This window comes from Haliotis rubra, unplaced genomic scaffold, assembly GCF_003918875.1.
Source record: "Haliotis rubra isolate DU_JTF1 unplaced genomic scaffold, ASM391887v1 Scf68, whole genome shotgun sequence".
Classification (NCBI taxonomy): domain Eukaryota; kingdom Metazoa; phylum Mollusca; class Gastropoda; order Lepetellida; family Haliotidae; genus Haliotis; species Haliotis rubra.
The window spans coordinates 909,458-1,053,636 of record NW_025767390.1 but is presented as its reverse complement, the minus strand read 5'-3'; the positions used below and the strand labels follow the sequence as shown (position 1 = coordinate 1,053,636).

Sequence of the window (144,179 nt, the reverse complement as noted above, 5' to 3'; positions counted from 1 at the left end):
GCTACTGCTATATAGGGCTTAGTGTGTTTGCCGGTCTCAGTCACAGTGTTATTTTCATTTTGTCTTTATGGGGCTTATAACAGCATTAGATGTATTTCCGATCGCCTCAGGAGGAAGCTAACCTTTCCCTCAGGAACAAATAATGTTGGTGAAATTATTAATATTTAAGAACGTCTACTGCACCATTATTTTAAAATGTGGATACGGATTCACTTAAGTGGTATCTGCATGTGCACAAAAAAGAGTCATGCTCGTCATGAGAGCGTCTATTAAACCCTGTGGACAGAATGGAAAATATCACGTCATTTTCTGTATTTAACTACTTCCCACGTGAGTAGATTGGATTAATGCCAACCACGCATAAATCTAGAGTTTACTCAGTGGGATATATTTGATACCAGCCAGTGTGAAAATCACTTTGCGAGAATTAAATGGTGCGTGTTGGAGCCAGGACAGTGAAACGTTATCACTGTTTTTTTCCAGCTTCACAAAATGTGAACACGCCTTACGTCTTTTGTGGCATTAAAAGGTCTCTCCTACCAGGAGCCACCTGGTACAGGAATTATTTTGCAATTCCTTAATCGAACATTTCCAAATTTAATATAGTCATATGGATTGGCAAGGCTGATCATATTTTAGTAAAACTAATCTTCAGCACACAATATGTGACAATCAGTTTAGTTTACATTTATGTTCCTAGTTATATAAATATTGTCATTAAATATGTCGTCGTATTTGTGTTTCCATCGGTTTCCTTGTCCTAGCGTCCTCTCTGTCATTTTGACAATTACCTGATGGTCGTTGGTACATTTTACATTGCAATTCCAAACACCTTCATGAGCTTCGTATTCAGCTTGGGCGCTACACACTAGGGCTGTAACGATGCATCGAGCCGTCGATGGCTTGCACTGTGGGGTCTCCTATAGCAATTAATCGATGGTAGAAACGAAAACCTATCGATCCATACTTCATTTATTGTTGGAGAACCATTGTAAGAAAATATGTATTCTTTGTTATACTTTTAGAGGTACAAATGAGACAATGCTCAATCATAATTTTTACACGTCAGCACCAGCTGCTTGCAAGATGGAATCCACGAATATGTCATAAGAAAAAGGGTCCAATACCATTTTTATATGATATTAGGGCGGTTATGTAATTTCCATTTTATATAAGTTCCATAACATTTTATTGCACCATAACAGCACATCAAAGAGACTGTGAAAGGTTCACACTGTCTTTGCGCAAGTTTGACCTTATCATGAAATGGGATTCAAAATGCATATCGGTGTTGCGTAGGGTTATGTCTTGAGTTGGCGTTGGTCTTTACTTCTGTCATATGGCATTAACGATCAATAAAAGAACAAACAACTTCCACAACATATGGAATCTCTGCTGAATACTTTTCAGACTGTATAATAATCATGTGCTAAAGAACCATTATCAAATAGTGTTCATCTCACCAGGAACAACATAAGCTAGAGATACATCTCGAATATATGAAAAATTATTTGACTGGACGTAGTAGTCAAGATTGTACATTTTATATTAAATATCTATGAAAAGCAGAATCAAGGCAAGCGTTCGCCTGTTCAAACAAGAACTATACGGTACAAGTAAAAATAGCGAGTTACATCAAACATTTTGGTCTCTGATGCGTCAAGCTCGGATGTGGCCATCAACATGTATATCACAACATGTTGTGATCCTGATCACACAAATTTAAACCATGTGTATTATGAACCTGGAATACAGGAAAAGAGCATGTCCGACTGTACTTCAAATCTAAATCTGCCGAAATATTGCTCAACACAAACTAGATTATATTGTTGGAAAACTGCAGACAAGCAGTCTTTTTCATTTTATTTTTTTTATTTAATGTAACTTATATACATTTTTAATTTTTTACATTTTATTAATTATTATTTTATTTAATTTTTATTTATTTTTTATTGGGGGAGGGGGGGGTCACTCCTACTTAAACTGTTGAGGAGGTTTAAGTGGTCTGTGTATTTTTAATTCTGATTGGTAAATATGTGCATGTGCATAGGTTTTAGCCGAATATTGAAATGAGATATCAGTTCATCAGGATACCTGATTCTCATTATTGCAAATTGTTCTTACTTGGTGTTGCCACGCAGTAAGATTTAATTATTCTCCGTTCTTTCACTTATTTTTAACAGTAATGACTGGATATTATCTAGTGTCACTGTGACCAATCTTGCTTCTTTATCACATCAAGGGCGGTGGTCCCGGGTTAATCGAATGGTTAAAACGTTCGTTCGTCACGCCGAAGACCCGGGCTCGATTCCCAACATGCCAGCAATGTGTGAAGCTCATTTTTCTGCCCTCCACCGTGATATTGCTGGAATAGTTAAAATCAACCTAACTAATTTACTCTTTACCATATCTGACTGATCGTACCTAGTCGTGTTCAGCCAGACAAGTGTCTGACTGAATAAGCTCGCCATACCTTCACTGTATGGCGAACGGTCACTCAAAACCCTCTTTATAACCACCAGATTGTCACTTAATCGGTTCTTGTGACAAGAATTTCGTAATGGGGAACAAGCCAGCCGTGGATCGTCTGGGACGGTAGACACATATAATGTTACGATTCAATTATGGTCAAAGGTAAGGGGCATAGGCCTGATCATGGGTTCCGATCAATGTGGTGGTGGTGGAATTGGGTTTAACGTCGTGCTGGAGAATATTTCGCTCATATGACGACGTGCATGCGTGTGTATGTGTATGTGCGGCTGCTTGTACTAGCCCAGACTTAAGCTGGTTTTATAGTGCTAGCCCACTGAGATACCATGCCGCAGTGAAGCATGAATACCCCACTCAGACACATTATACTGACTCCGAGCCGACCAGTCCTTGATGTACCCATTAATGCCGAGCGCCAGACAGGGACCAACAAGTACCATATTTTAACGTCTTTTGGTATGACGCAGTCGGGGATCGAACCCGCGACCTTCCGCACTCCGGGCGGACGCTCTAACCACTACACCACGGAGGCGGTCTCCGATCAATGTAACTATCAGGTTGTCATTGTGCAATCAATGTGTACTGAGGAACCAGTCTGCTCTGTATCTTCACATTTGGTAGAGATATTTAATGTTAGTCACAGTGCAACGTTCAACGTCCTCTTTTATTGGTGTATGGACCCAATTGAAGGTTTCAGTCAATGTAACCATCAGGTTGTCATATGTACAATCACAATGTACTAAGGAACCATTCGTCTCTGGATCTTCTCATTTGGCAGATATATACAATGTCAGTTACGGTTTAATGTTAATAGTTCTTGTTGTGTATACCTGGTTAAGGGTTCCAGTTAATGTAACCACCATTTGTACAAAGTGTTCTCAATGACCATTCTTCCCCTGATCTTTTCCAGCAAGGGAAGCAGAAGTATTTTAAGTCCCAACGGCCCCTAGTATGGTGGCATAACTTTAGTTACTAGCGTTCTCTTGCCGATTTCTTATCTTGTATCGTTAATTGTAAGACAAGTGTATTATTTTAATATTCCTTGTTCTAGTTTCAACAAATACTTGATAACCTAATAATTTTACTGTCCTTAGTTGACAGGGATTTATAAATTATATTTATTAATCATGAATTTAGAACTAGTATGAGTCGGGATATGGCTGAAATATTTCCGATTTGACTTAAAATCTTTACTCAATCACTCACTCCCTTGATCTTTGTTGTGTTTTTGTAGAATTATGATATATGTTGTGTTATCTTACGTCTCAATTAGCACAACTGAGTCCTCTTGTAGTTTAAGACCTTGGACCCGTTTCACGAATTGACGGTGATGCTACAGTACGACCTTAACTCCCATACTTCATTATAGACATTTGTCTGTCTTAACGTTACGTTCGCTTTGTGAAAAGGGCCCCAGTAAGGGTTCTAGTGAAAATACACAACAATCAAAATATCTAAGTATCAGTACCACAGCTGGATTTAACGTAAAAGGTGAACGTTTTCGCCGTTGTTCACTTCGTAACTCGCCTCTTTCCTCACTGTTGGGGGCGGTTGGGTAGCTTAGTGGTTACAGCGTTAGCTCGTTACGCGGAAGACCCGGGTTCGATTCCTCACGTGGGCACAGCCCATTTCTGGTGACCCACCGTGCTAAAAGCTGCAATAAGACCATACTCACTCACCTGACTGTTCAACCCAGTGTGATAACTAAATAATATGTAAAAATCCATCTCAGCTGTGTAGATAGGGCCCAGGGCCTAGAGCTTAAAAGCTCTCTTCGAGCTAAGATAGACGTAAGTGCCATACATTAACATTAATATAAACTCTAAGAGAGCTTCGAAAATCTATGCCCTGTTTCACAAAGCGTCTGTCGTAAGCATGCAATGAAGTATTGGCGTTATGGTTATCAGTGCTAAGATCTCTTTGTGGAACGGGCACTTGGTACATGATCATAGTCACCAGTCACATCGTAGTAGTCAGAGAATCCTATGCACACGAAATGAAGATTTAACAGTTCAGAACGCATGCAATCTAGTAGTGCAGCCATCCCCTTCTGATGCCGATTGTCACATGATATCTTCATTAATATCCTGTTGATCAATAACGAATAAAGGTGATTTAGAAACCTGAAGTCACAGCCCATTATCCTTCGTTCTGCTTGTAACTTAGCCTGTCGTCAGCCTTTCAAAGTCCAATAACATTTTTATAAGGGACTTCCTGTGTGTGGATCTGCGATGATGATGAATTACGTGTAGATCGTGTTTGCCTTCCAAACAACGTCCTCACAAATACTTAGATCAGATCACCAGGAATGAAACGAGGTGGCAGGGCGAGGTCACCGATCACTGATATCACTTGGATAATTGATAATCAATTAATTGTCTATAGGTCCGATCAATTAATGAACACATAAACGCTCTTTAATGTACAAAATAAACCGATTCAACAATGATTTATCCCTACCGCTTTACATAGTTTGTATTCATGGGGACGGCGAGGTGTCTTAGCATTGAACCCTTAGCCTCGGTTCTTCTGCTAATACAGCAATCACATTTGTTCAAATCGATAACATGCTGATTGGGCCTCGACCGAACGGCTACGTGTGAAACACTAGAGAATGGCCAATAAACACCTATTCATGTTTGTGTTTATGACCAGAGAATCTGAACAGGTTATCACGTAAACAGATATAGCCTCACTGAAGTGTACTTACAAAAGCATAAACCATAAATTAGAAAGTAGGCTGCAGTGAGTCCATCATGGTGAGTCATGGCTGTATTTAAAAATATGCATTTGATATTTGAAATCCTACCAGATGAAGAATGATGCGCTGTTCTAAAATTGATATGAAAGTAAACGTCACCGCCGATGAAAGTGGCTAATAATATTTTTTAAACTTGCATCTGCCGCAAGTTCACACTTAAAATCTTGATATCTTCATTATGTCCATGTTATATGTTTACTCATTGCTGGTAATGTATATTGTTTGGACAAAATATATTTTTCCATTACGTTTTGGTTGTTTTTCTAAAATAAATACACTATTTATATTACACTGGAATGCGGATATATGACAGCATGCACTTTCGATTCATTGCTAAGCTGTGACACTTTTCTGACTTTTGGTTGGTCAGGACTGGTTCTTCTGCTTTGGCATTTTGTTGTTATAGAGCGAAGATGCGTTTCGAAAAACGAACGTACGAAAAGTAACATTTAATTCTATTTTAGAACAGGATTTTTATAGCATGAACACAATATTTACAATATTTGTGAGGTTCTTAGATTTGACACCGAAATTCTCACTTTATTGAAATTAACTTAATTGGCAATGTATCCGTGAAGATCCGGGTTAGAATTGTTCTTCAGTAACCCATGCTTGTCGAAAGATTCGACTAACGGGATCGGGTGATCAGCCTCGATGACTTGGTTGATACATGTCACTGTATCCCATTTGCGTAGATTGATGTTCATGCTGTTTATCACTGGATTGTCTGGTCCAGACTAGATTCTTTACAGACCGCAGCCATATACATGTAGCTGCCATATTGCTGAGGACGGCGTTTAACAACAAAACGAACCAACCAACCCATAATTGGCAATGTTTGTGTCGTAAGCTCTAAGCTACTGCTTAACTGTACATTGGATGCTTCAGCACATGAGCCGATAGACTAACGCTTAGTCTATGCATATATATACTATTGATTGTAACAAATAAACCCAATTAAATTGAAAAGGATCTCCAGGGAGACCAGAGATTCAGAACCTGGAGAAATCTAGACTTACTTCATTTAGGACTTTAGCATTGCAAGCACTAATGTGCCGAGTTCTTCATCCCATATTAAAGTTATTATCTAACACTATTTAATAAAGGACTGATTTCATTATCATTGTAAAGACAATATCGTAATTACCTTTTCTTGTGGGAACCGTATGTCAGACTTCATAACACATTCTTCTTCAAAATGATTTCTTTACATTTTTACATTCAGAATTTATTTGGGAATACTGCAATAATTCAGCAATAAAATCTTATCCAATTCCTGCTTGGGCACATTAATAAATAATTACGACTTGAATTGAATATCAACGATAGTTCTTTACCAACATGGTCGGAATGATGGGACAACATGATGGACAAGAAATGTGTGTATAGCCTCTAGTGGCATTTCAGAGGCACTCTAGAAATCACTTGTCCTCCACGTAGTGTATACTGAGTTTAAATATACAAATGTTTTGGCATGTGACGAGGCACTGATTATATGACTTGCAAGCAGCGCTTTGGTGTACTGAAGATTTACAATAGCTATGTGATCAATGACATCGTACTTCATTTAACAGACCATCGGTCCAAATTAGTTTCCAAAGCCAACAAGTTCAGAACTTAATCAGGTTAATTGTCGACCGTTGTTCTGTACAATGTTGGAATGAAACCAGCACGACAAACACACTAGTGTTAATAAAATAGGAAGCGACATTGTGACATACAAGCCAAGTTAAATGAGTTCCCACTAACAAATAACAGTCAAAGGATTCCCCTTATGTCCTGACTCTTGTCTTGAGCGTGAGACGTGCCGATCAACGGCAAATTTAAAGCACATATGCGTTATGTTGCATTAATTTGCATAATTTGAGAATGATCCATAAACAGATTGTTATGATACAGACAAAACCACTCCATGGATTCTACTTTGAGCAGAGGCATTCAAGGAGGGTTTGTCGTGTTTGTTTTAAACCAAATTAAAAACATCACAATTAGATAGCAACACACCTTGCCAGCAGGTCTTGGTCCGGTCTATCAGACTATTTTCACTGATCCCTATCACTTTGATGAAACGCACTCAAACATGCCGTTAAACTGAACAATGTACCGATCCCTTCTTATATCCGCTGATCTATCATTTCTTACCTAGGAGGGGTTGACCTGAAGATAATTTGTGAAAATCGAGTGTACAAAGCATAAAACGTTTAACATTCATCCTCACACAGACACAGAATGTCAGATGCAGTACCTTCTCCAAGAAGAATACAAAACTCGCTTCTCCCATGGTAACATACGTTTCAGTTATTATTCCCGCGGACACAGGGTGCCTAGACCATGCTAACTGCCACCAGAAATGAAAAATGGCAATACATCTGTCTGACGGGTGAATGCGTCACGTTCCTGATCATGCTACCCTGACTAAAGACCTTTCATTTTCCTGTTACAGCTGTCACTAGATACATCATTTGTGTCTCGTTTGAACATTGAAAAGGCTGCTCACTGGATTCTAATTGTAAAGAATCAGCCGCCGTCAGTCAATATGCATGTTGTCCATGGTGCCTTTTCAGAGAAGTCGTATTAGTGTCATCCTCCCTAATGCAATCTAGGCGAGTTTCTTTGATATTCTTGCCTACCTCTTCACCTACCTGTGTAAACTATATGCATCAATACTGAGAAACATCTGTACCCTCAACAAACTATGCCAGTTTAAAAGCACCACCGTGTCAGTAAAAGCAAAATACAAAGCTTTTTCGAATCCATAGAAGTCATGTTCACGATTCCGATCATAAGCTTTTCCTGCAGTGGGGTGGTGAAAGCACTAGCCCGACAAGACAAACTCTCCACATGTGTAAAACCTTTTATGGCATGAACTGAAGCGTAAAACCAAGCTCGTTTAAACACTTTAATCAAAACAGAAACGTGATATTATCAGAACTTGAACTTGGTACGACATCTTGGTACGACATCTTGATAGCTGCATGATGCTGTTACGTGTCCGACAATGTGCCTCATACATTATTAAAGATGGAATAAAGGGCAAAAAATGTCAAAACCATCTCAGTTGCAGATGTATTGAGAACATGGGTGTTAGAAACTACTTATTTAACGTAAATCTCAGTTCACTCTGAACGGTAATATGATTCGTATATACACTTGAAAGATGTCAACATAAATACCGCAATGATATTCCATAATATACACTTTTATGGACATCAACTTCTTTAGTTTGATAGACACGACGTTTCGGAGTATATTCTTACTCTTTCATCAGGTGTAGCATTCGACTAACCTTTCAAAGAGCACTGTCCATAGATTCGTATAGATTTCAAGTAGGTTTGACGTCAACATAATGAAATGCTAGCGACAAAAACCTTTCCGTGTTTATACCAGATCTTTTAGAGTTGAGTGGACGATGCATTTGTACACTGACCAACTCGTCTGGACGGTGGTCGTAATTGGGTAGATCTAATTAACGCAGGTCCATGTATTTGCCGGTTTCACGTTGACTTTAAGGTTTCACGTATTCAAGACTGAAATCTTACAAAATTACGTCACTGAAGAACAGTCAGAACCTATTACGAGGGGTATGTCACCAGTGTCTCTTTACAGCCTCGAGTCAATAGACCTATTCTATAATAGAACCTAAACCACGCTAAGGCGTCAATGTTTCCTGTATATTTTTTCCAAGGTACGTAAATCAAATATGTGTTAAATATACTGTAAGAACAATGAAATACTGAGTATATTATGAAGGGAATGCTCCCTGAAAGACCACTGCATCGAGTTCATGTGGATTTGTAGAGAACAAGAACAACCTGAACAGCCTCACCCTTGCATAGGTGTAGCCAGCCTTCCTACAACTGACACATCCTAAGCTTTTCTAACCATCAAGTCTATCATGACTTTATGAACTCATAAACAGGAGTGGTAATTCTACATTTCCCTCACCGCTATTGTTACGCACAACATTTACTGCCTTCTCAGTCATGTGGCGCCACACTCAATCTAAAACAGTCTCTACAGCGACAACACAATAGTCAGAACATTGCAGATTACCAAATGAATCGCAAAGGTTACACTACCAAAGTAAGAAATCAACACTTTGTTTCTTGCCCTTATGATAATCACAGTCATAACAACGTGTTGACCTTGACCCCACCACAGTCATAACAACGTGTTGTCCTTGACCCCACCACAGTCATAACAACGTGTTGACCTTAACCCCATCGCAGTCATAACAACCCCATTACCCTTGATCTTCAGTAACCCATGCTTGTCGACAAACGAGATCGGGTGGTCAGGCTCGCTGACTTGGTTGACACATGTCATCGGTCCACAATTGCGCAGCTGTTGATCACTTGATTGTCTGGTCCATACTCGATTATTTACAGACCGCCGCCACATAGCTGGAATATTGCTGAGTGAAACTAAACTCACTCACTCCTTAACCCAATCGCAGTCATAGCAACGTTTCGTCAATATGACCATCACAGTCATAACAACGTGTTTTCCTTGACCCCATCACAGTCATAACAACGTGTTGTCCTTATGACCTTCACGGTCATACAACGTGTTGTCCATGACCCAACCGCAGTCATAGCAACGTGTTGTCCTTAACCACATCACAGTCACAACAACGTGTTGTCCTTATCACTATCACAGCCATAACAACGTGTTGTCCTTGACCCCATCACAGTCATAACAACGTGTTGTCCTTATCACCATCACAGCCATAACAACGTGTTGTCCTTATCACCATCACAGCCATAACAACGTGTTGTCCTTGTCACCATCACAGCCATAACAACGTGTTGTCCTTGTCACCATCACAGCCATAACAACGTGTTGTCCTTGTCACCATCACAGCCATAACAACGTGTTGTCCTTATCACCATCGCAGTCATAACAACGTGTTGCCCTTATAACCATCACAGCCATAACAACGTGTTGTCCTTGACCCCATCACAGACATAACAACGTGTTGTCTTTAACCCCATCACAGACATAACAACGTGTTGTCCTTGACCCCATCACAGTCATAACATCGTGTTGTCTTTAACCCCTTCACAGCCATAACAACGTGTTGTCCTTGACCCCATCACCGTCATAGCAACGTGTTGTCCTTAACTTCTTCACAGCCATAACAACGTGTTGTCCTTTACCACATCACAGTCATAACAACGTGTTGTCCTCGACAACATCACAGTCATAACAACGTGTTGTCTTTAACCCCCCACAGCCAGAACAACGTGTTGTCCTTGACCCCATCACAGTCATAACAACGTGTTGTCCTTAACCCCTTCACAGCCATAACAACGTGTTGTGCTTGACCCCATCGCAGTCATAACAACGTGTTGTCTTTAACCCCTTCACAGCCAGAACAACGTGTTGTCCTTTACCCAATCACAGTCATAACAACGTGTTGTCCTTAACCCCATCACAGACATAACAACGTGTTGTCCTTGACCCCATCACAGTCATAACAACGTGTTGTCCTTAACCCCTTCACAGCCATAACAACGTGTTGTCCTTGACCCCATCACAGTCATAACAACGTGTTCTCCTTGTCATTCGTACAACCGTATGTGTTTCCCTTCATCACTGTACACCCTTTGTTGACAATTGCAAATCCTATCATGTTTGACGTGTTCCTCCAAAAACGGATTGTATGACAGCTCAACTGACGAACAATTATTAGCCTAAAGATGTATTCTGAAAATGCTGAAATTACTGACATGGTTTTACAAATACCATCTTTTTTTCACCTAAATCATCTTAAATACATAGTCATAGCTCAATGACGCCCCAAACTGGGCTGATTTCTTTTATAGACGTAATCTGTGACCGCAACATCTGTGACCGAAATGATTTCTTCAGCAGGTGACGTGTCCATCCAATGCGCAGTTATCACCTATGTAGCCGTTAATGATATCATTCATTAGACAAATAATGTCTCACTTTCGCACGATACACTAATAGCAATGTCTAGACATAAGTCGGAAACAGCCACCAGAATGTGGATCTAGTGTTTCAGGAAGTAGGTTACAAGAATATATGCAATATCAACTGGATTCAGTCATTGCCACGCTAATTGGATCCACTTTTAATTTGGGTCCAAGGGCCCGCTGATTTTAGATGGCTAAGACGTGACCTCAAACATATGCTACAATGTGTACATTTTTTATGGAAAACCGATAAAGCACTAATTGAATGCTCAGTTATGGATCATGTCAGAGTCAGTATTATTACAAAGACAAACCTCATACGTCCTGACAAGTTCATCAAGCAGACGACATGTCTTGAAATGAATGCTATGGCCGAAGCCCATATCTTGTGTCTAACATATTGCTAATAGCTACGTAAAACTGAGCCCACTGACTTATCCACTGATACAAAAATCCAACTTGAAAAACACGGCAGGTTGTGCTGAAGGCCACCTTCCTTTAAACAGTATGCGGTCGTCAATCAATATTCTTTGATGTGTGATCCTCTAAGGTGAAGAAGTTGATGACTGCGCTTTACTCAGTTTTGGCCATTTAGCACAAAGATGCAGTATAACTCAATGTCGAAGTCAAACAGTTATTCGACTGAAGCACGCCAACTGTGAAAAATAGAAGCGGCAGAACCATTCCATAGTTGCAACGAAGCTAAAAAAGACTAAAAAAACATGGATGAATACTACATATGTCAACCGCTCACAACAAACACCTTGAAGTGCCAAGCTCAAACAGTTTCTGATATCGCCTCACTATGGAGGCCGACAGTTGCCATTTAACCAAAACTGAACTGAATCAACACAGCTTTTATTTGCACTTGCATGTTCTTGTCCAGCGGTTGGAGTAAGATTAAGACATGGCCTGTTACGACGTAAATTGTAATGAAAACGCAAAGTGTAATACTTGCAGCAAATTGTAATAAATTTGACGTAAATTGTAATAAAAACGTAAATTGTAATAAAAATTGACGTAAATTGTAATACGCAAATTGTAATATAAATTGACGTAAATTGTAATAATTTCCGTTGCGGTAAAATGTAATAAATATCTACGTAAATTGTAATAACAGTTTTAATCACTCGTAAATACGCGGGTGTTTGTTTTTCGTTGCATTTCATACATCAAATAAGCTTGTTGGGGCGTTAACTCAAGAAAGAAAAGATGGATTTTGTTACATGGCCTTCCCCGTTAAGGAGTCAACTGGTCGATTTCTGTTTACATACCTCAGTTTCAGTATTGTTAGAGTGCTCATGATGTCATCACTTAATTGCCTTGTCGTTGCCTGATTATTTACAGGCCGCCGTCATATCATTTGAATATTGCTGTGTGCTGCGTTAGTGAGTGAGTTTAGTTTTACGCCGCACTCAGCAATATCCCAGCTATATGGCGGCTGTGCTGCGTTAAACAGCAAACAACGAATAACTTCGGCTGGCATGTAGATATGAGAAACATTTCATACAAGTGAGACTATATGCCAACGACGGACAGACAGGTTCATCATTTTTAATTCATAACACAGAGACCCCATCGGGGATAGCGGGAGGACACCAGATGGAAAGCATGGTCTGATTCAGGTGAGGTGAGGTGAGGTGAAATTGGGTTTAACGTCGTGCTTGAGAATATTTCGCTCATATGACGACGTGCATGCGTGTGTATGTGTATGTGCGGCTGCTTGTACTAGCCCAGACTTAAGCTGGTTTTATAGTGCTAGCCCACTTAGATACCATGCCCCGTGAAACATGAATACCCCACTCAGACACATTATACTGACTCCGAGCCGACCAGTCCTTGTTGTACCCATTAATGCCGAGCGCCAGACAGGGACCAACAAGTACCATATTTTAACGTCTTTTGGTATGACGCGGTTGGGGATCGAACCCGCGACCTTCCGCTCTCCGGGCGGGCGCTCTAACCACTACACCACGGAGGCGGTCTGGTCTTATTCAGAGGCCCTGTTAGTTACGTGTTATCATCATATGCGTGGATAATTGCCAAGATACTTCATTGGATTGTCTTGTTCAGATTTGAGGCTATAGTCTTGTTTCAGGCTATAGTCATTTCATTTTAATTTTATCGCGTGAAATGTGCGTTTGATTCATGTAGATGACGAAACATCACCAGTGTAAATTTCATTATATCTTTGAGGTAAGTATGTTATCTACAAGCTGATGAAATATTGTATATGTGTTTGATTCGAAAGTTTTACTAAGACGGGAAACCAATGTTCTAATTTATAAACCCTTTCGGTAATGGTCCAAAGAGGCAGGCAAATTTGTATTAGATATGGTGACACAGCTTGTAACATAGTATGTGTTCCTGTCTTATGATAAGGCCACATGTTTGTCAATTAAACACGCATAAGTAATATATGTGTGAGGTGATTTGAAATTGGACTGAACGTTGTGTTCAAGATAAATGCACTTGCAAAGCGAAGAGCATTCACGACTACATGTATGTTTGTAGCTGTTTATACGAGATCGCAACTTCGTCGTTTTATAGTTTGTCAGAATAACATACCATGCCTCTGTTTTATATGAATACTGCACATTATACTGGCTCCAAACTTACAAGTCTTTGCTTTGCCTTGTCGGACGCCATGTTCTGTAAGACAAAAGTACCATCCTTCAAGGAAAGTTAGTATGGCGTGGAGATTTCAGAGATACTTCTGCTGTCATGAGAAACTCTCTATTCACTAGACCGCAAGGCCGATGTCATACATGTGAAGGGTTTATTATCTTGTATTGAAAACTGTTCGTGACTTTAATCCTATTACCTGTTTCTACTCCTATAACTCTTAAATCACTACTCATTTCCACAAATGCCGGAACATTAACTTTTCTTTATAACCGCAAGCCATTCCTTTAAGTCAATTACTTGTAACCTAAGCGGTTCCACGAAAAACGAAGCGTGTTTGATTTCATGTGTAACGTGAAATTTACTGCGAGAGTATGAAGCTGTACGTATGTAAGTGCTACGTATCAACACTTTATCGGTGTGTACCTTGGGACGACCCCATGGTCCCTATTATGGTGATCTGCCTTCAGTAGTTGGCAAGCTATAGCCCATTTTTATATTGTACCGTTAAACAGTGTTTTAAGGTTATATGCTAGTTTTAAATATAAATCTGTGATAGACTAGTTATTTTGTTTGTCCTTTGCAGACAGGTAAGTATATAAATTTGTTTTTATTTCATGCATTCATTTACAAAGTTACATAGTCTTTCATAGTCACGATATGGAGGCAATACTGCCGATGTGACTTTAACTTTTTTTACTCACTCATTCACTCTTTGGCACGTTAGTAACTATATGTAAACCGAGTACCACGCTGAGGAATGTTTCCTCTCACTAATGATTACATTGTATGTAGTCTATGCAAACTATAGACACATGCTGTGGGCAAACAGCAATATCCATGGTTCTATTGTTTGAAAGTTTATACTTTAATCTAAATTACAATTATGTAATAGAACTTTCTTTTATAATGTAATTAAAGAATGTAACATTTTAGCCTTTTATGAAGATTTACGTTATAAGTATATCCCAGAACGTTATCCATCGAAACCATCACTGATAGCTTTTACCATTTTATTAAAAACTAATAATGATTCCACCCTACGTAATCTGGTTCTCTGTGTTAAACATACTTATGTGATTCGTCGTAACGAGCACTTACAATTAATAATGCTCTAATGTATATCCCTACAACATGTATTGCAGCTCTGTATGTAACTCTCTTGTATAAGGGCCGGTGCCCTAAAATACAATAAACGATTGTCTTGTTATGTCTTGCCTCAGTCTTTTAGCATTTGAAACCTGAGAATCACGGACAAATTACCTTCTTAAGACTCTTCTTAAGACTATGTGTAGGTAAGACGAGATCAATGACAATCAGTCGAGTTAATAGAGGAGAAAGTAGGTTATGAGTGTCTTCGTTTCGATAAGACGCTGTGCCTGGGACAACCATCTTGAACAATTACAGAACGGATAGACACTTAAGTATGAAGGTAATTACAGTTATCAAATGGATTGATTTGAATGATGATGCTTGTGTTTTATCAGTAAGCGAATGACGCTGGACACATTACAAAGTCGTTGTGGGTAGCCCACCGAAAGGTAATTGCATTGAGCAAAAAGACCATTACGTTTAGGCATAAACCCCAATGACAATATTAATGATTAAATCGGACCGATGAATTGCAATTTAACTCGAAAACTACTAAACATATAATACTCGATGAAACGCTGACGCTGATCATAATCAAAATATAAGACCAATTCTGTGATTTTTTTGGCAAAATTTATGTCCTAAAATTGAAAACGTTGTTTATAACAAATACCAAACTATCATTGAACGCTTGACACAGTTCACTATTTGTTACAAGGGAGGGGTGCAGAGAAAGGAACAGCCAGGTGTGTGAGAAATGATTCAGACAGTACAGCACAGGTAAATGATTCAATAACTTTGTCGGCACTTGTGCACGTGCTGTACACCTGGCTGTTCCTCTTTTAGCAGTCCTCACTCGTAACAAATCGTGAACTTTGTCAAAATTTTAATGATAGTTTGTTAAACAACTTTTTTTCTTGTTTGGACATAAATTCTGCGAAAAAATCACAGAGTTGGTCTGATGTTTTGATTATGATCAGTGTTTCATTGAGTATTATATGTTTAGTAGTTTTCGAGTTAGATTGCAATTCATCGGTCCGCTTTTGAGCCAAACGCTTTATAGTGAGACATACAAAGTTAAATGACTGCTCAATCTGGCCTTTATATGATTAATGGGGCATGAGGCGCCGCGATTTGCTGGGCAGAGTTGCATCCCTTCAGTAAGCCAGAAACCTGTGAATTCTCATTTCAGTATGACTATGCTCCAAGTTTGTCTACACCGCACCTGTGCTTCTGGGTTTCACCAAAGTGCTAAACGCCTGAAATGTGTCTAGCCTCTCGCTTCCGTTTTCGTTTTGCTGGCACGCGGTGATATATATTTGAAAACTGCAGAAGGACGTGCCAAAGTAAACCCACTCACACACACATTTACTTATAGAATGTAATCAGCGATCCAAATAAGTCCTATATCCTCTGACAAATAAAAGGTCACAACCAAATGAATATGGTAGATTGCTTAAAATAGAACTCATCTAATCTGGTTTGGCTTGAGGGATGACTAATCTCTGAGTTATTAGGGACAACTATAAAAAACATAATTTCATTCTGACATGCGCTTCTTGCGAAATCGACAGTTTTTGCCAATTCCCCAACAAATATTGCTTTACATAACCAAACCTGCTCGTTGGTTTCATTGGTTGATCCACGTGCTTTGTGAAAAGAAGACCATTCAATAATTTTGGGACAGGTGACCATTTCGGGGACAAATATCGTGGTCAGAATCTCCTGCACACAGTTGAACCTTGCAACTCTACAATTGGAGTAAAAATGTGAAACATTTACGGACGAGGATGAATAACTCATAGACAGACTGTCAGTTATTTCTGCCATTAAATTAGTAAATTACTTAATGTTTGAAGAGGTATCAAAAGTTTGAGAAAAGCGATTGAATAACCATTTGATCATGCCAGGGATTTTGACACTGAAGCATATCCTAATGGGGTGAATCACCTTTTTCATATTTACAATATCACTGCAACACACTACAGAAAATTAAAACAGGACTAATAGGAATCCCTCTCCTTACATGCAAGTATACACCTTAGTTTACTGTTTATTGGAACAACCCTAACGTTTGTAAACAGCTTTTTTATTAAAAACTGTACAATTAATGCCCCACTGGTCGTAGTTAATAGTGGTTGTGTAATTTCATTGTATTGTTATGTTGTTCTAGTACATAGTTAACATTCAGATTGAAATACTACTTTCCTTACGAAGAACAAAGTCCCTAGTATGGTGATCTACCTTCAGCCGTTGGCAATGTATAGCCTGTGTTTATATTGTATTGTCATATATAGTTAAACTTTCTTATAGTTCATTACTAGTTTTAAATTGAAATCTGTGATAAACTAGCTATTTTACTGTCCTTCGTTGACAGAGTTTTTTAATTTACCTATATTTATTATGAAATTCTAACTTGTTTTTAGTCACGATATGGCTGAAATATTGCCGATGTGACTTAAAATCTTAACTCACTCACTTACGAACAACACAAGTAGAACAATTGATGAAGAAGCAAATGCAAGAAAGAACAGACGCACCAAAAACATTCCAACGAAGGTGTATGGACTTGTTTCAGAGGGAACTTCATGAACTCATGGTCAGCAGAGGGAATTTCGTATCTAAAATGCATTTATGACCAACAGATCATTACAACGGAAAACACTGCGAAAAAAATAGCGAAGCTAATATTCAAATCACTTAGAAATATCAATACCAATAACGTTCACAAGTTTGAGATAATCGAAGGTCCGTTCGTAAAGGGACAATTAAGTTTGATACGTTCAGCATCAATGGTATACCTAAATATATATTGGCTTTGCTTTGCATACCAAACATTACGTGTAAGGATTCCCTTACTCGACGATTTCTTTTATTCGTCCTGAATCTGATCCGTATGAGCGTCGAATTGATAAATGATTGCAAGCAGCATCTTTTTGTGTTTTGCTACAACAGTGAGCTGACAAGTCATAACTGTAAAACTCACAAAGAGGAGACCAATCCGCAATACCAGACATTACTGGGATATCATGGAAGCTCTGGTTCAAAAAGAGAATGTGAAACAGTAATGCCGGGAAGTCACGAACTGTTCAAGTTACTATGTCATGCCAGATTGCTGTTCAGGTGTTGATATATTTCCGTCTCGCCACGACATCATTGTGGGTTTCCCCAACGTGGTGTACGTGTGCGGCGTGTGTTGTTATGGCTTTCATTCAACATTTAGCTGCCCCACTGTAATAGTTCTCTGCCGTATAATGTTAAACCCTAATCAGTCATTTCATTGTTTGCACTGGTCATGATTTTCATGTAAAGACACATCCGCGACGACGGTATTTTTCAATGACATTTTATATTTTGTGCATATACGTCAACACCAAGGAGTAACGAGTCTTGATAATCCTCCAAAATAGATTCCAGGAGAAAAATAAGGCAAACTAGTAGTGGAAATCACATGGATCGATCACTAAAAGTAACTGATGACACTATGTGTTCACAAAAAGGGTAAACATGTTTTGCCATGCCGGTATCAAATGTTGAGGCTAATGGCTAAAGATGTGGACCATTGTAGGGACAGTCTCCATAATCCCACCACGTGCTGTATTTATCAATGTCCCTTCCATTCTGTCACTCACTTCCACCACAGATCTCCGATTTTCGTTATTTATTTTACCCTTTCCGAACTGCAGCTGCTAGTGATTAAAGCCTTGTATATTTAGATCCGTTTGGTCTCAGTTGAAGTTTCTCTTTGAGGGACATGCATTATGCTAGGTCGTGACAATGCTCGAGAGAGAGAGAAAAACACTTTCTTTGACTCATTTGTTCTAACTGTGGGATTGCGGAAGGCAGAGATTTGCGAGGACACGATTACATCAGAAAAAGGCATTGTAACTCTGTGATGAAATACAAATGACAGGAAGACATTTACGAGCGCCAGCGCTACTACGGTTTTCCAACCTTCTTGTAATCAGTCAGTTCACTCGTGGACCAAGAAGTATCACTGATGCCTTTCCTTCAAATCAACACCTCAATTATAACCAGTAAGACCTGGGAAAAGATTATCTCTTTCTTTTCCATCAACATAATATCAGATTTTTTCCTTGTGTTGAATGCCCTTTTAGTCAAATGTCCCAGATCAAATTTATTAATCTATTTCACATTGTTCTATCTTAATACGTGAAGAACAGCTGGAACTTGTACCCCGAGGCGAGTAGGAAAGCTCATAGATGTTTTGCACCAATTATGGTCTTAGTTCTGTCGGCGACATAGTCCTGCTCTTGGACTTCGCCTTACCGATTAGACCTTCATGACTTTCCTGACATATTAACCTGATGTTCCGTGATATAACTGGAACACGGCGGCACCACATCCAGCGTACCCGCTGACACAAACACACACTCGCACACTCACTAGATGTCACTTTCGACAAGCAATGCTTTCTGAAGATCAATTCTAGCATGGAATCTTAACTGGACATATTTAGGCTATGATGCAGACTACATGTGTGCGTGATGAGGTTACAGACGCTTTCTGACGTTTCATCTGCGACGCCATCAACCTGCCAGATCGTTACGCTTCAAAGTAGACGGACACTTGGCTCTCAGTACTTGCCATCATGTTTTTTAAAACAATGAGAATTTTGTACTGCCATATCATCATTTCATCTATATATGGTTTATGACACATTTTCAGTCTAAGGCATTCCAGCTATTCAGTGCTCTGATGAAAATTTTCAATTCCATTTTCGTGTTCATTCAACAGGACACAGATGATTTTATCTTATCGCATGCATGTTTCCAATATTTCGGCATTACACACAATCAATAGTAAAAGGGGTGATACATGGGAATACATGTATTTTTGACGAATCACCAGCATTTCGTGTATATTTTCTTTCTGGTATTGCAACCTTCTTGACGGCTGGTAGTAAAACTGTCAAAAATATAGCATGACCTTTCTCTGTATGATTCTAGAAACAAGCAAATCAAATATATATTCATGCTAATAAAAGGCAGTTGCTACAAACCACGACGATTCTAAGTATAGCGCTCCCCTTAGTTTCCACTTGCTTTTGTGGAATAGACAAGCGATCGTTTAACCAGTCATAGCTGAGACATAAAGTCGGAAAGGATTGACAGTCATGTTGAACCACAAAGTCAAGTTCTTCGATACCATACCATACCGTACCGCACCATACTGTACGCTTCTTCCATGTCATATCATTCAACTGATCTGGATTATTATACAAAGACAGTTTACGATTTCGAATATTCCACAACTAATATTCAATACAGAATCCATTGATTATGAGCAGCGGTGTTAAGTTTCATCGAGCGGGTATTTTGAGTTGGAAACTTGTCCCCAATCCCTTTCATATTTGTGAATGAAGTACAAATGAAATCAATCAAGGTATGATCCTGAAATTAAATTAAGGGATGGATGAGTAATAGCTAGCCTACCGTTAGAGCATAACATGATAATCCTATTTCATTTACAGTTGAGTCCAGGTTTAAACAAGAGGCCGTATTCATAAACAGTTTCAAAGAGCGTAAATGGTATAAATTATGAGAAAACAAATATACTCTTGAGAATTGTTTAAGTCATACTTATGACCCATTGCATCAAGAGGTAGTTGATGAGTTAATGCATGATTTAACCCTTCTAAATGATCCCCATTCACAATGAGGGTCACGCCAACAGGGAACTCCAAGAAATTGTTTATGGCGAAAGTGGATATTGTGGTTGATAGACGATCATTCATGACCCTATAGTCTGTGAGATTTCACATTTTAACAGAACTTTAGAGTAATCACTTTATTAAATATAAGACACTGAAATAGAAATCATTCATATAATGCATGTAACTTATTTTGTTTCATCACCATCGAATATCTAGTTCTTTTATGTTTTATTATTTACACGCTCGCATAGACATGGGAAACAACTTGATTTGGGGTAGTTTGTTCTAAAAACTTTGAGGGTTCAGTAACCCTTACCCACATCACATGGGGTCGTCACGTCACTTTACCATAAGTAGATCATTTGGTAGACATAAAAAAAGATCGCGCAAACTCTCGTCCTGGATTATTTGCACGTCATTTTACACTCAATAGGATCGGACACGACCTCCCTTTTGCTTACTTATCACCAGATATATATGAGATAAAAACATTCTCACGCCATCTCACTCCTCTGGGGATTCTACACATCAAATTAATTCCCAGTGTACTTTGTGGTATTTGAGACCTTTCATCAAGATGGTCGATCGCAAGAGGTGCGTGTACTCAAAGATATACTCTTCTACAAAATCGACGAGATGTTATTTTTGCAGAGGCTATTTTAATGCAGTGATAATGAGAGATTCAGTCTATCGAAGGAAAAGCATATGTCAAACATCTCATCAAAGACCTGGTGCTTCTTGAGAGTTAGTTGACATGTTCACGTGTGGTCTTACCATGTAAGGTAATGCAGGTTTCTAGGATGTGGGGTATATTTCTCAGACGTGTTCATATTGGAAAATATATTTGGGTGTAAAACCAATTCATAATCATAAGACACTATGCTTTAAATCATGTGCACCCAAAGCTAACTTTAAGACTATTAATGATACAACTATTGATTAAATACATGTCAATATGATTGTGATACTCATGCTGAGCCACCCTAACGAGTTCTATTCTACCTTTTTCAAAACGGCCTCCTTGGTTTCTTTGACAATAAATACTGTTTTATTTTGTTTGTTTGTGGTTTTGATTGTTTGTTAAACGTCAGCGTCATGGCGGTTGGCTGTAAATACTCGAGTCTGAACCGGACATTCCTGTGATTAACACCATGATCATCCATTCACGCAATTGGGATATGATGACGTCCATCAACGAAATCTCTTGGTTTCCTGAGGACAACTTGTAACTGATTCTACACGGGCTAGCATCGTGATATTTGTCTCTTCTCGCAGACAAGTTGACATGGTATTCTGGATAATTGTAAGGAAGATAACCTTGCAGTATTTAAACTATAGTCCATAGGCACCAGTGGGAAACTTCATGGTTTTCAATGTCTAAGGCAAACAATAACAGACAGTGTCAAAGAGTTCAGCATACAATGTCCACGGATATATTCATCTTTTCAAAATCTTACCAATCAGCGCATATGGTAATAAAATAGCTTAAAAATAATATTTTCAAGGTAATGGGCATCCGTGAAGAGCAGCCCCTCGTGGTGAGTGCTGGGTAAAGCTAATAGCTCTTTCCCCATGCTGACCCGAGTTATAATAGGAACTCAGCACCCCATTACTGGTCGTAAAAAGGCGATCGAATTGGGCAACCTGTTTGCCATGGGTTGCGCCCCTGTATCGGTGAAGGACCAGATTGTGGTGATTTAGGGCACTAGTTCCAGGAATAAATGTTCTTTTGCACAATACACGACTTTGACCCTAACTTCAACTAGACGGGTTGTAGAATGGGCCCGCTTCTATCAATCAATCAATATGAAATTGTATCACATGTTTTTAATATGTGAATTACTTTTGAAGGAACTATCTTCGCATCAATTGCTTTGAAACATAAACCATTCAAAGTGTTCAGAACGGATGAGTGATTGAGTGAGTGAGTCATGTTTTTCGCCGCACTCAGCAATAATCCAGCTGTATGGCGGCAGTCTGTAAATAATCGAGTCCGGACCAGACAATCCAGTCATCAACAGCATGAGCATTGATCTGCGCAATTGGGAACCAATGACACGTGTCAACAAAGTCAGCGAGCCTGACAACCCGATCCCGTTAGTCATTTGTGTCTCGTTTGAACATTGAAAAGGCTCCGCACTGGACTGGCGTATTAGTGTCATCCTCCGTAAGGTAATATAGGCTAGTTTCTTTGACATTCTTGCCTACCTCTTCACCTACCTGTGTAAACTATATGCATCAATACTGAAAAACATCTGTACCCTCAACAAAATATGTCAGTTTAAAAGCACCATCGTGTCAATAAAAGCAAAATACAAAATCTTTTCGAATCCATAGAAGTCATATTCACGATTCCGATGCTAAGCATGTCCGCAGCGAGGTGGTGAAAGCACTAGCTCGTCAACACAAACATGTGTAAAACCTTTTATGGCATGAACTGAAGTTGCTCGAATATTGCTAAAACCAGCGTAAAACCAAGCTCGTTTAAACACTTTGGTCAAAACGTGATAATATGAGAACTTGATTATATTTAATGTTACGACATCTTGATCGCTGCATGATGCTATTACGTGTCCTACAATGTCACTCGTACATTATTAATGAGGGAGTAAAGAGCAAAATATGTCACCTACTCAGTTGCAGATGTATTGAGAACATGGTTTAACTACTAATTTAAGGTAAATCTCAACTGTAATATGATTCTTATATACACTTAGATGTAAATATAAATACCACGATGGTATTCCGTAATATACACTTTTATGGAAATCACTTTCTTTAGTTTGATGAACACAACGTTTCGGAGTATATTCTTACTCTTTCATCAGGTGTAGCATTCGACTAGCCTTTCAAAGAGCACTGTGCATCTCGGTAACATAGGTTTTGTCCATAGCTTCGTATAGGTTTCAAGTAATTTTGTCGTCAACATGAGGAAATGCAAGGGACAAAACCCTTTCCGTGTTTATACCAGATCTTTTAGAGTCGATTGGACAATGCATATACAATAACCAACTCGTCTGGACGGTGGTCGTAATTGGGTAGATCTAATTAACATAGCTCTATGTATTTGCCGGTTTCTCGTTGACTTTAAGGTTTCACGTATTCCAGACTGAAATCCTACAAAATTACATCACTGAAGAACAGTCAGAACCTATCAAGAGGGGTATGTCACCAATGTCTGTCTTTAGAGCCTCGAGGCAATAGACCTATTCTATAATAGAACCTAAACCACGTTACGGCGAGACTGTTCTCCTATTCTCCTGTATTTCTGTCCAGGTATCTTCGCAAGCTTTGTATCCACTTTGGGTCCCAGAGCCCGCCGGTTTTCGAAACGTGACCTCGAACATATGCTACAACGTGAACATTGTATATGGAACATCCAAAAAGTACTAATTCGAGAATACCCAATTTTGGATCATGTTAAAGTTAGTTTTATTACAAAAACAAACCCCATACGACCCGACAAGTTCATCAAGCAGACGACATGTGTTGAAAACCCCGCATGGATGCTATGCGCGAATCCCATATCTTGTGTCTAACATATTGCTAATAGCTGCCTACAACCAAGTCCACTCACTTATCCACTGATACAAAAATCCAACTTGAAAAACGCGGCAGGTTGACTAAAAGCTACATTCCTTTGAACAGCATGCAGTCGTCCATCATTATTATTTGGATGTCTGATCCTCTAAGGTGAAGATGTTGATGACTGCTCTTTGCTCAGTTTTGTCCATTTAGCACTAAGAAGTAGTATAACTCAGTGTCGAAGTCAAACAGTCGTTCAACTCAAGCACGCCAAACTGTGATAACAAATAGCAGCGGCAAAACCATTCCATAGCCGCAGGAAAGCTCTGCTGGAAGATGTAACGACTCATGAAACATGGATGAATACTACATGACGTCTTTGATGGGCATTTTAGAAGTTGAGTTGATGAAGAATGATGACAATTTTTATGGATATACTTCTTTTATTCTGTACAGTGCGACGTTTCGACACTTGCTTGACAACGACATTAGAATCTATGTCGAAACGTCGCCCTTCACAAAATAAAAGAAGTATATCCATAAAAATTGTCATCATTCTTGAATGCTACATGTCAACCACTGACAACAAACACCTTGATGTTCCAAGCTCAAAACTTTCTGATATCGCCTCACTATGGAGGCCGACCGAAACTGAACAGCATCAACACCAGTCTGTTTAGCCATTTTATTTGCATTTAAACAATGTTCTTGTCCACTGGTTGGAGTAAGATTAAGACATGGCCTTCCCCGTTAAGGAGTCAACTGGTCGACTTCTGTTTACATACCTCAGTTTCATTATTGTTAGATTTACGGTAATTTACTCCTATCTTTGATCGATAGTCGGCACTGCGGCTCAACGAATGAAGCAATCGTTGTGTGACTGCCAAAATCAGTGCAGCTGGACACATGTCTGTCGTTACAAGCTACCCACGGAATCGGGTTGTCAGGCTCGCTGATTTGGCTGATGAATATCATCTTATCCAAACTGCGAAGATCAATGCTCATGATGTCATCACTTACTTGTTTTGGCCTTGCCTGATTATTTACATACCGCCGACATATGATCGGCATATTGCTGCGTGCTGCATTAAACAACGAACAAAAACAACTTCGACTGACAAATGGTTGTGAGAAACAATTCATACAAGTGAGACTCTATATGCCAAAGACGGATAGATGGGTTCATCATTTTTAACTCATAACACAGAGACCCCATCGGGGATCGCGAGAGGAGACCAGATGGAAAGCATGGTCAGATTCAGAGGCTCTGTTAGTTGCGTGTCGTCATCAATTTTTTACAAAGACCGAAAACCTATGTTCTAATTGATGAATCCTTTCAGTAATGGTCCAAAGAGTGAGGCAATTGTGTATTATATATGGTGACAGTTTGTAACATAGTGTGTGTTCCTGACGCATGATAAGGTCAAATGTTTATCAGTTAAACATGCATAAGTAGTGTCGGGTTGGGTGAAATTGGACCGAGCGTTCAGATTAATGCAGTTGCAAAAGCGACGAGCATGCACGACTACATGTATGTTGTACCTGTTTAGACGAGATCGCAACTTTGTCGGTTATATAGTTTGTCAGAATAACATACCATGCCTCTATTTTAAAAGAATACTGCACATTATACTGACTCCAAACTTACAATATTTTGCTTTGTTCTTGTAATGCTGGACGCCATGCTGGGTAGGAAACAAATTGATTTTGTACGATTTCAGTCTGGAATACGTGAAACCGGCAAATACATAGACCTACGTAAACTAAATATAATAATAATGATAATAATAATGCATTTCTATAGCACCTGATATCCAACTGAAAGCTGCTCAGTGGTGATTTACATGAATACAAACATGGAACAACACAAAAGTTAAAGGTTCTTGGAGAATAAGCATGTTTTCAAGGATTGGCGAAAAGACTCAATTGAGTTTGCAGATCTGACTTCAAGAGGGATACCATTCCACAGTGCTGGGACTGCCACAGAGAAGGCATGACCAGCAAGCTGAGTTCTAATGTGTGGGACAGTGAGCTGTGACTGTTCTGAGGACCGGAGGTTTCGTGACGGAATATAAGGAGTGAGGAGTTCCTTCAAGTAGGTCGGGGCTATCTCACAGTGAAGAGCAGAGTAGGTGAGGGTCAGAATTTTGAAGGATACACGTTTCTGAATTGGGAGCCAGCGAAGCTGTTTCCGGATAGGTGTGATATGCTCATGTTGTCTGGTACGGGTAATGACTCTGGCTGCTTTATTCTGGACTTTTTGTAGATGTGTGATGGCTCCAGATCCTGACAGTAGAGAATTGCAGTAATCCAGATGCGAAGTGACACATGCATGCACAAGCGTTTTGGTGGTATCAACATCCAGGTATCGTCTGATTTTTCCGATGGTACAAAGTTTCAAGTTTGCGGTTCTGGCTGTGCTAAGGGCTTGAATCTTGCTCGACATACACCTGTTCATTTGAACACCCAGATTCCTGACAGATGTGGAAGGTGCTACGGAAGATGATCCAACTGAGAGCGTGTCGCTTTCAATTTTGCTGAGTTGGTGGGAGGTCCCGATCATCATGAATTCAGTTTTGTCACTATTGAGTTTAAGGAAGTTTGATGACATCAAATTCTGAACTTTGCAAACACATTCCTCTAGCTGTGAGATTCCATTCCTGATATTACGAGGTTTAATGCCAATGTACAGTTGTTGGTCATCAGCATAGCTATGGAATTGGAGTGAGTACCGGCGTATAATGCCACCGAGAGGTTTAGTGTAGATTGAGAAGAGGACGGGTCCAAGAACCGACCCCTGTGGAACCCGACACTTCAACTTCTTGCTGTCTGATGTGACACCATCAACTAGAACGAACATGGACCTCTCATCAACATATGAATCAAGCCATGCCAGAACTGTTCCTAAAGACTCATGCTGAGGGCAAACAGCATCTTCATGGTTCCATTGTTTGAAAGTTAACTTTTTACTTAAAACTAAATTGCAAATATTTAATAGAACTTTCTTTTATAATGTGATTGTATGATGTAACATTTTAGCCTCAGTCTTTTAGCATTTGAAACCTGAAAATCACGGACAAATTACCTTCTTAAGACTCCACCTAAGACTCTTCTTAAGACTCTGTGTAGGTAAGACGAGATCAACGACAATCATTTAAAGGCGAGTTAATGGAGGAGAAAGTAGGTTATGAGTGTCTTCGTTTCGATAAGACGCTGTGCCTAGGAGAACCATCTTGAACAATTACAGAACGGATAGACACTTAAGTATGAAGGTAATTACAGTTATCAAATGGATTGATTTGAATGATGATGCTTGTGTTTTATCAGTAGGCGAATGACGCTGGACACATTGCAAAGCCGTTGTGGGTAGTAGACCGAAAGGTTATTGCATTGAGCAAAAAGACGTTTAGATATAAACCACAATATTATGATTAATGTTTTTCCCCACACAATACTCTTGGGGAACGTCATTGCTAATTTGTATCTTTTGGTTTGATTTTTCGTTTGTTCGTTTGTTGGGTGGTTTGGGGTTTTTTTGTTTTTTGGTTTTTCCCTTTCTTTTGGTTTTTTGTTGTTGTTGTTTTGGGGGATTTCAAGTGTAGCATTCAGAAATATTCCAATTCATCGACTCTGAAACCCTATCATGTCCCTTTAACGGAAAACACGTGTTGTTGAAAACCAATTGTAACCAGTGTGTGTGGGTGTGTGGGTGGGTGGGTGGGGTGTGTGTAGAGGGTGTGTGGGTGTGGGAAAGTAAAGTAAATAGTATAGTAACCGATACTCTAAGATATCCTCAAATTAAAGTCGACTCAACTACCAAATAAATGAGTCTGAGGTATCAAATTGAAGCCTACACAACCACTATATATAAGTAGAATGTCTACCCAGATATAGCGTCTACATATATGCGTTACCTCCTACGAACGTGAACGCTTGGTACTTTATTAGCCTGTCTATGTATGTATCCACTAGAAACACGAGAGGTTGCAGCCAAGACATAGGGATTTTGTGCTTCCTGTAGTTGAGCCAAATCATGCCTTTATGTACATGTAGCTCGAATAGCCACTACTGTCCGAAGCGTATGACGTTCGAAAGCATATAATACGATGCTAATTAAGTCTACCGGCTATGGCTGAGACAAAATTACCTTTATATACGCACATTGATTTAAATCGATTGTTTCATAACCAGTAATAATCTAGTATTCCTCTATTTCTCTAATTCATGATAGACTAAAGGCTCATTTCATGGTTAACAGAAATGATATCAGCAATACACTAATTCCGATAAACCTAGCATAATAATCCTTAATCTATTTTATATCCAGTTACTGAATAAATGTTTGCCAAACGTTTCAATTTTGTTTAGATGGATGTTCCTTTAATGTGTCCTTAACATGGTTTCAAGTTGTAATTGTTTCTCATGCAACACAATTATTGTATCAAAGCTGATAATGATACAGCCATAGATGGTTGACCATGAGCTACTGGTAAAATGTAATAATAATAATAATAAATGCATATTTATAATGCGCCCCCTTCCACACCCTAAGGCATGCTCAAAGTGCTACAGAATATTTACACTGGAGTATTTTCAGATGAAGTTATACATAATATACTGAGAAAAGGTGGGTTTTAAGTCTGGACTTAAAAATGTCAATTGTGGCAGAGCTTTTAAGGGCACATGGGAGAGAGTTCCAGAGCACAGGCGCGGAGTAAGAGAATGATCGGTGTCCGAAGGATTTCAGTTTGTAGGATGGGATGACCAGTCGGTTTTGTGTGTTTGAGCGCAAGTTGCGTGCGGGGACATACGGATGTAGGAGTTCAGACAAGTAGGAGGGGAGCCAAACCATGGAGGCACTTGTACGTCAGACAGAGGATCTTAAAGTCAATTCTGGCCCTAACTGGTAGCCAATGCAGTTCTTTCAACACTTGTGTTATATGGGAACGTTTAGAAGTCTTGCTGATGATGCGGGCGGAAGTATTTTGGATCTTCTGAAGCTTATCAAGGAGTTTAGAACTGAGGCCCGAAAGGATGCTGTTACAGTAATCAAGCCTAGATGTAACAAGAGCTCGAACAAGGGCTTGAGTTGCAGCAGTTGTCAGGTATTGCCGAATGTTATCAATGGATCTTAGGTGAAAGTAGCAGGTCCTGCTCAGACGGTTAACATGAGCATCCAGAGTCAAGGAAGAGTCGATGTGGACACCCAAGTCCTTAACCACATCAGAGAATCTGACGTCAGAGTCTGCGACTGTAAGGGTGTCGGTTTTGACCTTGCTGAGTTGTTGCTTTGTACCAATGAGAACTGCTTCTGTTTTTGTGTCATTAAGTTTAAGCATGTTTCCTGTCATCCAGCACTTGATGTCCTGCGTACATTCAGCGATGCACTGAAGAGACGTAGATAGATCCGACAGATGAAATGCTTTCAGGAGCTGGGTGTCATCAGCGTAGGCATGATGAGAAACTGTGTGGTCTGTAGTTATCCTTCCGACATATCCGGTATACAACACAAACAGGACTGGACCAAGGACTGATCCCTGTGGCACCCCACATGTGATTACAGTGCCTTTTGATCTCTCAGTGCCAACAACAACAGATTGCTGTCGGTCAGACAGATAAGACGTCACCCATTGAAGGGCATGACCTTCAAGTCCGTACTGTTGTGTGAGCCTGGACAAGAGTCTATGGTGATCGATTGTGTCGAAGGCTGCAGAGAGGTCCAACAACACTAGAGCAGCAATCCTACCATCGTCGACAGCACAACGAAGCTCATTCGTCACTTGCAGTAAGGCAGTCTCCGTACTATAGTATTGCCGATACGCTGACTGGAATTCATCAAGCAGAAGATGTTTAGAGAGATGGTCTTTGAGTCTGACATGCACGGCCTTCTCAATTATCTTGGAAATGAAGGATAAATTTGAGACAGGTCGAAAGTTCTGAAGATTCTGAGAGTCAAGATCAGGTTTCTTTAGCAGAGGTTTGACTACAGCATGTTTGAATCTGGATGGAAATACACTACTTTCCAAACTTGAGTTGACAATTTTAGTAATGCTTGGCAGCAACAAGTCAAGATATTGAAACAGAAGTTTAGTTGGTATGGGGTCGGAGTCGCAAGTGGTAGGCTTTGAAGAGCGGATAATTGATTCAATGTCCTTGGGGGTGAAGGGCGCAAACTGTGTTAGTGGATCGCCTGTGAAGAGAGGTTCACTGAAACACCTATCAACTTCCTTGGCTGAAAGTCCTTGTCGAATGGTATCAATCTTTGAAATGAAAAATGAGTTGAAGGAGTCTGCGAGTTCCGTGTGACTTTGTCCGGGAGGTACTCTATCACTATCACCTCCTTTACCAAGCAGTTTATTCATAAACCTGTAAAGGGGAAGCAGGTTTCCCCATACTATTCTGTATACTGTGAAGACAATATTTCCTTTTAGCGGAGATGATTAAAGAGGTGGTAGCATTTCGGCACTGTTGATATATCTGCCTGTGAATGTACAGGAGAACCTTGTTAAAGGGTCGTATCAGAATTTCAATAAAGATCCATAATAAGTCAAACAGAGCTTGTCTGTGCTTCTAAATTGACAGGAATCCGGGAATTCTAAACAACTTCCATTTGAACATATGCCACTTATATATATGCCATTTTATATAATAGCTTCCTGCTTCTATAATCACGAAACAATACTTCTGCTATTTGTCTGACAGTTTCAAGCCATTAGTCTCACTATTTAAATACCGGCATCCTGAATGGATATCATCTGATCAACTCATTTTGATTATCCCATAGTAAAGGTGTGTTTTTCATCCTTTCATAACAGATGGCGTTTTTGTTAAAATGAGTGAGTGAATGCTGTTTAACGCCTTATTTAACAATATGCTCCAATCAGACAGAAATGAAAGAACGAAAGTGTAAGGTTGAAGGGGAAGGCTTTGTGTTGACCGATATTTGATGTTGTACCGGACTCGTCTTGGTAGCTTCATTCTTTTTTGCCATCCTTGCCCTTAGGTTTAGGCTTGGGCGTTGGCTAACAAGACTTGAAATCTAACTGCACTGAGGTCAGAAATCCATAGTGCAGTATCTTGATGGGATGTGACATTTGCTGAAGTCTGTTCGGTAATGACCAATTAAATGATATTTTAGTTAATGTAAACTTATAAAATGAACAGTTTATTTATGAATTAGAGGCATTTTATGTCCATTTTATAAATGTAAGGTATATGATATGTACATTTTCTTAATATTTCCTGTAATAAAGGTGCCCAATCAGGAACATTTGCTTGGTTGTTCTGTTACTAACAGGTGGACCAAACCGGTTTAATACAGGTAACAATTAGCAGATTAGCTGTCAAATCATTTGTTTGTTTCAAGCTTTCTGAGAGATGCCCTATCGGCCTGATGGGAAGACACTTTACGAACAGAATGCCAATTACATCACAGCGTGTCATCTCCAAGTCGTGAGTTCCGGACCCAGGCGTTAACCCTTGCGCTCGGTCATTGTGCCACAAACTTAGAAACATAATCGGGTCGAACCAGAATTCGAACACACAATTATAGTTGTGCCCTATGTTTATATTGTCAAAAGAAAAGATAATGTCATAGTTACAGTACACAGTCATAATAATAACACTTTAATCTGGAAATATACAAATCCAGCTTCAACAGGAAATATACAGCTTGGATTTTTAGTTTCTCTGTACTGCTAAAAGACATCCTTTCCTTGAACGGAAAAATACTATGAAGCACATGATGGCTTTAAGCTATCTCTGTTTTAACCGATTTTCTGATGTAACAAGACAGTTGCCGATGGCCTCCGATAATTACAACCATTTTAACAGGTCTCCTTCATAAAAGAACACACCACCACTGGAATATAAATAACTGATGTTTAAGTATTCAGTATATTACAGGTTCCAAATACATGAAACCGGATACCTAAATCTAAAGTGACAATTTTCTCCAAGAAGCGTTCGATCAATACTGGCCTTCATTCAGGATACGTTTCTTATGAAGCGTACTTGTGTGCAATATGTTATTACCCTATTTCAAAAGCAATTGAATTCACTTTATATTCGGGGAATGATACACAATTACCACATGAAATAGCGTAGAAAGCCACATCGACATTTTTGACATCCAGCTATTTTGCTGATTTTAAGAGGACAGGATATTCTGATAATGTTCAAAGCCTTCTTGAACATGAATGTTCAAGTCAGAATGGTGTTCAATGTATTCAACGCTATAAAAGAATGTGATAGCATTTGGCAAAAGATGACTGATACTCCTTTTCTTGGTTCTAATTGATGTCAAGTGACCGTGTTGATCTCAAACGAAAAGCATTCGTTATTGAGAAACTTCAAAGGCATTAGCCAAGCATTGGATCGGTACAGCGTACTTGAATTTTGAGAAGTTTTTCCAAATTGGAACAAACCGAACGCAATGCTTTGAGAACTCACAAAGCCGATTGGGAAAGTGTAATGAAAGCGAAAAAAAGGTTTCGTCATGTGAAAAATGTGTTGGTTTGTTTCATCATGTGAACCGACCAATGGTAATGATGTAAATACGAAAACACATCTAGGTGTATTGTATATTTCACGTATTGTGGGAATCATACATGTAAAATTAAACACATTCGAGACACACTTGCATGCAAAACTATCATCATCATCATCATCATCATCATCATCATCATATACGAGCAGTGGGAGAAATACTGCCAATGATCGAATAGATTTAAAAGAAATATAAATATAAGTTTACTCTTTATATAGAACTGCTTACGGATTTACATATCGTTCTTGTCCCAATAGTAGATTGAGTCATGTAATTCCTCTTAAGCTTTCCGGGTGAGAAAAGGTAACATTTATACAATAGATCGAGTGTTCAGGTTTGGTCACCATGTTGATGGAATTCCATCGGCTGCTCGTGATATCAATAACTGGTTAGTCGGGTCGGAATTCTGTTATATTTAGCCTGCCCTCAAAAAGCTGTAATATTGGTGATTGTGGTGTTAAACATTAAACAAACAAACAAACTAAATATAAATCTTTGTAATACGTTTCATTGTGTATACATAGGAGTCTCACAGTTTTTTGCTCGGTTTACTGATAGTGATCACAGTGGACCAGCCCAACCAACCAACCAACAAACCAACCAACCAACCAACCACCATTCAGCTTGTGTGACACATGTAGCATATTTTATATGCCATGGAACAGCAGTGAAACCGCTGAACGTGTTCAGCACTAAAACCTGAAACACGCGATGCCGAGATACGTCTCCATTCCTGAAGTGGTAATGATTTAATGAGTAATGAGTTAGAGAGGGTTCTTCAAGTTGTTTTTATTAGGATCACATGTGAGACGATGTTTAGCTGAGATTCATTTGCTGCCTCAATTGGGCATCAACCTTGAGGAGGATTAGAAAGAAGAGTAAGATAAAATATGGGCATCAGGGTTGATTCTCTGGTGGATTGAGGGACTGAATGTTATTTGACGTCGCATTAAAACCCAATCTGTCATGGGGATTTGTTAAAGAAAATAGGATGCAGTATTTGATGAAATATGGTTTAATTCGCAGCGTGAAAATGCTAGTCACTTTTCATGAAAGCAACGTTCAGAGTAAACTAACACAAACAACAGAGCTTGACCATCCGACCCCAAGGATAAGGATAACCTATAACATCTCTTACTGAAAGACTTGGATCTTCAGAAGATTAACACGACAGCTATAGATTTAGGGAACAAATTCTTGATGTATCTGAAGCTAGGTTTGGGAGTGGGTACATGTAGTTAGACAGACGCCGAGTGGTACAAGGATAATTTCTTTAAACATTTACACAGTTGCGTCCCCTAGTCGTAGAAGGATCGTGTGTCAAATCTTAGTCGGTCAGTCGTTTCACGAACGTGGTGAATGTATATCGTACAAGAAGAAGCTGACACAATTAGATGCTGCTTAATTACCTTGTTTTTAAGATAAAAAATGACATCTGAAAATTGAGTATTGCGATAGCTAGGACGCTATGATGATAGGTGTGTATTGTAGACAAAAGAAACACTGAAGTTTTGTGGTTAACTATGATAACATGTGTTTTTGAATTGATTTGTTTGTTGCTTAACGCCGCATTGAACAACATTCCTGCCATATGACGGCGGTCTGTAATAATGCTTCATGAGCATCGACCTTCGCAATTATGGTACGATGACATGCAACAACCAAGTAAGCGAGCCTTACCACCCAATCACGTCCGTCGTCTCTTTCAACAATCATGGGTTGCTGAAGACCAAATCTCTCCTGGATCTTGACGAGTCAACAACACGTTCTCTGACATACGAAAAGTTCAATCTCCACACGCCACATTGTGGACGACTGTGAGAAGGGAACTGAACTTGGAAAGGTAAGGCGGATGATGCCTCTTGACCTTTGTAAATTGGACACTAATCCAGAAACAGAACAACTGATGTTGGTTCTTGTGGTTCTTCTGCTGTTTTAATATAGAACATGTCACCTGTCTATCATTTCTTAGCTTCACCGCATGAGACATAAAGAGTGAAGATGCTACAATGACAATGGTATTTACACAGTTTCCCACATAAACTTTGAGACATACATAAATAGAGCCAGTTAAATGTATGCATGACGAAGATTCTGATGAATGGTCAAATAAAACAGTACTCATTTTCTTGTAAACAACACATTTTCCAGATTTTATATACCTTTCTGCGTCAATATTAAATAACTGTGGTGAACATTTATAATGCAAAATGCAATTCTAGGTTTGGTTACAAAATTTGCTTATGAATTGAATTGTGTTATTACGGAGATGCTAGACTCAAAGATACTAAAAACAAACATATGAGGACAAAGGATACTCACACAACGATTGCGATGTTCTGCATAGTTTAAACAACCGTTGCCGTTTTCGTATGGAAATTAGCAAAATTAATAATCTCATTGCTTGTTTGCCCTTGAGATGCAAATAATGTAACACAACAACTCTAAGTCTGATTGCACGGGTGGCGAAGGTTTCACAGACACAACAATTCGATGTATGTGTTGGAATAATCTGCATAAATAGACAAACACCTATATAAACTTTCTAGGAGCGATAGTGAAGAATCATTGTCTCGCCATAAATTGAATCGATGTACAGGACTTGTGTCTAGAGGTCCTGGTGGATGGCCTCTGCTTATCTGATTGTGAAATCGATTCTAAAAAATCGATTTATCTTAAATGCAAATTTATTTTAAATGTCCATTTAGGATGATTATTCTTGAGGTATTTATGGATGGTGGCAGGTATTCATGGATGGTGTTTACTTGCCAAGTCTACGACAATCAGAAATAAATGATCTTAATATCGTGAAAGAAAACCATCATTATGCTGACAGCGGGAGGATCAAGTGTCTGTCTTAAGTAGACCGGTAAAAAACAGTAAAGAGACCGTGGAGACTATTGATGATATGCTGGTACTTATTCGCTCATGTCTACCGGCTATGGCTGAGATAAAATTACCTATATATATATCCTCTCCCACAGTGATTTAAATCGATTGTATCATAATCAGTAATAATTTAGTATTTCTCAACTTCTCTAATTTCAATTCATGATAGACTAAAGGCTCATACAATGGTATTAGAAATGATATGGGCGATACACTAAATCCGATAAACTTGGCATAATAATCCGAAATCTTTTTATACCCACTTACTGAATAAATGTTTGCCAAACGTTTCAATTTTCTTAGATGGATGTTCCCTTAATGTAGCCTTAACATGGTTTCAAGTTGTAATTTATTCTCATGCAACACAATTGTTGTATCAAAGTTGATAATGATACAGTCATAGACGGTTGACCATGGGGGATACGGAGAAAACGGACCCCAGCGAAAAAGGACCCCCCCCCCCCCTTAAAAAAAATCCAGGAAAACGGCCACCGAACCTAGAGAAAACGACCTCTGTGCCTAGAGATTGAGTGAGTGAGATTAGTTTTACGCCGCACTCAGCAATATTACAGCTATATGGCGGCGGTCTGTAAACAATCGAGCCTGGAGCATCGATCTGCGCAATTGGGAACCGATGACATGTGTCAACCAAGTCAGCGAGCCTCACCACCCGATCCCGTAAGTCGCCTCTCACGACAAGCATGGGTTACCGAAGATCAATATTCTAACCCGGACCTTCACGAGTCGTTCCTAGACAAAACGGCCAACATATTTGCATCAAGATCAAAAGAGATTATATGATTATATATATTCAAAATAATAGAGATTTACTTGATTGATTGTAGATTTTACAGGTAAGATTAGTTGATGATAGAGAAAAAAGATAACAAGGCAGTGTTTATATTGACGAACGGATTAGTAGAATATTTAATTACATCAAATGTGAATAAAGAAGCCTGTTTTAACTAATTCAAACTTTTGTTCTTGTAGTTCTGCCATAGTCCCTAGTATGGTGATCTACCTTCAGTTGTAGGCAATCTATATGCTGTTTTCATATTGTATTGTAATCTATAGTTTAAATGTTTTAAATTTAATTAATTTAAATTTGTATTGAGTCACCATGAGTCAGGTCAAGATATCCAATCACTCCGCTACACCCTGTGTACTGACTGACGTGAGAGTGAGAAAACAGGTCGACAAAAGAATTAATATATCATCTTATCTAATACTTTCGGCGACGACCACTGAGTAATGATAACATTTTCTCGTGTTTATTCAATAATTAACTGTTGACGGGTGAAGGCAAAAGCCCAAAATAATCCTTTCCTTTCCAATCAGTGTTGGTGCCTTCTTATTATGATATTGACATAGAGATGATCAAAAGCAAAATAAGATACGTGTGGTTTTCTGTAATATATAATGGCCGATTACTCTTGGCCAAGAGACCGTTTTCTCTATCAGCGGTGGCCGTTTTCTCTAGGGGGGGGCCGTTTTCTTGAAAAAAAAATTGCCGTTTTTGCTGGGGTCCGTTTTCACCATAACCCGACCATGAGCTATTGATAAGGTTTACATGAGAACCACGTTAAAGGGTCGTATCAGAATTTCAATAATGCTCCATACACTGACAGGAAACGGGAATTCTAAACAATTTCCATTTGAACATATGCCGCATTTTATATAACAGCTTCCTGCTTCTATAATCACACAAAAATAGTTCTGCTATTTGTCTGACAGTTTCAAGCCGTTAGTCTCACTATTTAAATGCCAGCTACTGAGAGGGTTTTGAAATCAGAACAATCAAAATGTATAGGATGTGATACCAGCATCCTCTGGACTGAATGGATATCTGATCAACTCATTTTGATTATCCAATAGTAAAGGTGTGTTTTACATTCTTTCATTACAGATGGCGTTTTTGTGAAAATGAGTGAATGCTGTTTAACGTCTTATTTAACAATATGCTCCAATCAGACAGAAATGTAAGAACGAACGTGTAAGGTTAAAGTGTAAGGTTGAAGGGGAAGGCTTTTTTGTTGATTGATATTCGATGTTGTACCGGATAATCCAGAATAGACCAACAAGACTTAAAACCAACTGCACTGAGGTCAGAAATCCATAGTGCAGTATTTTGATTTGATGTAACGTTTTCCGAAGTCTGTTCAGTAATGACCTTTTAAATGCCATTTTCTGATAAAATGAACATTTTGTTTGATGTATTAGAGGCATTTTGTCCATTTTGAAAATCTATGGTATATGACATGTGCATTTTCTTAATATTTTTAGTAATAAAGGTGCCCAGTCGGGAGAGGAGAGATGCCATATCGGCCTGAAGGGAAGACATTTTACGAACAGTATGCCAATTACATCACAGCCTGTCATCTCAGTGGGCGGAGAAAGTCCTTAGTGAAGAATTCGAACACACAATTACATGTTTCTTTCATCTCCAAGGGCCGTAACTCTGGACAATGAATGGCAGGCCATGGCCGTGCCCCTGTGCCCTATGTTTATATTATCAAAATTTAAGATCTGCTAAGTACACAGTCATAACATTAACACTTTAATCTGGAAATATAAAAATCCAGCTTCACCAGGAAACATACAGCTTGGATTTTAGTTTCTCTGTATTGCGAAAAGACATCCTTTCCTGGAGATGGAAAAATACTTTGAAGCAAATGATGGCTTTAAGCTATCTTTGTTTTAACCGATTTCCTGATGTAACTACACAGTTGCCGAGGACCTCCGATAATTACGACAATTTTAACAGGTCCCCGTCATAAAAGAACCCTCTACCACTGGAATATAAATACATAAATGATGTTTAGGTATTCAGTATATTGCAGGTTTCAGTTGCATGAAACCGGATACCTAAACCTAAAGTGACAATCTTCTCCAAGAAGCTTTCGATCAATACTGTTTCTTTTGAAGCGTACTTGTAATATGTTATTAACCTATTTCAAAAGCAATTGAATTCACTTCATATTCGTGGAATGATACACAATTACCACATGCAATATCGCAGTAAGCCACATCAAAATGTTTGACATCCAACTGTTTTGCTGTTATTAAGAGGACAAGAGTCTTAAAATGTACAAAGACATCTTGCACATGAAGGTGTCAAGTCAGAATTGTGTTGAATGTATTCAACGGTATAAAAGGATGTGATAGCATTTGGCAAAACATGACTGGTACTCTTTTTCTTGGTTCTAATTGATGTCAATTGACCGTGCTACTCTCAAACGAAACGCTTTCGTTATTAGGTAACTTCAAGCGCCTGAGCCAAGCATTGGAACGGTACAGCTTGCATGTAAAGGATTCACTTTCAAAGAGATTCTTTTTCAACATAGGAACAAATTGAACGTAAGGCTTTGAGAACTCCCAAAGCTGATTGGAAAGTGTATTTGGAAGCGAACAAAAGGTTTCGTCATGGGAAACATTTGTTGGCTTGTTGGTTATTTCATCCTGAGATCTAAAAGTGGTAATGGTGGGAATACGAAAATACAATTTGGTGTTTTGTATATTTCATATATTGCTTTAATGAAAGTCGATGACAATATAACATATAAATATAGGAGAATAACATATGTAAAATCAAATACATTCGGGTCAAGCTTTCATACAAAATCATTATCATCATCATACATGATGGGATAAACACTGCCAACGATCGAATAGATTTGAAAAAAGTTTACATTTAATAACTGCTTGGTACGCGTTTATATATCGTTTCTATCTAAATAATAGATTGAGATATATATTCCCCCGAAAGGTTTCCGGGTAAAAGTGGTCAACAGTAACATTTAATAGATCAAGTGTTCAGGTTTCGTCACCACGTTGACTGAATTAAATCGGGAGGCTGCTCATTACATTAACCACTGGTTTGTCGGGTCGGCATGCTATTATGCTTAGGCTGACCTACAGGGCTGTAATATTGGTGATTGTGGTGTTAAACATAAAACAAACAAACAAACCAAATATGAATTTCATTGTGTATACATAGAAATTGATCTCACAGGTTCGGTTTATTGATCGAGATCAAGGTTGACCAGGCCATGGTAAAGCGTTCATACGTCCAAGCTAGATTGTCCATTTCTTGTGACTGCTGGAATAAAGAGAGAAACAGGGTAAAACCATAATCACACGTACGAAATTTATAACTGCTTTTACACGCGTAACAGTTCATTTGTATCTCCAGATCACGTAGAAAAAGTGTTCTTTATGCCAATTAATTGTATCCATATCACTGATAATTATATTCAGGAGGTTTATTGAAACACGCACCTTCGTGGTTTAATCACATTTGAGAGTATGGAAACGTAATCTAAAACCAATTTATTTCCTACGTGATTTGAATATGAGACGCAACATGTAAATTGTAGGATTTAAACAAGATTGTACTTCAGCTTCGGGATAAATGTGAAGTCATGAAGTAGAATTCATCGATTTCGACCCCAGTCGGGATTTGTGGTCGTTTTTTGCTTCGAATGAATTAAATTGGCAATTGATGGATATTTCTGGCCGTTTCGGGCGTATATATCCTTTAAAATGTCGGTTAACAAATACATTTGTTGCCAAAAATTAAAGTTTCATTATCATGAAAATATTCTTTTATAGCTTATACGACCCGTGAAAGTCCGGGTTAGACTTGATGCTTGTCGTAAGAGGCCACTAACGGGATTGGCTGGTCAGACTCGCTGACTTGGTTGACACATGTCTTTGGGTCCCAATTGCGCAGATCGATGCTCATGCTGTTGATCCCTGAATTGTCTGGTCCAGACTCGATTATTTACAGACCGCCGCAATATAGCTGGAATATTGCTGAGTGAGGTGTAAAACTAACACCACTCACTCATTATAGCTCATACACTGGTTAGCTTTTGAAATGAAAAATATATTTATTAACAGTTTACGCTGATTGTCACGATACAAACGCATTCTTTTGAGTCTTTTATCGTTTGCCATATGGTCCCCACGGATGCATATGGACAATAGGTTAAATACTGTAAATTAATCCTCCTTTCAATTATCCAGAATACGGTTACGTCTTGTGCATCAACTGAAAAAGTTCAACGGGTCGAGATAAATCTTCTGTGATTAATGAATAACTGACCCGTGAAGATTCGGGTTACTAGTGGTCTTCAGCAAAATATTCTTGTCTTAAAGGACAGCTATTTCTGTCGGAAGAGGCAACTAACGGGACCGGGTGAAGAGACTTGATTAAAGGATCATCATAACCAAATTGATTGGATACTCATGGTGTCAGTCACTGGAATGTCTGGTTCAACCTCGAGCATTAACAGACGTCCGTCACGACGCTGAAATATGGTTAAATGCAACGTTTAACAAACAATCAAAAACACAAGCAAAGAAAAAAAAAAAACCAAGGATATCCTTTTGACATAAGATATTGAATGGAACTCCTGGAGGTGGCTCAGGACGACTGTCACATTCATACTGACATACTGTATATGTAATCAAACATTAATGGTAACAATATAAGTTTTGGGGGTACATGATTTCAGGCATATGTTTTTAAGATTATATACCCCACTTAGATATATATCAACAAAAAACAAATCATGGGACACCAGAAATGCGTCCCATACGTTGTATCCGTCTGAGAATCAAACTCCGATCTTTCGGCAATACGAGTGAGCGCTTTAACGACCGGGCTATCACACAGCAAATATTAATTATGTCAACAAACTGGCATAAAGCAGCATGTCTTTGATGAGATGTGTGACATATGCTTTTTCCTTCGATAGACTGAATCTCAAATTCTCACTGCATTCAAGTACCTACGCAAAAGTAACATCTCATCGATTTTAAAGAAGACAATGTCTTTGAGTACACACACATCCTGCTATCGATCTACCCTGATGAAAAGAGCGACGTCACAAATGCCACATTAATTTGATGCTTTCTCTAAGTGCAGAATCCCCACAGGAGTGAGAGATGACGTGAGAATGTTTTTATCTCTTTTAGATGTAATGATAAGTAAGCAAAAGGGAGATCGTGTCTGATCCTATTGAGTGTAAAACGACGCGCCAGCACAAATAACCCAGGACGAGAGTTTGCGCGATCTTTGCGCGATGTCTGCCAAATGATCTTCTTATGGCAATGATTCACTGAAATGACGTGAAGACCCCATATAATGTGCACAAGGGTTACTGGCCCTCAAAGTTTTTAGAACAAACTGCCCCAAATCAAAGTGTTTCCCTTGTCTATGTGGGTATGTAAACAATAAAGCATAAAAGAAATGGATAATCGATGGTGATGAATTTGATACAGGAATCACAGTTTTGGACTTTAAGGTTCCGGGGATTCGGCGACTGTATTCAGCTTCTTTTAATTTTCCCAATAATTAAGTAACATGCATAATATGAATGCTGTTTTAGTGACTTCCATTTAATATGTGTCAGTAAGGCTGGATTTACACTACGTCCGATTTTCTCTGCGTTGCGTCCGAAAAAACGCAAGCAGTCCATTTGCCATTTAGACAATACACTAGGTGCGAATTTTGCATGCGTTGCTATCCGAAGCGATTTAGATAGGTAAGCCTTCTATTTTTGACGCAACGCAAATGAACTCGCATGAAGAATTCCCCTGATGACGTCATTCCAATAAGGTATTTCCCCAACACATTGACAATCAGGTAAGGTTATTTCCTCATCTTTCGAAAAAAATACGCGATTCCAATTGCAGACAGGCTGTGTTTTTGATGAGATATTATTTATAATGTGTTTCATGCGCCTGTCTGTGCATAACATATACAATAATATGACAAACCTTTGATAAATTTCATTCTCAGAACAAGCTTCTTCAAGATGCTTGTAAAAATCTTATGAAAAATAAAATTGCCCAGATATCTCCCCAGGGAAGTCAGTACTGCTCAAATTCTATAAATGTGGAATTTGTAATGCCTGAGTCTATGAGAGAACAATGTTGGTATGAAAGTAAATATTTTCTACATACTCTTAGTTCAATATTTCGAAAACACATAAAAGATTGATGTTATTTAATTCCCTAATAATTCCCTTATAAGACGATTATAGGCTCCTTCAAGTAATCTTTGTTGGTTTAAGGGATGTCCCCATCATCTCCGTGTTCTGTTCTCTTCCTCGGGCACAGAAACTGCTAGGATTTTTCCTCCATCTGATATTCATCCGTCATATATCGCAGATGAGCGCACCTAGTGTATTGGAAAAAACGCGCATGCGTCAAAAAATGCGGACGTAGTGTAAATCCAACCTAATGAAGTGAAAATTGTAACATTCTGTTGAAATGTGAAATTTCATAGACAATGCGGACATAAATGATTGTCTGTCAATCACAATATTCACGTTCACCATAAAAAAGTCCCATCTGGCGTAACCCTTATTGTGAATAAGGATCATTTGGAAGGGTTAAACATGTATTAACTTATCAAAGACCTCTTGCTACAATGGTTCATAAGTATGAAGAGTTCATTTGTTTTGTCATAATTTAAACCAGTTGTGGTTGAACATGTACTACTAACTAACTTTTTGAGTCAGCTATGACTGTTTTAATGACCGTTTATCAATTCCACAAATGTGAGAGGAAACAAAGAAGAAAGTTCTATTTGGGTGAGTGCGTGTGTTTAGTTTAAATCCGTTTTCAGCAATACTCCAGGAATATCACGCGGGGGGACACCAGAAAGAGAGGAAACAAAGAAGAAAGTTTTATTTGGGTGAGTGAGTATGTTTAGTTTAAATCCGTTTTCAGCAATACTCCAGCAATATCACCAGAAATGGGCTTCACACACTGTATCTATGTGGTGATTCGAACCTTCGGCGAGAGAATGCCTTAATCACTAGGCTACCCTCCGCCCCATATATTTGGAATCGTCGTGGTTTCTAGCAACTGCCTTTTAGTAGCATGAAATATATTTCAAGAATTATACATAGAAAGGTCATGCTATGCTTTTGACAGTTTTACTGCCAGCCGTCAAGAAGGTTGCAATATCAGAAAGAAAATATACACGAAATGCTGACGATTCGTCAAGAAAAACACGTATTCCGATAATGACCCCTTTACTATTGATTGTGTGTAATGCCGAAATATTGGAAACATGCATGCGATGGGATAAAATCATCTGTGTCCTGTTGAATAAACACGATAATGGAATTGAAAACTTTCATCAGTGCACTGGATAAATGGAATGCTTTAGACTGTAAATGTGTCATGAACCGTACAAAGATGATATGGCAGTACAGAATCCTCAATGTTTTCTAAAACGCGATGGCAAGTACTGAGAGCTAACCCTCCTGCTGCTTTGAAAGGTAACGTTCAGGCATCTGATGGCGTCACAGATATTTCACCAGGAAGTGTCGTTCTGTCTGTTACCTCATTACGCACACATGTAGTCTGGGTTATAGCCTATATATGTCCTGTTAAGATTTTGTGCCAGAATTGATCTTCAGAAACCAGTGCTTGTCGCACGTGACATCCAGTAAGGGCGTGGAGTGTGTGGATGTGTCAGTGGGTACGTTGAAGGAAGCACCACTGTATTCCATTTATGTCACGGAATATCAAGTTGATATGTCAGGAAAGTACGAACTCATGAAGGTCTAAAACATTTGGCTCACGGGTTAGAATTGATCTCTAACAAATCATGCTTGTCGTGAGAGGAAGCTAACGGGATCGGGTGGTCAGGCTCGCTGACATGGTTGGCACATGTTATCGCATCCCAATTATGTAGATAAAAAATAATAATGGATATTTTTAGCGCTCCATTTTCCACCCACTGATACATGCTCAAAAAAATAAAAGCATACATACAATGCATACAGGGGATAAATTAGTAAAATAAGTATACATTGAAATTGATGACAGAAAGATTGATTGTAGGGATAGGCTTTGGAAAAAAAGAAAGTCTTCAACTTAATTTTGAAAGTTTCCAATGTGGGAGACTGCTTTATGTGGAGAGGGAGAAAATTACACAGAGTAGGACCAGCGTACTGGAAAGACCTCTTGCCAAAGGAAGATCGATGCTTATGCTCCTCCATATAGCTGGAATATTGCTGAGTGCGGCGTTAAACAACCACCAAACAAACAATAAATCGTTAGCGTGAAGCCCATGAACAGGACTAGATTGCTGACAGACCGGGGAACATAACTGGGGAAAACATCTACGAGCTTTTTCTACTCCCATCAGGGTACAAGTTCTAGCTGTTCTTCGTGTGTCAAGATTCAACTGCGGAACAACATTTTATCTCACAATGACTGACAATATAAAACCATGAAAAAATCTGATATCACGTCTTTGGGAAAGAATGTGATAATCTTTTCCCAGGTCTTACTGGTAATAATTGAGGTGTTGATTTGAAGGAATTGCATCAGTGATGCTTCTTGGTCCACGAGTGAACTGACAGATTACGAGAAGGATGGAAACCCGCAGTAGCGCTAGCGGTCGTAAATGTCTTTGAACTTAACCATCCTGTCATTTGTATTTCATCACAGAGTTACAATGCCTTTTTCTGATGTAATCGTGTCCTCACAATTCTCTGCATTCCGCAATCCCACAATTATTACAAATGAGTCAAAGAAAGTGTTTTTGTCGCTCTCGAGCATTGTCACGAACTAGCATAATGCATGTCCCTCAAAGAGAAACTTCAACTGAGACCAAACAGATCTAAATATACGAGGCTTTGATAACCAGCAACTGCAGGTCAGAAAGGGTAAAATAAATAACGAAAAGACCGAAGTCTGTGAAGGAAGTGAGTAGATTACGGTGCTAGTCGAGGGAATGGAAGGGATATTGATAAATACACCACGTGGTGGGATTATGGAGACTGTCTTTGCAATGGTTCACATCACTAGTCATTAACCTCGATGAACACATAGTGTCATCAGTGATTTTTACTGATCGATCCATGTGATTTTTACTACTAATTTGCCTTACAATTCTCACTGGAATCTGTTTTGTAGGATAATCAAGACTCGTTATTCCTTTGCGTTGACGTTGTATATGCCCATAAAATATAATGTCATTGAAAAATACAGTCGTCGTATGTGCCTTTACATAAATATCATAACCAATGAAAACAATGAAATGACTGATTAGGGTTTAACATTATGTGGAACAGAACTTTAAACATATATCAGATGGACAGCTAGTTGAATGAAAGCCATAATAACGCATGTCGTAGACGTTCACCACCTCGGGGAAACCTACAAAGACGATTATCATCGTAGCGAGACGGAAATATATCAACACCTGAACTGCATTCTGGCATGGTATAGTGCCTTGAAATGTTCGTGACTTCCCGGTATTACTGTTTGACATTTTCTGTTTGAACCAGAGCTTCCATTATGTCCCAGTAATGCCTTCAGTTCCTTAATGCCTGGTATTGCGGTTTTGGTCTTCTCACTGTGAATTTTCCAGTTACGTCTTGTCAGCTTCCTGTGTGAGCAAAACTCACACAGAGATGCTGCTTACAACCGTTTATCAATTTATCTCTCAGACGGATCATATTCAGGACGAATACAAGAATTCTTCGAAAAAGGGAATTCTTCCATTTAGGTCTGGCATGAAAAGTAAAGAAAATATACCTTTAGGTGTACCATTGAAGATGGAAGTATCAAAACGATTTGTCCCTTAACGAACGGATTTTAGGATATCTCAAACATAATCTAAATGGTATAATACTCGTTATTGCTACGTATATTGAATATAAACATCGTCATTTTATTCCCAGTGTTTTAAAATGTAATGATCGTTTTGTCATATATGCATTTCAGAGACGAATTTCCCTCTGAACAAAGTTCCTTCTGAACAAAGTTCATGAGCAAAAACCCTCATCGGAATGTGATTTGGTGAGTCTGTGCTTTCTTGCATTTGCTGCTTCATCAATTGTTCCACTTTTGATGTGCACACGGAAAGTAGTATCTCACCCTGGATGTTAACTATGTACTATAATTTACCTATTACAGCTCAACAACACAATCAAATTACAAAACCAGTTAATAGAATTTCACAAAGATTATGATGTTTGTCTTCACTGGATGAGCATGTCTTTTGATGATTCCATCCTGTAACATTTATGACTAATAGACTTCCATTGACCGTAAAATGGAAATTGAGGCTGAGACGACCCATTCTGTGGATTAAGGTGAGTCGGCGAGTCGGCCTTAACACTGTATTTAGCTTTGCACCGCTGTGTCCCTTTAGGCGTGCCAGGAACGTACGGTGTTGTTGATTGGAATTATTATATCTCTAAGTTTGTCAGCGCCATAAACCCGTGCTCGGACTCTCACCAAGTGTTAGACGTCGAAGACCTGCGTCTTTTCGCGTGTTTCTTTAATTTGATGCTGACATGCCACGATCTTCAGTCGTACCTCGTACCTTGTACATACAAACACATCTGTTTTCTAAAGAAAACCCGAACAGGTGCCTGGAAACGTAAAATTTAACAACATTAGGCAAGATGAACAAGATGTTTCAACTTAGCGCTGAGATTCAACTGATGCCATTTTATTGTTGTGTTAGTATCTGGATACCCACTGTCATTTATCTGACACACAATCCGCAGTCCAAGACTATGTCTAATGTCCAGTTTTTCAATCTATTTGATGAATAATGCACTTAAGCTAAAAATGTCAAGTATCTGATACTATCAATATTTTAAAGTACGTTGTATACTAGTATGCAATTTTTGCTTTATCTGAAAGAATCAATTGAGATACTGTAATATTGCCAAAGACAAATCATCTTGATTTTTTATACATAGTTGCATCTGAATGCACTGATATATACGGATACACTACACACACATATCTTAAATATACTGATTTAAAATTGATACACCAATGTGTATGAATTCAGAAAAAAATTATTTAACTATGACCAGTGTGTGTGTTAATGTGACAGTTTTTAATAAAAAAAGCTTCTCTCACAAACCGTGCAGTTCACTGAACTGTTCTCATTGCAATATGTTGAAATATTAAATTTACTGACTTTAGGGTCATTCCAAGTACATTAAACTAGGGTGAAAATTTGCATGTAAGAAGATGTCAGAATGAAATTATGTTTTTTTCATCCTCGTCCTTAAATTTTTCACATTTGTACTCCATCTGTAGATTTGCTTGATAGGTTCAACAGTGTTTCTGACCTCGATACGTGTCTACAAAATGGTCAAATCTTTTTCAGTTATTGAATGGTATTGTTTCCACAAAGCACGTGGATCAACTAGTTGTAATAAATATGTTTTGGCAAATTGGCAAAGACAGCACTCTCGACTTCGCAAGAAGCACTTGCAGAATGAAATTATGTTTTTCATAGTTATCCCTAAAAGCAGAGAAGAGAGATTCGTCTTTCCTCAAGCCAAAAAAGATTAGATGAGTTTTATTTAAAGCAATCCACCATAATCACCTTTAGTCTCTGTGGACGATTGTGACTTTTTATTTGTCAAATGATATAGAGCGACGTATTTGGATCACTGATTACATTCTGTAAGTTAATGAGCAAGTGATTGTGGTTTGACGCTTCCTTCTACACTATTTCTGTTATATCACAGAGTGCCAGCTTAACACAGGAAGGAGGTGCGAGGTTCACGTCTCAGGCGTTTAACACTTTGCTGAAACCCAGGAGCACAGGTACAGTTAGACAAACTTGAAGCATAGTTAGAGCAAATGAGATTCACTGATTTCTAGCGCGCTTTAGGACGCAACTCTGCCCAGCGTGAATCTCTGTGAATTCTTACATACGGTCATAACATTAACGACAGCATTTTCCATTTTCCACAGTACTTGTATTTGTGCTTTATAAAGCCTAAACCGGATTCCCTGCAAGGTAATTACAATATTAGGAAGGAGTACTTAAGGTAAGTAACACCAACATGCAGTTTACGAAATTTGCATCTGTGGCATTGTCATGATAACAAGAGCGCGGCCCTAAATGAAGGAGTGACTTGGCTCAATGACAGGAAGCCCAAAATCCCTGCAACCTCTCGTGTTTCTAGTGGATGCATAGATAGACTGGCTGATAAAGTACCAAGCGCTCACGTTCGTAGGAGGTAACGCATATATGTAGATGCTATATCTGGGAGGGATGTCAGGCAGACATTCTGGTTAAATAGATTAGTTGTGTAGGCTTCAATTTGATACCTCAGACTAATATATATGGTAGTTGTGTAGGCCTTAATTTGATATCTTAGATCATTGGTTAAAACACTCTTTACTTTCACACACACACACCTCCACACGCATAAACACACACTGTTTAGAACTGAATTTTCAGCAACACGTGTTTTTCGTTAGAGGGACGTGATTTAAGGGTTTCAGACTCGATGCATCGGTGCACGCATGCCATTGTATCCAATCTGCGTAGATTTCTGCTCATAATGTCAGTCACTGTATTGCCTGCTCCACTCCTATATTTACAGTCAACCAGACATATAGCTGGAATACTAATGAATGCAGCGTTTGCAAAAACTACAAATGCAAAACAAACAAAACCAGAATCACCACACACACACACACACACACACACACACACACACACACACACACACACACACACACACACACACACACACACCCAAGAGTACTGTATGGGAAAACATTAATCATTTATATTGTCATTGTGGTTTATGTTTAAACGTAATCGTCTTTCTGCTCAATGCAATAACCTTTTGGTCCGCTATCCACAACGACTTTGCAATGTGTCCAGTGTCATTCGCCTACTGATAAAACACGATCGTTGTCATTCAAATCAATCCATTTCATCTTACAATTGTAATTACCTTCATCATATTAAGTGTCTACTCTATCTATATCCGTTTTGTAATTGTTCAAGATGGTTGTCCCAGGCACAGCGTCTTATCGTAACGAAGACACTGATAACCTACTTTCTCCTCCATTAACTCGACTTTAAATGATTGTCATTAATCTCAGAAGAGTCTTAGGTGGATTCTCAAGATGGTAATTTGTCCGTGATTCTCAGATTTCAAATGCTGAAAGACAGATGATTAAATGTTACATAGTGCAATCACATTATGAAAGAAAATTCTATCAAATATTTGCAATTTAGGTTTAGGTAAAAATTTAACTTTCATATAATAGACCCATGGACATTGCTGTTTGCCCTCAGTATGTGTCTATAGTTTGCATAGAGTAAATACAATTCAATTATTAGTGAGAGGAAACACTCCTCAGAGTGGTACTTGGGTTACATAGGTAAACCTTATATATAGTTGCTAACGTGCCAAAGAACAAAATGTGAAAGACGAAGCACTTACACATATACAGCTTCATATTCTCGCAGTAAATTTCACGTTACGCACGAAATGAAACACGCTTCGGTTTCATTGGAAGCCTTAAGGTTGCAAGTAACTGACTTAAAGGAATGGCTTGCGTTTGTAAAGAAAAGTTAATGTTCCGGCATTTGTGGAAAGGACTAGTGATTAAAGAGTTATAGGGGTAAAACAGGTAATAGGATTAAAGTCACGAACGGTTTTCAATACAAGGTTATGAACCCTTCACATTTATGCCATCACCCTCGCGGTCTAGTGAATAGAATGTTTCCCATGACAGCAGAAGTATCTCTGAAATCTCCACGCCATACTAACTTTCCTTGAAGGATGGTACTTTTGTCTTACAGAGCATGGCGTCCGACATTACAAAGACAAAGCAAAAAAGGTGTAAGTTTGAAGTCAGTAGAATGTGCAGTTTTCATATAATACGGAGGCATGGTATGTTATTCTGACAAACTATAAAACCGACAAAGTTGCGATCTCGTATAAACAGCTACAGACATACATGTAGTCGTGAAAGCTCGTCGCTTTGCAAGTGCATTTATCTTGAACACAACGTTCAGTCCAATTTCGAATCACCTCACACATATATTACTTATGCGTGACTGTTTAATTGACAAACATGTGGCCTTATCATAGGCCACATACTACAGATTTGCCTGCATGTTTGAGCCATTACAGAAAGGATTTATCAATTAGAACATTGGTTTTCCGTCTTAGTAAAACTTTCGAATCAAACACCAACACATTAACTCTATTTCATCAGCTTGTAGACAGCATACTCATCTCAAATATATAATGCAATTTACACTGGTGATATTTCGTCATCATTATGAATTAAACGCACACTTCACGCGATAAAATTAAAAGGATATGACTGCAGCCCGACCAACATCAAATCTGAACAAGACAATCCAATGAAGTATGTTGTGAGCAATTATCCACGCATATGATGATAACACGCAACTAACAGAGCCTCTGAATCTGACAATGCTTTCCATCTTGTGTCCTCCCGCGATCCCCGATGGGGTCTCTGTGTTATGAGTTAAAAATAATGAACCCGTCTTTGGCATAGAGAGTCTCACTTGTATGAATTGTTTCTCACAACCATATACAAATGTATCAGTCGAAGTTGTTTTTGTTCGTTGTTTAACGCAGCACGCAGCAATATTCCGATCATATGTCGGCAGTCTGTAAATAATTAGGCAAGGACAAAACAAGTAAGTGATGACATCATGAGCATTAATCTTCGCAGTTTGGATAAGATGATATTCATCAGCTAAATCAGCAAGAATGACAACCCGATTCCGTGGATAGCTTGTAACGACAGACATGTGTCCAGCAGCACTGATTTTGACAGTCACACAACGATTGCTTCATTCGTTGAGCCGCCGTGCAGACTATCGATCAATTATAGGAGTAAATTACCGTCAATCTAACAATAATGAAACTGAGGTATGTTAACATAAATTGACCAGTGGACAAGAACATTGTTTAAATGCAAATAAAATGGCTAAACAGACTGGTGTTGATGCTGTTCAGTTTCGGTCGGCCTCCATAGTGATGCGATATCAGAAAGTTTTGAGCTTGGCACTTCAAGGTGTTTTTTGTGAGCGGTTGACATGTAGTATTCAAGAATGATGACAAGTTTTATGGATATACTTCTTTTATTTTGTGAAGGGCGACGTTTCGACATATATAGATTCTAATGTCGTTGTCAAGCAAGTGTCGAAACGTCGCCCTTGACAGAATAAAAGAAGTTGTATATCCATAAAAATTGTCATCATTTTTCATCAACTCAACTTCTAAAATGCCCATCAAAGAAGTCATGTAGTATCCATCAATGTTCCCTGAGTCGTCACATCTTCCAGCAGAGCTTCCCTGTGGCTATGGAATGGTTTTGCTGCTGCTATTTTTTATCACAGTTTGGCGTGCTTGAGTTGAACGACTGCAGACTTCGACACTGAATTATACTACTTCTTAGTGGCAAATAGACAAAACTGAGCAAAGAACAGTCATCAACTTCTTCACCTTAGAGGATCAGACATCAAATAATAATGATGAACGACTGCATGTTGTTCAAAGGAATGCAGCCTTCAGCACAACCTGTCGTGTTTTTCAAGTTGGATTTTTGTATCAGTGGATTAGAGAGTAGGCTTGGTTTTACGCCGCTTTTAGCAATATGTTAGACACAAGATATGGGTTTCGCACATTACGTCCATGCGGGGTTTTCAACACATGTCGTCTGCTTGATGAATTTGTCAGGTCGTGTGAGGTTTGTCTTTGAAAACTAACTTTGACATGATCCAAATTGGGTATTCCTGAATTTGTGCTGGATGGCTTTTCCGTATAAAATGTTCACCTTGTAGCATATGTTCGAGGTCACGTATCACCCATCTAAATCCAGCGGGCCCTTGGACACAAAGTGGATACATTTAGCGTGGCAATGACTGAAGCCATTCGATGTTGCATTTATTCTTGTGAACAACTTCCTGAAAGACTAGATCCACATTCTGGTGGCTGCTTCCGAATTATGTCTAGACATTGCTATTAGTGTATCGTGCGAAAGTGAGACATTATTTGTCTAATGAATGATATCATTGACGGCTACATAGGTGATAACTGCGCATTGGATGGACACGTCATCTATTGAAGAAGTCATTTGGTCACATATGTTCCGGTCACAGATTACGTCCATAAAACAAATCGGCCCAGTTTGGGGTGTCATTGAGCTATGACTATGTATTTAAGATGATGTAGGTGAAAAAAGGTGGCATTTGTAAAACCATGTCAGTAATTTCAGCATTTTCATTGGCATTTCCAGAACAAACCTTTGGGGTAATAATTGTTCGTCTGTCGAGTTATCAGGTAAAGCACTTTTTGACGGAAAACATCTAACATGATAGGATTGCAATTTTCTCGTTGAATACAGAATGCAAAGTGATAAAAGGAAACATATATGGTTGTGAGAGTGATAAGGACAACACGTTGTTTGACTGTGATGGGTGTAAAGGACAACATGTTGTTATGATTGTGGTGCGGTAAAGGACAACACGTTGTTATGACTGTGATGGGGTAAAGGAGAACACGTTGTTATGACTGTGATGGGTAAAGGACAACACGTTGTTATGACTGTGATGGGGTAAAGGAGAACACGTTGTTATGACTGTGATGGTGAGAGGACAACACGTTGTTATGACTGTGATGGGGTCAAGGACAACACGTTGTTATGACTGATGGGTAAAGGACAACACGTTGTTATGACTGTGATGGGGTAAATGACAACACGTTGTTATGACTGTGAATGGTTAAGGACAACACGTTGTTATGACTGTGATGGGGTGAAGGACAACACGTTGTTATGACTGTGATGGGGTCAGGGACAACACGTTGTATTGACTGTGATGGGGTAAAGGAGAACACGTTGTTATGACTGTGAATGGTAAAGGACAACACGTTGTTATGACTGTGATGGGTAAAGGAAAACACGTTGTTATGACTGTGATGGTGAAAAGGACAACACGTTGTTATGACTGTGAATGGTTAAGGACAACACGTTGTTATGACTGTGAAGGGGTAAATTACAACACGTTGTTCTGACTGTGATGGGGTAAAGGACAACACGTTGTTATGACTGATGGGTAAAGGACAACACGTTGTTATGACTGTGATGGGGTAAAGGAGAACACGTTGTTATGACTGTGAATGGTAAAGGACAACACGTTGTTATGACTGTGATGGGGTAAAGGAAAACACGTTGTTATGACTGTGATGGGGTCAGGGACAACACATTGTTATGACTGTGATGGGGTAAAGGACAACACGTTGTTATGACTGTGATGGGGTAAAGGAGAACACGTTGTTACGACTGTGATGGGTGAAGGACAACACGTTGTTATGACTGTGATGGGGTAAAGGACAACACGTTGTTATGACTGTGATGGGTAAAGGACAACACGTTGTTATGACTGTGATGGTGAAAAGGACAACACGTTGTTATGACTGTGATGGGGTCAAGGACAACACGTTGTTATGACTGTGATGGGGTAAAGGACAACACGTTGTTATGACTGTGATGGGGTAAATGACAACACGTTGTTATGACTGATGGGGTCAAAGACAACACGTTATGACTGTGATGGTGAAAAGAACAACACGTTGTTATGACTGTGATGGGGTAAAGGACAACACATTGTTATGACTGTGATGGGTAAAGGACAACACGTTGTTATGACTGTGATGGTGAAAAGGACAACACGTTGTTATGACTGTGATGGGGTAAAGGTCAACACGTTGTTATGACTGTGAATGGTAAAGGACAACACGTTGTTATGACTGTGATGGGGCTAAGGACAACACGTTGTTATGACTGTGATGGGGCTAAGGGCAACACGTTGTTATGACTGTGATGGGTGTGAAACAAAGACGAATAGATATCCTAGTTTGGTACTGTAACGTTTGAGATATATTTGGTATCTGCAATGTTCTGACTATTGTTTGGTGGCTGTAGAGGCGCCATATGACTGAAAAGGTATTAAAACGTCGAGCGTAACAATAGCGTGAGTGAAATTTAGAATTACCGCCCGTGTTTATGAACGGAATAGACGTGATTGTTAGAAAAGCATAGGATGTGTCAGTTATAGGAAGGCTTGCTACACAAAGCGAGGTTGTTCAGGTTGTTTTTAATCTCAAAACAATGAACATGAACTAGATACAGTGGTCGTTCAGAGAGCATTCCCTTCATTATAATATTTCATGTTTCATTGTTCTTACATTATATTAAGATAAATACTATGGGACGAAATATAGGTAAACAGGAAACATTAATAAGAAAGCTGCGAAAGTCTGAGAACAGTTACGACTTAACGTGGTTTAGGTTCTATTACAGAATAGGTCTGCTGCTCTGAGGCCCTAAGGGCAGACACTAGTTACATACTCCTCTTAATAGGTTCTGACTGTCCTTCAGTGATGTATTTTGTAAGATTTCAGTCTGGAATACGTGAAGACCTTCGTTAATTCGATCTACACAATCACGACCACAGTTCAGACGAGATGGTTATTGTATATGCATCGCACAAATGCTTGTCGAATACTAGTACATTTCCAAAGGTAGAAATGTGAAGTGTTCATTAATATTCATTATTTAAGGATCATAATACATGATAACTGTCCTTTAATCATTTCAAATGGTTTGTGTTACATATAAATATTTTGCATAAACTCCAGAACAATGTGAACCGGAATATATTCCCATTAAGTATATATCGGAATATCATTATATTGACATCCTGTAAGTGTAATTTTAATCATTGTAATTGGAACACAAATAACATTCACTTGTCAATATTAACAGCTTTGCTGATTGAAAGTTTTTATTTTAAAGTGTCTTATTATGTACACTCTTATAAAAAGGAACGCATAAGCCATTTTTGGAAGAAGTTATTACGTTAGTTTTAAGAGATGGAAGTGGCTCAAAACTCAATTACAATGCAATCTTAATGGTTAAAAGGTTAAAATTCACACGTCTATAGACAAAGAGGTCGCCAACACAAGCCGTTATTGTTGTGTTTCTGTTTATATTTATAACCGCCACTGGCCCCAATTACTGCTCGGCACAGGCTGGATAAGTCGACGAAGTCACTCTTGCCGAATTCTTCCCCAATCTTCCTCCAATGCGATAGCCAGTAGTGATAGTGACTGAGGCGTGTTTTGACGTTGACGTACACATCGATCGAGTTCATCCCATAGGTGTTCTATGGGCTTCAGATCTGGTGATCGTGAAGGCCATGGCAAGGCACTGACTTTAGAATTGGCAAGGAAGTGGACCGTGACGCGTGCTGTATGTGAAGTAGCGATGTCATGATGGAACACCTCCCTCCGTCGGTCCATATCGGAAGCACGTGGCGCGCAAGTAATTTGTTGATGTACCGATTGCTGTCAAATTCCCTGAACCACCAATATATCAGATCTTTGTGTGCTGGTTATTTCCCACACAATACACACACACACATCATGACACCGCCTCAACCGAATCAGTCGACCTGTCCAATGCAATTAGGGGCAAAACGTTCATTTCACCGACGGTAAACACGCTGTCTTACATCTCGCCGGTGAAGAAGGAATCGTGATTCATAATGACTCGCCTCCAGTTTCTAAAGTTCCAGTTTCGGACTATACGACACCACCACAAGCGATTGCGCCGATAGAAGTATCTCAAAACAGCTGGCCTTCTTGGTCGAATCCCCACTTCCTTACAGTTTGGTCGGGGATTCTACTCAAACCAGGGATGCGTTTTGTAGTCTCCACGGCTGTGGCAAGACGATGACGCAAGTGAGCAACCCGGATGTAGCGGTCCTTGGCTTGGCTGATAACTCTTGGACGGCCGCTTCGCAGGCGATCTTGGGTGGAATTGTTGTGCAGGAAACAATCCCAAAGGCAAGATATGGTGCTCTGATGACCGTTGAAATGCCGTTGAATGACAGAACTGAATTAATTTTGTGCCACGTTTGTTTGCGTTATTGGTTGGGAAAAGTTAAACAGTGTTCTCATACAAATCATTATGAAAGCAAAACTCCTATTCCCCTCCCTAATTTTGAAAAGAAATTTGCCTGAGAATCATGTTTCATGCAGCCTGATCTTCGTTTTCCTTGAACACTGAATATGTCAAAGAGCACTAATTTGGGGTATCAGACTGAGTACATATTTCATGATCGCCAGCACAATCTTTTTCTGTTTCACAATGTCTTTGAAGAACGTGTAGTTCTTCGGGTACACTCTATGTTGTAGAGGAAAATGTACTCTTACAGGTTTGGCTAGCGGTACCATATGTTCCCGCGTTCTTTGGTGAACAGTGAACTTACCTTTGTATGTGCTTCTGACGGATGCTGTCGGTCGGGAAGGATACGCTCACGTTTTCGCCAACACCTGCTATCGTCACTGTTTGACAGTCATTTATAAACACATGTTTTTTATGGGAATCGTGAAAAAGGTCTTGCATTCATCTTTTATTGACACGATGGTGTTTTTAAACTGACATATTTTGTTGAGGGTACAGATGTGTCTCAGTATTGATGCATATAGTTTACACAGGTAGGTGAACAGGTAGACAAAACTGTCAAAGAAACTCGCCTAGATTACTGGATGTGAGGATGAATGTTACACGTTTTATGCTTTGAACACTCCATTTTCACTAATTATCTTCAGGTCAACCCCACCTAGGTAAGAAATGATAGATCAGCGGATATAAGAAGGGATCGGTATATTGTTCAGTTTAAGGGCATGTTTGAGTGCGTTTCATCAAAGTGATACGGATCAGTGAAAATGGTCTGATATACCGGACTGTTTTAAGAAAAGACCATGGTCAGTGTAAAATGTATGTTGCTATCTAAGTGTGAATTGCTAAAACGGGTAAAAACGAACACGACAAACCCTATTTGAATGCCTCTGCTAAAAGTAGAATCCAGTGAATGATTTTGTCTATATCGTAACCATCAGTGTATGGATCATTCTCAAATAATGCAAATTAATTTCCATTCAACATGACGCAGATGTGCTTTAAATTTGCCGTTGATCGGCACGTCTCACGCTCAAGACAAGAGTCAGGACATTAGAGGAATCCTTTGACTGTTATTTGTTAGTGGGAACTCATTTAACTTGGCTTGTATGTCACAATGTCGCTTCCTATCTTATTAACACTAGTGTGTTTGTCGTGCTGGTCTCATTTCAAGATTGGACAGAACAACGGTCGACAATTAACCTGATTAAGTGCTAAACTCTTCGTTGACTTTGGAAACTAATTTGCACCGATGGTCTGTTAAATGAAGTACGATGTCATTGATCACATAGCTGTTGTAAATCTTCAGTACACCAAAGCGCTCCTTGCAGGTCAAATAATCAGTGCTTCGTCACATGTACACTTAGTTGTAAATTTACACACAGTATACATTACTCAATGGACATGGGATTTCTAAAGTGCACCTGAAATGTCACAAGAGTTTGTACACACAATTCTTTGTCATCATGTCCCATCATTCCGGCCAAACAGCAGTCTGGAAACTTTGGTATTTCTCATCATGACGGTAAAGCACTATCTGTGAAATTCGTAATTATTTATCAATGTACCGAAGAAGTAGTGAAGATAATACTTCACTGTTTAATTATTGCATTATTTCCCAATAGGTTCTGAATATCAAGAAAGTGTCAAATTATTTTCTGGTTTTAATTGTGCATTTCGAAGAACAATCCTCTCGAACAAGAGCCACATTTTGTCAATCGTAATATATGTGACATTTGCGACGACTCTATCTATTGGATTTTATCATTGACAAGAAATAACAAAGATTATTTAACATGTCGCCAGTTGTACATCGTAAATCATTGCTCGCCTCTCTGTTAACCCTACATCCGGTGTCTAGTAAAACCACCGCTTGTACCGTGTTGTCGTTCCTGATTGTTGTTGCCATACTGGCGTGTATGTTCATACGTGTTGATATACTTACAATAATATGTTAAATGTTTTCACAGGAGGTTATGCTTAAGAAGAGATACACTGTATCCCTAAATGATACATTCTGCAAAATGTTCCATCTCCTTTTGGCAAAATAACTGACTAATGGGATCGGGTGGTCAGACTCGCCGACTTGGATGACACATGTCATCGGTTCCCAATTGCGAAGATCGATGCTCATGCTGTTGATGACTGGATTGTTGATGACTGGATCGATTATTTACAGACCGCCGCCATATAGCTGGAATGTTGCTAAGTGCGGCGTAAAACTCAACTCACTCACTCATCCGTTCTGAACATTTTGAATGGTTTATGTTTCATAGCAATTGATGCGAAGATTGTTCCTTCAAAAAAGTAATTCGCATATTAAAAACATTATTTGATACAATTTCATATTGATTGATTGATAGGAGCGGGCCCATTCTACAACCTGTCTAGGTGAAGTTAGGGTCAAAGTCGTGTATTGTGCAAAGGAACATTTATTCCTGGAACTAGTGCCCTAAATCACCACAATCCTGTCCTTCGCCGATACAGGGGCGCAACCCACGGCAAACAGGTTGCCCAATTCGATCGCCTTTTACGACCAGTAATGGGGTGCTGAGTTCCTATTATAACTCGGGTCAGCATGGGGAAAGAGCTATTAGCTTTAGCCATCACTCACCACGAGGGGTTTCTCTTCACGAGTGCCCCATTACCTTGAAAATATTCATTTTAAGCTAGTTTATTACTGTATGCACTGAATGGTAAGATTTTGAAATATATCCGTGGACATTGTATGCTGAACCCTTTGACACTGTCTGTTATTGTTTGCCTTAGACATTGAAAACCATGAAGTTTCCCACTGGTGCCTATGGACTATAGTTTAAATACTGCAAGGTTATCTTCCTTACAATTATCCAGAATACCATGTCAACTTGTCTGATGCTCATAACTAACTAGCCAGTGTAGAATCAGTTACAAGTTGTCCTCAGCAAACCAAGAGATTTCGTTGATGGACGTCATCATATCCCAATTGCGTGAATGGATGATCATGGTGTTAATCACAGGAATGTCCGGTTCAGACTCGAGTATTTACAGCCAACCGCCATGACGCTGACGTTTAACAAACAATCAAAACCACAAACAAACAAAATAAAAAAGTATATATTGTCAAAGAGACCAAGGAGACCGTTTTGAAAAAGGTAGAATAGAAGTCGTCAGGGTGGCTCAGCATGACTGTCACAATCATATTGACATGTATTTAATCAATAGTTGCATCATTAAGAGACTCAAAGTTAGCTTTGGGTGCACACGATTTAAAGCATAGTGTCTTGTGATTATGGATGCGTGAGTATGGTTTTACACCCAACTATATTTCCAATATGACCACGTCTGAGAAATATACCCCACATCCTAGAAACCTGCATTACCTTACATGGTAAGACCACACGTGAACATGTCAACTAACTCCCAAGAAGCACCAGGTCTTTGATGAGATGTTTGACATATGCTTTTCCTTCGATAGACTGAATCTCTCATTATCACTGCAGTAAAATAGCCTCTGCAAAAACAACATCTCGTCGATTTTGTAGAAGAGTATATCTTTGAGTACACGGACCTCTTGCTATCGACGTACCCTGATGAAAAGAGCGACGTCTCAAATACCACAAAGTACACTGAAAATTAATTTGATGCGTTGAATCCTCAGAGGAGTGAGAGATGGCGTGAGAATGTTATTATCTCATATAGATGGGGTGATAAGTAAACAAAAGGGAGATCGTGTCTGATCCTAGTGAGTGTAAACTGACGTGCAAATAATCCAGGACAAGAGTTTGCGCGATCTTTTTTATGTCTACTAAATTATCTACTTCTGGTAAAAGTTGTTGGCGATCTATAGCCTGTTTTTTTTATTGTATTGTCCAAATAGTGCTATTAGTTTAAACTTTCCACGCTAGTTTAAATTCTAATTGTGATATTTTAGTTGTTTTACTGTCCTTCGTCGACAGGTTTTTATCATATAAATATTCCATTTCAATGAAAAATATGTTCTTGTCACGATATGGCTGCAATATTGCCGATGTGACGTTAAATAATAACTCACTCACTCACTTTTGGTAAAGTGGCGTGACGACCCCATGTAATGTAGGTAAGGGGTACTGGACCTCAAAGTCTTTAGAACAAACTGCCGCAAATCAAAGTGTTTCCCATGTCCATGCGGGTATGTAAAACAATAAAACATAAAGGAAATAGATATTCGGTGGTGATGAATAACAGATTTGGACCTTAAGGTTCCAAGGATTCGGCGACTGTATTCAGCTTCTTTTCATTTTCCCAACAAATAAGTTACGTGCATTATATGAATGTTTTCTGTTTTAGTGACTTCCATTTAATATCTGTCCGTAATAAAGTGATTACTCTAAAGTTCTGTTTAAATGTGAACTCTCACAGACCACAGGGCCATGAATGATCGTCTATCAACCACAATATCCACTTTTACCATAAACAATTTAAACAATAAACACCGCTCGATGAAGCTTTAATACCGCTGCTCATAATCCATGGATCCTGTATTGAATATTAGTTGTGGAATATTCGAAATCGTAAACTGTCTTTGTATAATAATGCAGATCAGTTGTATGATATGGCATGAAAGACGGTATGGTATGGTATGGTATGGTATGGTATGGTATGGAAGAACTTGACTTTTGAATGACCGCTTGTCTATTCCACAAAAGCAAGTGGAAACAAAGAAAAGCGTTATATGTAGAATCGTCGTGGTTTGTAGCAACTGCCTATTAGTAGCATGAAATATATTTGCTTTGCTTCCTGTTTCTAGAATCATACAGAGAAAGGTCATGCTATGTTTTGACAGTTTTACTACCATCCGTCAAGAAGGTTGCAATATCAGAAAGAAAATATGCACAAAATGCTGGTGATTCGGCAAGATATACATGTATTCCCATAAAGTGACATCTTGTGCGTGTGGGAGTGTGTGTTTGTGTCAGCTGGTATGCTGGAGGTGGTGCTGCCGTATTCCAGTTATATCACGGAACATCAGGTTAATATGTCAGGAAAGTCATGGAGGTCTAATCGGTTAGGCAAAGTCCAAGAGCAGGACTATGGTACCGACAGAACTAAGACCATAATTGGGGCAAAACATCTATGAGCTTTTCTACTCGCCTCGGGGTACAAGATGCAGCTGTTCTTCGCGTATTAAGATGGAACTATGTGAAATAGTTTTATAAATTTTATCTGGGACATTTGACTAAAAAGGCATTCAACACAAGGAAAACATCTGATATCATGTTATCAGTGATAATCTTTTCCCTGGCCTTACTGGTTATAATTGAGGTGTTGATTTGAAGGAAAAGCATCAGTGATACTTCTTGGTCCACGAGTGACCTGACAGATTACTAGAAGGTTTGAAAACCGTAGTAGCGCTGGCGCTCGTAAATGTCTTTGAACTTAACCATCCTGTCATTTGTATTTCGTCACATAGTTACACTGTCTTTTTCTGATTAAATAGTGCCCTCACAAATCTCTGCATTCCCACAATTATTACAACTGCGTCAAAAAAAAGTGAGTTTGACTCGCTCGAGCATTGTCACGAACTAGCATAAAGCATGTCCCTCAAAGAGTAACTTCAACTGAGACCAAACAGATCTAAATATACACGGCTTTGATAACTAGCAACTGCAGGTCGGGAAAGGGTAATATAAATAACGAAAAGACTGAGATCTGTGAAAGAAGTGAGTAGATTACCGTGACAGTCGACAGAATGGAAGGGACATTGATAAATACAGCACGTGGTGGAATTATTCCATTGCAATGGTTCACATCTTTTAGTCATTAACCTCAGCATTTGAAACCAGCATGGCAAGGCTTGTTCACCCGTTTCAAGAACAAATAAGTGTCATCAGTGATTTTCAGTGATCGATCCATGTGATTTCCACTATTATTTGCCTCATTATTCCAACTAGAATCTGTTTTGTAGGATAATCAAGATTGGTTATTCCTTTGCGTTGACGTTGTATATGCACAGAATATATAATGTCATTGAAATATACCAGCGTGGTATGTGCTTTACATCAAAAACATGGCCAATGAAAACAATGAAATGAGTGACTAGGGTTTAACATTATCTGGAAGAGAACTTTAAATATATCACAGTGGGACAGGAGCGGTGGGGTAGCCTAGTGGTTAAAGCGTTCGCTCGTCACGCCGAAGACCCGGGTTCGATTCCCCACATGGGTACAATGTGTGAAGCCCATTTCTGGTGTCCCCCGCCGTGATATAGCTGGAATATTGTTAAAAGCGGCGTAAAACTGAACTCACTCACTCACTTACAGTGGGACAGTGAATGTTGAATGAAAGCCATAATAACGCATGTCGTAGACGTTCACCACCTCGGGGAAACCCACAAATACGGTTATCGTCGTGGCTAGACAGAAATATATCAAGACCTGACCTGCAATCTGACATGGCATAGTATCTTGAACTGTTCGTGACTTCCCGGTATTGCTGTTTGACATTCTCTGTTTGAACCAGAGCTTCCGTGATATCCCAGTAATGCCTTCAGTTCTTCAATGCCTGCTATTGGGTTTGGTCTTCTCACGGCGAGTTTTCCAGTTACGTCTTGTCAGCTTCCTGTTTGAGGAAACTCACACAGAGATGCTGCTTCCAATCTTTATCAATTCGTCTCTCAGACGGATCAGATTCAGGACGAATAAAAGAAATCCTGGAATAAGGGAATCCGTACATATAACGTTTGACATGCAAAGTAAAGCTAATATATCTCTTTAACTGTAGCATTGATGCTGAGGAATTTCCATAAACGAACGGATCCTCGACTATCTAAAAATGGTAAACATAATCTATATATTATTGATATTAATAGTGTTTGCCATTGTAATTATCTCTGAGCCATAAATGAAGTTTAGATACGAAATTCCTTCTGCTAAAAATGAAGTTCCTTCTGAACCAAGTCCATGTGCTTTTGGTGAGTCTGTTCTTGCTTGCTTTTACTTCTTCATCAATTGCTCTTCTTTTGTTCGTAATGCAAATAGTATTTCAGCCTTGATGTTAACTATGTGCTTGCATGTACCTATTACAGCATAACAACACAATCAAATTACAAAACCATTGATAGAATTTCACAAATATATTATTTTTTAATCCAAAAGCTATCCTGGGTGAGAATGTACGGATGTCTTTTGATACATTCCATACTGTAAAATTTATTACTAATAGACTTCCATTTACTGTGCAATGGAAACTGAGACGCCCCCTCCTGTGGATTAAGGGGAGTCGGCGAGTCGGTCTTAGAACCGCATTTAGCTGCACACCGTTGCGTCCCTTTAGGCGTGCCAGAAACGTATAGTGTTGGTGATTGGAATTATTATATCTGTAAGTTTGTCAGCACCACATATCAGTGCTCGCGGTTCTCGCCAAGTGTAAGACGTCAAAGATCTGCGTCACTTCGGGTGTTTCTTTAATTTGATGCTGACATGCCGTGGTCTTCAGACGTACTTCAAGACACATCAGTTTTCTAAAAAAACAACCCGGAAAACATAAAATAAAAAGTATATTAACAACAGCACGCAAGATCGGTATAAGCTAGACATTAATAAACAGTACGAAACTAAAATCTTCAGCCTCTGTGGCTACTCCTTTGATTCGAGGCTAGGGGATTTATGACTACTACAATGTATGTGAGTCGCGATATATTGTGGTTTGCACATATAATTATTATTATTATTAATATTATTTGAAGTTCAATTAGATGTAAGAAACAACCACTACGGCGGAAAATTATAGAAAATTGTTCATTAAAGGATTACTGAAAACAAATGCTGACAGAAGGGCGTGCGTACCTGAGATTCGATTGATGCCATTTCCGTGTTGTGTAAGTATCTGGTTACCCACTGTCAGTTATCTGAATATGCATTTTCACATTTCTAAATAATCTGAAAAACAACCACGCTGGTTTTGCAAAATCGTTTCGTCATCACTAACTGCTGGTCCAATGATAGTCCATTTTAAGGTTATTTGATTTTATTTTTTTTGTGCATTTATTTTAAAATTAGTTTGATAACATATTAATTATAAAGATAGTAAGTCAATATTGGTATTAGGTGAGTATTATCCCTATCTTACTAGTGTGTTCCTTGATACACATTAGCGTATGCAGCTACGCTTAATACAAAATCTGATTAAATATTTATTTGCGGTCAAATTCATTATTTATTTTGTCTCATTTAAAACAGCCACCATTTTCCCCTAAATCCCTTCTAATGAAATAACGGCATTTGGAAATATAATTCGAAACTACGATAAATATTCTTCTGATAAACAACGTAATCTGATTTTATACAGTTAAAGAATGAAATACTCCCACTGGCATTGTGTTTTATAAAGCCTAAGCTGGATTCCCTGCAAATTAATACTGGGAAGTAGTAGTTATGATAAGCGACAGCCACATGCAGTTTACGAAAGTAGCGTCCGTGGCATTGTCATGATAACAATAGTGCGGTGTATTGCGTCACACAGATATTGTAAATACTCTGTTTATGGCGCGAAGTTTTGATTTCTAAAGATTCCTTGAATATCACTGATGGGATTAAATGTTCTTAGGAAGAAACAATTGGAAGCTGATAATGGCAGTTCTAATAGCCTACAGATATTGATGCATAGCACAACATAGTGATTCATGATAGTGTATTGCTGAATGAAAGGTTTGTTTAAGTTCTATCATATCTTTCACACAAAAATGTCTCCCGTGAGGATCCTGGTTAGAATTGGTCTTCAGCAATTCATGCTTGTCGTAAGAGGCGAGCAACGGGATCGGGTGGTCAGGCTTGCTGACTCGGTTGACCCATGTCATCGTTGTGATTGATACTCATAATGTCGATATATTTTCTCTCTCTTAAAAAGCCAGTAAGTAATATATAGTGTAATATGTTATCTGTGTTGCGTGAATGAATGCTGTAAATCCCTCGCCTTTATTATAGCCATATCATTCTCCATTTATTCGGGACACTTTATCCGTAACCACTTGCTGGTCGTTAGAGTGAGTGAGTGAGTGAGTAAGGTTTTTCGCCGCTTTTAGCAATATTTCAGCAATATCGCTGCGGGGGTCACCAGAAATGGGCTGCACACATAGTACCTATGTGAGGAATCGTTAGTCTCCGAATACAATATAAAATGCAAAGCCACTGCTGGGATTCCAGGTTTTAATCGAGGCCTTCGTAAAAGGCAACCAATTATTGATCATGTGGTCAGATTCGGTGACTCGGTTAGTAGTGCGTCAGCATATCCTGACGCATTGAAAAATAGTCACACTGTCAATAACCTCTCTGTGGTCCAGACTTGATTATTACAGACCGTTAAACAATAACCAGAACAAACGAAAAAAGTCCCCGATGGATGTTGGCCAAGAACGGCCATATCGCAATTGCCTACGTTCTCAATTATAATCCATCACATCTTTCAAAGAAGTTGTCCAATTGCCACACTCACCCAGGACTGCCATGTGCACTGAGGAAAATGATTAGGGTTCAAAGAGAATAGTTATTTACGTGTTCATAAACTGAATAATATTGACTTATTACAAGAATACATACACATCTACTATCCTTCATCCATCAGCATGTGAAATGGTATTCTTTCTTCTTGTGTTTTGCGTGAACTTTCAATTATCTTTAGGTCTGGTACACAAACGATCCTGTCACTCTCATGCGTAGGTGTAAGACTCATTAGGACACTGTCAGCATCGTATCTAACAACATCAAAGCATGGATGTACGTATATAAAAGTAAATATCCATAAAACAACTATTATAGTCCACTTATACTGAGCAATGGTTTTTTGTGTAATCCATGCTCCGGTGTTTCTATCAGGATGGAAAGCAGCTAAAATAGTTGAAAAGGGAAGTTCTGAACACAGAAGGATTTCCAGTTTGTAAAGTTTAAGGTTGCCGACTGTTCCACTCTGTAGCTGCGGCAAACGAGAAAGGTCGAGAACAGTATTTGACAGTTCTGTCTTTTGGAATGCACAATGGACATTGCGATTCATATCTTGGTCATCTACCCACTAAATACAGCTTTGTCAGGTGACAGGTGATGACAACAATCTGTATATACCATTTTGCCATTGAGACAATCGAATGCAACATGATAATAACTGTACAGTCATGAATTATATTCTATCGGAATGTAAAACACATCAAAACTCCACACATTAACTTGCACTGTCATATGGATATATTTATTTTTTTTATAACACAAGATGATTTGCAATCAAGTAAACACATTGCTTGCAATCATTTACTGAATTCACAGTTTTGTATTTTAGACACAATCATCTTAACTCTTTCTATTCTGTTGAAGTTATAAGACGGTGGGATAGCCTAGTGGATAAAGTGTTCGCTCGTCACGCAGAACACCCGGGTTCGATTCCCCACATAAATCCCTCGCCAGTACATTCTCTTGGCTCCTTTCGAGGTGTAATCAAAGTATCAACAGACTCTCCTGGACACTTTTAAGACTTCAATATGTCTGTTGGGGCCTTGGTGTGAAAGCTTCTATTCGTCACGCAAAAGCCAAATGTGTAAAATCTCATGATGATATACGGCGCGAACGTGTTTAACTTTCAACACTCCTGATTAATGTCCACATGTATTCCCCAGATAAGGGTCTATTTCATCACGTTCTGCTCAACAAATTGATATCTATTTTTATGTTGAATCACTGGAACGGAGATGGATGTGTTTTCAAGCAGTAACCACAAACTTTAAATACTGATCACAAAATGTACATTTATCATCATTTCTTACTTTCTATTACATCATAAAAATCTACATTCGAATTCAAGCAGTTGTAGGGAGAAGGCAGTCTTAGGCGCGGGCATCAATTCTTGTCACTGATGATTCACAATTGGAGATGTCCTCCTCTACCATAACCATTCATAAAAGCGACGTTAATCAGTCAGCCGCTCATTCAGTCAGTCAGTCCGTTTACGTCTTCAGTGCTGCTGAGGCACATGTACTGAGTAGATATTTCAGTCGCCATAACCAATCTGCTTACGTCATATAACCGTAATTGTGTCTGCTTGAGCGACCATGAATCTCACTAGTAAATGCACACACGACAAACACAAAATCATGATGTTGATCGCTGGATTGTCTGGTCCATACTCGATTATTTACATACCGCCGCCATATTGCTTGCGGCGTTAAACGACAAACAAAGTTTATGCTAGAACGAGGGTAAAAATATCAGGAATGTTAAGTTACATGTTGTAATATTTTCTGACAAGATGGGTTTTCAATGAACTTTTAAATGAGTCAATAGAGGGAGACATTTTGAGTTAAGTGGGGGGTTGATTCCACAGCTGTGGAGCACCATCGCTGAAGGAGCGAAATCCGTCTGGGAGTAATGAGAAGGTGTACATCTGCCTCTCTTAACATTTTGGAAGGATTGTGATTGGTGACTAGCTCAACAGGGTAGTTAGAAGCCATATGATTGTAACACGGGTGGGCTAGACTCAGGACCTTGAATTCAACTCTGCTCTGATTGGAGCCAGTGCAGATTCTGAAGAACCGGCGTTATGTGGATCCCTGAGGGAACTTTGCTGACAAGCTGCAGAGTTTTGTACTTTCTGGAGTCTTTATAGAAGTTCGGAAAGTCCATAGAAAATGTCATTACAGTAGTCAATCTTTGAAAGAACCTGAGATCGCACTAGAGCATAAGCTGCCGTTGTAGTAAGGGAGCTTCTGATGCTGCTGATGTTCTGCTGAAGTAACAGGATTTGTAGACTGTGTCAATATTAACTTTCAAAGAGAGTCCAGATTTTGTACGGTTTTCGAAAATGGAATGAAAATGTTGCAAAGTGTAATTGCGTTAGTCATCACTTGAAGATTCTTCTTAGTGCCGACAAGCAACGCCTCGGTCTTCGTCTCATTCAATTTGAGTAAATGTGACGTCATCTATGGTTTTACTTGTACACAAACCGAAACATGAGTCTCATTAACCTATTCAGACAATGACCTACTTTTCAGCCGATCCGAATTTTCTTGTGTGAAAGTAAAAATAGACATCACAAACAACTATGGTTAAACTAATTTTCAATTCCTTGTTTCATAGGAAAATGGCATTTACAAATGAATTTTAATTTTAAACTTTTATAACATCGTATTTCTATATTTTATGGCGAGGTGTAGGCAGCATTACCTTAACTAAGACGTCACAGACTGCCCCAGTTTTTATGAGGTCGTGAAATGATTCACAATTCATATGGCTCACTGGTTACACCTGTTATGATTTTTTTTGCGTTTATTCAGTGTAGCACAATGTGATTGATATAATATCAAGTCCGTACCAGACCGCCAAACTTTTCTAGCGACAGAGCCTCGTTTTGAGATATCCACGATTTCCAGGTCTCTGTTTGTCAGTGCTCGCTGTACGACAGAGCACGCTGCACGACATGTTTGCAAGGATTATAAGGAGCGTAGTGTTGTAATATACAAGTGCTTAGATGTATCAAATAATACTGATTATTATTTATGTATCCAATTAAATGAATTGGTCTCAAAATTCTGGACTGGTTATTGTACTAAGTTCTGCAATGGGACGGAACCCAGTCAACAGGAAACGAGACTGTTGTGTAATCAATGTTTTGACTTGTCTGATAGTCGCTCACACATTTGCTCTTCAGTACTGGGTTGAACGAATCGGACAACTGATGAAGTATCCAGTTGTCTCAGAAGTATTTCTTGATCAGGAGTGTCAAAAGCGGCCGACAAGTCAAGAAGTACAAGTAGAGCAATCGTTCCGCCGTCAACCGAGCAAAGCAAATCATTCATAACACGAATGAGTTCCGTTTCCATACTATGACGTACCCCATAAGCAGACTGGAACTTTTCCATAAGTCTTTGCGCTGTAAGATGGGAGTTGAGTCTCACTTTCACAGCCCTTTCAACAAGTTTAGAAAGAAAGGGTAAGTTGGAGACGGGACGGTATTTTTCAAGTCATTTTGATCACATCTTGCTTTCTTGATCAATGGTCTGATGACCGCTTCCATCAGGGGTGGAGGAACTCAAATTTACCTGTTTAGTTATTGGAATAAGACGGACATCAGTAAATTCCAACACATATTTGTTCGGCATAGGATCCAAGTCACACGTTGTTGGCTTACTATCCTTAATCAGTTTGAAAACGTCCTCTTCTGTGACTGGGTGAATATGTCACACCTATTCTCAGCTAAATGCAAAATTTCATAATTCAAACGTTCAAAAAAGTATTTGGATATTGCAAGAAACTATTGATATTTTTAAAAATACATTATCTAATGTGTTTGAATCCATCATCGGTGGACAGTCCAAGACAGAACCAGAAAACTGACTTGTAGACCAGCTTTCTGGACTAATCTATCTCTTTAAATATATAATTTATCCCCAAAACATCATCCTTAGACATAACCCTGATCAGACAGGCTTTCATCTAATCTGTTTCTTGACTCTGTTCTTCGACAAGTGCGCATGAGACAAATGTACTTTACTGTGCGAATGTTGGCGTGATGCTGTCTTAGTAAACGTACATTATGTATTTATAACACATAACATACACTGCAAAACACTAGGAGAAAGTTACGCCTTAAATTATATAATCCTCAATCTCCAGTGACGTTTATTGGTCATTATAATCTCACGACAGCTTTTCAATTTAGATCCTTCATCCAAGTCTATGGAAAAAGAGGCTTGTTAGACAGTTATTATGTCCAACTTTGACTTACACCCGCACCTAATTGGCGAGCTATTATTTATTCTATTGGAGTGGGTAGACTGTATAGAGCGCAGGACGAAGCATTATGAGATATGGACTCTAATCATGACAATAATTTGTCATATTCAACATCAGGAGCATAATTTAAGCGTCTATGCCAGCACTGGAATGATCTATTGGACCTATGGTATGCATATGCAGTTTGTAAAAGTGAAATAAGATTTATTTATGCTTCATCAGCAAAGAAGGGCATACACCAACAATTGTCAATACATCACAGTTTGAGAGTACATTATCTCAAAGTGTACTGTACACAAAAAGGTAATTGTTTGGATTTTTTTTGTCTTACATTAAGCAGCAAATGCTCTAAACGCACACTCGCCCGTTTCAGCACACACATCTACACTTTGACTCGAACCCGGACTCACAACCTTAGTCGAATATTAAATCGCACAAGGACCCTATTGCTTTCTTTGCAATCTCGCTATCGCGCGATCACCAGCAATACAATCCCAACCTAAACTTGAAAGTCAGCCAATATATTTGCGATCTATATATCCAGTTTCCCTTTAATGAAGACTGTCATAAAACCGTTAATGCACATGTCAAGTAGGTATATTCCTGGCTGAGATTAGACAAGAAACGTCAGTCTTTGACAAGACCCGCCATCAGCTCCGGAATCAGCTTTAGTTATTTTTCCTTCTGTCTACCTCCTCATCATCAGATCTCATTTCATCCATTTATGAAGCCACGGTAGACAGTTAATGTTTTACGGGTTTGATGTGGAGCCTGCGGCTGTTAAGTGTTTCATTTATAACGTAGAAACTGACATCGACACAGGAAGGTTGGACATTTTGAGTCATTTTAGCTGGACGCGTTGGTCATCACTGTAGGTTCTGAGGTCATTTCAGATAATAAAGTCTCCAGTCCCCCAAGGCAACGTGTTTAATTAAGACTATATGCTGTTGGTGACCAAATCATGTACAATACTAGACATATCATGTCATGTATATGGGACTATGCGATTGGTTTTGCCTTGGCAAGGCTTCCAATATTCGTAATCAAACGCAGTAAGCTTATCACCGGGGGAACATAGTGTCCTGTACTCTTTGTGTGGGCTTATCTCCGAGCGTAAAATATACGTCGAAATTATCTTACGGAAGTCTTCATCATTTTCAACAATTTTAAAACATTGTAAATAATCTACACACAACTCCGCATCGCTGTAGGGAGATTTAACTGAGATTACAGAGATCGTGATAGACTGGCGAATTAGTTTCCAGAACTGTGGGGTGTATTTTCTTCCAGACGTGCATGGGTGTAGTTGGGCATTAAAACGTCCATGAACACTGCAACTGAAGTCTTTTGGGTTGTACAAAAACGCTTTTCTATAGTCATAAGGGGGCAGTGGAATAGCCTAGTGGTTAAAGCGTTCGCCCGTCACGTTGAAAACCCGGGTTCGAATCTCCACATGGATACACTGTGTGAGCCCATGTCTGGTGTCTTCCGCCGTGATATTGGTGGAATATTGCTAGAAGCGGCATACAACTAAATACACTACTTCACTATAATCATAAGGAATCTCAACTAAAGTCATATATGTGATGAATCACTATGGGATAGTGATGCCAAGTGGTTGCAAACAGATGAGCGTATAGGTGGCGCCAGTCACAAATACATGCAAAGCCAAGTTAAACTTAGCAATATTCCAAAATAACAAATTCTGTATGTAATCCATTGTGGACATGGCAATCCATTGACTGACATGCTGAGCATTGATCTACGCTTAGTCAGTTGTTCTGACCGAACCCAATCACAAACTGGAGTCACTGGATTTAGTGTACTACTAAATTCCAGTGGTTTCCGTTATGGTCATATGTGTGCCTATGGTACAGCCCTTCCACTGAGTTTACAAACGTTGTCAACGGCGACTAACTGTGCTGATATATGGGTTTTGTCATTCTGGCAGCCGTGATGGTACTTAGAATTGCAAGCGTTGTTTAAACTCACCAAACCTTTAAAGGGCCTCTGGTTTGGCAGGAAAGCTTTCAACTAACACCTGGTATCATCGTAAATTGATTGTGATTCATCGACATATGCTCACGAAGTATTCGAAATTGGGCAATAGAATCTGATTTTGACAGAGATTTCTTATGAATATCCAAAGGGTTTTGTCGGTTTGTCTGCCTAACTTGAAACATATGATGCAATTGAATCTAATAAAACATTTATATTTATGCACTTCCTCAGACAAGGGAGTTATCAAATCATACATAACAGCATTATCATTCTGAAAAGATTAGTTTGCTTACTCTCGTAAAGACTCGATTGTTCACAGAACACCGTTGTATGACAGTATTGCTGAGCGGTGCCCAGTCATAGACAAACATATATTTCTTATGCAGACATTCCCAATGGTGGTATAAACCATGATCATATTAGTCAGCCACAACCATCTACATGGGTCATAAATAGATTGCTTTCGGTCAATTAATCTAATCGAGAATGTTTACAATTATAAAGGTATCTGGAGAACATTAGAAGGATTTCACGGTATAGGCACTATGCTACTCACAAAAACATTCCAAGGTAAACAGGCTAACAGTTCTGTTTAACAAACTATATTGTCCTGACAAACTATAGGTGATGCATTACCCAAGTTTTCTTTTACACCACATTCATTCTGTGTTACCCGTTTTTATATTGTATTGTTCAGAATAGAAATAAAACTTTAGACATATAAACTAGTTTTAGTTTCTTTTCTGTGATATTCCAGTTGTTTTACGGTCCTTCGTCGACAATTTTGTTTTTTCAAATTTATCGTGAATTTATAAGTTGTTCTAGTCACGATATAGCTGAAATATTGCCGTTGTTACTTAGCTCACTCACTCACTCGCTCACTCACTCACTCAATCACTCATTCATTCATTCTGTGTCAGTGATCATACGGAAAGAGAATGCGTTGAAATTAAACAAAACTGGTATCATATACATAAAAGTGTGACATGTTCCAATTAGATTATAAACTTGCGGATATTTGCTAGGATAATAATAATAGACTCAAATAAAGATTTAATATACTTCAAGATAGTAACGTTTCTTTGTCAGTCCCAAAGTGGTGTGTGCCTATTTGGTTGGTTGGTTTGTTGTTTAACGCCGCACTCAGCAATCGTCAAGCTATATGGCGGCGGTCTGTAAATAATCGAGTCTGGACCAGACAATCCAGGGATCAACATCATGAGCATTGATCTACGCAATTGGGATCCGATGACATGTGTCAACAAGTCAGCGAGCCTGGCCATCCGATCCGGTTCGTGGCATCTTAAGACAAGCATGGGTTACTGAAGACCAATTCTAACCCGGATCTTCACGGGAGGTGTGTAACTGACAATCTGAAGTATATATAACTAATCTAGCTATTAAAGACAATCGTATTATCTGATTGGTATGGCGATACGGTTTTCATTGCGAACTTAAGTGACGCTAACTCGACAGAATTACAGAATTCTGTAACCAGGACATTGATGATAACAGTGTTTATGAGCGAAGTTAAATATGACTAGAAATAGCTTGTATGCCTCCGTTTGTACTCGCTTCTTTTAGGATGTTAAGAGTGGATGATAAACATAGCCGTGTATACCGATAATTATGGTAACCCCCTAAATACGTTGGGTTAACTCTCTCTGACCAGCACAGTAGGATCTACTGGTCCTGGTTTTCGTCCAAAGTGCGGTATCAGTTTCATCCTTGGCAGGATTAAGACACTGGAAAATAGTCCATTTGTATGTGATATTCCCATGCTTCCCAATTCTCACTCCTAAATATATCGCATGTAACGTAATAAAATACGTGTCAACTTGTGTGCATTTTACTCCATGTTAATAATAGAAAACAAGTTTAAGGAACCTTTATCAGCAATTAACATTTGCGGTGGAACAAAGTTAATCATCACACATTTTGCTTTACTTGTGAAGACATATGCTGGTTTTACATGAATGCGGCTCCCATAAATATGTCACATGAATTACACACATCATTGAAATCGTATTTTCTCTTACGCCCATAATACCAATGTAATCATCCACACGGTCCAAACTCGATTGCTAAAGAGGTTTTTTCTCAAACACTATGAACCCGGCGAGCAACAAGGCCCTGGGACTATTTTTACTGTTCACTTCTGAAGAACAAGTAACCTTTAGAACCACTGTCACTTGTAAATACCAAACGTTAATAATCTGACAGAATGCAAATGAATTCAGTTTTCAGAACGAGGAACATGCTGATCCCTAATCATGGCGCCAAAGTAATCACAGCTTATGTCATCTTTCACAAAATGACTGATGAATTGCTATGTAAAGCTTCCGTTTATGACCATTTAGATTATGAAGTAATATTTTCTTCTCCAGACAATCCTAGGAAATCAGAATATCACATGTGAAGACAAAAACACGAATGGTTGTTTCTCAGCACTGTCATCGCCAATCAACATTTGTCCATTAGCGAAAACGTCATCATCTAACATCCAAGAAACGTTTTACTACAAGTGGTGGCGTTTTTCGTATATGTCTGTTACGATCTTACGTAATGTGACACTTGGGTCACACCAAACATATGAAACACATGTTACAACCTCTATTTGGCAAAGAGGTCCCCTTGGGGTAAAAAGGCCTTGGGTATGTTTTGCTTCTCAATTGAAGTTTAAGTAACCTTTCCAATCATGATCACGTCGAAAATTGTGTCTGAAAATACCACAAGGTAATCTGTCTGGATACAAATGATCTTTGTTTTATTTTGAACGAGCCCTACTCAACACATACATTCATGTCCTCGTTGAGAAGAAACTAGGTAATTTCTAATCCCTAGTTGTTAATATTGACCATAAATGTTCAATCAACGGAGCACATTTTCCTAATATTGTCTCAACCAATTTTCCTTAGCTCCCGTCCTTCCAACTTGAATTGGTTAGAATATTCTATTTACAGTATGGATTCTATGTGTTTGTTCTTCCTGTTACACAGAAACTGCATTTCATAATTTGATATTTATTCTCATTAAAGATGATAGAGACACGCGTCTACAGATATGAAGGATCTGATGGATGTTTTCAATACCATCTGAATTGGCTCGTTATTTTTATTATCCAAAATAATCTATAGTTCATCATGTCAAATGGGGTTTTTACAATCGTGTACATACTTGCAAGACACGCTCTCTTTTCGAGAACTTTTTGTGTCATCCTAATTGTATAATCTTATAAACCCACAATCGCATGATATAGTCGGGGGGTGAAGTATTGTGAAATTATTGTCCTCCTGTGTGGATATGTAAGTCCCCAAATGTAAATTCAATCTTACCCCGCTTTCAGTAGTAGAATGTGTGTTCTTTTACTTTATGACTAGATTTTGTTGAAATTACTAACAGCTGAAGGGAATGGTGTAAATCCAGCTTGGGTCCATGCAGGAAGCAAATGTACTGTAAGTCCCCATGGTCCCTAGTATGGTGATCTACCTTCAGTTGGTGGCATTCTATAGCCTGTTTGCATATTGCATTGTCTGCTCTAATTTAAAAGTTTTAGATTTTCATACTGGTTTAATAACTATATCTGTGATATTCTAGTTGGTTTACTGTCCTTCTTTGACGGTGATTTGTTATTTAACTTCATTTATCATGAATCTATAACTTGTTTTAGTCATGATATGGGCGAAATACTGCCTATGTGTCTTACAATCTTAACTAACTCACTCACTCACTCACTCACTCACTCACTCACTGATGTGGTCGGAATATGACAATGAACACGTCCTATAATCATCGTCATAGTGGAAGAGTATGCACAATGTGTAACGGCAGTGTCTCACAACCTCTATCCATTCCACATATTGCCACTTAGTGAGACTCGACAAGTGTTAAACACACGACAAGTGTTAAACATGCTTACTATCAATATTATGATATAACTTCATCCTAAGTGTTTGTTAATCACTTTTAAATAATAGAGAGAGAACTGTACTGGATGTGAGATAAATTACAACTTTCTACTTTCCGGTTCACCTTTATTGTATAAATATAGTATTTAAACGTTAACATGTATATGTCCAACATTGCAAAACGTCTACCTATTTTACATGTGCTTCACCAATATATACTCCCCATCAAACGTTTAGTGTAAATGTAGCCACTTACTTCAGTCAACTGTTCCAAAGTAGATTTTGCAAAATATTCCATACTCTTTAAAGGTACTGTTTACACATGAACTGATGTATTGTAAAACAAATTCGTAACGTTGAAAAGATTATTGTCATGAGTTCAAAAAATTATGAAAATCAGTGAAAATTAACAAATTCTTAACAAAACTCAACACCAAAACGCACCTGTTCACATGCACGATATTTGCACATGCTTTTCAACAATTTGATGCATGATCCTCTTGCAACACATCTGCATAAAGTGTGCAGTTGGTTCTCCCAAGTTAGTGGAGAAAACCATCTTCAATGTATCCATATATACATATATATATACATAGCATATAGTGAGTTCTTTAAGTGAGCCTAAACTTTTGATGGGTAGTATAGATCTTTATGAAACTTTGTAACCAGTCCAGACGTACATGTACATAGATAGATATGTTGGAATAGATTTGCTTATAGGACTTCCCTTCCCCTTGTATTGGTAACGGGTTTCATCGGTGGGGCAAAATATGTTTACCTTCGAACACCTGTCATTCATGAACACAGTTTATGCTCGTGTTATACTCGGAATCGTACGACATATACGCTTTGAGTGATAGTTTTATCATAAAGAAACAGTTTTTAATGCTTGCTTTTATATTTTGCTTTAGTCACGTTATGGCTGAAATACTGCCGATGTGACTCACGGTGTAGTGTAGTATGTGGAGTGTAATGAGCAGTGTCACACAATATCTGTCAACTGCACATATTGTCACAGTGCGAGACTCAAAGAGAACCGCAACAAAACACTTCAGTTAATCATACTTAATAACAATATTATGATATAAGAATATATACATAACTACATCCTAAGTGTTTGTTAATCACTTTTAAATAATAGGAGAGAAACACTACTGCCTTCAGCAACCCATGCTTGTCGTAAGAGGCGACTTACGGGATCGAGTGGTTGGGCTCACTGATTTGGTTGACAAGTCATCGTATCCCACTTGTGTAGATCGATGTTCATGATGTTGGTCACTGGATTGTCTAGTCCAGACTTGATTATTTACAGACGGTCGCCATATTGCTGAAATACTGCTGGAACAACAAGCAAACAAAACAAACCCACCACCAAGCCTGCGGATTCTAAGTGAGGACGGTTCGTCCCTTCTGCAAACAAGAAGGATGAGCCTCAGCTGCGGAAAAGAGCAACACTTAATTAACTCGCTCCAGCATCGAATGGCATTGATACCGGAACTCTGCACAACACATTTAGACCTAAGCTATATTGTATCGTTACATTTCCTCTTGACTCGAGACACCGCTTCCTTATCTGGCTCTTTCTCTGTGATAGATAACCCGCATGCATTGTCCGAAGGGATTTCAAGTACGCTATGGCCAGACCTAATATAACGAAGGCTAAATACCATTTGCGTTAAACGTTGCTTCAGGCAAAGTGTGATTTGATGGTTGTATTGAAAAGGTTGTACTGGCCCTACAGCAGCTTACTATTAGTGAATGTTAATGTCAACTTGATTTCTGAGTTTGGTTAAGTGTTGAATCTGCAGTATGTTTTACGTGACTGATATAGATTTAGGAAATGCTATTTATCCTTAGGGTGCGATTTTTGAAAATCACTGTTGTCCCTTAATTGTGATGAGTGATGGAAAACCTTTGGACGACAATGTAGACAGTGTGACATGTATATCGCGAAATAGCTTTCGACACGTCACGGGGTGGCCGAGTGGTCTGAGACATAATCTATATCCATAGTTGCGTCCCTTTATGGTAGCAGGATCGTGTGTCAAATCACAGGTTTACCAGTATTCTGGTCCTTGATTTATCTGTCCACATTTGGTCGTTTCACCAGAATGGGAAATGGATGTCTTTACCAACGAAGCTGACGCTACTTGATGCTGCTGAATTACAGTTCATCACAGAGTTAAAATCAGACTCACTAAGGGTACAAATATCAGACCTATTTCAACTCGATATCCATTAAGAAACTATTATATAAGTTGTGGTCACATAAATGATAGAATAGATTTTTCTCATTTCAACACCAGCATGTTTCTGACATTAAGAGAGGACGTGTATAAACTGAAGGTTTTCGTGAACCATTTTCAACATTTTAAATCAAACCGAGTACCTTTGACGATACAAACAGTGCAGATGTGGATGTAAGATGAAAGACACATCTTTTGTCAGAAAATTGATAATTGTTCGGTTTCAGTTTTTACCACGCTTCTGAAGTCCATTGTGTTATAACATAGGTAAATGACTTCATAAGGCATTTTAACTTTCTTTATACATCTTTAACACATCTAATATTTCGCATAAATTCCTAATTTGACATTTCCAGAGAAATGAAAGGGCTCTTATCATTTTTCGTCCTTAGCAGATGAAACTCGCGCTTTTGACGTTAACATTTTCACAGGCGTAAATGCATGAAGATTCAACCTGAATCTAAGAGAAAATGCTTGTGTTTACTTGGAACAGCAACCCGAAAAGCCCTTTGAAAACCATTGAAAACCAATCTTTCATGTGGCGTCTCAATGTCTGAATCCATTACAAATAATGATTACTGTGTCGGATAAGGATGGCGTTCAACGTACCATCATTTCATTTCAAAGTATGGTATTTTGCTGTGCTTGTCCTAATCGAGAAGGAAGCATTCATTTTGTCATTTCAAGAAACATATATATCTCTCATGATATGCATCTTTGAATAGAAACTATAACAAAGAAATCTGTTTCTCAATCACATCGAGGCAGAATTCTCTTCAGCTAATAAATCTATGGAAAACAATGTCACTGTTGAACAACCGATGTTGAGTCGAAGTTAAAACGTTTATTGAACACTTTTTAAAAGGACCCTTGAAGATCAGAGTTCGAATTGGTCTTCAGTTACCAGCCACACACATACATGGGATGCGGTCTAAACTCTTCACTGATCAAAGATTTTTGGAATTGTATTCAGCATAATTCGTTTCACTGATGACTCAAATTTTAAAAAGTCGTTATTTTGTAAATGTATTTAACCTCTTTATGAAATGAATTATTTGATGCGTTTTGGAGATTAATCTATGTGTAAATGACAAGCTTAATTGTACCTGGAAAGTTGTGAAATGCTGACACATAAGGATAGAGCTGATAGGGTATGTATCTGCATAAAGAGTTCGTCTTTGGCGATTGGAAATTCGAGCACGTCCACAGACAGTGTCCTTAAACATGAAACATAGGATATGGTTTCACTGGCCCTTTTTATGTTCATTCCCAGGTGTGAAAATATGTGGAAGTAAATTGACTATTTTACCCGTTTGAGTGTGGAACATGACGTTTCATGTTAGGTTTTGAAAAAAATCACATGATCAAAAGTATATACAACCGATAATAGTTAAATGAACGAAAACTACTCTTTTGTAAACATATGGAACTGCCATTTTTCATATTTAGATGCTCATCACGTATGATATTGAAATATGAACATGTGGAGTGTGAGTACCTGTAATTTACAGTTCTACTTTGCTCTGATGTGTCCAGTATAGTTGCCATGGTCTACATTGTGCATACTCATCTCCATGTATGTACCAATCTCCAAACATCTTTCTGGTTTACTTATATGCTGCTTAATTATTTTCCATATGTAAATGGCAGTAGTACTGGCATTAAAAGCTATATTTTTATGCAATGAAGTAAAGGAGCAGTATGTCTGTACATCTACTTCCCACACAGATTTGTGCAGTTGGCTTCTGACCTTTGAGCATTTGTGTAAGGAGGGACTTGATCGGACATTGGTCATCTCAGATATCTCATATCTGAATCATCTTTATCCTTAAGTTTATAGCATGCTGTCATTCGGAGACAAAACATGCAACCACTTCCTGATTCTGATGCAATCATTTGACGTGAAAGCACATGGCACACAGTGGAACCTGTCACTCACAGATCTAAGCTTACCAAATATAATTGATAATAAAAAGACGGAAGAACCACATGTCCAGTGTTCGTTGTTCTGTTTCTTGATTAGTGTCCAATTTACAAAGGTCAAGAACACTACTGTGGAATCATCCGTCTTAACCTTTAGAAAGTCCCGTCCCCTTCTCCCAGTCGTAGACAATATGGGTGCGGAGAGTGAACTTATCACATGTCAGAGCGAACATAGTATTCCCATTGTACTATCGCTGTCGCAATGTTCTTTTGAACATTATTTCTGCATTTCATAGAACATGTTACCCTTGGGCTGGTTCTGACATTTGTTTTCTCTTGATATCTTTTTTATGAACTCAACAATTTTAACAGTGCATAATTCATACGGTTGAATGCTGTATATATATGCCATGCCATACTAAGTTGTCATACAGTTATCTATGTGTATGTGGTCACTTCATTGACTTTGTGGTTAGTGATATTTTCATATGTGACTTGAGCAATGTGAAATATCATGCTAACAGGTCATTATGAATGTCATGTAAGTTATATTGTTTATATAGATTGAACCTGATTAATGAACTGATGTAAACTTTTCTATATATATATTTTTGATAATATGATTATTATATGATTATTGTTAACTGTTAACAGACAAAAGAAAAAGATCTACATAGGGTAGTACTATAATGTTTGATTAGGTTGTCATTGTAAGTAATTGCACTTATCGCATGTTTATCCCTCTGTTGTAACAGTAATTATATCGTAGGTAAATGTGTTTTGAAATTGATTTTCTACCTTATGATTATCTGTGCTCGATCTGAATGATTCTACAGTGACAATGACATGTTTAACAAACACGTCAGGTCCAAATAGTATTTCGATGGAACGAAAGTAGTCACAGAAAGAGAAGAAGCAGCATGATGGTCATTCTGATCCTCTACTTTGTAATGCAATCTTTAAATTGACATGTAAAACAATCCTCACAATGGCTAATCCTACAAGGATTTAGTAGACTCCCGAATACCACTGTAATACTGATGTAGTGTTTCTGGTGTTTGTTTTAATAAAGTTGCGGTGGGGTAGAATAGTATTTAAGGCGTTTGCTAGGCACATCGATGACCACTGAAATGCTACCGCTGACTCCAGAACATCGCGAGCGGAGATTGGTATGATACAGATGGCTGCCACCCATCCCCCATTACGAGAACGTTTGGTTGCTGATACAACGTTCAGAAAGACCGGGCAGACAACAGACCAGACCAGAACTATGCCCAATGAAGACAGCGACGAATGCCTTGGGGGTATATGATTAGTCGACAGACAGTGACCAGGTGACACATGGCTCAAGGAATTAGGGCTTACAGAGGATAGTCATTTACATTGCAACATCATCGTCAGAGATTGCTACGTGTCCTTGGAGGCGGCAACGTGACTAGCAGAGCGTGGTCTTCCCAGATAAAAGCCAGTTCTCTCTGGTCAGACCTAATAAATGACATCGGCGTATTGACCGCCGAAAGGGAGAGCGGACGGCGGTATGTTGCGACAGATCGTGTCGTATGGTGGGTGGAGGGGTTGTTATTATTAGTGGTGGAATTTGTCGACTGGACAAAACGCCTCCAGTAATATGCATCGTTATCGGAAATTTGGTACCTCAGCATTATATTCCTCGTCCTACCATTGCTACAACAGTCCATGTCCTTCGCCAGCATGACGACTGCAGACCCAAACGTCCCGAACTGTTCAGACGTTCCATAAAGCCAACAACGTAAACATGTTGCCTTGGCCTGCACGCTCCCCATATATGTTACCCATGTTTTGACAGTGACACCATCCTTCAGCCAAACTGCAACAGAAAAGAACAGATACAGACTGCTCTCGAGAAAAGTGGCGACTATCCTACATGACGTCATCAGACGACTCACCTTTGCTGTGCGACTGAGAGTTTTTGAGAGTCTGTTAGCAAGTTATGTAGGTGACGCGTCAGTGAGCGATATCAGATGTGTGTGCTCATTGGCAATTAGACTGTAGAAGTTTGTTTTTGCTACCCCATTTGAATTCGTGCACCTCTGATAGCAGTATCGGCGGCTGTATGGCTGTCCTTTTCTCTATCTTGATTTCTTTGAGATCTTTATCTTTTTAATACATTTTACTTCATGATTCTATCTGTTATCATTTTTCAATTCCAATGACTTATAACTATGGTTTATTACCTGGCCTCCTGTTTATGATAAAGACCGTTTATTCTTTGTTGCTTTTTGTTCCAGTTCGTTATAAACGTTTTGTGTTAAATTGGCAGGTAATATTATTAGGAATTACCAGAAACAACATCCTCAATCATACAACATTCTGTAGTGTATGGTACGATGTTCGAAAATATCCGTCATTATACTGATAGCAAATAGCAAAAGACGTCCACATTATAAAACTATATTTACAAACGAAATAGTGATAAATACTTTACACACAAAGTTATTTTGTATTTAACAACTGCTCTCCAGAAACATTATCTATTATACTTATTTACCAGTCGTGTATTCTTCAAAACCCTTCCATAGCCATAGCCATACCACATAACTCATAGAAACTGTCGTGGGGTATATTTACGATTATACAAAACTCACCCCAAAATACCTTAACACTGACTAATTGCCACACATTAGCAGATCATACATTTACGTGCTCTGTTGTAAGGAACTATTATCATTGTTTATGTTTTTGCATATTAATTTTCAGAATTTTAATCAAAAACCTGACAAAAGTAGAAACTCAGTCAGAAGATACCTGACAGAAGTAGGGACACAGTCTGGGGAACTCTCGGATGCGAACCCAATACCATGGGTTGATGGCAGGTGTAATGGAAGCAGTTCAGCACAGCGACTGTCTACAGAAAACAAGGCGCTCGTGTCCTCAGAAAGAACATAGCTGTTAATGCTAACAATTGCTGTCATGAACTTAGCACATGTTTAATATTTCTACAAGGAATTAGTTTTCAATAATTAACACCACATCGTTTGTCTAAAGAATCAAACAGGCCGATAAGATGGAAACATGAACACCACGAGGTCAAGGGGACAATGTGAACAGTTTATACAATGTACCAAAGGATTCTGAATCGCCTTATGACAGCCTAACCGGATTCAAGTCTTTGATATGGCGTTTCCCGTTTTTCAAATCAATTCTGAAGTAGGAGCTAAATCCCATTACAAGCAATCCTTATTGCATTTATGCAAAAGTGTGACATATCGAGGAAACGTTAGAGCATTGATCATTTCAAATCAAAGTAAATTATTTCTCATGTGTCCATGAACCTTTTGTGCACAATTTTCTTACAAGTAATAAAAACGTCTTTGCGTGTCTTTATAAAAGACATACATTGGAATTATGACTTCATCAAAGGAAATGTAAATATCATTGTGCATTTTTTCATCAGTCATAGAAAAGTTAAACGCCTTTTTAAGTGATGTCAGTTCGTCACATTGGACGACACGTGGCACAAATATATCCGTATATATGTGTACGTATCTCTACTGAAATGTAACGATACATAACATATGCTGCCTCATGACACTAAGTCCCGTGAAGATCCGAGTTAGAATTGATCTACAGTAACCCATGCTTGTTGTAAGAGGCGACTAACGTGATCGGGTGGTCAGGTTCGCTGACTGGGGTGACACAGTCATGTCATCGTATGCCAATTGCATAGATCGATGCTCATAATGTTGATCACTAGATTGTCTGTTCCAGACTCGATTATTTACAGACCGCCACCTGGAATATTGCTGAGTGCGGCGTTAAACAACAACCAAACAAATCATAACACTAAACTTTAAACAAAACATCTGCCTCTACATATAAATGTACATATCCCCCCTCAGATTTGATGACATATGACGCCAGTATATGTATATCTATCCATCACTGTCAAGCCATGTTCAGGCTCTTTTGGACCAGGAGGTTAAACAATTTATGAACCAAAAAGAATCATATTATATAACTATCCCATGAAATCTGCATTGGCATCAAAACGGTATAGTTATCTCACACACGTTTTAACTCATATAAATTGACATGTATATCGCTACACTAGTACTGAATAAAACCTACAAAACCCTTTCAATATTCAAACTGCTACTCTCTCATCAGCAGGTGTTTATGAATCGCTATTTAAACAGTGATGACACCAGGTGTTGACGAAAAGGTAAGCGTATCCTGCAATAACGGTGGTTCCAAGCACAGACACATGCAATGGGACGTAAACTGATCTATAACAAAAAAACGAGTCCAAAGAGGGAATCGTTTTGTAACTAATGTGCCAGTCTTTTTGACAGCCCCCTTGAAGATACTGACTAGAATTGGTCTTCAGCAACCCAACAATCCAGCCAGTTTGACAAAATATTAATAAATGCTAACTCACGAAACAATTTTCTAAAAACATACCAAAACCTCGTTGCCCTTAACATGTATAAAAGCAGTTAATCGGCCGTTTAACTCATCTGTGAATTTATGAATCATTGACGTGTTCAAAGCATAATTTCGAATCGCTATGTGTAAATTCCGTGCATCAGAGTGAGATAATTCTTATCTACATTTGTCAATATGTTTGGTTTGGCGGTGATGGCGTTATTCCACATATATGGTCCCTCAGAACGATATCATAACAACACGTTGTCTTTTAACCACTGCATTTTCAAAAGGATAGTATAGTAATAATAAGTAGCAACAGTGAGCTATGTGTGATTATTGTGCACATTGTTTCTGCTATCTGCATTTGACATATGAATAAAGGCTAATGGAGAGCCTATCCAGATTCTCACCCAAAACCTTCTCTTTTCGTAATGCAAAGAATATTCCGAGCACTCCTTATCCCGTTGATGTGTTGGTTATATTTTGTTTCACGCCACATTCAGCAATGTTCAGTTGTGTGGAGCGGCCTGTCAAGACTTGATTCTGTATGAGACAATCTAGTGAAATATTTTTGAACAATGACCTTCGTCATGGAAATACGAGGACGGGCTATTAACCAGTTCACCGAGCCTGATCACACCCCATCCATTGGGTCGCTGTAAATCAGACTTGGCTGCTCTTCATCAGCTGATTTCCAACGGGTTCATTTGACTGAAGATATCTTTCCGGCTAAAGTGTATAAAACCTATATTTTCTCTTTCATGTCTCCCAAACCAATTCTTCAGGAACTTCAACGGCATTGTTATCTGATACAACACAACAGTAATGTTGTCACCCCTGGATTGTCTTGACCAGGCAATCCAGTGACGTGACACTGATTTTGTTGAAACTAACAGAGAAAATTTCATGTTGAATTAGGTCTCTTGCACACAAGTGCAGGAATTCTGCTGCGAACACATTCACGGTGCGTTATTATTGATCATTCGTGCGAGATTCCCTTATTAAACAATTACACAGAAAACAACATTTTCTCAATAATTGTCATTTGCTGGAAGATCACCCCCAAATCAAAAATAGATTGACGCTTTAGTGTTGTTGAACGCTGCTGCATTCAACATTCGATTCAAACATGAGCTACGGGCCAAGCCACTGGGGCACTATGACACTCAATCAACCAAGTCACGAAACATATCTATTGATCAAAATGTCTCCACTTCCGATCTGCAATAGCCTGTTGACGCTCTATTTCCACCCATGTTCCAAAAGGGGAATAAAAAAGACAAGCTATGAACATATTATTCCTTAAAATCACAAAGTAAAAACTCACTTGAAACACACACTCGATCTTCAAATAAAATTATTATCAAAATCAAACGCAGTTTGTATTACATCAGTGATTTCTCAAAAGACTTCATTGTTTGAATCGATATATTCCTCAGCTAATAAAATCTTTCCCGAAAATTAAATTACAGAATTACCGAATAACATCGTTGAACCATTCTATAACTAATAAATAATAGGTCGTGATATTTTCATGTATTAAAGTCCAGATTCAAATGCTTGCCATTTCAAAGGCACGCATGAAGACTTCCTTTATCTCCAGTAATAAAACCGCCCACAAAAGGAGTGAAAGAAGCTCTTTCATATGGAATGATCAATACTCACTCGCGTCAATGATATGCCACACTTTTGTATAACATGAATATTTGTTGTGGTTTTTAAAAACATAACGAGATTTACGTTCCTCTGATACATTGTGTTCAACTTTGTTAAGTTTAATTTTATTAGACCACATAGTGCTTCATTAGTTCATTTTCTTTAGTTCTTCAGACAAATGGTGTTTTCGAGAGCACCTGGTATCATCAGTATTAGATAGTGAGTCTTCACAATCGTTCATAGCATGGTTGAAATTGTACAATCGACTCTGATTTTTTGCAGCGATTTCATATGGATGTGGAAGGGGTTATATTTATTTTTTATTCTTGTATTTCCGCAGTTTGACTGTCCAAATGCATATGATTGGTTAACGGTGGCAATTGTCAGCATTTGACAGCTACTTCGTTTGATTGGGAGAACCAACACATCTGTTGTCGCTGCGATGAGCTGTTTTCTTAGGCCTGTCATACATCTATGATCCCAGATTCCACTTGATTGTGTTTCTAGGTTTGTCACCAACGTATCCAGCGACACACATGGTCTAATACCTTCATCACTTCGGGCTTTCCTATATACAACTTATTTGCCATGCTATAATTGAGCAGAGTCGAAAATCACTCATTCCCTTTATCACAATCCTATTGGTTGGAGCGCTTCATATCGTTTCTGGTGTAAGTAAAAACAAACACGGTGTCCTCTCTTGTGTATATTTTAGCACAAACTCTGGAACAAAGGCTTTTGCTTCAATATGTGGTTCAAACAGATGCAGTGTGGTGTAATGTAGTGAATGAAGCACTACAGAAGCCCTGTACATCGATTCCATTGTGAAAATGGTTCTTTACTATCGCTCCTACAAAGTTTATATAGGCGTTTGGTATTTGTCTATTTTTGTTGCAACTCGAGAAAGTCCGGGTTACAATTGATCTTCAGTAACACATGCTTGTCGTAAGGGGCGACATTCGGGATCGGGTGGTCAGGCTCGCTGACTTGGTTGACACATGTCATCGTATCCCAATTACGTAGATCGATTTTCATGCTGTTGATCACTGGATTGTCTTGTACAGACACGATTATTGACAGACCACCGCCATATAACTGGAATATTGCTGAGTGCGGCGTTTTACTAAACTCACTCACTCACTCACTATTTTTGTTGCAAAATATTCCACAACATACATCGAATTATTGTGCCTGTGAAATCCTCGCCACTCGTGCAATCAGACTCAGCGTGAAGGGCAAACAAGCAATGATATTATTAATTTTGCTACATTCCATACGAAAATGGCAACGGTTTGAACTATGCAGAACATCGTAATCGTTGTGTGAATATCCTTTGTCCTCATATGTTGGGGTTTTTTTTTTTAGTATATTTGAGTCTTTGACTACATGCCTCTGCATAAAAACTTTCACACGTTACTAGCATCTCCGTAATAACACAATTCATCTCTGTGAAAACCACGCTTGTCCAAATATAGAATTGCATTTTCCATTTATAAATGTTCATCACATGTATTCAATATACACAGGAAGGTATATAGACCCTAGTAAATGTGTAGTTGACAAGAAATGAGTACTGTTTTATTTGACCATTTATCATAATCTTCGTCATGCATACACGTAACTGGCTCTATTTATCTGTGTCTCAAAGTTAATGTGATAAACTGTGTAAATACCAGAGTGATTGTAGCATTTTCATCCTTTATGTTTCATGCAATGAAGCTAAAAAATTATAGACAGGCGACATGAATAACTGCACATTTTATGTTCATATTGTACCCACACAGACTGAAACTGTAAGCATGTGACCTTTCAGTATTTCTGCAATAAATGGAAAACTGTTCCATTTCATATATGTTCAGCATCTTTGTCCTGACGCTTATTGCCCATTATCAATCTGATAACTGACTCTGATGCAATCGTGTGACGCGCGCGATGCTGGCATACAAAGGAACATGTCACTCAGAGATCCAAACTTATCAAATATGTTCTATATTAAAACGGCAGAAGAACTACAAAAACCAACATCAGTTGTTCTGTTTCTGGATTAGTGTCATTTACAAAGGTCAAGAGGCATCATCCGTCTTTACCTTTCAAAGTTCCGTTCCCGTCTCCCCATCGTCCACAGTGTGGGGTATGGAGAGTGAACTTCTCGTATGCCAGTGAACATGCAATCAACTCGAGAGAATTGGTTTTCAGCAACCCATCATTGTCGAAAGAGACGACTGACGTGATCAAATGGTAAGACTTGACTTGCATGTTGATGCTTGTCATCGAACCATAATTGCACAGGTCAATGCTCATGAAGTCAATAGCAGGATTATATGGTCCAGACTCGATTATTACAGACCGCCGTCATATGGCAGAAATATTGCTCAATGGGGCCTTAAGCAACAAACAAATCAAATCAAAAACACATGTCATCATAGTAATCACAAAAATTCTGTGTCTCTCTGGTCTAAAGACACAGCTATCATCATAGTGTCCCCGCTACCGCAATACTCTATTTTCAGATGTCATCACCATTTTTATCATAAAAACAAGGTAATTAAGTAACATCAAATTGTGTCAGCCTCTTCTTGCACCATATACATTCACTGACTTGTGACTGACTAAGATTTGACACGCAATCGTTCTACGACTAGGGGACGCAACTGTGTCAATGTTTAAAGAAATTATCCTTGTACCTTGCGTCTGTCTAACTACATGTACCCACTCCCAAACCCAGCCTCAGATACATCAAGAATTTGTTCCCTAAATCTATAGCTGTCGTGTTAATCTTCTGAAGATCCAAGTCTTTCAGTAAGAGACGTTATAGGTTATCCTTATCCTTGGGGTCGGATGGTCAAGCTCTGTTGTTTGTGTTAGTTTACTTTGAACGTTGCTTTTGTGATAAGCGACCAGCATTTTCACGTTGTCTGGATTTGAATTAAACCATATTTCATCAAATACTGCGTCTTATTTCCTTTAACAAATCCCCAGGACAGATAGGTTTTTTAATGCGACGTCAAATAACATTCAGTCACTCAATCCACCAGAGAATCAACAGTGATGCCCATATTTTCTCTTACTTCTTTCTAATCCTCCTCAAGGTTGATGCCCAATTGAGGCAGCAAATTAATCTCAGCTAAACAACATCTCATATGTGATCCTTAAAAAACAACTCTAAAAAACCCTGTCTAATTCATGACTCATTAAATCATTATCACTTCAGGAATGGAGACGTATCTCGCCATCGCGTGTTTCAGGTTTTATTGCTGAACACGTTCAGCGGTTTCACTGCTGTTCCATGGCATATAAAATATGCCACATGTGTCACACAAGCTGAATGGTGGTTGGTTGGTTGTTTAACGCCGCACTCAGCAATATTCCAGCTATATGGCGGCGGTCTGTGAATAACCGATTGTGAACCAGATAATCCTGTGATCAACAGCACGAGTGTCGATCTAGGCAATAGGGATGCCATGACATGTGTCAACCAAGTCAGCGATGGTCCCGGTGACCACCCGATCCCGTTAGTCGCGTCTTACGACAAGTATGGGTCACTGAAGATAATTCTGACCCGGACCTTCACGGGGTAGTACGGATATAAAAATGATTTTGTGTATACATTAGATTGAAACGGTTTCACAATAAGTGGTTGTGACAGACGTTATGGCTGTATGTACTATGTATGACAAAGAGATGACAGATAGGACCTAATTTCTACCATAGAGATGTAGTGTGTAAAGAAAAGCGGCAACACTCTCGTGAGAAGCCTCCATTGTAAGATTCCGACTATAACATGAGCACATGTTTATGCAACACTCTCAAGTGTTGGTGAACCAGGTATTCAATAACGTAAGTGCTTCCCACACAAAGGAGTTAGAGTCTAGTCTAAAGTGTTGAAATGGCGAGTAAATAGATCATGTGGGATTACAATACTTTCAAACCATTTGAATATTCTTGAATGTTCTTCAGATGCTTCACATCGAGATTAGTGTGTGATCGTCGTCGATAATGAGAAAAATATCAAATTAGGACATGCAGTATCTGTGTAACGCGATATTAGACAAACACAGAAAATCCAGTGTGCAAATATAATATTTCAACTAATCCAAGCTGGAAGGACACCAGCTGAAGAAAATTGGCTGAGTAAGTATTAGGAATGTGAGAATTGAACATTCATGGTCAATATTTGCATCTTAGAAATCGACATTACTCTACTCTCATGAATGTCATGAATGTAATGAATAGGTATCAGTTTTTCAAAATGAAAATAGATCTTGAAAGGCATTTAGAAGTTGGACGAACATGAATACATAAACCGTTTTATGGATAACAGCTTCTTTTTATTCTTTATACGACGTGTCAGAGCTAATTCTTGCTCCGTCATCCACGGAGATGATGATGATGATTAGGAGATTTAACGTGCGCTTTCGACATTGTGAGCATTTTGCAGGGACGCCTTCCTATTAGTGTTGAGTCCACGCACAGAGTTGATATACAGTTATATAGATAGAACATGTTTACACAAGACAGGGTGGGAGAATTACAAAGATAGCAATATAATCACAAAGCCACAAAGCCAATTAGATAGAACTTATATGCAACGATACCAGTGTAAAGACGAAACCAATGAGATTAACGGTATAACAATGTAAGACGAAGCCAATAATGATAGCAAAGTGGAGTACACACTGTGAAGGTAGATGCCTTGGTCTCGGTTATGGCTTCATTCTTTGCATTTCGATGCTTTCTTGAAGTTTCCTCGTTTTCCACTGGTTGATGTTGGCATCGAGAAGCATTGGTTTCTTGCCTGGAAATATGATGGTCGAGATTTTGTTATGAAGTGTTCCAAAAGGGCAGATTTCATGTCAAAATATTTCCATAGAGATTTTGTGTTCTTTTATAACCAAAGACCGTTTTGCCGGGTCAATATTTCTGAAATACAGTGTACAGTTGGCGAAGCTCGATCAGCGCTTGTTAATGGATCAGATTTAACTTGACTGAGATGATTTCTCAGAGCTGTAATACTTAAATATATTCAGACCGTCCTCGGTGTCTTCACAAGCGTTAAATGTTCAGGTCTGCTGATAAGTGAGTTGACCAATCTTGTCCACTCTTCTTCCATGGGACCAAAATCTTTGAGAACGCCGGGTCAATAATGTTCTCAAAATTGTATTTTACAGAATAATTGCGTTGCATATGTATATTATAACTATTGCCCGACCGGGTGGTGTATTTTTTCACAAATCATTGCGATGCGTGGTCTTGTGCATAGGGCTCAGGTCACAAAACAGGTGAAATTGTTTGGCAGCTTGACCCCTTAGAGTTTCTAAGATTCCTGCCCTGCCCCCAAACCAAGCTCACGTGACAAATGTGTGTTTATTCAAAATTGCCCCTGTTCACTCAGCAGTGAATGGGTACCCGGTGGGATAAGTCATATGACTGTTAACCTTCTAGTGCCTGTCAGGCAGCTTGGGTTAACCGGGGTAATACTGTTTTAGCGCTTTGAGCATGCACACGTGCGTGGATAAAAGCGCTTTATAAATGTCCATTATTATTAAAACGTGAGATTGATATGTTTGTGAAATGGGAACAATTTGATCTCAGAGTTGTATAATTAACAGGTTCACAGAAACAAACATTTACGCAAAATGTCCTCACGTTTTGTGGTTTCTTAAAAATGATGATTACATCCAGTGCCGTTAGTGGCCTCTTACAACAAACATGGATTGCTAAAGACCAATTCTGACACAGAACTTCATGGCTCGGGACCATCTGAAGTCATACACTAGTGTCCTACTTTAGCCAACCTTCCAACGGCGGCTCAAGTGCAGGGAACCTATCTTCATGTCATGCCTTGAAATTGAAAACTAAAACCTGAATCTAAATGCGCAGTTTGTCTTTTAAAACTTGTCAGAATGAAGTTCCGTGACTTGACATAGTCTAACCCAGCATCCCCACTAGGGACACGTGTGCTAAATGTTAACATTGACTGTAATATAACACTCTGAAATAGTTATACAAAGCCCAGTCTCAGTAACACAATAAATCAGATGCCTGTTTTAGATGACATAAATTTCATGACCAACATCATATATTATATATTTCTTTGAATAAAAACCAATATAATCATGAGATGTGTGCAGACCCAATTGTTAATAAAGGAATATTATCCAATAAATACCGTATAATGTTTTACAAGTATCGAATCGATCACTAGTCTGACACCGAATCGAATCACAACAACCGGGTTAACCGGGGTAATACTGTTTTAGCGCTTTGAGCATGCACACGTGCGTGGATAAAAGCGACACGATTAAGGTTTCACCATCAAAGGCGTGGTAAAGTCATTCAAGAAATTTTATGGTTGACATTTAGAGGATTAAACTAAATATCACACGTCACTTCTATCATTGCAAGCTACGGCATTAACCTTTAGAAGAGTTGTCATCCCCCTTCTAAATGACAAGGTGTTTAATGAAAAGTGTGTACGTGGCTGGTGCTATCGGTAGAGATGGAGGAGGATGCTTTTGTGCGAACACTTTGCGTCACCACTGATTTTGTGACAAATCCATGTTTATCATCATGTGCCTGTTACGGAATCAATGCAGATCTGGGAAAGAATTGGTCTTCAGTAACCCATGCTTGTCGTAAAAGGCGACTAACGGGATCGGGTGGTCAGGCTCGCTGACTTGGTTGACACATGTCGTCGTATCCCAATTGCGTAGATTGATGCTCATGTTGTTGATCACTGGAATGTCTGGTCCAGACTCGATTATTTACAAACTGCCGCCATACAGCTGAAATATTGTTGAGTGTGTCAAACTAAACTCCCTCCCTCATAATGTTATGAAGTAAGACTTTAATGACGTATTTGTTTTGCCACTCTTTATGATATACACATTATATGTAATGTATTTATCTTCATTAATGTATATTAATGAGTGAGTCAGTTAGGGTCAGCGCCGAATTATTCAAGTTTCAGCTTGATGCAAGAGGAAAGCCATATTGCATGAGCAGGTCTGACACTTTGGTTGACCTCAAGAGAACAGATATGGTGCTGACAGAGTAAGTGAGTCAATTTGGTTTACACCGTATTGAACGATTTTATCTGGAGGAGCAGGGTTTGGGCACATAATGAACAGAGTATGTCAGGGACACACGAAGGACGTACCACTACTCGTTGGAGAACAGGGCCTTCTGTGCCCTAAGCCACACATCCTCAACACTACCATCATCACCCTCACCGCAACCATCATCACCTCACCGCTACCATCATCACAATCACATCAAATCAAATTTTTATTACCGCGCTCTGTATTGAATAGAATTTACGTAATGTTCATAAGACCCATTTTGAATATGCGTGTGAAGTATGGGATGGATGTGCTAAATATCAAGCAAATAAATTAGAACAACTGCAATTAGAAGCAGCAAGAATTGTAACAGGTTTACCTAAATATACTGAAACTGGTGGGGAATCTTTAGCAGAACGTAGGAGAAAGCGTAAACTTCGCCTTTTTTACAAAATACAGAATAATATGGCACCATCGTACCTTATTGATCTTGTTAATGGGGACGTTGCATCTAAATGTAGCTATAATCTTCGCAACTCTAATGATGTCTCACTTCCTTTCTCGCGATTAAAATTTTCGTATGATTCTTATTTTTCATCCACAATTAGAATGTGGAATGAACTTCCAGTTGAAGTGAGAAAAAGCGAGTCATTGAATGTTTATATATCGAATATTGTTATAAAACATAAAACTGCTCCTCAATACTTTGATTCTGGACCGAGAATCACTAACATCATCCTTACAAAACTACGTTACATGTGTAGTCAGTTGAATTAAGATCTATTCCGTGCTGGTTTAAGAGATAACCCAAGTTGTTCTTGTGGACATTTTTGTGAAAATTCTTATCATTACCTATTTGACTGTCAATTATATACAGTACAGAGAACTGCCACGATGACTAATTTACGCAGTATTACAAATGTGGATATAACCCATGAGTTACTATTACATGGCAATGCAGATCTGACTGTTCACATAAATCAAAACATATTTAAAATTGTTCAAACATATATTTGTCATTCAAAACGATTTTCTTAATTGTTGCAATTGTTCCTCTTTTTCCCATATTTCTGTTCTGTTCTTCTCTGTCCATCTTGTAGAATGAATGTAAATCATGTACATACTACGGAGAGGGTGTTCTAAGTTGTATGACTTGTACCCAATCCTTTTCTCATGAATAAAATATGTTAAAAACAAAAACAAACCATCATCACCTCACCGCTACCATCATCACAATCACCGCTACCATCATCACCTCACCGCTACCATCATCATCCTCACAGCAACCATCATCACCTCACCGATACCATCACCACCTCACCGCTACCATCATCACCTCACCGCTACCATCATCATCCTCACCGCTACCATCATCACCTCACCGCTACCATCATCATCCCCTCACCGCTACCATCATCACCTCACCGCTACCATCATCATCACCCTCACCGCTACCATCATCACCTCACCGCTACCATCATCACCTCACCGCTACCATCATCACCTCACCGCTACCACCATCATCACCATCACCGCTCACCATCATCATCCTCACCGCTACCATCATCATCCCATCATCACCGCTACCATCATCACAATCACCGCTACCATCATCACCTCACCGCTACCATCATCACCTCACCGCAACCATCATCACCTCACCGCTACCATCATTACCTCACCGCTACCATCATCACAATCACCGCTACCATCATCACCTCACCGCTACCATCATCGTCCTCACCGCTACCATCATCATCCTCACCGCTACCATCATCACAATCACCGCTACCATCATCATCTCACCGCTACCATCATCATCCTCACCGCTACCATCATCACCTCACCGCTACCATCATCATCCTCACCGCTACCATCATCACCTCACCGCTACCCCTCACCGCTACCATCATCACCCTCACCGCTATCATCATCACCTCACCGCTACCATCATCATCCTCACCGCTACCATCATCACCTCACCGATATCACCACAACCAAGAGAACGACTGTTATTTCGGAACACGAACGTTACAGCAGCATTTAATGTCCACATCTCCAGTGTTCTTCTACCACCAGATCGAGAGTCTGGAAATCAACTATATGCCATGCATGTACTGAATCGATGTGTTCTGAGACAGACATGTATTAGTTGACATCCGTTTTATTGGATACATCACTTGAGACAGAGATCAGAGTGGATCCAGTATCTTTACATAACAAGCCTTCAAATTCATGTATGCATGGAACCGTCTGATTTATACAGAACTGCTCATCTGAACTACATTGTGGTGAGGCTGTCTGACTCGACGTCTGAAGGATAACGTAGATTTGTGACAGATATTAACTAACAAGCCGCTGAGCTGGCAAGCCACAAACATGGAACAGATAGTTTATCACGACAGCATTTTCTACTGCTCCCTTCTTGGGTAACATATGGATGACACGGGGAGAATGTCCCTCGGTAATGTAAAGCTCGAGGTCTTAATATCTGGCCAAGGTAGAAATTGATTTACGATAGTAAATCCACTTAATAAATTCAAATGGAAAGGTTCATGTTTACAGTATCACGTATGTGAGTATGGTCTTATGCTGTCTGTCACAATATTCCAGCTATTCTGCGGCAGAGGACACAAGAAATAGGCTTCCCATTTGATAGCAATGTGGGAAGTTAAAACGGGGCTTTGAGGGAACGGTTTAACCGCAAGGCTACTCCACCGCTACACCAGATGATTGGAAGTTTTCTTCCCATTCTGTGTGCATTCCGGGAACGAACAGGTTCCTCAGCAACCTGTGCAAGTTGTAAGATTCAGTGTTATCGTACCCCACCGTCGTGTGTCGTTGATGGATTATTTACAAAACACTGTCTCCTTGCTGGAATGCTGATAAGAGTTGGATTAAACAACAAAATACACTTACATTTATTTGCATGCACAATCTTATTATCTTATGTATTTGGGACCTGTGAAGGTCCGGGTTAGAATATTGATCTCCAGTAACCCATGCTTGTCGTAAGAGGCGACTAACGGGATCGGGTGGTCAGGATCGCTGACTTGGTTGACACATATCATCGGTTCCCAATTGCGCAGATCGATGCTCATACTGTTTTATTACTGGATTGTCTGGTCCAGACTCGATTATTTACAGACCGCCGCCATATAGCTGGAATATTGCTGAGTGCGGCGTAAAACTAAACTTACTCACTCACTCACTTATGGATTTGTTGCTTGAACGGATATTGTGTTTCCCTTAAAAGGAAGTTTTCGTTGTCCATCGTTCTATTTTATTTATCAAGATCTATATTGTCACCACATATATGAAGTATATAGTGTCGTCTAACATATGGGTGTTTTTAAGTTCTACATGTGTAATGCAACGTTTTTTAACAGATTTGCTAGTTGACGGTGAAACAAGAAAACCGTATTACGACTTGTTTTGTTTCATATGTTAATCATTATACCAGAGTCACTTTCCATGATAGTTACATGAGTCTAACCTTTTTGCTTATCTCGAAGTAACACCTCATGTACACATTCTGTTGGTTATGGGCCACGGCTCGACAGTCGTCTCATTATACAAGGCGCTGCTATGGTATGATATTTGGATTTAAGGGCGACTTGGACCTCTGAAGGTAACTTGCGCCTAACACATCAAATGACTTTAAACAAAAACAAAGAGAGTAATGCAAATGAGATGATTAACCAAGCTGCATCATGGTATAGTTTATATTTTAAAACCGCAAGTAAATACTATTTCACTTCTGAAGAGTAAGAACGTATTCAATAAAAAAAACAGATCAGAGAAAGAGAAACCGTTAAAATGGTTTAAAAGTCAATACAGATCTATGTGTTTAGCAAATTTTATAACATATCAAATATTCCCGATGCAGACACGAAGTCTAATATTGCCCGCTGAATGGAACCATAAAATATGTTTGGGCCCAAAAGTGTACTTTTGAAAATGAACTTTCTTTCTCAAGTACTGCACTTCTTAAATTTAATCTGATATCATTGTTGCTTGGGAATTCAATTAATTAGTGTTTCACTGTCTCGGGAATATTTCCGTCACATTGTGTACATACGGGAGAGACTTCTTTATTAATGACACTGCTGTAAGCATTTAAACCACAGTGTTCAAGACGAAATCTAGTGATTATGACTTTCTCGCGTTTCTTACGTCGACGGATTGTCCAATCTGATTTCACATATGGACAGTGTTCAGTCTAGTGATTATGACTTTCTCGCGTTTCTTACGTCGACGGATTGTCCAATCTGATTTCACATAAGAACCTGTTCCTGGGGGTGAATCAGTGAGACTGAGGGTGATGATACATTTAATATTTGACATTTGAACGTACATAATTTTGTATACCACATTTTTATATTTCTCCAGGATGTAAAAATGTAAAATGCAGTCTCAGTAACCAGTCTTGAAACACGCAAGCAATGGTTTGTTATTTCATGATCTCAGTTAATGACAAACACGAGTATTCCCTTTACATCTGAACGGAATCGTGAATGTTGACATATCTAATGATTCCAATTGAAGCCACAAATGTTCTGACTTTCAGTTACAAATGGCATGATCTGACATATCAAAGTCCGAGACCACATTACTGTTACATTTCATCAGCGTTGATAGTTTTCATCAACCACACGAATAACACATGACTCTCATGCAGTCAACATATACACATGGGACATAATCTTAATATAACATAGAATTACATCTGACGAAACACGATAATTGATCTTGTGTCTACAAGTATTACCATTGCTTATTTTCAAGCAAATAGATTGTATCTAGGATCTCCTGTTGACTATTCCAGTCTTACAACTGTTTGATAAGAAATGACAAACACCCATAAATGAGAACAACAGATTTGTGCTACCCTTTTGAAGAAAGTGTCTGTGAGATTATCAAAATTTATAAACTATGCATAGCCTGGATAAATGGTGTACTTTTTGCAGCCTGGGCCACATCTTACCGAGATAGACAGATCACTATGACCATTCGGCTTTTTAAGTCGTGTTCCTTGTCTATATAAACCTTGTGGAATATTCTTTTAGACTTCTTACCTGTACTTTGATTACTATCACGAGTGCACTATGTATGCTGTGTATATCATTTACTTAGCTTTTGTCGACAAAGCACAAATTTGTCCAATATCATACAGTGCTGTAAACGAAGACGTTTTACTAGATTGAAGGATGCTAATAGAATCCAAGCCTGGTATGTAAGCGTGTACTGCTCTGGATTCCTAAAATAGGATTATGTTTTACAACGCTTAGTCATCTTTCAACAAAGGAGCTCAGTGTTGTGTTTACGTAGTTTTGATAGCAACAGAAGCGGAAAAAATGTTTCTTGTAACTGTCCATGTCAGTAGAAGCAAATAATGGAAATAGATATATCATTAACGTGTGCTGTAGTGGCTGGAATTGACCACTCCAAAGCATCGGCGAATGGAGCTTTCCAGAATGGTTTGTACTTTTAGCACTGGGCTTATCTACCCTATCTATTTACACTAACATGTCAAACGTATTGGTTCGAGATGGTTTGTGAAAGGGACAGTTTCAAGAAGGCTGACTGCACAGGTGTGCATACATGTACCTGGAAACATCGAATTCCTTCCATCACTTTTCAGGATTCAAACACAAGGATGTAGCTTTCACAAAATGATCAGGGACACTATTCTGAAGAATCTCACATTAATTCTAGGGTATGTTACTTGGTGGTGTTTGTAAATAGAATGTACTGAATGTTCATTGATCTTCCCACAATGAAACACTGGTTCTCCTATGGGTTTCAAATTTGAAATCTATCTCATAGCAACAGGCGCTAAAAAGGGCCAAGGCTCAGCTATTCTGTCAGATATTTTCGTTATCCGCCATGACTGATTCTTTTGAAATCGTCAAACAGATTTTCAGTCTTGGTCTCATACTGTCATACCTGTGTTTGATGTGTCAGATTAATCAGCCTAATAGTAGTGATGTATGCATAAAAATGTTCTTCAATAATATACTTATAAAGAAAAGAGTCTCCAGAGATGCTAATAGAACCACAATTGCTTCGATAGATTACACAGGCTCTATGCACATATTCTTGTGCACATATTCATTAATAAGGGGAATCGAGTAGGCAGATGGGACAGAAAAGCGCTGTTGGTTACCATTTTTGCTACCAAACGATAAAATACTATAATGCACAAAATAGCCTCAACGTATTAATACTGAAACTCCATATAAAAGATACGAGTTGTCGTAGATGCATGATCTAAATAGGAAATAGGCTTAGAAAGTAGGGGAATTATAAGTTCTCCGCACGTTTTCTCTTCGCATCTGTTTACAGTCAAAAGCCAGAAACTAGGATTCGCCAGAGCCAGCCAAAGCACAGTGAAACGTCAGTGAACGATTTAGATGAATCCCAAAACAATCTTTAGATTTAATAATGGTACCGCAAGCAAGATACATCATGCGACCGATCTAGGTCAAACCCACGTTGAAGGGAACCGCCTTGTAAGAATGGTCTGGAGCCAGACGGCTTCTCAGACAAGTCATTACGTACAAGAGTATCACAGTAAATGTTAAGCACGCCACGTTTGGCCTAACCAGTGATGGAGAATTGTTTTGTTCAGTGACGAGTCAGGTTTATGCTGCATCGACTAGTGTACCAATATCGCCATGACCGTTCTGGCGCCAACTTCAGTCGTCCAGTCGACAGGTTTACCGGTGGTTGCATGATGTGGGCGGAAATCTGAAAAGCAACGCTTGAGCAAATCCAAGAGTCCATTTTTACGACCAGAAATGTCACAGAAGTATTAAAGAGGTCCCGCGTCGCCCTATAAACCCCCAGGTTTTAACCCTATAGAACATGCATGAGATGTGTCCATTGCAACTCCATCAACGACTTCACACTGCATTCACACAACAGCTAGAACATCTCCACCCCGTTCCGGTTTCCGACATGTCATCACTCATGTGTTAATGATCTGTAAAGTGTCCAATAATATTTAGAGCACATTTGAATAAATCATGAGATAGGTTTAAGCATTTGCGATTCCCATGTGTTAAGATGGGTAGTTATCACTTTGGTTATAACAAATGAATATGATCATAACAACACATGCACATATTTTAATAGATTGCCTAAACACTCCTAATTAACTTCTATTTTACCTCGTCAAGAAATTCATATTGGTTTATTTATTAACCCATACATCTGTTATCCCCAACTGCGGAGGGAGGCAACGTTACCACAGTGATCTTCTATGTTAAAACTGTACGTGAGTTATGAAGGCTCCTCTGATACTCGTTCAATATATCAGTCCATTAACGTCAAACCTGACACATGAATCCGAACACTGAGATTGTAATGGCTATGTGGCACTGTTACATGCTTGAGCATAACAATTAAACTTTCCTTTCCATAATATTAAACGGAATTGCTTCGTGGTGCCGATGTTTAATAATGTCCTGTAATTTGTTCTGACATTTTGTTCTTTGACGTGATCATAAGGTTTTGAGTTTTCATTTGGTGGGAATAGATGACATTTGCGTCAAATGTGAATGTTATGAGGCAACGCGTGGAACGGTTGAGTTGTTTTTCAAAGAAGTGTCATGAAAATTAACGCCAACATTTCAAACATTTTTCGTAAATGAACATTAATTTGCTGAAGGCAACTTTTTCAGGAACACAACTTTCTTTTCTTCTCTGTTTACTCAGGACATTTGTTAGATTTTAGACGCCATTGGGTACGATGACAAGCAATTATACAAGTCAAAGATCCTCAGCACCCAATCCATTTAATTGTTTTCTGTTTGTGTCTTTTGTTGCTTTCAGTAATAATATGTGCCTGTCAATAAATTGTCATGTTTGGCTTGTCCGTAAATATGACGTTTCCGCTTACATTACACCTGCCAGTTTTCAGCCATACCAACTCAATCATCTGTGTTAATATGAAAGGCATTTTTCATACATGTGATATATGTAATATATGCCATACATGTGTGAGGCTATTCAGTGTGCTGTTTACATGTACGATTGATAGTTTCCATTAACAAGTCCTTACTGTTGCACTCATTCCAGCAACACAACTTTATCGATCATCCTTACAGTGAAGTAGAGACTCCAGAATTAGCCACAGATGCAAGCAACAAATATCCTGTTTTAGTCAACCACACAAGCTGGGAACTATACAAGACAAGCCATGTGCTATGACCCATATCGTATTTCCAACAGTGATAAACTGGCCAATACAACCTCATAACGCCGTCTTTATGACCATCCTTAAAGAGTTGATAGCCGTTTTATTGGATACATCACTTGAGACGGAGATCAGTGAGGATTAAGACTCTTTCCATAGCCAGCCTTGCGCTCGAAGTTATCTATGCATCAAACTGGAAAGACAGCAGTTTGATTTGTGCGAAACTGGTCACTTTAATCCCACTGTGCTGCAGTTGTCAGACCTCATATGTATAGGATTTTCCGCAGGGCACAGAAGTATACAAGTACCCTACAAAATAACATCAAATAGATTATGTATATTTAGTAAACAGACAAGGTTGGTACAATGGAGAATATCAGCTGAGGCATGTGGAACATTCACTGTGAATAAAACATGAAAATTAGACATTTATATTGTCGAAATTGTAAAATTGCAATCGATTTTTTTACGGATGTGGAAAGGATACCGTGGCTTTTAATTTACATTACAAACTGCTTTATTTTATATTAAGCAACAGGTCCACATCGTCTATTACCAGATCGTCGGAGAATCAGTTATATGCCATGCATGTACTAAATCGAAGTGTTGTGAGTCACACGTATAACATTCTATAATGCGTTTTATTGGAGACAACACATGAGAAATAACTCAGATTGGGTGAAGAATCTTTACTTAACTACTCTTTATATTCATGTATGCATGGAACAGTGACAACAGTGTCATTTATACAGAACCCCGCTCATTTGAACTACATTTTGGTGAAGCTGTCTTACCTGACGCCTGAAGGATGGCGCGCAGATTTGTGGCAGATATTAACTAGCAAGCAGCTGTGCTGACAAGCTAAAATCAGGTAACAGACTGTTGATCCCGACAGGTTTTTACCACTCCACTTTTGGGCACCATATGGATGACATGCTCAGATTATCACTCGATGGTTTACTCTGGAGGTCTTAATATCTGGCCAAGGCAGACATTGATTTATGAGAGTAAATCCACTTAATAAATTCAAACCGAAAGGTTAATATTTATAGCATGTGTATGTGAGTGAGAATAGTTTTACGTTATTTTCAGCAATATTCAGCAATATCTCTACAGAGAACCCTGAGAGGGTATGTAAGTCCAATTTCGTATTTTTCATACTCCGTACTATTAATCGCAGAAAATATGTCCTTTTAAATTTTGGCTAAATTTGAGTACAATCGCCATTAGCTGAAGAGGATTTGATGCTCAAATCGTTAGCCCTCCTTACCGCTTCACCGGAACATTAGAAGCTTAATTCATACCCTATCGGGATTCAGATACGTGCAGTTCTCCAGCAACCTGTGCTTGTTGCAAGAGGTGGCCAAATGGATTTATTGGGTGTCAGCTTACCATGACGGCGTAGATCGTTGATTTACTTTTTTACAAACCCAGCTGGAATATTGTTTCAGAGTTGAGTGAAATAACAAAAAACATGACATTTGTTGTATACACACTCGTTTTATCTGAACGAAATAATCTCGTTATACATGATGGAGTTGTTAGCTTGATTAGAAAACGTATCTCACTAGCATTTTATGTTTGACTTCAAAGGAACAGTTCTTTCACAAAAATCAATTTTGAACCTATTTATGCATCCTTCCATGGGATGAAACATTTTCTTTATATTTTACTTATCCAGAATACTATCATCACCTCATATCGAAAAATATCTTAAAATCATTGACTTCTATTTTTTAGAATTCAACTAAATGTGTTATCTAATTCATTCAACAGACTTGTCACTTTGATATTGAAACAAGAAAACGGTATCAATTTTTGTTCTGTATGTTAATCTTTATATCAGAGTTACTTTTCCATGAAAGGGACATGCGCCTAAACATTTCGTATTACTGACCTGGACGTGCAGTGGTGCAAGCAAATGTGCACCTGTGAACAAATTGCAAGGCAAACGTTAACTTTTCCATCAACTCTTATTGGGTGGTCACTTACTGGAAGCACTAAAAAATTGTGTTAATTCTGACATATCACCTCATGTACTCATTCTATTGCTGATGGGCGAAAAGTGTACACAGTGCTGTAGTTCTCTGTGAAGAATTGTTTCCCATGATCACGACAGAAAACCTATGATCGTGAGATCGAACCCAAGTGAGCACCGATTATGGGTTACAATTTTGGTCCATACACAAAAGCAACAAACGTACTGCATCACTTCGGGATTATCTCCAACGAGCTATGGCGCCTGATAATGTCTCGTTAATGTCTCCATTGACTGTGATCATGATCACAAAATCTGTCTTGTTATTTTGATGGTAAAAAAAAGATGTTGAAGTGTTTCACACACAATAACCAATAAGACACACAATAACCAGAAAACGATTTCTGAGGTCTTGCGACACTTCATGTCAAGTTTGAATAGATTTGATTTACGTTTTATTTCCCATACGATTTAATGTAATGACGATGTTGTCGTTCAGAGGAATGCTTACAATTCAGCCATCCCTTAAAGTATTTGTCAGAAGAAATACTTTCGAGACTGATCAGCAGACTCAAAAACTAATTTAAGACAGGATATTTCCTTTCATCCTAAACTATTATCACAACAATGTCTTTGAATTACTGCAATGATTGGAAATATAGACAGACATTAAATGTTACATCCCAGAGGGATGACAGTAAAAAGTGTTGAAAGGCCTTGACATTTAAATAGACATCCCTGAGGGAAATAGTGACATAGCAATGCGTTGTTGTTGTTGTTGTTGTTGTTGTTGTTTAAATTATTTCCTGATGACACAATTGACCTGTCAAGGGTTGAGCAACACAAAGATGTTTGGGTCCTGGGTTTGGATGGGTGCGAAAAGAAGTATTTCTTTATTTCCCTATTTTATATGTCTCCAGGAGGTGAAAATGTAAGGAGCCAACGCAGTTATCTGTCTTGAAACAGGCAAGAAATGGTTCCCCAGTTCATGGTCTCAGTTAATGACAAACAAGAGTATTTCATATGAACGGAATCGTTAACGTTGACAAGCATCATCATTCCTGTTTACTGATGACACAATTGACCTGTCAAGGGTTGAGCAAAACAAAGATGTTTGGGTCCTGGGTTTGGATGGGTGCGAAAAGAAGTAGTTCTTTATTTCCGTATTTTATATGTCTCCAGGAGGTGAAAATGTAAGGAGCCAACGCAGTTATCTCTCTTGAAACAGGCAAGAAATTGTTCCCCAGTTCATGGTCTCAGTTAATGACAAACACGAGTATTTCATATGAACGGAATCGTTAACGTTGACAAGCATCATCATTCTTGGAAAAATGTTATGACGTTCTTCACGTACAACTACAAATGGCGTGATGTGACATTTGCAAAATGATTTTCTGTTTGTAACATAAGAGTTATCGCACTCTCACATTCCTATTTTTGTATCAATAAAATGTTTCAGTATGACACTACCATCACGATAAAAGATTCCGACTGAAAGTAGAGTCCACTTGAACGACCAGACACGTAACAGCAACATTCCAACGGAGCAGCAATGAAGAGGTTCCTGTGTCGCCCGTTAAATCCCGAGTTTAACCCGATACACCATGCATGGGATGACTTGGATTGCTGACGCATCATAAACTAGACGCTGCAACAGCAGGCACATGTCCACTGTTACCTGGCTTACAGCATGTCATCACTCAGATCTTTAAATCATCTGTAAAAATGAGTCAAAATTTTAAATGGTTCATATGGATAAGACCTGGTTTATAGAAATGGGAGGATTGACACACGTTAATACACGGGGGATTCCCTCGTGTTAATCTGGCAATTATCATATGGGGTATAACAAAGGAATATAACTATAACATCATTTTAACGTTTGATAATACAGTAGCTGATCAACTTTATGGTGATTCTTTCAGCTAGTTCAGCTATTAACATGAGCTATTCCTTACCCATTAGGGATACAGATGATTTCCCTCATGTCGACATTTCGAAGAGAGTATGTTGATGGTATATGTATTCCATCAGTGGTAACTGAAAGGCAGGAGCAACTTAACTCTGTCACACATCATCTCGGTTATATGAGATGAGGGAGACAAAACCATGACAGTCATCTCCAAAGTGAAAACTCAGTACTTGAGTTGTGAAGGCTCTTCTGACACTCGGTCAACATATCTGTCTATTAACGTCACAACTGACACGTGACAATGAACACTGAAATAGTTTAATGGCTATGTATAACTCTTAAATGCTTGAGCTGAACTTTTCAATTTTCCGCTCTATAATTTAAGAAACATATTTGCTTCGATGGGCCGATATTTCATAATGTCATGTAATTGCTGCTAATATTTTCTTCTTCTTACATGATTCTAAGGTTTTTCATTCGATTTTGTGGAAGCATTTGGCAGGTTCTTCGATGAACAGTAATTTGCTGGAGATAACTGGTGCCGGAAGATACTTTCTTTGTTGTTTGTCTATTGACGCTGGAGTTCTGTTAGCTTTTTTCACGCCATCAGGGTACGATCACGAACAACCAAACAAATCTAACACATCAGCCACACGATCCATTTTATCGCCTTCACGTTGGGTATATCGCGTTACATTTATGGGTTCTATCAAAATGACATTGACAATGTTAGGTCGGTCAAATTTCAGCATGGTGTCAAGTAATCTGATGATGTACTTTCTAGCTGTGCAGCTTCATCAAAGGTCGCACGGCGAGGCATGAGTCACTTTGGGTTTGCTTAAAAGCTTAACCGACTCCTCCTGACACCATTAAAATGCATCCAAAGTGGCCCTCCAATTTGAATATTGACATAGTGATGTACAAAGGAAATGCTTTATAAAAATGTTACATTATTGAATAATAGCTCACTATACAGTGCGCCGACAAATGTCCAAGTATAAGGTCTCGTATCATATCTTTTCACTACTACACACATTCCAGCAACACCATGTCATAGATCATCCTTCTAGCAATGGGGAGACTTTCGAATTATAGTTTGGCATGAAATGCATGTGGACCCGGTTTTTTGTAAATATCTCTTCATCCAATGATCCAATCGATCTCAAACTGTGCAAGTGGATGTTTTGTCAGACAACCTAATCACATTGTAAATCACCGATTTTATGCATTTGTATTAAAGAATCTGTCTATGTAACTGTCAACAAAATAAACAGCAGAACGCAGACTGCTTGCAGAGGGAGGGAGCCAATGACCTGTAACAGCGGCAGTGTTGTGTCAAAAAGGTAAATGCACGTGCAGTTCATGATAGTTACCTGTGCACTGCACAGTGATAGACCGTTTGGATCATTCACATTGACTACTTCTAGCTGTCATCATGAAAGCTTATTCAGATTATGCTAAACGTTTAATTAGAAATGTGTTGATTTTTTTTAAAAAAGAGAGCAAACGTAGCAAACCGATTGATAAGGTGTCGGATTACATGAAACGTACAACGTTTGCTCTTGGCATGAAAAAGAACATCGTGCTAAAAATTGTGAAAAATAAACCAACAACCAATAAACAAAACCTTGTACAAAAAGGTAGGCATCCAAAGTTAGATACTTTTGACATCAGCGTCATCAGAGATGTCATTCGCCGGCTATTTGCTAGAAATGAACACCTGTCCACAAGAAAGTTAAAACACATCCTTGCAGAGGATCACGACATTAATGTTTCTAGGTTTATGCTAAGCAAACTAATGCTCAAATTTGGATACAAGTACAAGAAGGTAGCAAACCAGAAACTTGTAATATGTGAGAGATCTGATATTGTGAAAATAAGGTGTAACTATCTGAGAGAAATTAAGAAGGCAAGAGAGGATGGGTTCGAATCTATATATATGGATGAGACCTGGGTCAATGCAAACCATACTGCTGCCAGACAGTGGCTACCCACTAATCCCAGTGATGATAGAAAAATACCAACAGGCAAAGGTGAACGTTTAATCGTTCTTCATGCTGGTTCCCACCGTGGATTCCTACCTGGGTATGATCTGATATTTCGGTCAAAGAGCACAGATGGTAGGGACTATCATACAGAAATGAACTCAATGGTTTTCACACAGTATGTTGAGGAACAATTGTTGCTAGCTCTGCCTTACAAAAGTCTTGTTGCCATGGACAATGCTCCCTATCACAGTGTTCGAGAACCAAACAATAAGTGCCCAACTTCCAATACAAAGAAGTCAGATATGCAGCAATGGCCAACAAATAACAACATACAATTTTCAAATAAGGCCACTAAACCACAGTTGTACTCTTTGATTAAACCTAACAAACCTCCACCCACATATAACACTGACAACATTCTACGCCAACACGGCCATAAGGTCTTGAGATTACCACCGTACCACTGTGATCTCAACCCAATCGAACTTATCTGGTGAGACCTTAAAAGTACATTGGCCCGGAAAAATCAATCATTCAAGTTGAATGATGTCAAGCACATTGTCAACACTGCTATATGTGACAATGACATTGCACGCTGGCTTGCATGTGTTGAACATGTCAAGAAGGTGGAGAAGGAGTACTGGCTCAAAGATGGCTTGAAGGAGCAAACAGTTAATCCTGTTGTCATTCGTCTGGACACTGATGACTCCTCTGTGGAAGAAGGGAGTGAACTTGATGAAGTTTAATTCTGTTATATTTACAGATAATAATAGTATCCAGCCAGATATGCTCAAAGAAATATAACTTCTTTTAACAATGACAGCACTGACTAATTCCAACGACTTATAGTGAAACATGAAACACTCATTTCACATAAAATTATCATGAAAATATAAATATTAACTATCTATATGCTTAAAGCTATTAAAAAGCATTGCCTAATTTGGAATGTGAACGACATCAAACCATAACACTTTTGTCTTCATTCTATCTTTTCTTCAATGAGTGTGCATGATTGTGTATGTGTCCGAGGGAACGGGGCTTTAACAGTTGTTGAGTTCTAACCATAGTTGGTCCGATTAATGATTTAGTGTAAATATACTTTCTATGTTCTTTAAATGCATTTTCACTTAGGTACTGCATAAACAAAATATGACATTAACATTACAAATTTAAGATTTTAATCTACAGAATACTTCTCACTAATGGGTTTTGTGGTTAATGTTGAACAACTCAGAGAAACAAACTCCGTATGATGGTTAACAGTTGGCACCCACCTTACCCTATTCACGACCTGTGACACCTCTTCATACCTGTCACGTGCATAGCTGACCTACATTGACGAACGTTGACCTTTATGACACAACACTGCCGCTGTTACAGGTCATTGGCTCCCTCCCTCTGCAAGCAGTCTGCGTTCTGCTGTTTATTTTGTTGACGGTTACATAGACAGATTCTTTAATACAAATGCATAAAATCGGTGATTTACAATGTGATTAGGTTGTCTGACAAAACATCCACTTGCACAGTTTGAGATCGATTGGATCATTGGATGAAGAGATATTTACAAAAAAACCGGGTCCACATGCATTTCATGCCAAACTATAGTCACAGACACATGCAACTATTATCTCTTTTTACTCAGCCACACAAGCTGGGAACCCTGAAAGTCAAACTATGTGCTATGACTCATATAGTATCTCTAACAGTGATATATTGTACAATACCGTCTCTTGACGCCGTCCTTGCGACAGCCTCAAAGAGATGATAGCCGTTGTATTGGATACATCTCTTGAGGCAGAGATCGGAGTGAATAAAGACTCTTCCTGTGGCCAGTCATGCTAACATTCATGTATACATCAAACTGTGGTGACAGAGGTTTGATTTGTGGGGATCCGCTGTCTGACCTCAAACCTATACTGTACTGGAGCTTCGCAGGACACACGCATATGTATGTACCATACGCTGAATCGATTATCAAACAGACCAGGTATATTTAGTAATCAGAGAAAGGTTATTACAACGTCAATGTACTTTTCGAGTTTTTGTCTGTCAACACCACTGATAGATGATAGAACTCGTGAGGCACATGGAAAAGGGACATGTGAATCAGACACTATACAATGGACACAGAAAAAACACATTCTTGAAAATACTCAGCAACAAGGTATTTCCTAAGACGAAACGAAAAGAAACCTTTTGGTGCAGACGTCCACGGTCGTGACACATTCCATTTCATTCAGTTTAAAAAGTTGGTCTGTTTTAATGGGTGTCAATTTGCACTGGAAAAGAACAGAGGTCATTGGATCACTCGAACAATCGACTTATGGGGAACTGGTGATCGAAGTGAGTGACGAGGATGATTGCAACTCTGGGATCAATCAAATTGTTTTCAGGTTAATGATGGATCTAAAAAGAATCATTTGATGATACAATTGATTGATGCATCTCATGATTTGAGACAAAGCTCGTCACAACTAATAAGCTGTGAAAGTAAAAGATACGAACATTTACGAAATGACATGAGGAAAAACGAAAAGACCCAATATGGATTTGGACGATTTCAGCAGCATTGTAGGTGTTTCTTCTGTTGTACCTGAATCTGTTTCGTATGTTCAACACCACTGATATTGATCGCGTTCAGGCCCTTAATTCCAGCACGATTTGTGATTGCCTTTTGTCATAATTAACAAACAACACCACGACATATTTGAAAAGGATGGGAATCTGAATTTCTAGTGGGCGATTCCTTTCATCTCAAAATGATTAGCCACAGACACATGCAACTATTATCTCTTTTTACTCAGCCACACAAGCTGGGAACCCTGAAAGTCAAACTATGTGCTATGACTCATATATTATCTCTAACAGTGATATATTGTACAATACCGTCTCATGACGCCGTCCTTGTGACAGCCTCAAAGAGATGATAGCCGTTGTATTGGATACATCACTTGAGACAGAGATCGGAGTGAATAAAGACTCTTCCTGGGGCCAGTCTTGCTAACATTCATGTATGCATCAAACTGTGATGACAGAGGTTTGATTTGTGCGGATCCGGGGGCATTAGAACCACATTGTGTTGAAGCTGTCTGACCTCAAACCTATACTGTACTGGAGCTTCGCAGGACACACGCATATGTATGTACCATACGCTGAATCGATTATCAAACAGACCAGGTATATTTAGTAATCAGAGAAAGGTTATTACAACGTCAATGTACTTTTCGAGTTTTTGTCTGTCAACACCACTGATAGATGATAGAACTCGTGAGGCACATGGAAAAGGGACATGTGAATCAGACACTATACAATGGACACAAAAATACATTCTTGGAAATACTCAGCAACAAGGTATTTCCTAAGACGAAACGAAAAGAAACCTTTTGCAGACGTCCAAGGTGACACATTACATTTCATTCAGTTTAAAAGTTGGTCTGTTTTAATGGGTGTCAATTTGCACTGGAAAAGAACACAGGTCATGGGATCACTCGAACAATCGACTTATGGGGAACTGGTGATCGAAGTGAGTGACGAGGATGATTGCAACTCTGGGATCAATCAAATTGTTTTCAGGTTAATGATGGATCTAAAAAGAATCATTTGATGATACAATTGATTGATGCATCTCATGATTTGAGTCAAAGCTTGTCACAACTAATAAGCTGTGAAAGTAAAAGATACGAACATTTACGAAATGACATGAGGAAAAACGAAAAGACCCAATATGGATTTGGACGATTTCAACAGCATTGTAGGTGTTTCTTCTGTTGTACCTGAATCTGTTTCGTATGTTCAACACCACTGATATTGATCGCGTTCAGGCCATTAATTCCAGCACGATTTGTGATTGCCTTTTGTCATAATTAACAAAAACACCACGACATATTTGAAAAGGATGGGAATCTGAATTTCTAGTGGGCGATTCCTTTCATCTCAAAATGATACTTCAATTATCTCTTCTACGTTCTTCTTTATGAACATAAGTTGAATTTGTGCTTTCAAAAGCCATAAGATACCAGATGCTTCAAGGACGTGAACAGATTTGCGTTGATACCTTTACCTTATTATTGATTGGATGCCTCTACGTGGCAGGCAAATGAGATGCCGTGTGTGGACACAAATATGTGAACAGGGCGGTCGTGTGAATGTGCTTTCATCATGTGCCTTTAGTTTCATCCTAAGCGTAGTAGTATAGATAATACTGAGCCAGTTACAGCAGCATTGTTTTCTGAGGGATATAAACTATCCCATTCCAATTCTCAACGTTTCAAAACGATACTCTTGTAAAGAGCACTTGAGCATCTTAAGCTGATGTAGCTGATCAGAATTGTTTTCTGTGGGATATAAAAACTATCCCATTCCAATTCTCAATGTTTCACCACGATACACTTGTTAAGAGCGCTTAAGCATCTTAAGCAGCAGAATATAGTCAAAGTGTAGACATCGTGTATAACTTCAGCAGAATCAATAAAGCGCTAAGTGTTACTGGATTGTCTGATGCGGACTTGAGCACTGTATCATGCCATGCAGTGACATGGTAATAGCCTGTCAGTGATACAGCTGCATAGTCTATGGGTAGAAACGAATATTACATTTCCATGTAAATGGAATCGTGAACAATGAACATTCTTGTGTCTCAGTATCAGAACAAATGATTACCGTCCTTCATATTACATCACAGTGTGTAGCACATTTGGGATCAAGAAGTTGGAAAACTCATATAAATTGTTATACATCAACGTCGATCAAAGACAACTTCATCACATCAATCAGATAGTATCATGACTCTTATGCATTTAAAACACCTAAATATGAATTTCTAAAAACTCCATTAAAATGATCAGACAGACAAAGCATGCTAAAGGTTTTTGCATCTCTGATAAGCCCCACAAATGTTCCATATAAAATCAACAAATGCAACTCAGATTATCTCAAAGATATTAAAATTGTGCTTACTTGAGTTAGTTCGGAATATTACCGCATATTCCCTAATCATAGTACGTGTTATGGCTTGGATATCAACGTTAATATTGACATTTAATATGATGACTGATCCGTCATTAAGCAGTATTTTCAACATTGATTGCGCATCAAATGAGTATGTGAAAATGAATCGACTACATTGTAAAAGATTTATTTCTCATACCACTAAAGGTTACAAATAGAAGCATAAGACAGGTGTTTATGAACAGATGTTGGTTGTGCTTTGAATATGCTTTGGAACGATCGTGTAGTTTGTTTGCATTGAGGTTACAAAAAGTCACACATCCTATTTGCAGAGGACACCATTGGTCTGCTCTAAAAACATGACTATATTAATTACTATTCCACCGAAGAAGTTAGAGCTCAGATGTATATGTCATGATCTAACTACTGCATTTCCAATAGCTTCCAAATACTGTAACTTCCACAGTGATGTATGATGTGACCTGTCACATAGTAGGAAACAGCTTTCCAGTTGGCAGCACGTCTTTTCAGGTCGTTCAGGTTTTACGTCCATCGAGGTTATAAATGCATCCTTGCGTACATCCGTACAATGGAAGCACAAGCTCTGGGCTTTAACCTTGACGAATGTGTCTGCGATCATATGGAGACAGAAGAAATACTTCTAAAACCAGCCGGGCAGATGAGCACTGTTGCTACATATAGCATTGGTCACATTAATCTTCACTGCCTCTCAGAACAGACCTGGATTTTAGATATGTTTCAACGAGACTGTGTTGACTATCTTATGCTTCGTAAGCGACACGAGCGGGGCGCATCTGGGTCACTTTGCTTTTGATAATATAATTTCAAATAAGTATAAGGGAAAGATAGATAGTGCTCCAACAATAGTGATATCACATATAATAAATCAGAACATGGGGTCCTTCTTTTCGACTCTTGTCTAATTCACTTCTCACAGTTTTGACCAAGCATAGTGTACAAGGGTTGGTGGTATAAGGCGCCGCGCCTCGAAGTTCAGAGTTCTACTCCGAGAGGAAGAATGTCGCTTGCCTTTGTTGATCAGGTGGGGCATGCGCAGAATATTCAGTAGATAAAAACGACAAAAACCTTCCCACATCCATAACATAGCTCTGCTAAAAGCAGAGTCGATTGTACAATTGTGACTGTGTCATGAGTATGTAATTTTTACAGCAGTGTTACAGCTGTACGATGTTGTTTGTAAACAACTCGAGTCTGGGGCAGTGATGTGTCATTGTACTACGACAATGATGATCGTTGTTCATGTTATCAACCACTAGGTTGCCTGAACGAGGCTCCATTGCTTGACAGGACAGGATCGCAAGCAGCATTGGGTTGTTTTCTGGTATGACTCGCTGAACGCATATGTTGATGCAGTCTAGCTTTACAACCCATCTTTCACATTCACAACAGTTTGGTTTATATTTTAATATTACATTTTCATTTATCAAATCAAATTTGCTTAATGTTCATGGATATATTAGATGTCCCGGTATTACATTAGGGTACACCTATGGGGGTATCCTTATTGCATTACTCGTTCATCCTTATCTCCCTGGTATCTTGTTATCGTACATCATAATCCTATAAGTGTAAATGTAATCTGCCTCTACATTTAGAAAATCTCAGTGCAGAAGCATTTAAATTAAGTGAATAAGAGTAAAACCATGAATCACATACATTTCGCTATGTCTTAATTTGCTGTCTAGTATTTTATCCTATTGGCGTTCCTGCTATCTTGTTACACGAAAACATACACATTTACGTTTCCTGAGACACTGTAAAATGCAAAATATTTAAATCCCCTTGGGAAAAGAACACAAGCACAAGTGACGTTTATGTTCATATGAAATTTAAACTGTTACGCTAAGGTTGTTGGGGGTTTTAAATGAGTAAATACTGATGGATATTTCTCCTTCATTACAAAACGACATAATTAAGAAATAATGACATTATGTCTCTAACAAACATTACGTTTCTGAAAGTAGAAAGCAAACTGCATTAACGACTGACAGAACCTTGATGCACGCATTTGGTTTTAGGTTAATGATCCTGAAGGTCGCACATCATCAGGAAGTAATAGTGTTATGTCGTTCTTGAAAGCAAGAATGTCACCATTAAACACAATGTAATAGTTTTCGAGTAGGTAGGCATCGGAGTTTTGTGTTCACGGTGCAAAACACATACCAAACAAAACGGAAACTTTCAAGTGGTATAAACTTGATGAACATGTCCAGATAAGAAAGCATTCATTACATTGGGTAAAACCCTTTTGTTAATGTTGTACTTAGCGACGTGTCTATGTAGGTTCTTACATCGGTTTCGAGCTTGATAGGTTTTATCCATAAAGTTGTATGATTTACTCACAAAGGGGAGAAATGACTACATTTGAATAAAGTCCCAGTAAAACATAACTGGATCAAATCACATGGGAAGAATACCGACTATGAATACATCAGTGCTTATCATGACATTAGTACTTGGATAGTAACATATTGTATAACTCTATTTGGGTGAAATCTGTTATCAAATTTGGCAGCGTGTGAGTTAATAATGGTCCGTTTATGTCCATTAGGCAGTGGGTGAGTTGGGATAATAAGCATTAGTGTCACGAGGAACAACAAGTAATAAGCAGGATAATTATCAATAATTCTGTTACGAATCTGGCAGCCAAGAATAGTAACTCACTCTTGAAGACTGACCATATCACTGCATTCAAGCGTCTGTGTTATCTTTCTAATCTCCATCATGCATACGTCCCTGGATGATCACTCCGCTCAGAGAAAAGAACATGACGTTGTACCAAGTGTCCGGGCATCACACTATGGCAAATGTTCCTTTGCAAATATAACTGCAATTGCCTTGAACTGTCTACCACAACAACTCTACGGAAGTGTCTCCTCTATCTCTTCAGACTTACTTTCTCCAAATGACCTATTACTGTTATGTGCTTTAAATGTGAAATATGCATGGCTATATGCGCCATATAAGTTGATATATTGATATTATTTGCAATGTTTTTTCCAATATTAAAAGACAAAGGTAATTAAGTACTGAAATTGGTTCAAACAGAAATACATATGACCAGACATTATCAATGGAGAATCATTAACATGTTACTGAAACGCTGTTTAAGGATTACAGTCAATCAGTAAAAGAAACAAAACCCTTTATACATCCATAACAAAACACACTGCCAAAGGCAGAGTCCATTGTACGATTCTGATATCATAATTATATGTTTATAAATCACTGTCAAATAGCCATAGTGATGATACCAGATGTTCGTGAACAGGTGACCATATGCCCTGCAGGTGGCTTCGTCACAAACACATTCAAAGGTTAGGCAATTGTTTACCTGAAATGTTTTTGTTTGTTTCGTTGTCGCACTCAACAATATACGCATATATGCGGATACGATTACGTGTGTCAACCTAGTTTCAGCGAGCCTGACCACCCATTAGTCTCCACGCATATGTAAGGGTTGTTGAATACCAATTTCACCTGGCTGTTAAACCGATATCGTTTCATACAAACCATTTATAGGTGTTTTGTAATTGTTCCCCACGCTTGCCATACAAAAACTTTGAAAGCTTAGCTGAGACAGTGAAGGCTGTAACCTTGCTCAAACAATTTATAACACTCTTTGTAAACTTTGAAACAGCATGCTCGTTTGTATTTTAAAATGTGGTAAATGCAAACATCAAAGGTTGAGCTGCAAGAACATTGGTCCACATAAAAAGAAAATTGACTCTTCGAAGGGTGCAGTCATCCTTCTTGTCTTGTGGAGAGTTTATGTCACTCTGAAACTCGCAATAGATCTGAAGGTCTCATTGGTATCGTTGACTTCTAGCTCAGGTGGATAAATCAATTTGTGGGAACTAGCTATTTGATCGATATTACACAGACAACATGGGTCAAGAAAGTGGCAGCAGCAACAGGTTATATGGCACATACTTTGTTATTGCATTCAAAGATGTTCAGAATATTTCTAATGTCGAATGTCTTGAAACGGGCATTTTTAGAAGTCAGAAAAGTGTTTGAAACTGATTGAACTTACCACAATCTCGGCTGCCAAATAACAATATCAATGCTCACACTCAAATCAATATTATGTTATCTCGTATCAAACCCTACATGTACTTCTTTTGGTTTCAACAAAGGATTTCATTTCATTCCAATTATAACTATACTAATCTACTTTCCAAGCACAAACCTTTAAACAAACAGAAAGCTCCAATGTTTCCACTGCATATGACATAAGGTCAACTAATGTCTCGCTCCTTTCGAGCAGTTATACATTCTCTATTTATTTATGAAGCCAACGTGCTATTTAGATGGGTTCATTGACAAGTAGGACCACCTTTGCACACAAACGTAATCATCTAAACTATGGCTTCCAGGCATACACGGCGATATTAATGGGCAAATGCAATCATACGTTAGTTTGAAGCAATTGCAGATAGTGCTATTTTACTCGGAGTGTGGATTCTAATTTCGTGAAGTACCCTCAGGGATCAATATACGCTACTGCATCAATTTATGGTATATCTATGAAAATATGTAGGAGAACAATTATTGTCTTCTTATTTCATAATATGCCTCGTAGGTTATCAAGCGGTGACATGTATGAACTGTGCACCATCCAAGAGTTGTATTATTGGTGATCGATCGATGATAGCATGGCTTGGGCAGTCTGTATTGGAAAGGCATGTATACACATTATGCTGAGTTATAATATCAGGGTGAGCTCGTCAAGCGACTTGCAGTATTTCGCTAATTCGTGAGAACTTGAAATATATTAACAAATCCTGCATGAAGAATGAGCGAATGTATTTTTACGCCTCTTTTAGCAATATTGCAGCAATATCACGGAGGGAACACCAGAAATGGGCTTCTGTCGAACCTGACGCTTTAACCACTAGGCTACCCCACAGCCCCCTGCGTCGAACATATGAACTAATTTAATCAATTAAGTACACTAGTTATGGCATTTGGTTCATGTCTTGCAAATTACCATGAAATGGTGAGGAGAACAGAAGTTTACTGTTCACCTTATTAAGACAGGATAAACGTTACATGACTGGATTAATATTCCAATACTAAAATTCAAAAATGCTCCTCTTTTGGGGACCAAGCTTAACCCAAGTTGCGAAGGCATCGATTTCTTAAATATAATGGATAAACTGCAGTGCCTAGTTCCAAATTATTGAATTATCCCAACAGAGATAACCAGACAGCAAAGACTTAAGTATTTCCAAGATGCATCGAGGCCAAGCTTCGTCTAAGTAAAGGAATATATCACTTTAAATTAAGAAGAATTGATAACGAATTATACATTTCCCCCATAATGGAAACTATTTACCTATAAGGGCCAATATCATTACCTTAAAGACACCTGGGAGGGTTTGTACAGCTAGTTTAACGTCATTTTCGAAAACCAAGAAAACGTAGGGTAAAAATCACTTAAAGCAAGGTGAGTTATAAACTTGATGCAATGACGAAGGCTTTGATCTCACTGCACGATGTCATACTGAAAGGCACAACTTGTGTCCTAATGTGTTGTGTTAATGTATATTTCTGGAACTCTCTACGGTATTCATCTTTATTTTTACTTCGATTTGACATAAATGCAGCATCATATGTGAAATCAGTGATCAGATAGGGAAACAATTATTGATGATCGCTACATTTCAGCATGGCATGTAAGCAAAATTGATTTTGTAAGCAAATCGAAATAGATTTGAAGACATTATATATGATTAATATTTCTAATTTCCCTAATGTCTTATATATTTTCCGACAATGTGCATGTAAATGTGAGTCACTGGCTAAAATACACAAGGTGGAATGTTTATGTGCGTCATCAGGTGATAATTGCTGTCTGCGAACTTTTCTTAAAGAACCAAAACTAAATCTTTTTTATAACGTGACTGAACACTCAAAACTGTCACAAGTAGAACACTGTGCAATGTAAGCTTTGGTTTTTTATCATGAAATAGGGGCGGTGGGGTAGCCTAGTGGTTAAAGCGTTGGCTCGTCACGCCGAAGACCCGGGTTCGAATCCCCACATGAGTACAATGTGTGAAGCCCATTTCTGGTGTCCCGCGCCGTGATGTTGCTGGAATATTGCTAAAAGCGGCGTAAAACCAAACTCAGTCAGTCATTATGAAATAAGTGAGGTGAGGTGAGGTGAAATTGGGTTTAACGTCGTGCTTGAGAATGTTCGCTCATATGGCGACGTGCATGCGGGTGTATGTGTATGTGCGGCTGCTTGGACTAGACCAGACTTAAGCTGGTTTTATAGTGCTAGCCCACTGAGATACCATGCCGCAGTGAAGCATGAATACCCCACTCAGAAACATTATACTGACACCGAGCCGACCAGTCCTTGTTGTACCCATTAATGCCGAGCGCCAGGTAGGGACCAACAAGTACCATATTTTAACGTCTTTTGGTATGACGCGGTCGGGGATCGAACCAGCGACCATGAAATAAGTAGTTGATTCTGCGACCGAAACATATTTTCAACCTCTTGTCCGTTTTGGTCTTGTGAAATAGCACGAATTTTCAGATTATATCACTACAGGTGATTGATTTGTTGAAGGCAGTTCTGTCTGTTTTTGGAAGACTCAATTAGGTTTGCAAGCACGCCGACATGAGATCAACCTGATTACATGAAGTCAAGGACACTAGTCGCTCACTTGTTGGCTGGTTGTACATTGTGTGTGTGTGAGAGAGAGAAAGAGAGAGAGAGAGAGATACAGACAGACAGACACAAACAGAAAGAGTACATGTGTGAGTGTATCATGTGTGTGATGGAGAAGGCGTGTCGGTGTGTGTGACAATTTAATAACTGTTTTATGAGTGAGTGAGTGACTTTGGATTTATGCCGCTTTTAGCAATATTCCAGCAATATCACGGCTGGGGACACCAGAAATGCGCTTCCCACATTGTACCCAATCCAAGTCTTTGGCGTGCCGAGCGAACGCTTTAACCACAAGGGTATCCCACCGTCCCAACTGTTTTACATTGTGTAGTATATTCTATATTTAGTTGTCCAGATTTGTGTGCGTCTCTATTCGCCACACCACAACTGTGCTTCGTACTTTCACCAAAGGTCAGGCGTCAATTTCAGTTTCCTTGAACACTGAATTGATACATCCTTATATAGATGCATGCAAACAAGACCATGGTATTTAAAACGAAATGCATTATATTGTATTGAATATCCATCTTCATCACGGCAGGGAAACATATTTTGTACACATATGGGGAATCGAACCCTAACACATTAGACATGTAGCTAACCCGCGTTTCAAAGATGCATCATGTCCCTATTCATACAGGGATTCAATATTCTTTCGAAGGAGCATTGAAGCAGCCATAACTAAATACAAAATACACACTACAGCTCTACAGTACTCCATATTTATCAGTATGTATTTAAATGGTCCAGCGTGGAATTCCATAAAATCTTAACCATGCCGGATTTTCCCAGTGACATCTTGCAGCAATTAGATACAAGGATAACCACCATTTTCATGAAAATGTCCTGAAACAGGTATGCAATCATGTTCAAAGTGGGTCAGAGATTGTCATGTCGTTTAACTTAAGGAGTTAATGAAACACTGGTAGCTAAAAAATGATGGTTATGAAGTGGAAAGGGAGAGATTGCAGGTTCAGTCTTGTTTCAAATCATGTGTGTTTATATACTCATGCCAATAATGGTCACACACACCACCTACCCACCCCTACCCCACACACCTCACACCCCCAACCCACACCCGCTCTCCAATTAAAAAAATTGAAGGGGTGACAACCATTATTGGCATGAGTATACATACGGTGTATGTCAAACGGTGGAAAAGAGATAGTGGGATCAGATTTGTACTTTTTGTGCACCTCTGAGGTCTTGAAATTGCAACCACATGGCTGGACAGACTCTATTGTTTTGCTATTAGTCAACATATTGTGTATCTTGGTACCCTGTGAATGAACTTGAGAAGTTTGAAACAGTATCGGGAGTCTATTTTCATTTGAAACTCTTATTTTTAATAGTGCCTTCCATTCAAAGTAAATTTCAGCTTACTAGTTTTCTAGACGTAGTTAATTTGTCATTTTAAATTATGGCTAAATGCCAGCGGCTAAGAGGATTATGTTAATTCAGCTAGGGTCCATACAGGTAGCGAAAGTACTGTAAGTCCCCGTGGTCCCTAGTATGGTGATCTACCTTCAGTTGTCTTGTCCATAATAGTTTTATAGTTACACGATAGCTTTACATTTTCTATCTGTGGTAATCTATTTATGTTACTATCGTTCACCGACAGGTTTTTGTGATTAACTTTATTTATAATGAATTCATTACTGTTTTAGTGACGATGTGGCTGAAATATGATAGATAAAGCCCAACTCACACTCACACACATTAAATGGATCATTTAGACTTTTCATATAGAAACTGAATGTTTTTGTTACGAATCTTGTTCACGGTAATTATCAACCCCAGATGTTACGTTTTATAGGTGCGCAGGAAGGAACAGAGTGTAATAATTCCATAAATCATTGAAGCTGCTTTCGGGAGAAGAACATCCCTTCAATCTAAAACAGAAATAGATGTAGTCTGGTTTAGAACTCTTGTTTGCAAGATTACGTGAAAATGCAATTATCAGAAACAGTAATATGAAACTAAGCTGTGGAATGAATAGCGGTATGGTTGTTATAACCAAAATGTCAGTCAGTTTGACGTCAATACACTCAGTCTGTATCAATAATGAGCAGAACACCACCAAGTGCACATTTGCTAGGTTCTGGCATAAATCATTCTTCGTCACATTAAGTCTGAACAATTTCACTCAGTCACTGAAACCTCTGAATAGATCTTAAATTCCAGGCAGAGGTAGAGTGATTTAACACTAACAGGTCGTGGTCATTCATTTTCATAGACAGAATAGCGTCTTAACATAGTCCACGTCTAATCATCTTTGATTTACAGTCTGACATACTTCAAAGAAAGAGACAGGTTGTCATATCCCTGTTCCCGCGGGAGACACAACAATGCATGACTTATAACAAGCGATTCGCGTGACGGTATGAATTCTTAACCAGTAACAGGATTAGTGGTGGAGGAAATATCAGGAATATTCCAACAACAGAATTCCGTCGAGTATTCGTCCAGCCAGGGAAAGGGCTTAGAATCAGCCACAGATGAAAGCAAGAAATATCCTTCGTTTCTCAATCACGAGAGAGGAAATCTGTCTCAAAGAGGCACCATGTGCCTTGCATTAACAGGAAAGGCGTGCTCGATTACTTAGTTAGGATACCCAACAGTGATAACCCAGCCGAGATAGCCCCTGTCACCGTCTTTATCACCTACCTCGAAGATTTCATTACAATTTTATAAGTACATCACTGGAGACGAAGGTCAGAATGGATGAAGGTTCTGCATATCACCAGCCTCACTACCCTAGTTCCTAGTCACGTATGCAGGAAACTGTAAAGCCAGTCATTTGGTTTGTTCAGAAACAACCACATTTGGTTTGTTCAGAACCAACCACATTCTACTGAAGGTGTCGGACTGAGGATGGTAGAATTTACTGGATCTTCCACAGAACAAAAGCGTAAATGTATGTCTACTGTGATACAGTAGTAAAATGCAAAGTATCACATTTCAGAGAGATCCTGCAAGGTCAAAAACTCTTTTACCACTTAAAATTTGAGTCAAGATGAGAAATGCATTATATGTAAAGGCATCTCCCTTCCGAATATAAATTTACATTATACAATGGGCATAGTTATTGTTTCAATATCCACCGGTCATGAACAATTGCAAAGTTAATAGGTATAAATAATATGTTGTGGAGCATTCATTACGTTGTCAGTTGACAAAATCAATTTCACTCAGAAATAGGAATCAGACACGTTATGACACAATACAAGAACATTCTCGATTAAAGTCAGTAAGACAGAATACAAACCTATTGGTACACACCTTCAAGTAAAGCAGCACCTCTTCCATATACGGCTCAGAAGTGTAAGGGTAGGCTTCCACGTTGTTTCACGGACAAATCGCACAAGTGACATACACGTTACACATTCCCCCGCAAAGGATTCTCGGACACCAACCCAGTACTCCATGCTTGTCATGGCTGATGAAGAGTTGGAGTTTAATCAAATAGTTTCTAGGTTAACTTCTTTGAGAGGCATTTTAGAAGTTGTATAGATTCAGGAAAACAAGTTCTATGGATAGTCAACCCTTTAATAAAGAAGTTGACTATCCATAGAACTTGGTTTTCCTTCAGTTTCTAGGTTAGGTTAACAAGTCTCTTCCAACAAAACAGTTATGGTTTAAGCCACAGCAAAGGATAGGTAAGCAGCTGTCAAATCAACATAACTTTGACATGATGATTCACGTTGAACAATCGAGATAAGGAAAAGCGAAGTATGTTATATGGTGAATTTGAAGAACACCATTTTGATAGGTCCTGCAGGCATTTCAGTTTAGATACCTCAATGCGCTTCCTTTTTTTCATTTCAATTACCACTGATCTTAATCACATTTAGATTTTATATAATTTTAGCAAAAATGGTACTGTTGAAAATTGTGCTTCAGGCAGATATCCATTCATCTCACAAGTCTGTACACATTATCGCTTCTAGATTCCTGTTCTTGAAATGGAAGGAATTAGAAATTGCAAAAGCCATTACATGTTGGATGCTTGAGGGTAATGCTGAAATTATGTGAAGTACTTGTTATCGATTTACAACATCTGTTGGAAAGGTGAAGGAGAGGCTTTTTTCAAGTGTGGAAGTTGAGCAGGATATTTCGAGAAGGTGCTGTATTGTGTATTGGGTGCGACAAGAAGGGGAGGACCTCCTCACCCTTTTTGTGTAACCTGGGGTCATCAGTTATTTTCATCGATATGTAATTGTCACTGTTGTTAAGAGTTTTATCTTTAACTGGAATCTGTTTCGCTGAAGTTATATTCCCTTAAGCGTGCGTTCATCCTCATAACAACAGCGAGACAATATCGGATTGAACGCTGAACAACATTCCCACATCCAATCTTATTTAGATTATACCGTTCGTCTTAGTATTAGTCGCAATCTATAGAAGCGTTTTTTTAAAACATTTTACTACCTTCTATTAGATAAATGCAACAATCCATACATCAGTGCAAAGCGAAAACAGATTTGACTTTCAACCTTCACTAATGTGTCTGCGACAATATGGAAAGAGAAAATATATTTCTAAATGAACAGTCGGGGCTGGTGGAACCTAATGATAGCACTACCACATTAATCTTCAATACGTCTTAGAGCAGAATGAGGTTTTGTACGTCTTTCGTTCGCTTGGAGAAATGTTTGCTTAACCACAAATTATCAAATGCAGACCACCCAGTGGCCTAATGAAGCAAACTATATCCCAAGATAAATCATTTCGTAGGACGGAGTTGGCCATCCTTGATTGATCTATCAATGTGCCGTACTCTCCAGACCCAATACAAATGGGATAAAACATGGGGTTACAAATGGCCAAACTAATAATAAGGCGCCGCAAATCGCAGTTCGACTCTGAGCTGCAAGGTCTTACTGGTCGTACAACAATATTGGTCACGCATCCGGGAAAGTCTTGGTCAACACCAATCAATAATATTGAGCTCATCTCGCAATACAAACTAAGAATGAATGAATGTATTCCAACAACAGGTTTGCCTAACTTAGGCTTGAGTAAATGACGTATGCACTTGGTTAGGTCTTTTTTTTTCCTTTGTTTTCACAATTTTATTTCCAAGTACATATTTACATGACATTATAGTTATGAGTAGATATTCACATATACAAGACATACATAAATAGGTAGTATTGCCAGGCTTGGAATAGGGCTATAGTTGACCATTCTTTCTTAGCAGATATATTACATATAGATAACTACATAATACATAAGTAGGCATCGGTACATAATGTTGTTTCGTATTGTATATGAATTACAACGTGTGTATGTTTGATTACATCTGGTAACATGCAAGGTATAAGTCATTTAACATTACCCATTATTTCTCAACAGATGGTTACCTATACATAAGTGTACAAAGTACAGTGTATGAAAACGTCTACTGCATGTTTGACTGTTTCTAATCACCTGCAAGGCAAATCATTGTAACATTAAAGTGTACTCTTTAAGGTTTACAATTAATTATTAAGCTATAAGTCTAAAAATAGCGTTTGGAAAGAGGACCAAAATGTAAACAATTTGGACTGATTGTTGTTTTTAAAGGCAATGAATTTACATGCTTGGTGGTAGCTCATCTCGCAATACAAACTAAGCATGAATGAATGTATTCCAACAACAGGTTTGCCTAACTAAGGCTTGAGTAAATGACGTATGCACTTTGGTCTTGATCAGACCGTGACATGGTTTTCCTGGCAGGAACAGATCGCTTCTATGAAGCATTCACCATTCCCCCTAGTTTGTTATAAGCATTATTAATATTCGTGGCTTATTTCATTTCATTTCCAGCATATTCACAATTTTAATGGCAGGGTCACGGAACCTCCTTACAAACCATAGAGGAGTTACTGTCAACAAGGAACTCTATAAGACGAGTATGTCAGGTGATGAAGAAGGGGCAAGAAGTAGCCCAGAAACGTCGTGTTATACAATAAAGAAGAAGTTGCCATCCATATACTCGTCTTATATATTCACAACTTCTAAATGCCTCTCAATAATCTCAAGAAGGTATTCGTTTTAGTCTGGATAAGTGCACATGCACTAATTCGATTACACATTTAAGCACACGTATACATCTTGACTTGATGTTAACATGACCAAGGAAATGTAGGCAATGCAGATAGACATTACAGTCACCCAAGAGTGCTATTGTTCATTTGACACTTGCAAACAGGGCACGTAATTCACCACATATAGTCGTACACAGCTATTCTTGAACATGATCAATGATACCTTAACCCCCTGATTACGGATACATTGGTCCACAGTGCTCCTAATGGACACACATACAACGAACTGCTTTCCCTTGCTAATTACACCTATGCGCTGACACGTTAGACAATAACCATGTAAACTGACACAGTCATGTCTGGGCCAGAGTGATATATTCTACTGGACATGCAGAATACTTCCCCGTGTTGCACTCTTTGCTGGTCTCCCGTTGGGAGTATTACATTACATCACTTTGATGACATTTGTACCGAAGGAAATGAGTTAATTCAAGGCTACAGACAGTGTTTTCCGTGTGTAGAAAATCATGCCAAATAGCCATAAGCACAGGGAGAATATCTGATTAGATTATTAAACATACACATATGGGAGCGCTAAACTTGATGTCTGGGTGCCTAGGAATCTTCACGAGGAAAATAGAAGAGTTTCACTTGATACAAAATCAATGAACTGACATGCCATTTAAAGGGACACTTCAAGTGGGTACAGTTCTCGAAAACAGGAAGACATGTGTAATAGTGTTAAACCGTTGATAGTATTGCATTACGGTGCTTCTGCTATGATTCAGTAGGGGGCAGTGGTGTTTAGATGCTAGAAAGACTAATCTGGCAGCTTCTGGAGCAGCCGGAATAAACCAAAGGTGTTACAGAATGTTCCGGAATATTTTTTTAGCAAATAGAGAAGCCCAGAGTGTGCAGCTACACGAAGATCACTTTTCACAGCGATTTACGGGATGCAAATTCCTGCCTCCTAACAATTGACAAAGGACGCAACGAAATATAATAGCGCGTTCACGGGGACGAAGAAAGAGTCCAAATATTTTTTTGTAAAATTTCGATCAAGTAACAATAATTTAACACTGAGTTTGCTACTATCAGGGTTATGGTATCATTTGCAATTTAATCACTGTAACAATGTGACGATCATGACACACAATACAATAACAGTAACAGAATTAAAACAATGTTACAACACAGTTTTAATAATAATATTTAAGTGCCTGGGGCCCCAATTTGTAGTCCAGGACCCTAGACAATTAAGAGTATGAGTCCCGCGGTCCCACGGACTTGAGGAAAATCCCTGCTTTTCACCCTGGATTCACAGCCAAGGCTAGGTTTCTTTACCACTGATGCGGTTGGGTGGGTATTGTCTTTACTGTCTATATCTCTCGAATCACTATACTATACTGAAATAAAAAGAAACGTGGCTGGAGATTCTTTTATAAGTAGTTTAATGAAAACAGGTCCCTGGCTTGAAGATATCGCCGAATGGTTCGGTCACTGACTGGTTGCTGGTGGTTTCCTATGGTCCCCCGCGCTGTTTCTGTGGCCCTTCCGAATCGGTCTTGCAGGTGTTGATGGACAATATGACAGTGCTGGCGACGTGTTGTAACACGGAGTCGACCACTACGTAGACGGTCATCAGTACTGTTGGTGGCGTTGTATCGCTGTCTAAGACGTTCTATAGTTCGTACACTGCAATTGAAGTCATTTGCAACAACTCGAGCACGTTGACAAGCATCTAGACGTGCAATGGTTTGTCGTCGTTGATCTCTCGTTAATCTAACCATAGCTGCTGTTGTTCAGAAAACAAGTGAACGACTGAAATTCAAGCCGGACATTTATGCCTGAATGCATGCATGATGCACGTGCATCATTCAGTGTTGAGTTTGTGCGAAGTCTTCCCTTTCCATAAACAAAAACATTTCTAACCTCAATCTCAAACAATACTTTATTGGGCATCCTGAGAGAGTAAGTAAGTCCCGAAACATTCAAAGGAAAGTTAAATTTACCAGCTGCTTTAAATGTAGTATTTTAGTCATTTTAATTTTGGCTAAATTTGACTACAATCGCCAGCGGCTGAAGATTCACGTTTATTATTAAAACGTGCGCTCGTCACGCTGAAGACTCGGGTTCGATTCCCAACATGGGTACAATGTGTGAAGCCCATTTCTGGTGTCCCCCGCCGTGATATTGCTGGAATATTGCTAAAAGCGGCGAAAAACGACACTCACTCACTCATGTGCTGGCTTTCATTGCAAAAGCAACATTATGTACATACATTCGGGAAAACAAGTGTCTTTTTTATATTTTGACTGCACTGTAGATTACGCCTTACAATCGTGCCTCGTTGTTCATAACGAGATTAAAACAAAATAACTACATTCGAAAAAATAAAACAGATATAGATGAACAGAACCGTGGTGCAATCATCAGAATGTAATAAGGTTATCTCTTTCTTGATGAATAGAATGTCACCATTAAACACAAAGTAATAGGTTTCCATTTGTCATTTCTAATTTCTAAAGCTTTGTATTTTTCAGATTCTACTGAGCAAAGCATTCTTCTCAATAATATCTTACAACAAGGACACTTTTTGTGCTTTAATCTTGAAGAATATATATGTCTGTCACTGTATGCTGTTTCTCAAACTCAACAGAAGAGCCTGTAAAGTTTACGATTGCTGTAAATCCGATTTCGCCTTGTCGGAATCGTTTGCTTGTAACAAATAGAACACATCCCACCAAGACCATATTGACTATTGATGCTTCATTCCTTATTAGGCCATTAGTGGCAATATAAACGCATTGATACTAAAGTGTTTTTCAGCTCTTGTTTAAGATAATCTACTGTGATATTTTGCAGCATCTGAGTTAATAATGGTTTGAGTATCTGTATTAGGCGGCGGCAGGACGCATTTGGGATAATAATTTTTGTCACGATGGGTACTTGATAGGATGGGATGATTATCACCATCATCGACTCTGAATTCAAGAACTGAAAACACTCAAATGTAATTGTTCCTTCTCAGTGTCTACACGAACACCAAGTACCATCCCTTCTCCTCTATTATATTTCACATTAATTTGTTTATAAAAATCCTTTAACGATCACTAGACAAAATAATGAGCAGATTTCTGCTTATGATTTCAAATCTTTTCACGTTATCAAGAATTAGTAATCGGTAGAAAAAAACATAGGCTGAAAGTCTGGACCTGACAATCCAGTGATGAACAACATGAACATCGCTCTACGCAATTGGGATACGATGACATGTGTCAACCAAGTCTGTGAGCCTGACCACCCGATCCCGTTAGTCGCCTCTTATGACAAGCATAGGATGCTGCAGATCAATTGTTGCCTGGTAATTCTTCTGGTGAGAGTTTAAGGAGCCACTGCACGATTTGACTGGACCAAGAGTACCACTTCTCCTGGGCCACACTGGAAGGAGCAGTATCTCGAAAAGACTGGAGTTGTTGTGTGTGTGTGTGGAAGTGGGGGCGCCATTTTGTTTTATGACGTCACATAGGTGTGACCTTTGTGTGACCTAATCGTTTGTTGAACCCTTAAGCCCCACCCTCCTTTGGGAGTTCCTTTCCGGCACAGGTGTATGTGACCTTCAGGTTGACCTCATTTCACAGGGAGGCAATGTACCGAGCTGACCATGGAGTAAACAACTTTCCCAGAGGTATTTTTAGACACGAGTGTGGGCAATATAAGGCCCCCGAACAGTCCCCATGTCATTCAGTCGCCAGAGAGAACGTCTCTTCTCCGTGAAAAACTATTATATGCTCTTGACTCTACTGGCTGTTGGCTGTTTATAGATAGAAAATGGACATGACTAATATTAAAGAAAACAGAAAGGATTTAATTGACATCTTAGAGAAAAAACAAAAACAAGGGGAGCTGCTCTCCGACACTGCCTCGCGTATGCTGTTCATTGTCCATGTCTGGGGTGATGACTATGCTAGTTTGAAGTTAGAAGACCTTTACGATACACATGGCATGTGCAAGGTAAACATTTTAAGAAAATTCATTGGTTCTAAAAATAGACCTTATTTCGTCTTTTCATTTGTATGTTTTATTTTTTACTCGTCTGGCTAGAGATATCTGCTGACTGAAATATAAATACAAACAGTCTCTGTATATGAATGGCATATTTATGTGACACGGGATTATATTTGTGTTCAATTTTTTCAGGATTTACTGTGGAACAACCGATGATGATCCCTGGGTCGAACATGAAAAGTGGTCTCCAGACTGTCCGTATCTGGCCCTGGTGGGAGTACCTAAAAAAATATGGCCCGCTGGCCGGTAGTCATGTGGATTTGCAACCAAGCGTGTGATGTAAAATTGTGAATATTAGAAATAAAACAATGTTAAGAGTATATATATGCATTAGTTGTCTATGTATAGTCTTTTGTGGATGTATAGATAGAGGTTTACTCCAATACTAATCTCATTGAGATCCCAACCACGATAAGAGCTTGTTTGCAAGAATTATTATGGCTAGGTACGTGTTGAAACATTACAATTTTTTAAGGTTCATGTTAATGCTCAAGACATTGAGGAGATTCGACAAGACATCTTAGAAATGAACAGAGAACAGATTCCTGCCGTCAATGGTATTATTAATAGGTTATTAAAGGGAAGATTACCAGTGACATCTAGCTGTGTCACGAAGATTAGTTCACCCCATTTGGACGACAGACAGCATGTTGAAGAGTCTTTTTGCCAGTTACATGCCTATCGTAGCATTTGTTTTGAAACGACAGTTTGTTAATACACTTAGAGATGAGGCCTTTCAAAATGCCTGGTTGTTGGATAGAGCATTGGCTTAGTACATCTGGTACACCCGTCTTAGGTTTAGTTTGTCAATCCTGGGAAAGAGCATGTATGACCATCCAAACACATCCTGGCATTGATGTTGAAAGCTACACCAACCCATGAAAGGCCAATTCAAACCATGGATATCTATATATAACAGGCCACAAGGGTTATCTAGCTTCATTTAGCCGTGGACCAGTGACAGTGACTCATCAACTCAAGTCGCTCCCGTTTTCATCATGAATAATCCATAATACAACCTCTTCGTACCCGATGCCGATAAATGGACCCGCTTTTACATGCTAAGGGCTGAAGTGAAAGCAAATCCTTATCATTCTATAATGCGTGGAGGATATTTGGAAATGTATGACCCAGAGTGGAAGAAACAAAAAGAACCAGAAACCTCAGAGCAACCTAAGATTAATTTTGTTACCCCTAATCAACAAGTGGTCGAACAGGCCAAGGCTCTTATTCAGATGCAGAAGAAATTGGGATCTAAATCTGGAAGTTCCTCCCAGATTCCCATGAAGAAACGGAAGACGACTTTTTAGATAAAAGCAGACAGTAGACAGGTTCCCTACCATTTAGACTCGGACCATAATGCAGTCAACAACGTGTCCCGTGTGCTATCAGACTTTTTCCAGAAGGGATGCCTTGCTTAGAAATCTCAGAAATCAACACAGACGAGCAACGCAGCCACCACCACAAGCACCACCACCACAACCACCACCACCATCACAACCACCACCACCACCACCACCACAAGCACTACAACCACAAGCACCACCAGCACCACAAGTACCATCACCTATGATGCAACCAGTGCAACCACATTGATCAGAAAGTACTACCCAGTCACTGGAAGAATTTAGGCTGTGACATCCATTCACCATGATCATCTCAGGGGCCACCTCCAGTGGGGAAACTACTTAGTGAAGCAGCTTCTAGAAAGGATGAACATTAAACCTTATCCTGAATGTATTATATGGCTCTACAAACGATGGCAGCCACTGTATAACACCATTCAAGCCTGTGTTTATCCTTACGTTGAATTTCATCAAGGCATTCATTCTCAACTCGAAAAGGATGCGTTTCTGGACCCCAGTGTTGTGAACGTGGTTATCCTCGACGACTTAATGTCTACTGCCAGCAAAGATCCACGCATTACAGATCTTTTTACCAAAGGAAGTCATCATCGTAATTTCTCAGTGATAGCCTTGAATCAGAATTTGTATCACAGTAAGGATCCCACACAGCAAAAAAATTGTCATTATCTGCTTCTGTTCAACAACCATATTGATCACAACCCATCAAATGTATGCGAGGCAAATGTATCCAGGTAACACAGACCATTTCATGGAGCCATTTCAAAGGGCTACCCAGAAACCTTATGGATACTTGTTGGTTGATATAAAACCCCAAACACCTCCCCATTTGCGACTTTGTCCCAATGCATTCAGTTTAAAAGGAGGCATCCAAGCTAGGACAATTCAGTCCGAGTTAGACGTTCAGAGTGAGCAGACATGTGAAGAAAACCTCCCAACAATGCCATCTTGTGAAGACTGTGGACTCGTGTTTCAAGACATGCATGATTTGTAAAAACACAGAAGAAACCGGAAACTGGAAGTGAGAGGAAAACTTCTCTGCTGTGAAGAGACCACGTCCTCTGTCAGATTGTGACTATTGTTGTCAAGTGTTTAGCAATAACCACAACTTACAAAGACATTTAAACGATAAACAATGTCCTAAAATGGAAAATGATGATGATGATGATGATGCTGTATCTTTAAGCGATGTCACACAAAACAACAGGAAAAATAAGATGGCTGATCAAGGTATTCATGTACACGTGAGCTAAATAAAGTATTTTTGGATGAGAAACGACAGCTGTACATGAAAGGAGGTTTACACGAAGACATAATTCAAGCCAAGCTGACAAAAATCATCTGGAGTACGTTTAAAGAGACATATAGAGACGATTTACTTATCTGTATCATATGCAGTGGGGTCCAAAGCCACAAGGAATACTGAAAGGTGTAGGAGACACAAATAATCTGTATCATGACGTGTTTTCCAAACTGTACCAATATATACTAGGCACATAAAGAAACTGTGCATACAAAAATTGAAAATCTAAATTTATCAAACCTGTGTAGACACATAAGGATTTAAACTCAGAGATTAGTGACATGTATCCAACATGCACGCACGTGCCACGTTCCGTGACGTCAGTGGGTTCGTCCTTGAGACGTGCAATACGTTGTTGCACGTGCATTCCGGGAAAGAGAAACAGAGCAAATGAATGCCACACAATACTGTCACTTTGGACAGAACAACCCCTGCCCTTGCGATCATTCAAAAATTAAACGGCTATTGAAACGCATAGCATGCCAAGGCTCACGTCTGCACAACGTCATGAGGCCATTGAGATGATCCATGGGGGAATGTCTCAACGACAAGTGGCTGCACATTTCCACTGCCACCGGAACACCATTTCTGCACTGGTGAGACGCTACCAGAACACAAATGACATCGATCGGCCACGTTCTGGACGACCACGTGTAACAACGCCAAGACAGGACAGATGGATAAAGGTGACCCATCTGCGCCACAGGTTTCAGGCTGCAGTGATGACTGCCCGAACCATCCCAGGACTTCGCCGTATCCACCCCAACACAGTTCGACAACGTTTACGTCATCACAGGATCAGACCACGACGTCCCGCCATACGGCCTATCCTGACACAACGTCATCGATAAGCTCGCCGAATGTGGTGCCGAAATCATGTTCGCAGACCCTTGTTTTTGTTGGAGAAATGTTGTCATTTCCCATAGTGATGGACGTCAACGTGCCTATAGACGCGTGGAAGAACGTTATGCACAGGCCTGTGTCTTGGAGAGGAATCGCTTTTGTGGTGGTTCCGTGATGATTTGGGGTGGAATAACAGCACGCCAAAGAACTCCTTTGGTGATTGTTCAGGGCAACTCAACTGATGTGGGCTACAGGGATCAGATTCTTCGACCTGTGGCAATTCCTTTTCTGCAACAACATGGCCATGGGTTAACATTCCAACAGGACAATGCCCGCCCTCATACGGCAAGGGTTGCTATGGATTTCTTGCAACACCACAATGTTGACTTACTGCCTTGGCCTGCTAATTCACTGGATGTCTCCCCGATAGAGCATGTTTGGGACGAGATGGATTGACGTCTACGCCGTCTTCCTCATCCGCCAGATAACGTCCTTGACCTTGCAGCAGAACTTGAGAGAATCTGGCGTGACATCCCACAAGCCTTCCTTGCGAGTTTGATAGGCTCTATGCGTCGTCGATACACTGCTGTTCTCAATGCCGATGGTGGACATACCCGTTATTGAGCTTGTGACATGGTCGCTTGACACCTGTCCCGCTTGTGGACTCGTGACGTCATTGTGATTGACTTTTCAATTGAAATTCTCCTGACTTGTTATTGTCTCATGATCCCTCCATTAAAGTTTATATGTACCTTTGACATTGTTATCGGACTTATCAACTGGGATAATATTTTGACAATGCACAGTTTCTTCATGTGGCTAGTATAGTTTATTTTTGACAATAACACATAATTGCCCAATCATTGGATCAATATTATCACTACGTGTGTCAATCCACGAGGTTATTATTTCATACGGATTGAAAAGAAAATTCCGAGCGTGAACATTTGAAAAAGCAGAAAGCTGCCATTTCTCAACTGAATTAGACACAGTGATAATTAAGGTCCCCCTCCATGTGCACAGTTATGCGGACTCTATTATAAAGCCAGTGTGTTCTTTAGGAAAGCTCATTTTCGAGTAACACCAACTTTGCTATCTGCAAGAAATGTAATCACCTGAACTAAAGTTTCCAATCATACGTTTTGGCATTGGAATTACATTCAACCATACACTAGTTTCAAACACTGGCAGATATTGCTTTTACACACTGACGTTGCCCACAGTGTTATGAGATATCCTCAGAGATCTTTCTTTGCTACATGTTTATTCCCGTAGACGTAATCCGACTTGTCAATGGCTTCTGCCATTTCACGAAAGCATACTTAAACATGAACTTCACACTTGTGTGTAATTAGCTGACATCTGGAAATGCATGGAATAAGATATGGTTCTTCTTCTTTCGTCATAACAAGATAACTACACAAAACCATTATCTTTGTAGTTTGAAGAAAACAGTCTTTTAAGGTTACACTATAACATCAATAAATATTGCTACCGCACATCAGGTAGAAGACGTTGTATACAATAATGATCAAAAGAAACTGATTATCAGAAGGTTTTGCTCAGTTACAGCTTCAAAACAACAAATGCAGATATTGCTTTATCACACTGACGTTACCCACAATGTCATGAGATATTCTCAGGGATCTTTCATGGCTACATTCTCATAGACGTAGAACTTGCGAAAAACATGTCAAGGAATACTGTCTCTACATTTCATTAGTAGTTTGACTGTAACAAAAATGTGTTTTACAAAGTACTTTTTCTTCAATATTCGGTTTGGATGTCCAATCCGACAGATATTCTATGAATCCTTGAAGCTGTGTACACAGAAGAAATGTACTTCTATCTTAACAATATTCTCTTTTAAAACTATTTTAGCTATACTATAGTTTTACTTTAGTTTCAAAAGCAAAAAACGTCATAAACTTTAGCGTTTTATTATATTTGATTACTTTTACAATCTGACGTACTTCAAAGAAGTAGATGAGTTCCCATATGCTCGTTATCGGGAATATTCAGAATCAACCATAGATGAAAACAACAAATATCCTACGTTTCTTTGATCACAAAAGAGGAAGGATTTTGCATTGCCTATGACACTATCTTTATCATCAACGTCGAACATTTCATAACCGTTTGACTCGTACATCACTTGACACGAAGGTCAGAATGGATGAAGGTTCTGTATATGGATCTTCGGCGTGACAAGCGAACGCTTTAACCACTAGGCTAACTCCACCGCCCTTTGAATAACTGAAATGAGGATCATAGTTAGTTGTATGCAGATATTGAAGAACAACGATTTCAGACGTTTCATTTTATATATTAGAATAGCTTTGCTTTGTCATTTTAATTACGACTGATTGTAAATCACATTCAAAGCCTCTATACCATGTTCAAGAACATAGTTGAAAATTGTGCTGAGTTCTGACAGATTTCCTTTAATCTCAAAATTATATATACATTATCTCTTCTATACTTGCCAAACAAATTGTATGTTTGATGCTTCAGGGAAATGGTTAAATCATGTGTCATTATCGATTCACTCCATCTGCTGGATAAGTGAAAGGGAAGCTGAATACATTCTTTTGTTGGCTCCTCTCTCAGAAGTTTAGACTAGTACTCTGATATTCTATGAGGCAGTGCAGTGAAGATCTAATTGCATGTCAGTGAAGTTGTTCCACATGTTTTGGACAAAAAACAAAATTAAATACATTTCGTAAAGATGGAACTTTGAGCAAAGTCGGAAATATCATGACATTTCATCACATTATATCACACAATTGACGTAAGGTAAACCTATTTACATCGTTATTGATCAAAGTTAAGCCAACGTTCATCACCTACCCGAACATCAGCGTGGTGTTCAGGCATTTAAAATACCTGAATATGAAAGAAACTGATAGCACTCCACCAGCCAAAGACATTTGTTGGAAGTAGTTTATTCCAAAATTATTTTCATCGCGGTTACAACATAAAATGCCTTTGTAATATTTTCCAAAGGATTTGGGAGACATGTGGAGGACATTCCAATGGTCAAGGCTGACTGATTAATAAGAAGAATAACTAGATATTTCTATAGCGCTAGTATCCAGTTTAGTAACTGCTCAGACGCGCTTTTTGGAGCCTGCACAAAACTGCAAATAGCTAACAATATGTTTCAGTGAAAAAGTAGGTTTTCAACTTTGACTGAAAAGTAATGACTTATGTGATGGATCTAATCTGTGGAAGGCTGTTCCGGACAACAGGGCTGCTCTGGGGAAGCTGCGGTTGCCAAAGCGTGTTTTGCTGGATGTTTGAACACGGGTGGCGCATACTCGTTAGTGAGGTCTTGTAGACTGGGTGGTGCCAGTCCTTGCCTCGCCTTGAACACTAGTACCAGGATCTTGTACTTGATTATCTCTGCGACCTTGAGCCAATGTAAATTCTTTAAGATTAGTTCTGAGCTGCACATAAAAGGCACTAAAATATACAGCTGTCTGTTGCCTTTGGAAATCAGTCAATCTTGGGGAACGTAAAGAGATCAAGTACTTCATGAAAATAGGCTAAGTGCCAAAAAACAAAACACGAATGTCTGAGCGTCATCTTGCGAAGAGACAATGACATCGAGAGTGAATTCGAAGAAACTATCATCAAAGCCAAAGCCTCTTAAATCTGATCAAATACGCATTTCTGAACCAGAAAAACGGAAATTAAGACTAAGAAACGTGGTTAATTGAGAAAAATATTTTTTTTAAATATCTTTAATCCACGAGTGTGTCTTCCACTCACCTTATTTCCCTGATCTGGCGCTGTCACACTTCCCAAACATGAAGAAACCATTTCGACTTAAAAACAAGGACACACCATTTGGACAGCAACGAGAAATTATACGAAACTGGCAAGAAATTGTGCTAAAGCATTCTCTCGTGACGCCTAATTTTCAGGTTCGATTGGCCAAATGTATACAATATTTAAGGTCTGTTTGTAAAGTCAACAGTCGTGATTTAGATACAATATTGCTACAAGCTGTCTAAACCATACACATTTATATAAGTAGATCAAACGAACAGTTATTACAAGCGAACTGCATCGCTGAAAGTTGGGGTCTGTACACACCCAACTGTAGCTGCACAAGATAAAGTTTTACCTTAGATCCTTACAGACGACATATTGCTGTTATTATATTTCCATAACAGTATCTAGTTCTTCACATTTTCAGCTCAAAATATTGGATGTGTCCGATTGATAAGCATGAAATTTTTCGGGCGTTGGTCTTATAAGCATTTTTTAAACTGAAATGAAAATGATTGCGTCTCCTATGATCCGTCTGCGAGATGAAATCACATTGGCTCAAAGAAGATTGATACCTCAACAACACGCACTCATCCTGTCCAATTTGGAGTTTACCGTTCATCTTCCCGTGTAATCAACAATGCCATAGAAGAAGGAAGAGCGCAAATCTAGCCTCTTCAGCACTTCCTTGTTTGTTTGTTTTTGTGTCAGTGAGTGAGTTATGTTTTACGCCGGTTTAGCAATATTCCAGCAATATCACTACGGGGGACCCCAGAAACGGGCTTCACACATTGTACTCATGTGAGGAATCGAACTCGGGTCTTCGGCGTGACGAGGCTATGCTTTAGAAACAAGGCTACCTAAAACAAAAATCGTTGGTGGATCTCTCTCTAGACCCCAATACAAATTGAAACAAAGAAGGGGGCACGGTGGTCCAGGTGTATAAGATCCAGCTCAGAGACAGACGCTGAACTGCAAGGTTTGCAGGTCTTATGTTGTATGAACGATTAGTCATGTACCCAGGGAAGTCTAGGTGAAAATAGGTCAATAATGTTGATTTAGTCTTATATGAGCTAACTAATGCAAGCTAAGAATGTATGTGTGTACTCCAACAATAGGTTTACCTAAATATGAAAGGGCGAGCGACAAAAATGCAATTCCGTAGTTTGAACCTTTACCATCTGTTCTCCTTACCTTGGCGTATGTTCTTGGAGGGTGCCATCGAACTGGCAGCATACGCTTGTAACATCACTATTTGACAGTGATTCATGGGTAGTGTCTCGTGAAAAAGTCAGAATTATACTGTAATGTAAGCAGAAATGTCTTATGAATATGGAAAGGGTTTTGTCCCTATTATTTATAAAGTATTTGAGGCATTCGCGATTCAGCAGAAACTGAGAAATTTCACGAAAAATACTTAAATCCTTCGGATTGTTTTCAAATAATCATACATGGGCCTCAAATTCAACATGAAAACTACAAACTATCGATCATACACGTTAGGTTTCTTCGTAACACTCGTTAATATGCAAAGTATACAGTGAACCTTTACCTAGAAATGACAGGGCAAGGGGAAGCCATGAAATCTCCTTTAAAACAATATAGAAGTTACTGAAAATAAAAATAAAAAGTTTCAGTCTGGAGCAAACGCCAGCAATATTTCAGCCTCATTGTCAATATGATGTGTGAGAATGAATCTGACATAAAAATGATCTTGCAGGCAAATTATATTGAATCAGGTTTTGAACCTTAGCTATTTGTTGCTCATTTTTCCAGTCTCCGGTTCGCTTGGTACAAACTAAAATCAGTTCCAGCTGGCCATAATAAACCTGTAGCGAAACGACTACTGCGTTAAATGACTTAATGTATGGTTCGTAAGTAAGATCAACATTCTTCCTGAGACATTCTGATGCTGATGCTCAAACTTATGTTGCTGCAACCAATGAACTCCTCAAAAATGAAGCATACAACTTTATGGATGACAACTTCATTGGCCGGTATATTCATAAAGTTACATGCTTCATATTTGACTCACCAACATCTGGAATGCCGATCAAACAATCATGAACTTCGTTTGTGTACATATGCCAGTGTGGCTATGTGGAGCAGCGTTCTTGTGCTGGTCTTCAATGCAAAAACACAAATTACATAAAAGCCCTCGGAAAAAGAACACAAGAACAAGTGTCTTTTATGTTCATAAATGGTAATTGTCTTAAAGTTCAAAAGTGAGCGATTAGTCTCTATAATCGTCGCACTCTATTAAAAACGACATTGGAACGTAATGACTATATTGGATTTCTGGAGAAAGTGAACTCTTTTATTGACTTACAGAACCTTGATGCACATCCTTAGTTCCAGGTTCCTGATCCTTAAGACCATACATCATTGGTCGGTAATTTGGTTATTGCTTTCTTGATAAATAGAATGCCACCATTAAACAAAACATAATAGTTTTCCATGTGCCAGCGCTAATTTGTAAAACGTTGTGTTTTTAAGCTTCACCTGAACAAAGTCTTCTTCTCAAGACAAACCTAATAATACAAGTACTTTATTCTTGAACAATATGTGTGAGACAGTGTGTTGTTTTTCAAAGTCTACAGTAGAGACTGTAATATTTATGATAGCCGTAAATCAGTTTTAACCTTGTCGGAATTTTTGTTTGAAATAAATAGATCAAATCCCACCAATGGAATAATGACTGTGAAGCACACCATTTCTGTTAATGCCATTAGTTTCGGGATGAGCTCACTGATGCTAATGTGTTGTTCAGCTGTGTTTATTACAGTCTAGTGTGTTATTTGGTAACATTTGAATCAATGATGGTTCGTGTTTATACCTAAGGCAGTGGCTAGACGCATTAGGATAATAACTGTTATTGTCACGAGGAATGATGGATAGAGGAGGATAATTATCAGTCTGAGACTGAAAATAGTCCACATGCGACTTGTTCCTCAGTCGTGCCACAAACACCAAGAAATCTTTTGTAATTTTCTACTTCCTGAGATTCTTTAGGAAATAAGTCAATGAGCTCTGGTCAAAATAATAAACACATTTTTTCTCATGATTTCACATTTCATCAAGTTTATGAGCAGTTGCTCTCAAATTGAAAACAAGTTAAAAGAAGCCAGAACACGACACGGCTTGACTCGAAAACCATGAGATGCACATGACACTCGTGATGTAACTACAGCATTTAGATAATTTTCACTGACAATATCTCGAAAAGCCTTGATGAATATTTTGAAAAGTCCAATGAAGGTTAAGATGGAAGTATTTAAAATTCGCTTTGAAACAGACACTAGTGTTTCCAATGAACCGTCAAAGTGTCTACAAGGGATATATTTTTGGAGTCATACATAGATTACGTATCAAGGTATTTAGACAGTGCATCCTTCTTGTTGCGCTTATTAAAACGATCCATATCTGTAACAAAGTTTGACACCTTGGTCTGAAGATGCGTCTGATGCTTCTTTAAATCTAATAGGAACCCCTGTCTCTGATCAAATGCTGTGAAGAGCTGAGGTTCCTGCCAACTTAATTCAATTCTACTTAGCTCCTCCAGCTGCCGCCTAGACCGCGATGCACTCTGGGAACGTGTTGCCTCACTGCCGTACGATTTGCTTGAATCCATCTTGGCAGGAACGGACATTGGTCGTGCTAGTCTGTGACGAGACGATGACGTCATCTGCAAGTATCCTTTGGTTTTAGACTGCCTTCTGTTGTCATCTGTCGGTGTTGTGACCGTAACTTTTTGAATAGGTACTGAAACTGGTGCATATTGTTTCCTATCACTTATATCAGAAAAAGGGTTCCATTTGGGCAGAATAACATTAAAGTGGTTCTTTGCGCTGAACCTTTCTCTTTCTTTCTGAAGTCTTCGACTTACGCGAGACGTTTCTGATGAGGGTGTTCCATTGCCTCCCTCCTCTGGATCTTTGTTAGATTTTGAAAAAATGTTTGAAATTTCTTTGCTTGTATCTCTCTGATTAACTACTTCTCTCAGACTTTGGATATTTTCTACGTCCTTCTTTAAATTTTGAATTTCATCATCCTTGTCTTTTTTTACCCGGAAGTGAACTCTCTGCAGAGATTCGAGGTGAGAGGTCAGGTTATCTTCAAGGCTGTCGTTGTCCCGGTATGTGACACTGTAGTCGAGCTTTACAACCCGAAGCTTGCCATTACTCGGAGCACTCCGTTGACCACTGGCTGTCATTTTTATGCGTTAGGTGTTTTATGATCTCTGGATCTCTGTCACTTCACTGCATGGTCAGAATTAAAACAGGATACTGTCTGAAAAAAGGAAAGGTGTGTAATAATATGCATCACATGTAATGGATAGATTCGTGGCTAGAGCGTTTCAGTATGTGGAACTGAATGTCCGCTGCCATGATATTTCTGGGGTATGGCTATAATACATTGTCACTTACCGGTGAACCGGTCATAAAACCGGTCATAAAATCAATTTGTAACGAGCCATATCAACGAGAAGACAATAAAGACATTGCATTATGTTTTAAGAAATATAGATGAAATCCTGTTTATAGCGGGAACTTGCACTGATGTTTTATTAACGCCGCAACCAGCAATATTCCGGCAATTTGGCGGCCGTCTGTAAATATCGAATCTAGCCTAGAAAGAAAATCAACTGATCAACATCATAACATCGTTGACATATGTCAACCAAGTCAGCGAACCTGACAACCCAATCCTGTCGACTCTTACGAAAGGCATGGGTTACTGAAGGCCAATTTTCAAGATTTTAATGCAGCTTTTGTCGCTTCTAAATAATTTCTTAGATGGGTCTGTAAGAATCGCATAACTTCATAATATTTTAATCGCATAACTTCATAATATTTTAAGTAAAGGAATGACATTCAAGGAAGGCAATGACAGACCTTCAAGTTCAGTATTTCCGCTTTGGAAAGTCAAGTTGAAATGTGTGAGTATGTTTTTCAGACTCTTTTAACCCTGTTTTCTCCTCTCTGTGCAATATTCCAGCAATATCATGGCATGGGACACCGGAAACATGGTACCCGTGTTGGGAATCGAACCCAGATCTTCTTGAAGAGCAAACACGTTATCAACTACACTGCCCGACAACCCGTAATTGTTTTATCTACTGTACACTACTGTTTGTAGAATATGACACCGTTGTGTTAGAATCATACAGCTGTGAGTGCTCGACATATAGCGTTGATAAGAAATTAAAACAAATCACGAGGAAAGCATTACCCTTTTAGTCTTAGTTAAGTAAACCTTGGTTTCACTGACAAAACAACAAACGATGGCATAGGGTGTGCAAAAAAGTATGAATCTGCCGCAAATGCAGAATCCATTTTCCAATCATCAACTTTCCCCTAAATCAAGCAGTGCTAGAGATGTTCCTGTGGAATTCACAACTTTTGAGGCAGAATCGAGCATGTTAATTTTACGAAGATTTCAAACAGCGTCATTCGACTCTATCACAACAGATATTTATCAAATATATTTATGAATATTGAAAGGATTTTGTCCCCTTTATTTGTAAAGTATATAAGGTACACCCGATTTATGAGAAAGTGAACCAAACCTAAATCCTATATTGTTTCAAATGTTCATACATGGGCCTCAATTTCAACATGGAAACTACAAACTATCGATCATACACGTAAGGCCTCTGCGTAACACTCGTCAATACGGACCGCCTCCGTGGTGTAATGGTTAGAGCGTTCGCCCAAGGTCGCGGGTTCGATCCCCGACCGCGTCATACCGAAAGCCGTTAAAATATGGTACTTGTTGGTCCCTGCCTGGCGCTCGGCATTAATGGGTACAACAAGGACTGGTCGGCTCGGAGTCAGTATAATGTGTCTGAGTGGTGTATTTATGCTTCACTGCGGCATGGTATTCCAGCGTAAGTCTGGGCTAGTACAAGCAGTGCATACACATACACACGCATGCACGTCGTCAAATGAGCGGAATATTCTCAAGCACGACGTTAAACCCAATTTCACCTCACCTCACCTCACCTCACCTCACCTCACCTCCTTAATACGCAAGGTATACAGTGAACTTTTGACGTTGCGCAATCATTAAATCAATATTCCCACTTACCAGTGTGTTGTCGTAAACAAAACCCTACATGTGTCCTTGCATCGTTTTTGTTGTTCCACGAGGTAATTATTCCTTCCAAATTTAAAAAACAAAACACATCTATTTTCCCAGCACGGACTTTGGAAAATGCAGAAAGCAACCTTCTCTCAACTAAATAAGCTACCAGGTTAATTTAGGTTCCCAACTGTGTGATCAGTTATACGAAGCCAGCGTGTTATTTAGTAGGGTTCATTGTCATCTAAGACCACCTTTGCTTCGTGCAAGAAATGTAATCATCTTAACTATGGCTTCCAATCATACACGCTGACATTCAAGGGGAAATTCAATCATGCGCCAGTTTCAAACAATTGCAGATATTGCTATTTCATCCAGAGCTCAGCATTAAGCGTCGTACGCTACTCTATCAATTCGTAGACTTCGTGGAGAATATGTAAAGGAATATTGTCCTTGTTTACATTCTATGCCTCGTAGGTTATTTGGTGGCGACATTTATGAGTCAGTCATTGCTACAAAGTGTTGTGGTATTGGGATCGATCGCCAACGTAGCTCAGCTTAAGGGTATTGGAATGCACTTTTATCCACTGTTTTCGGGAGGGCTGTCAAAGTGAATTCGCCAATAACACTGGAAAATAAAAAATTTGGAATCTGGACATATTAAATCATCATCTTCGTATTTTAGTTAAATTGGATGATGCCATGAAATACATGGAATGGTAAAAATAACATGATTAACATTGTAATTAGAATACCCAGTAGCACAGTTCGAAGCAAACGGAAAGTCGACAAAATCGTCTTTAAACATTATTACGATGTTTCAAGTTAAAGGCATGGCATACACTAATGTTAAGACTTGATCATTGATATAGTAAATACCTTAAATGTAAGAAAGGTTTTTGTCACAACACATCTGAAGCAGTTGTATATATTTGTATATGTTTGTTCCGAATTTTATCGAACAGTCCGTTTTCTGAACTGTACACCGAAAAGGAGGTAAATAGTTGAGAAGTATCCATGATTATCACAAAGAATATATCTCGTGAAGATCCGAATTAGAACTGATCTTCAGCCACCCATGGGTGTCATTTGAGGCGACTATTGGGATCGGTTGATCAGGACCGCTGACTTGGTGGACACATGTCATCGTATCAGCACTGAGCAGATCTATGCTCGTGATGTCAATCACCGGACTGTCTGGTCCAGACTCGATTATTTACAGACCGCAGTCCAATAACCGGAACATTACCGAGTGCGTCATAATACAAACAGGCAAAACAAATGTTGGATACATATGATTAAAAACACTATTTTTGTTATAAGGGTCCAGAAAAACTATTATGCTTTACTATTCGTAATTCCAAATAACTTGGAACGTTCTGGAATTGGAAGAAGAAGAAGAAGAAGGTGGTAGATTCGAATAGTGTCCATGATACGCTTTGATTCATATAATGTAAGCAGTCACATAGACGTGATTCAATGTGCAAACATAACACGAATCATGGGAGATAGGTCCTTAGACGTGACGTATATCACTTGACACGCCATTCAACTATAAGCTGTACCTGGCATATCTGAAGGCGAAAGGTATAATCATTTGTCTACACAAACACTCTATGGACGCTTGGATACCATCATCCCCT

General features: G+C 38.9%; 1 protein-coding gene across 2 annotated transcripts in view; it reads right to left on the bottom strand.

Annotated features, from left to right (window-relative positions):
• Positions 1-139,516: 139,516 nt before the first annotated feature.
• LOC124258027 overlaps positions 139,517-144,179 on the bottom strand; it is a 14,481-nt gene continuing 9,818 nt past the window's right edge. For both annotated transcript variants that reach the window (XM_046692102.1, XM_046692103.1), the window contains exon 2: positions 139,517-140,742. In XM_046692102.1, the coding sequence (XP_046548058.1) occupies positions 139,814-140,665 (852 nt within the window). In that variant the 5' untranslated portion in view covers positions 140,666-140,742 and the 3' untranslated portion in view covers positions 139,517-139,813. The remainder of the gene's footprint in view (positions 140,743-144,179) is intronic.